The following is a 115,883-nucleotide window of genomic DNA, read 5'->3' on the forward strand; positions in this document are numbered from 1 at the left end:
TCTCTCCCTTTCCCTCCAGGTCTCCCTCCCCCACTCATTCTTGCTCTTTCTAAAAATATATAAATAAGTAAACAAACAAACAAACATTAAAAAAAAAGATCTAACTAGATCACCTCTTCCTCTGAGAAGCCTTCACTGGACCCACTAGTAAGTCATTCTTTGCTTTTCTTCTTACACACTTTGCACATGACACTTACCAAGTTTATGTGAGCTCTGTGGTAATGTGGCCTCTGAGCCCTCAGAAGACTGGGACAGTGGGCCACTTTGGATTCTAGTATCAAGGGCCAAGGCCTTGACTCTATAGCTATCTGGAACACATGATTAATGAATGAAGGAATGAACCAACAACTATTATGAAGTCATCACCCCTGAGCTGGGACATTACCTTGGGGGATCCCCTAGAAGAGGGCATCCAATTGCATTGGGACTCTTAGTCATCATCAAGAAATGTCCTCTTGGGGCACCTGGCAAGCTTAGTCAGTAGAACATGCAACTCTTTAAAAAAAAATGTGACTCTTGATCTCAGGGTTGTGGGTTCTAGCCCCACATTGGGCATAGAACTTACTTAAAAATTATGTCCTCTTAGGGGCACCTGGGTGGCTCTGTTGGCTAAGCATCCGACTTCGGCCCAGGTCATGATCTCACAGTCCGTGAGTTCGAGCGCTGCATTGGGCTCTGTGCTGACAGCTCAGAGCCTGGAGTCTGCTTCGGATTCTGTCTTCCTCTCTCTCTCTCTGTCCCTCCCCCACTCACACTCTGTTTCTATCTCTCTCAAGAATAAATAAACGTTAAAAAAATTAAAAAAACAAATATGTCCTTTTAAAGTAGTTTCTCCATCTAGTCAGTAAACATGTAAACATCTACTGAGTACCTACTCTGTGCTAGGCCCTGAACTGGGGGAAAATGGGACACTGTAATGACCAAGAGAACCCGGGTCCAGACCTCACCAAGTTCAATTGATCTGAAACTCTCCAGCACTTGATATTTTCAGTCTTTCTGGTTTTAGTCAGTCAAGTGGGAGAGTAATGGTAACTCGTTGTGGGTTTTTTGTTTGTTTGTTTTTTAAATGTTTACTTACTTATTTAGAGAGAGAGAGTGCATGCACATGCATGAGGGCAGGGAGGGGCAGAGAGAGAGGGAGACAGATCAAATGGGGCTTGATCCCATGAACATTGAGATCATGACCTGAGCTGAAATCAAGAGTCGGAGGCTTAATAGACTGAGCCACCCAGGTGCCCCTCATTATGATTTTAATTTGTGTTTCATGACTAATGCTGGTGAGCAGGGTTTCATATTCTTATTTGCAACCCACATATTTTATTTGGGGGAAGTGTCTGTTCAAAACTTCTGCCCATTTTTACTGAGTTGTCTTATTATTGAGTTGCAAGTTTTAAAAAATATATTCTGGATGAAAGGCCATTTTATCAGATCATTGGCAAATATTTTCTCCCCATCTGTGGCTTATCTTTTCATGTCTTAACCTTGTCTCTTTTTAATGTATAGCTTTACTGGGGTATAATTGATACACCATAAACTGCATATGTTTGTAACATAAGTTTGCAGTTTGATCAATTTTGACATATGAATACGTTTGTGAAGCCATCACCAAGATCAAGATAGTAAACATATCCATCAGCCCCTAAAGTTTCCTCATGCCACTGTTGTAACTGTTCCCTCCTGCTCTTCCTTGTTTAAAAACCCCTCCCGAAATAAGTCAGAAAAGGGTCATGTATACTCTATGACTCCATTTATAGAACAGTCTGGAAAGGGCAGAACCAGGGGCGCCTGGGTGGCTCAGTCGGTTAAGCGTCTGACTTTGGCTCAGGTCATGATCTCACAGTTCATGAGTTTGAACCCCGAGTTGGGCTCTGTGCTGACAGCTCAGAGCCTGGATCCTGCTTCGGATTCTGTCTCCCTCTCTCTCTGCCCCTTCCCTGCTCATGCTCTGTCTCTTTCTGTCTCTGAAAAATAATAAATAAATGTTCAAAAAAATTAAAACAAAAGGAAAGGACAGAACCACAGGGATGGAAGTCAGATGAGACTTCCAGGGCATGTCCCAAGTTGGCCCGCCCTGGCCCCAGAAACCTCTCATGCTGGGCTGTTCCTTCTTCTGCAGGCCGATGATGACACACACAGATCATCCTGTAAGGTTAATCCCCACTTAGGAGTCTTGTTCTATTATTTTGTTTGTTTTCTATTGCTTCCCTAATAAATGATCACAAATTTAGCAGTTTAAACAACACATATCTTGGATCAGAAATCTCATCTGGGTCCTCGGCTTAGGGTCTCACAAGGCCAAACTCCAGGTGATGTTAGGACCACCTTCCTCGCTGCAGGCTCTGGAGAAGAATCTCCAGGTTGTTGGCTGAATTCCACTTACAGTTGTAGGATTGGGGTCTCTGCCTCTCACTGGGTATCCAGGGGCAGCAACAAGTCTTTGCTCCAGGGGCTGCCTGCATTCCTTCTCCTGCTTTCCATGTGGTCCCTTCCCTTCCAGTAACCCTGGGTGGACCCCCCCCCACCCCAACAAGTTGAATCTCTGACTTCTCCTTCCAGCACATCTTTCTGACTCCAGACACAGAAAGTCCTCTGTGTTTAAGGGCTCATGTGAGAAGGGGCGCCTGGGTGTCTCAGTTGGTTGAGTGTCCAACTTCAGCTCAGATCACAGTCTCGAGGTTCTTGAGTTCAAGCCCCACATTGGACTTACTGCTGTCAGTGCAGAGCCCGCTTCAGATCCTCTGTCCTTCCCTCTCTGCCCCTCCCCAGCTTGTGCTCTCTCACAAATAAATGAAACATTTGAAATAAAAATAAATCAAATACCTTTAAAAAAGGGAGGGGGGTTCATGTGAGTAGAATGGGCTCACTCAGATGACTCAGCATCATTTTCCTGTCTTGTTGCCTGAAACCTCAGTGGCATCTACAAAGTCCCTTTGGCCATGTAACATATGTCTGTCACTTGTTTTTCTCATCCACCCAGCAACTTCTCAGGACCTACTTCATCTTCCAGACAACCTGGGTTGGCTCAAACTGACCTTGGCCTCTCCAGGAATCAGGACCTGGACAGTTGAGGAGAAATATTCCGCCTACCAAACATTATGGAGTTGCTAGAGCTTTTCATGTATTCTGGATTTGAGAATTTTATAAAGATATGTGTTTCTTAAATATTTTCTCCTAGTCTGTGGCTTGTCTTTTTATTTTCTTAACAGTGTCTTTCAAGAGAAGTTTTCAATTTGGGGGGTTGCCTGGTGGACTCGGTAGAGCATGTGACTCTTGACCTCGGGGTCATAAGTTCAAGCCCCACGTTGGGTGTGGAGCCTACTTAAAATTTAATTTAATTTAATTTAATTTAATTTAATTTAATTTAATTTAAAGTTTTAAATTTTGATCAAGTTCAAGTTCTCAATATTTTCTTGTATGGTTTGTGCTTTTTGTGTCCCATCTAAGAAATTCCTGCTTAACCCAAAATCACAAACATTTTTTCTTCTTAGAAGCTTCATAGTCTTAAAATTTACATTGAACCCTGATTCCTTTTAAGTTAATTTCTGCATATGGAGTGAAGTATGCCATGGGGGGTGGTATTTGTTTGTTTGCATGTAGATGCTCAGTTATTTCAGCACCTTTTGCAAAAACCAATTGACCATATGTGTGTGAGTTTCTGGACTCTGTTCTAGTCCCTTGATCTCCGTGTCTACCTTTCGCCAATACTACACAATTGTCTTGACATCACTAGCTTTATTGTAAGTCTAGAAATCAGATGATGTGGGTCTTCCAATTTTTTCTTTTCAAAATTATTTTCTTTTCCATATAAATTTAGGTATTTGCCTGTCCATTTCTCTTTTTTATGTTTACTTATTTGTTTTGAGAGAGAGAGCACAGGGGAGGGGCAGAGAGAGAGGGAGGGAGAAAGAATCCTTAGCAGGCTCCACACTCAGTGTAGAGCCCAACTTGGGGCTCGATCCCACAAACTGTGAGATCATGACCTAACCTGAAATCGAGAGTTGGACGCTCAACCAACTGAGCCACCCAGGTGTCCCAATCTGTCACTTTCTGAAATTAAAAAAAAAAAAAGTCTCCTGTGATTTTGATTGGGATTTCATGAAATCTATAGGTCACTAGATGCCTGGGTGGCTCAGTTAAGCGTCCAACTCTTGATCTCAGCTCAGGTCTTGATCTCGTGATCATGGGCTCAAGCCCTGCTTTGGGCTCCACGCTGGGTGTGAAGCCTACTTAAAATAAATAAGCAAATAAATAAAATATAGGTCAATGGAGTAAGCATTGACAGCTTAACAGTTTTGAGTCTTCCAACCCATAAAAATGATACAGCTCTCTATTTTCTTTGATTTCTTTCATTTATCTCATTAATTAGTTTTCTGCACACAAATCTTGTACATATTTTGTTACATTTATTCCCAAGTACTTCATATTTTTGATGCTATTATATGTAGCACTGGCAAATTTACATCATCTAATTGTTCATTGGTAGCATATAGAATTACAGGTGATTTTTGAATAATGACCTTGTTTCCTGTGACATTATTAAGCTTCTCAATTCTAATAGCTTGTGGTTTTTATTTTGTAGACCCCTCGGGATTTTCAATGTAGACAATCATGCTGTCTGTGAGTAAAGACAATTTTATTTCTTCCCTTCCAATATGTATGCCTTATCTTTCTTCTTCCTGACTTTCTGCACTGACTAGAACCTTCAGCAAAATACTAAATAAGATGGTGAAACTGGACATCCCTGCTTTATTCCCAATCTTATGCAAAAATAGCCTTCCACGATTAAGTATGATACTAATTTTCCCTTATCTCTTTTCCCTTCCTCAGACGTGAAAATTATGCCTGGAGTTATGACAGCCATTTTGCCACTAATGAGAGAAAAGCCAAGAAAATCTGTTTTGACATCGTTGAGCCACTAAACTAAAGCAGTCGTCTCTTCCAAATTGGTTTTAATGTGAGGAAAAGAAATCCCTATTTGGGGATATTCTGCTTCTTGCAGCCAAAGGTATTCCCAAGGTGATACAGTCAGTATTGCCCAGGATAGGTGTAGGACATTAACTCAGTGTCAGGTAATTTGTGGTTGACCAGATGTCCAGAATCGAGTGACTATTCCAAATTCTCAAAGTTTCCAACACCATTAGGCTCTTAATATGATTGGAGGGAAAAAATTAAAAAGTAATCAACTTGGGGCACCTGGATGGCTCAGTAGGTTGAGCATCCAACTCTTGGTTTCAGCTCAGGTCATGATCTCACAGTTCGTGGGTTTGAGCCCCAAGTCAGGCTCTGTGCTGACAGTGCAGAGTCTGCTTGGGATTCTCTCTCTCTCCCTCTCTCTCTCTGTCCCTGCCCCCACTTGCTCTCTATCCCTCTCTCTTTCTCTCAAAATAAATAAATAAATAAAAACATTTAAAGAGAGAGAGAGATGCGAACATCAACTTATTCTGGCTACACGTGGATTGTTTTCTCTGAGGAAACTCTAGGGTGGACTGCCACACCCATCCTTCCTCCCAGTATCAGAAAAGGCAGGGCGTTCCTCCTCTGTCTTCTCATCTACCCAACAACCTGCTACCCCTTCCAGGCAACCTGGATTTGCTGAAACTTACCTCAGCCTCTCAGTCTCCTACATTTGCCCCAGTCCTTTGCTCAACCCCTGCAATCTGGCGCCCAGCCTCCCCAGCCCACCATGACTGCCAGTGGTAAAGTTTGGGGAGCCTTTTATTTGATGGGATGAGGAGAGATAATTGGTGAAGCAGTATCCTTTCCAACCTCCTTGTACTGCTTCATGCTACATTATAGAAGCTGGAATGCCAAAAACATTTCCCTAACTCCCTTTCTGTTAGTTCTGGATGCAGATGAGGTTCTGCCAACTAGGTGCATTCACAGAGCTTTGAAAGGGAGAAGTGAAGTATAAACCTTCTATCCACTGCTTTGATTTTCTTCTACAGCAGCATCTCAGGTTTCAAGATTCACAGATGTCAAGAAACGGGGGGACAACTTTATAATCGCTGAGCGCCAATCACAGGGTACGTTCCTGAAGTCAACAGTTCCGGTGATAAACTCATGACTCTGCCTCTTCTTTTACTTGTGGCAATGTTACTCATCAGAGTACAGTCAGGAAGAGAGAACCACTCTAGGTATTTCAAGTAACAGCGTTTAAATTCAGAGATTTGGTTGCATAGGTGTTTGGAAGACTAAATAAGCAAAAAAAGGAATATCAGAGTAACCCAAATATCAGTAATGGAATAAATCAGCTACTATCTCTGGGACTGAAGAAACAAAGAAGACAGATGGTGTTCCCAGAATCTAGGATCTTCGAGATAAAGCCCCACTTGATGGGGCTCTCAGACTATCAAGAGCTGGTGCTGGAAACTCCAAACCTCCAAGAAGGCACCATGGCAGCTCATGTTCAACTTCTTCTTCTTCTTTTTTTTAAGTTTATTTTTTTATTTTGAGAGGGAGAGAGAGAGAGTGTGCATGCACAGAGGAGGGGCAAAGAGAGGGAGATTGAGAATCCCAACAGGCTCCATGCTGTCAGCACCGAGCCTGCCGTGGGGCTCAAACTCAGGAACCGTGAGATCATGACCTGAGCCAAAATCAAGAGTAGGACGCTCAACCGACTGAGCCACCCAGGTGCCCCATGCTCAGCTTCTGAAGGGAGTTCCCTGCAGCAGGTGTCCAGGCTCTGAATAGAGAACTGTGAAGCTGATTCTCTGATCACCAAAGCTACATTCCGTGGTGCTGGTTCTTTGACCATCCAGGGTGCATGGCACATTGGCCTACTGGTATACTTTAGGGGCTACAGAGCAACTAGTACTGGGAATACTGTCGTTTTCCAGCTGGAGCTTGAGCTGTCCATTGTGTAGTGGATGCTATGATAAATGGCCCAGATCTTCATTCAAGAATGAGAAGTTAGTTCTCTAGGTGCTGGAAGGGCTTAGCTGTCAGCTGTCTTTGGGAATTGCCTGAGTTGAAGAAAACTGCTTTGTCTAAATTCACACCTCCCTCCAGGGGCAGCCTGCATCCAACGATTGATAAATGTGGGGGTTTAAAGACCCAGATCGCTCACCCCAACTCAAGACAATTCTGAAGGGCCATGCAGAGCTCCCACAGGGTACAGGGAGGTCTTTGTTGGGAATACGTTAAAGCTCTGCTTCCCCCTACCGAACCCTGCGACATTCCCCTCCCTTCTACAGGTATCAATCCTGAGAGCCTCCCCTGGTCTTCTTTCTGGGAACCTCAGCTATGACACACTGCTACTGGAAAGAAGGTGATCTGATCTAAAAGCAGAAAGAAAGCTCCCTTCTTCTCTCATTGGCAGACCTTAATCAGAAGATGGCAAAGGAGTTCAGGAAAATGTAGTTTGTAGGCTTTCAGCCCTATAATCATGGGGCAGGGTAGAGACAAATGAGCTTGGGGCTGAGACTATAGATGAATGATTAGTCCTCCCGATTTGCTACTGAATTCAACAGCCCCACAGTCGTCTCCTGAATTCCCTGGTTGTGGGAGAAATAGCAGCTCCCTGGTGGGCAAGTTCTGCGGCATTGTTTGAGGGTCATTCCTGGAGACCAAGCCTACAGCTTTCTCCTCCAAGCCTTTGACTGATTTTTTTTTTTTAATTTTTTTTCAACGTTTTTATTTATTTTTGGGACAGAGAGAGACAGAGCATGAACGGGGGAGGGGCAGAGAGAGAGGGAGACACAGAATCGGAAATAGGCTCCAGGTTCTGAGCCATCAGCCCAGAGCCTGACGCGGGGCTCGAACTCACGGACCGCGAGATCGTGACCTGGCTGAAGCCGGACGCTTAACCGACTGCGCCACCCAGGCGCCCCAAGACTGATTTTATAAGTGAACTAGTCAGGGTTCTCCAGAGAAACAGAACCAATAGGAGATATATAGATATAGATATAGAGGTATTTAATATATATAATATATAATATATATTATTATATATATTGGAGAGATTTATATTTATATTTATATTTATATTTATATATATTGGAGAGAGATTTATTTTAAGGAATTGGCTCACATAATTATGGAAGCTGGCCAATCCAAAATCTGCAGGGTGGACTGGAAAACTGGATACCCTGGGAAGAGACCAGGTTGCAGTTCAAGTCCAAAAACTATCTGCTGGAAGAATTTTCTCTTGCTCAGGGGAGGTCAGTCTTTTGTTCTATTCAGGCCTTTGAGTGAATGAAGCCCACCCACGTTATGAAGAACAATCTGCTTTACTCAAAGTCCGCAGATTTAAATGTTAATCTCATCCAAAAACGCCCTCACAGAAACATCAAGAATCACATTTGGCCAAATGTCTGGGCACCATGGCCCAGCCAAGCTGACATATAAAATTAACCGTCACAGTAAGTGCCTAAGTCTTACTATTAAGCCCCTTTTGTTTATAATAGCTAGAGTGGTTTATTCCTCCTACAAATGAACCCTGACTGATAAAAATATTGGTCTTTTTGCAAGATATCTGTTAGCCACTTCAAAGTCTTTCCCATTGCACAGTCTCTTTGTTGAAGTTGAAGAGAGTCAGAAAGATAACCTGGTGTGAGATCACTTGGATCCAGGTCCCAGTTCTGCCACTTACTAGGTATATGTGACTTTGATCAAATCATCTCACTTCTCTGTACCTCACTTTCCTTTGAAATAAGGATAGGTAGAAAATAGTCCTAGCTCATAAGGTTATTGAAAATATAAGTATTTAATATATATAAACCACTTAGAATAATTCTTGCCATATCATCAGTGCTCAATAAATATTAGCTATCCTGTTCCTCCTCCCCCTCCTCCTCCCCATCCTCCTCCTCCTCCCACTCCTGCTCCTCACTTTTCTGCAGCCCTGAAGCTTCATCACCCACTTAAGCTTAATGATTTCCCCAAACACTAGGATACAGGGACTCTTGGCCAGTGTTTCCAAAGACTTCTGAGTCAGGGGAGGGAAAATAGGAATAAGGAAGGAAACAGAGACAAACAGACAAATAGATTCAGGCTGTGGGGGGGATCTAGCTACAAAACTATTTCAAGAAAAAAAAAGCAAGAGAAATATATTTCTACATCGCTGTCAAAGAACACCAGAGAGCAGAAAATTTTTCTATCAGTGAAAATCCTTTGTTTACACTAGAACCGTAATTGATATTTCAAAATCTTCAAGACATTTGGGAATACCAGTGGAATAATTGATTCAAATGAGGATCATCAATCAATTTGCAACCTTTGGGTGAAAAGTTGTTGAGGAAGACATTCACACAGGCTTCAGTATCATCCCACAGATGACTACTTAAACTAGAAGGAAGGAAAGAAATCTTTACAAGGGCGAAATCTGACAGACTCCACCTTAACCCAATCATCAAAAAGGAGACAAACTGAAATCATGTTCCTCATGATGTGGCACACTGAGGATACAATGTCATCTCTGAGTCAATCTTGGCAGAAACGTTGAACCTGAATTTAAATCATGAAAAAACAATCAGACAGATCCAAGCCAAAATATTCTATACAACAACTAGCTTTGGACTTTTCAAAAACATATCATAAGAGAATAAAACAAAACAAAAAGGCTGGGGAGATGCTCCAGATCAAGAGACAGAAAGAGACATGTCAGGGGCGCCTGGGTGGCGCAGTCGGTTAAGCGTCTGACTTCAGCCAGGTCACGATCTCGCGGTCCGGGAGTTCGAGCCCCGCGTCAGGCTCTGGGCTGATGGCTCAGAGCCTGGAGCCTGTTTCCGATTCTGTGTCTCCCGCTCTCTCTGCCCCTTCCCCGTTCATGCTCTGTCTCTCTCTGTCCCAAAAATAAATAAACGTTGAAAAAAAAAAAGAAAAAAAGAAAGAGACATGTCATTGACATCTAAATGCAATGCATGGTCCTTGGTTATATTGGTCCTGGATTTGAAACTATGTATTTTTTTAAAGAACAAAGATATTATTGATATAACTGGATAAATTTGCATATGGAATGCATACTGAATAATATAGTGTTGATCCTGTTCCCATAATGTTAACATTTTGGAGGATTGTGATTCATGTCAGAGAATGTCCTTCTTTTGAGGAGATTCATAGGAGGTACAGTATTTAGGTATAAGGTATCGTGATATCTACTTTCAAGTGGGAGACAGAGAGAAAGGGAGACAAAATGTTAACACTGGCAAATCTAGGTGAAGGGCATAGGAATGTCATTGTGCTACTATAACTACTTTTCTGTAAGAGTGAAAATTTTCAAAATAAAATATTGGAGGCAAATCAATAAGTATTTCTTTTTAAAATGTCTACCATGTTTCAGGGCACCTGCGTGGCTCAGTTGGTTGAGCGACCAACTCTTGATTTCGGCTCAGGTCATGATCTTGCAATTTCGTGGGTTTGAGCCCCACATCAGGCTCTGCATGCTAACCATGCACGGAGCCTGCTTGGGATTCTCTCTCTCTCTCCCCCCACCCCGCCCCTCCCCCACTTACAGTCTCTCTCAAAACAAATAAACTTAAATATTTCTGCCATAGTTTCAAACAATTATAAGTTTTTCTCTGCCCCTTGAAGTATTAGCCAGAGGTACATTCATCCAACAGTTATTGAGTACCTACTATATGCCAGGCATTGTCTTAGGCACTGGGTAAGCAGTGCTGAACCAAACACAAAAGTTCTTGTTCTCAGGGGCTGGGTGGCTCAGTCAGTTAAGCATCCGACTTCAGCTCAGGTCATGATCTCACGATTCACGGGTTCAAGCCCCGCATCGGGCTCTGTGCTGACAGCTCAGAGCCTGGAGCCTGCTTCGGATTCTGCGTCTCCATCTCTCTCTGCCCCTCCCCTGCTCGCAGTCTGTCTCTCTCAAAAATAAATAAAACATTGAAAAATTTTTTTTAATCTTTGCCTTCATAGAACTGATATTTTAGCGGAAAGTGCATCTCAACGTGCCATTTCTGCTATTCTCCACACTGGCACCCTCACCATCCGGCCATAGATGTGTGGCAAAGACCGCCTAGTAGCCCAGGCTGCCTCCATTCTTCGCTTGTTTAGTAACAGAACACTGATTTCATTGCTGGTGGCGACGCACCCAGCTGGAAGGTATTTGCCAGCCTTCCTTGAAGCTGGGATGGCCGAGACCAAAAACCCTCCAGTCAGTGGGTGGGACTTCCAGGAAAGTTTCCTGAAGGGGACAGGCAGCTGGCAGGTGACCTTCATCCCCTTTACTCCTCCCACGTCATTTTTGCTTTGAATATGGCCTGGGCTCCAGTAGCCGCAGGGAGCCAAGTGGTGACGTGTAGAACGGAACCCACGTGCTGAGACGGGCAGAGCAGGAGGCTGGAAGGCGTTGCATCCCTGACGACCCCGTGGAGCAGGAACACTCTTTGTCTCACGTGGGAGAGAAACAACCCTCTGTCCTGCAGGTGGTCTCCATTCTAACAGTCAAACATAACTCACAACTGACGCGAGAGCACACAGGAACATCAACACACCAGCCACAGGGGACGGGGAAAGCGCGGTGATGGCACTGAGTGCTGTCCTTCAGCACTCAGCGCCCAGGCATTGACTAAGTATTTTGCAGGCATTCACTTACCTAGTCCTCACAACAACCCTGTGAAATGGATGAACATTGGCCCGTTTTACAGGTGAGGACAGTGGGGCACAGAGCAGTTGAGTCACTGGCCCAAGGTCACACTGTTTAACAAATGGAACCAGGCTACGAACCAGGCCATCTGGAGCCTGAGCCCATTCTCTTATAGCAAATTTTGCTGCCCTGTAAGCGAGGGGGACTCCCAAGGCAGGGCACTGGACTGACCTGAGCGGCAACCCACCACCCCAGGGCCCCTGTGCGGTCCCCTCCCGCGCTGACCGTGGCTTGGTCACGTGACTGGCTTTGGCCACTGGGGCATTAACGCAGAGGCTGGCTACGCGCTTGTCTATTGGAAACGGTCTTGCCACCTTGCCAGGAAGCCCAGTCTGGACTCCTGGAACATGAAAGACCTGCCCCACCCCCATGAAAGAAAGACCCACACAGAGGAGCATCTCAGCCGACCCCAGCACCGAGCCAGCCCACAAGCTGACTACAGTCTCGTGAGTGAGTACAAGAGAAAAACCGCTCAGCTGACTCTTAGAATCTTTTTTTTTATTTTTTTTTAACGTTTATTTATTCTTGAGACAGAGAGAGACAGAGCATGAACAGGGGAGGGGCAGAGAGAGAGGGAGACACAGAATCCGAAGCAGGCTCCAGGCTCTGAGCCATCAGCCCAGAGCCTGACGCGGGGCTCGAACTCACGGACCGCGAGATCGTGACCTGGCTGAAGTCGGACGCCCAACCGACTGAGCCACCCAGGCGCCCCTGACTTTTAGAATCTTGAGAAATAATAAGTCGCTGTTGTTTTCGTTTACTATTTATTTATTTGAGAGAGAGAGAGAGAGAGAGAGAACATAGGAGGGACAGAGGGGCGGGGGGGACAGAGGATCCGAAGCGGGCTCTGCTCTGACAGCAGAGAGCCCGATTCGGGGCTCCAACTCATGAACCATGAGATAGCGACCTGAGTCAAAGTCGGCGGCCGAAGCAACTGAGCCCCCCAGGCGCCCCAAGTCATTGTTGTTTTTATCCAACAAGTTTGGGGATCATTTGTCATGTATCAGTAGATAACCGAAACAGGCAGACAGACATAGGAAGTGACCTGAGGAAATGCATTGAGAAGAGGCAATTCGATTCATCAGCCATTTATTAAAGCCCCATGTCCCATAGGTCCCAGGGGAAGCCAGGGAGAGGGAAGAACGAAATCAGAGGATCAGACAGTCCCTGCCCTCAAGGAGCTGACATTCTCTGGTCCCAGAAGGCTCCTTCACACGAGAGACAGTATAGATTGGTTACGGGGCTCAGGAGCCTGTGAGTGCGGGTTTGGATCTTGGCGTCACCACTTCCCAGTTATATGAGCTTTGCAAGTTATTTCACCTCACTGGGCATTATCCATTCATCCACAAATACCTGTTATTAAACCCTGGAAAACGCAAGCTAACCTATAATGACAGAAAGCAGGTCTCTCGATGCCTGGGGAAGGGAGTGTACAGGTGTATACAGATGTCAGGACGCATCAAAACATTTTAAATGTGTGCAGTTCACTGTATGCAAATTATTCCTGGACGTGATGGTTACGTCTATGTGTCAACTTGGCTAGACTATAGTTTCCAGTTATTTGATTAAGCACTAATCTAGGTGTTTCTGTGAAGGCATTTTGTAGATGTGGTTAAAGTCTGCAAGCAGTTGATCTGGGAGATAATCCTCAATAGTCTCAGTGGGCCTCATCCGATAGATGAAAGGCCTTAAGAGCAAAACTAAGTGGGGAGAAAAATTCTCCCACGAGGAAAAAGGAATTCTGCCTGTGGACCGCAGCATCACCTCCTGTATGAGCCAGTTACTTGTAATACATCAATCTCTAGATGATAGATGATAGATAAATAGACAGATAGATAGATATAGAGATATAAAGATATATATCCTATTGATTCTGTTTCTCTGGTAGAACCCTGAATGACACACTTGATAAATGTAAAAAAAAAAAATCTAAGAAATATATATAAATGAAAAAATAGCTACTAGTCTCTGTTGAAATAAAATTTGAAATTATGATTAAAATGCTAGGCATGGTTTTAAGTGCTGGGGATTCAACATAAACCAAGAACTTGCACTCTAGTGGAGGAGGAGGGAAAAGAAAATAAACAGACATACAAATAAATATATAATGTCAGGAAGTGAATAGTACAAGCTCTTGGTTTATGTCAAGGGAAAAGGGACAGAATGGTGGAAATGCTCATTTAAACAGGATGAAGTGAGGAAGCAAGTCATGCAAACATCTGGGGAGAGAACACTTCAGGTAGCAGGAATTGCAAGTGCAAAGGCCCTGAGGTGGCAAGAGGACGTGTCATTTGTGTCTGCCCAACATGGATAGCTTGCTGTGTCAGTCCTGGTCCAAACAGGAGACAGAGATCACCCAGTAAGCTAAGTAGGGCAAGTTTAAAATAAAGACTTATTAAGATATTAATATATTTAACATTACATATAATTCTCTATCCAGTATAAGGAATTATTAAGCAATGGTAGGAGAGTGACTATGAAGATGGAAAGAGATTTTTTCTAAGTTTATTTCTTTATTTTGAGAGAGAGAGAGAGACAGCACACCAGCAAGGGAGGAGCAGAAAGAGAGGGAGAGAGAATCCCAACTAGGCTCCGAGCTGTCAGTGCAGAGTCCAATGTTGGGCTTGATCTCACGAATCCTGTGACCACGACCTGAGCTGAAATCAAGAGCCTGACACTTAACCGATTGAGTCACCCAGGCGCCCTAATGGAAACAGAATTCTAGGTCTGAGAAGGAGTATTCGAGGAAGGACAAACTTGAAGAGGGGTTCAGATATCCACACCGGATGGTGGGGAAGTTCTCTGGGTCCCTGGGGCCAGAGGTGGTCAACAGTCATCATGCGGGCAGAAACAGTGCTCTGGGGGCAGGCAAGGCAAGTTTGGTGAGTGGCTGCACAGAGGGACTTGGTGGGGGGGGGTGCTGTGAAGGTGCCAATGGAGCTGGGAGCTAAAGAGGACACTGTCAGCAGGGTCTGGCATACCTCTGTGTGTAGTGTGGTCAAGGCAGCTCCGAGCCAAATGTATGGGATGAGGATTGGGTCATCAGCTCACTAGACAGCCAGCCCCACATCCCTCTTCCCATCCCATCCCACTCCCCAGTACATATGTGCTTGGGACCAAGGAGAGGGTGTGAAAGCAGTGACTTGTCAGGGCACAGCCTACGCTGCCCAAGGCTCCCGGACACCCTACCCAAGTGCTACCCGAGTCAAGAGAGAAAGCACATGGAACTGGAACTCGTGGGGTCCTGCAGTCACATGGGCAGGAGAAACCTCGCAGGACCAAACAGTAGCAAGAAAAGAGAAACCTGACAACTAACCCCAGGAAAGAGGGCCCCTTTCTCCGCCAGTGTCCCTGCAGCACCCTCTACAGGCCAGGCTGAACAACTTCCTGGCTGGCCAAGGAGAAATAACCAAGGCCCAGGTCCATCATCAAAGAGCAGGCGGAAAGAACGCATTTGGAGCCAAGAAGCAATAGACTTAAAACCTACACAAATGCTCTCCCACATTTTGGTAATTTGCCACAGGATGAGGCCCAGCCTTCCTCAGGTAGAGGCCAAAAAAGTCACCCTCCCAGCTTCCCTTTCTCCTAAGAAGTATTTCTGTAGACATGTAACCTGGTCTCCACCAGTCAGATGCATCCAGGTAAACTCGGGCTCAAAAGATGAAAGAATGGATGAGAGCATTCTTAGGTACTTGGTGGACCAGGGGTGCCCCTCTACAGGACCTGAAACTGGGTATTGCTGCAGCAAGTGAGGAGCTGGGAGAGCCTAAAGGACACCCATGAGGGTACATGGGTACACGTGAGGGACAAAGCTGAGCTGGACAGTGAGATCCAGTGAAGAGGGATGGGTGCTCAATGAGAAGGAGACCCACAAGGTCAGGTTGAAGAGAGACCTGAGGAGACATACTTGAGTGGCCAAAGTGGTGGACACAGGCAAGGAGCAAGTCAGAGAGAAGGAGCAGAGTCCAATGGGAGTCTTGACTCTCCTGCCTCACCTGGCCCTGTCATCTGGCTCTCTTCCCCAGCCTCTCTAACCTGTCTCCCCTCAATTCTCCCTAACTTCCCTTCATTCTCTCTCACCTGCCCCAACAGCCGGCATCCCCCACTTAACCTTCTCAACTGTTATTGTCTAGTCATCCCTCCCCCCACCTGCTCTGCCTACCTGTCTCCTCCTCAGTCACTCCTCTCAGACCTCCCCCCTTTACCTTTAATCCTCCACTTCTGTCTTGCTAATCTGTCTACCTTCACTTATTCTCCATTTGTCCCTTCTCCCATATCTTTTTTGCTGACAGGGGCTGTTGTTTCCCACCCAGGAACCCTCAGGGTGTTCTGGGCACCCTGGGGCTGGGTTGGGGCTGTGGACCTCAGAGCGGGGAAGGGACTTGGGAGGCAGCAGGATGTCTCAGACTTGCATGGGAGGAATGGGCAAGAGGTGGGGAGGAGGGTATAGAAAAGGCTGTGCAAAAGATGGAGGTCCTCTGGGATTGGGATCTGGGGGTGGAATCTGAGGTTCTGCAGCAAAAGCTGAAAGCCGGGGAGCCAGCCCACCTCCTCTACCCTTAGGTGACCCAAAGTGCCCTTTTCTGCACATTTCCCACCCTCCGCCCCCAAGGAGGGTTCCCCTGACGCTGCAGTGGGGTCCCTGAGAGACATACCAGAGAATCCAAGGGGGCACCGTGTGAGGGATGGGCAGTGGAAGTGGAGCCGAGATCCCACTGAGGGTTCCCTGGTGCAGTTCTGCCCACTCCACCTGCAACCTGTGCCTGGTAACTAGAACCTTCACCCAGACCTACCCAGACCACCCAGCACAAGTTTGGCCATTTTCAGGACCATAGCAAAGCAAGAAAAGCAAATTTCAGAAAAATGTATTCCATATGATTGACTCTACTTTTGTAGAACTAATGACAAGAATATGTGCCACGAACCTGCATTTGATATAAGTATAGAGAAAGCTGAGTTAACAATGATTCTCTTAGGGGGTTCGAGTGGGAAAGGGAGAGGTAGAGAGGGAGTTAAGAATGAAAGGGGAATAATATAAGCTGAATGAAAAAAATAAGCATGGGATCATTTTTTCCTTTTAGTACATTTTAATCAACTTTAACTTCCATTTTTTTTTGTTTTAAAATACTAGAAACTTACAAGAAGTTGCAAAAATACTCCGAGAAGTTTCCCATACCCATCATTACATAACTATAGCACCTTCTCAAAACTAGGAAATTGACACCATCGCAATACGAATGACTAGACTACAGACCTTACTGGGATTTCACCAGCTTTCAAATGCATTCATTTTTTTTTTGTATGTCTTTGTGCATGATTCAGTGACATTTTATCACATATATAAATAAACACCATAATCAAAGATACAAAATTGTCTCCTTATCCCAAAGAAAGACCCAAGGGCCACCCCTTTACCGTCACACCATCCCTCTGCTGTTACCTTAGACAACTACCAATCTGTTCTCCATCTCTATAATTTTGTCATTGCAAGAATGTTCTATAAATGGAATCATATAGTATGTAACATTTTGAGATTGGTTTTCTTCATTCAGCACAATGTCCTTAAAAGCCATCCAATTGTGTGCCTCACTAGTTCCTTCGTTTTTATTGCTGAGTACTATTCCATTGTATACAATGGAATGGCTCCACCAATAACGGAATGTTTAACCGTTCACCTGTTGAAGGACATGTGGATGTTTCTAGTTTGGGATTACTACAAACTATTAACATTAAATAGTTTAGCTAGTACTAGTAGTTTAATGGGCTATTAAAAGTGCCATAAGGGGCACCTGGTTGGCTCAGCTGGAAGAGTCTTCAACTCTTGATCTCAGGGTCATGAATTCAAGCTCCATATTAGGTGTGGAGCCTACTTAAAAAGAGTTCCATGAATATTCATATCAAATTTTTGTGTCAACATGCATTTTTATTCCTCCATGATAAAATGCCCCTGAGTATGATTATAGCATCCTATGATGTAAGTGTATGTTTAACTTTTTAAGAAACTGCCAACTGTTTTCTAGAGTGGCTATACCATTCTACATTCCTACCAGCAATGTATGAGAGTTCCAGTTTCTTTGAATCCTCACCAGCACTCGCTCTAATCAGTATTATTATAATTAGCCATCCTAATAGGTGTGTTGTGGTATTTCATCATTTAATTTGTTTTTCCCTAATGGTAAGCAATACTGACATCTTTTCTTGTGTTCATGTGCCATCTGAATATTCTCTTTAGTGAAATGTCAATGTCTTCTGCTAATTTTCTAACTGGATTTTCATCTTATTTTTAATTGATGAGTTTTGAGAGTTTTAAAAAATATTCTAGAGACTAGTCCTTGTCAGATATACGATTTGCAAATATCTTCTTCTAGTTGGTTACTTATTTTCTTTTCCTCTTAACAGAGTCTTTCACAGAGTAAGTTTTTAATTTTGATAAAGTCCAATTGATCCTTTTTGTGTGTGAGAGAGAGAGCACGTGTGCCAGAGCAGGGAAGGGGCAGAGAGAAGGGGGACAGAGGATTTGAAGCAAGCTCTCCTCTCCACTCAGAGTGAAGAGCCTGATACAGGGTTTGAACTCATGAATGTGGGATCATGACCTGAGCCAAAGTCAGATGCTTAATGCACTGAGCCACCAAGGCACCCCTATCCTTTTTGGGTTTTTTTTAAGGATTATGCTTTTGGTGTCAAGTCTAAGAATTCTGCCTAACCTACATATAGACCATTTACATTTAGTGTAATTATTAGTATGGTAACACTTAAGTCTGCCATCTTTTTTTCTGTTCTTTTTATTTTTCAATACTTGCTTTCCTTTCTCCTTCTTTCCTGTGACTTATCTGAATATTTTTCAGTGTTTCATTTGTTTTATCAATGGTGATTTTGCATATATCCCTTTGTGTCGGCTTTTTTTTTTTTTTTTGTGGTTGCTCTCAGATTTCAATATACATATAAATGTAACTTATCACAGCATAATACTACTGACATTTTACCACTTCAAATGAAATACAGAAACCTCATTGCTGTTTAGGTCCCTTTACCCTCTCTGCTTTATAATTACATCCATACCTTAAAAATCTTTTAAAATACATTGAGAATAATGTCAGACAAAGTAAAGTGTACTTTGCTTTCAAACACCTAACATTATTTTTAAACTTCTGAAGAGGATAGTCTATCATATTTACCTACATATTTACTCATTCTATACTCATTTCTTCATTCCTCATGTTCTAAATTACTTTGGTTTTCCTTTGCTTTTTGTTTAAAGAATTTCAGTAATTCTTTTAACACAGGTCTGCTGGTAACAAGTTTTCTTAATTTTCTTCACTTAAAAATGTCTTTATTTCACCTTCTTCCCAAAAGAATATTTTCGAGGCACCTAGGTGGCTCAGTTGGTTAAGCATCCAACTCTTCGTTTCAGCTCAGGTCATAATCTCATAGTTTTGTGAGTCTGAGCCCCATGTAGGGCTCTGCTTAAGATTCTCTCTCTCTGCCCCTCCCCCACTTGTGTATCTTTGTCTCTCTCTCAAAATAAATAAATAAACTAAAAAAAAAAAAAGATTTTCACTGGATAAAGAAGTCTGGGATGGTAGTTCTTTTCCTACAGCATTTGAAAAATGTACCACTTTCTCCTGACCTCCATGGATTCTGAAGAGAAATATGCTGTCAGTCAAATTATTGTTGCCCCATAAAATGTAATGTGTCATTTCTCTTTGGTTTTTCTTTTCCTTTCTTTTTTTCTTCTTTCTCTCTCTCTTTCTTTCTTTCTTTCTCTTCCTTCCTACTTGTTTCTTTCTCTTTCTTTCTTTCTTTCTTTCTTTCTTTCTTTCTTTCTTTCTTTCTTTCTTTCTTTCTTTCTTTCTTTCTTTCTTTCTTTCTTTCTTCCCCAGGTTCCAAAAAGGCTTTATTATATACAGAGGGGAGGGGTTCAGTCCTTTTTGGATGTCTCTTTCCTCATGACTACCAAAATATTGCTCAACTCCTCTCTCTCTCTGTCCCCATGGATGTGTGCCTCCATCCTTTTCTTGATGAACTTGAGGACGTGCTTGTCTTTAGAGACCATGAGTAACTCCATGGCTTGTGGCTCTTATGGGGTGAAGACACACAACTGTCGGATCATGTCAGGTTATGTTGGATCATGTCGGATCATGTCACGAACTTGGTGTGCTTGGTGGGATGCCCGCAGCGGTGGCTGTGCCTCAGCTTGCTTACGGTCTTAATCAGCTTATGTCCCTTGTTGAGGCCTCCGGTCATAACGTATCACAGAGCCGTGCAGCTGCTCCTCAGTGGCTCCTGAGGCGGAAGCCTGTTTACTTTCAAGATTCTTTGTCCTTAGTTTTCCAAAGTTTGATTATGATGTGCCTTGATATGGCTTTCTTTGCATTTATCACATTTGGGGTTTACTCAGCTTCTTGAATCTATAGGTTTATGTCGTTTACCAAATATGTGATATTTCAGCCATTATTTCTTCAAAATTTTTTTTCAGACCCAAGTTTCTTTCTGCTTTTCTTCTGGAACATCAATGATATGAATGTTAGATATTTTGTTATTGTCCCAAAGTCCCTGAAGCTCCTTTTGTCTCAACAGGTACCTTTTAATTAAGAAAAAAAAATCTACTTTTATTTTGTGTAGAATTCAATCTATTTACTCTCTGTTGTTCAGAGAGGATAATTTCTATTGGTCTATTATCAAGATCACTGACTCTTTCCTCTCTCATCTCCATCTTCCATGGAGAAGAATGAGTTTCTTCCACTGAGTTTTATTTCAGTTACTGTATTTTCAGTTCTTAATTTTCTGTCTGGTTCTTTATGTCCTCTATTTCTTTGCTGAGACTCTATATATTTTTTAAAATATTTATTTATTTTGAGAGAGAGAGAGCAAGTGAGCAAGTGTGAGTGGGGGAGGGGCAGAGAGAGAGAGAGAGAGAGAAAGAGAGAGAGAATCTCAAGCAGGCTCCTTGCTATCAGCACAGAGCCTAACATGGGGCTCAGTCTCACTAACCATGAGATCATGACCTGAGCCAAAATCAAGAGTCAGATGCTCAACCAACTAAGCCACCCAGATTCGCCAAGATTCTATATTTTAATTTGTTTCAAGAGGGTTCATGAGTGCTCCTTAAAGCATTTTTACAAGTTATTTTAAAATTCTTGTTAGATAATTCCAATATCTGTGTCACCTTGGTGTTGGTATCTATTTATTTGCTTTTCCCATTCTCTTTAAGATTTTCCTGATTCTTGAAATATTGAGTATAATGAGTTATTTTCTCTTGTACCCTGGATGTTTAGGGTATTATGAAACTACAATTCCTTTTTTTTTTTTTAAGATTTTATTTTTAAGTAATCTCTATACCCAACATGGGGCTTGAACTCATGACCCCAAGATCAAGAGTCTCATGCTCTGACTGAGCCAGCCAGGTGCCCCTATAATTTCCTTTTTAAAAAGTGTTACTTCCAGAGGCACCTGGCTGGCTCAGTCGGTTAAGCGTCCAACTTCAGCTCAGGTCATGATCTCACAGTTCATGCATTCGAGCCCCACGTGAGGCTCTGTGCTGACAGCTCATAGCCTGGAGCCTGCTTCGGATTCTGTGTCTCCCTCTCTCTCTGCCCACTCCCAACTTGCACTCTGTTTGTCTCTCTCTAAAGCGAATAAGTAAAACATTAAAAACATTTTTTTAATAAAATAAAATAAAAAACTACTACAGTCTTCCTTCTGGCCACAAGGTATTTACATTCCTTCCACATGCAAAATCCACTCTTTCTACAACCTCAAATCACTCATCTATTTTGCATCAGGCTCATAGTCAAGGTCCACAATCACATTGTCTAGATCAGATCCAGGTGTTGTGAAGGTCACAATACTGCCAGGATTCTGGAAGTCTGGGGTACTTCTTGAGGGAGGGAAGCTGGTGCAACTATTTGGGAAAGCAATAGATGAGTATTTAGGACCGCGTTGCCTGTTATGGTAGCCACCAGTCACATACATCAATTAAATTTAATTTAAAGAAAAATGAAAAGGCCTGGAAAATTCAGTTCCTCCATTGCACTAGCCAATTTTTTTTTTGACAGAGAGAGAGAGAGAGAGCACAAGCAGCACAAGAGGGGCACAAGAAGAGAGAGAATCTCAAGCAGGCTCCATGCTCAGCATGAAGCCCAACACAGGGCTAGAACTCAACACTGGGATCACGACCCAAGCCAAAATCAAGAGTTGGAAATTCAACCAACTGAGCCATCCAGGAGCCCCTGCCCTGGCCAGATTTTAAGCACTCAATAGCTGCATGTGGCTAGCGGATACTGCATTGGACAGCACAGACATGGAACACTTCCTCCCTTGAAGAAAGTTCTATCAAACCGTGTTGACTAGACATTATAAGTTCAGGTATACCCTATGCCCCAGAAATCCTACTCCTGAATATATGTCTTAATCTGGAGTCTCCCAAAAGCATGGCTTGAGCCAAAGAGACAGGTGACTTAGTTGGGAGGTATCCCCAGAAAACACAAGTGAGTGGGGAAATTGGGGCTGGGGGAGAAAAAAAGCCAAAGTGACGAAGAATCTGGACTACAGTGAGGCAAGTAAGGCACCCAGGGCACTTGCCTGAATCTGAGAGTGAGTCCCTCCCTAAGTTTGTACCCCAGCTGCCTTGCTTCCCCACCCTAGTGCCAGCTCTGAAAGGGTGACTGCTGTGGGCAACTCAAGCTCCTTCCTAACCGGGGACCCTCCAAGGACATGAAGAGTCACGCAGAACGCACCTCAGAATCGACCCACTGAGGAAAAGGGAAGCAAAAGTATTTACTGACTGCCTCCCAACCCTCGCTGGCGGAAGATTGCCCTGGAAATTAATCCTGGCCCTTCCAGGTGTATTCTGCATGCAGACAGGAGAAAGTCCTCAGATGGGGAAGAAAGGCACAGTCATATGAGGTGGGAAGCTGTCAAGGTGTTCGAGAACTGCCCACCAGGTCTCCGAGTGAGTGAAAAAATTAACTGAAGGGATATGGTGGGGCGCACCAGCTGGGGTGTTATGGGATATCCTAGAAGACCTCCCACAGAGAGGATCTGTATGAGCCTTATAGTGATAGGGAGCTAGAGACAACCTAAGTGTCCATCCCTAGGGGAGCAGATAAGTAAAAGTGTCGCGGGCACGCCACGGAATACAACGTGGCAGTTAGAAACGGAGAACTTGGTGTATACCTCTATATGGAGAGATTTCAGAAACAGTTATGTTTTAAAAAAAACAAAGTGGGGGGGGAGAGAAATAGAATGAAATTTATAGCACCATCCCATTTATGCAAATTGGAAATACAGATACACACACAAAATCACAAATTATAAAGATACGCCTTTGCAGCCGTATATCAAGTGCATTAAAGTGGGTACCTGTGAGCGGGTGAGGTGGGAGTGGGGATAGAGTAGGGGAAGGGGGGTAAAACCTTAGAGAGTCTTTCATGGGCCAATTGTGATTCTGTGTTATGATCTGAAGAGTATGATTAATAACTTTCTGCACCTAAGGGCCAAGAGGAAAAAAAAAACAAAGGAATGAAAAATATGAAGTATCTGCACATCAAAGCAATTCCCTACCTGCTACACAATTATTATTACCGCAGGGGGATGAGGATAACAAAGCAACCAGACTCTGCCTGCCTTCTGGAAGCCCTCCTCGCTGCCTTCTCCCCAGGCAGCCTTCTCCCCAGGCAGCCCCTCCAGTCCCCAGCAAGTTCTCTGGCCCCTAGTAAAAGAGGAGCTCCCTACCCTTTCATGCTACCTAGAGGGAGAGAAAGGAGAGCTGGCTGGCTGCGAGTCCCAAAGGTTCCCATCTTCTTTGGTTGTATGTAGAAGAGAGGGTGAGCTCATGAGGCGCTGGTCAAACCCCAGCTGTGCCTCAGTTTCCTCACCAGTAAAATGGGGATGATCATAAGTGTAACAGCTCATAGGAATGTTCAGAGCATACAATGAGCTCCCAGAACAAGCTTGAATGGGCAAAGCTCCCTCTCTACCGCTCCAGCAGCCTCCCTGCACATACCCTGCCCAAGCCCCTGCCCTGCTGTGCCGGCTTCTTGTCCCTCTACCTGCCTGGGTCTCAATCGGGGCATTCTCAGAGCTCCAGGAATTCCTCTACTAGGCTCGGGAACTCCTTAGGTTCCTCTTGATATTGAATTTCAGTTTCTGTTTCCATCTTAGCTTAACTCTGGGCGCTCACCTGGCCCCACCCACACCTGTGAGCTCACCTGGCCCCACAGCTGGCCTCACCCACTCATCCCTTTTAAGCCATTGCGAATCGCAATTTCCATTTGCCTTTTCACTTTACACACATCAGCATGATTGCTCACTTAGCCTGGCTCAAAAGCAGAGCCATGCAGTCAGGGAAGCAGTCACAATTTGGCCATGGCTGCGGCATGGGTCCTGGTGCTGGTGGCTGCAGGGCTGAGCTTGGCCAGCGCGGGCCCCGTCCCCACTTCCAAGCCCACCACGGCCTGGACGGACTGTGACTTTGGCAGGTTCAAATCTCTGTCACCAAGGGAGCTGGAGGCTTTCAAGAAGGCCAGGGATGCCTTGGTGAGTCCCCACTGTTGTGGGCTAACCTCCAGCCTCCTGCTATGGGCTGGCCTCTCACTTTCCAGCCATGGTTAACCACTGTCCTTTCTGCCATGGATTAAACTGCAGCCTTCCTGCAGGGCCAGGCTTCATCTTTGCTGCTTCGGGCTAGCCGCCAGCCCTCCTACTGGGGGCTAATCTCTGCTCTTATTCTCTAGGAAAATTCGCTGAAAAGCTGGAGTTGCATCACCCGCCCCTTCCCTAGAAACCGGGACCTGAGACAGCTACAGGTGAGTAGGAAGTGAGGCCACCCTTACTGGCACCTGGACCCTCTCCCTGACTCCTCAAGGGGCCCCTCACCTCCTTTATCTCACCTGTCCCTCCCTGTCTCTGGTCTCTACTCACCTGTCCTGTGCTCCCCCAAGCGCCCCCCCCTTCTGCTTCAACTGCTCCCTTGACCCCATCCCTCCCTTGGGTCTCTTTCTATCACCTCTCTGCCTGTCCCCACGTCCCTATCTCCTTCACCCGTCCCCGTCACTTGCACTCTTACCCAATTTCTTCTCATTTCTCTCTTCTTTTCACTCCCATCTCCTCAAGCTTCTGTGACCCGCATGAGGTCACCTTTCACTTGTCCCATTTCACTTTTCACCCGTATCTTCCCTTATGTTTCTGCCTTCACCTGTGTCCTCTCTTCATCTGCATCCTTCTCCTGCCTCCCTCTCACCTGGCCCGTCCCTGATCCCCAACCTGTGTGTCACAAACCACCTGCCTTTCCTCTCTGCACTCCCGGACCTGTCCCCACTTAACTAGGCCCTCTTGCCTACGCTTCCTCTCCTCGCTTCCTCGCCTATTCTTTCTCACCTCTCTGCAGGTGTGGGAGCGCCCCGTGGCCTTGGAGGCTGAGCTGGCCCTGACGTTGAAGGTCCTGGGCACCATGGCTGACGCGTCCCAGGGGGACATCCTGGACCAGCCCCTTCACACACTGCGCCACATGCACTCCGAGCTCCAGGCTTGTGTGAGTGCTTGGGGTACCGAAGCCGTGTATGTGGGTTCTCCGCTTATGGGACTCTCCTCTCTGCCGCGGGCCCTGCCTCACGCGCCACCCTCCTCTGCCCCCAGGTCTCGGCTCAGCCCACAGCAGGCCCCCAGCCCCAAGGCCGCCTCCACCACTGGCTGCACCGGCTCCACGAGGCCTCGAGGAAGGTGAGTGACCCGAGACGGGGACGGATGCCCGGGCCCTGTGTAAGGGAGGAGGTTGGACACCCCAGCAAGGGCAACCATATTCTCCTCTCACAGGAGTCTCAAGGCTGCCTCGAGGCCTCTGTCCTGTTCAACCTCTTCCGCCTCCTCAAAAAGGACCTGGAATGTGTCGCCAGTGGAGACCTGTGTGTCTGAGGACGCAGACCCACCCCCAGCTCATGTGGGACCCCAGAACTTATTTATGCACGAAGAAGCCCCCAACCTTGCCTTAAGTTATTTCCTCTCGCCCCTTATTTATGGAGCCGTGGCGTTGACCTAGATCCAAAAGCAATGCTTTTTTTTCTACTTTTATACAATATGCACAAATAAAGCAAAGGGTGGGACCCTTCTGTGAGAGTGGATCCTTGAGTGCGCGTGTGACTGAGTCTGTGGCTGCATGTGGACGTCTGTGTGGTGCAGGTGAAATGCGTGACTCCTGCGACTGTGTGCGTGTATGGATCTAAGCGAGTATCTGCCTGAACCTGAGTCTGACTGAAGACGTACAACGGTTCATGCCCACACGTGCGGGTGTGTGTGCATTTAAGCGCATGTTCATATGTCTCTCTGTCTATCCCTGTCTGTGTGAACTGGGCATCCCTCTCTTCCATGGGTACTTAGGACAGTTGGAGGGCCAGCTCAATCAAGATGCTTTATCCTATAATAAGTATCAGAAAGCTAACTCAAGTGGGGAAAGCAAAAATGAGTTTATTATCATACATAACAAAAAGTCAGCTGGCAGGGCAGTTCTAGGACTGGTTGATTACTTAATATTCAATAATGTTATTGGGGAACCAAATTCTTTCCATTTCTTTTTTTAAAGTTTGTTTATTTATTTTGAGAGAGAGAATGTGCACGTGTGCGCAGGGCAGAGAGAGGGAGAGAGAGAATCCCAAGCAGGCTCTGCACTATCGGCACAGAACCTGGTGTGGGGCTCAAATTCATGAACCGTGAGAGCATGACATGAGCCAAAATCGGACGCTTAACTGACTGAGCCACCCAGGTGCCTCTGTTGGCCGATTCTTACTCTGGCTACCTCATGGTCTCAAGACGGCAGCCACAGCCCCAGCTGTCACACACAAACAATATCCTCCAACTCATAACCAACCGCCTCAAGCTTAATGGAGTAAAACAACAACCATTTTATCCTGCTCACAGATTCTGTGGGTCACGAATTTGGACACGGCCCAGTGTGGACAGCTTGCCTCTGCTCCACAATGTCTGGGGCCTTCACTCTTCTCCCACAGTTTTTAAAAGCAAGGAAAGCCTTCCAGAGAAACTCCCTGTTGGATGTGCATGCTTGTCTCCTTGGCTAGAATTCAGTCACATGCCCAAGCCTACAGCAATCCGGTGGCAAGAAAGATATAATTACAAAGATAGTGTTGGGGGGGGGGGGTCTGGCTGACTCAGTCAGAAGAGCATGTGACTCTTGATCTCAGGGTCATGAATTCGAGCCCCACATTGGGTGTAGAGATTACTAAAACAAAATAAATAAACAAACTTAAAAAAAAAAGATGGTGTTAGACTAATCAAGATTCACCCCTGATACTAGAAAGAAGGCCTTTCCCTGAAAACATGCCCCATGGAGAGGGGATACCAGAACAAACTTAGAGCTCGACCAGCAGGAAGAAGGTAGGAGATAGAACCAGGTAGCAGCCTATAATGGCACATGGAGGTTCCAAGTCGTGAATCTCTTGCAGGACTAATACTCAGTGGGTCCCCAATGGTAGCACTGCTTCTGTTGTGGAAAATATTGAAAACACTTTCAAACTAGTTGGCAAGTGGCTATTTCCCCGAGATCCCCCTAAACAAACCAGCCCCATCCATTCCATCCCAGGCTGGCCCCTGGAATCCCTAGACCTCTCCACAATTCAGAATTGTGCCCCAAAAGAATTAGGGGCACCTGGGTGGCTCAGTCGGTTAAGCGTCCGACTTTGGCTTGGGTCATGATCTCAAGGTTCGTGAGTTCAAGCCCCGCATCAGGCTTCGAGCTGATAGTACAGAGCCTGCTTGAGAGATTTTCTCTCTGTCTCTCTTCCCCTCCCCGACTTGGGCATTCATGCATGTGCTCGCTCGCTCTCTCAAAATAAATTTAAAAACTTAAAAAAAAAAAAAAAAGAATTAGTACCTGCTGCAGAAGGGATGAGGGGGCGGTTCCAGGATCTGCTCCAATGTGTGGCCAACATGCATTTTGATTCCAATAATGCCAGATATTAACTAGTTCCCTGGCATCTCCAATTTGTGCATGGTATGTGCTGTGACTTTTAAAAAGTGGCCACAAATTCTTTGACATTCCTCCCTTCAAGAGGTGGAGTCAATGCTCCCCCCTCGTTGAACTTGGACTTGCGACTTCTCCAACCAATAAAGTACAGTGGAAGTCAAGACGAGTGACTTCCAACACCGAGTCCACTTAGCACTCTTGGATCATGAGTTCTCAGACTCTCCCCCTTTGGAACCCATTGGAACCCAACTGCCACGACGCAAGAAGCCCCAACCACATGAAGAGGCCACATGTACATGCTCTGGTTGACAGTCCCAGCTCAGCTCAGCTTTGAAGTCATCCCAGCTCAGGAGCCAGACGTGCGAATGGAGAAGCGTCCAGATGGTTTCAGCTCCCAGCTGGGGCAGAGACAAGCCATCCCTGATCCCCACTGTCCCACGATCAAGCCCCTGGCCCACCCAATCTGGGAGCATAACAAAATAGTTTTTGTTTTGTGCCACTAAGTTTGGTTTTTCGTGAAGCAACAGATCATTGGAACAGTGTGACAGCCACCGGCCCATCACAATCATTGTGAGGTGTGTTACAAGAAATTTCTTACCAAGCGTAACTCACTGAGGTTTCCAACTGGTTGAGTTTTTATCACATTACAGGGGCTTCAGAATTATCCCCATAATTTCTAAGTCTTACTTCTTTGCGTGTTCAAGGGTTTTCTCAGGAGACAAAGGGCTTGAGTACAGCCATCTACCAGAAATTATACACAACCCCTTAGCCACTTCTACTGCATTATACAGTGTGTGAGTGACAGTGCTCCAGTTTGGGAGGGGGCAGCAAGTTGCCCAGCCCATGGCATGAATTTCTTTCCCCTTGCCTGACACCTGCTTCCCAGGACTTGCAGTTTGGAATGGCCCTCCGACTGAAGGGCTTCTTAAATTATTTAATTTATGTGAAGAATGTAAAACAGTTCTTGGCACAGGTTAAGCCCCATATAAGTGTTTATTGCTTTTACTTTTGTTATTTTAGATTTTTTTTTCTTCCCTGAAACAAAGAAAACTCTTCCATTTGTTCCCTTCCTTCCTGCTTAATTCACTGGTATGAGAACGTGATGTCTGGAGCTGTGGTAGCTATTTTGTGACCAAGAGGCAACAAACCTAGCATATGAAGCTATTCTTCTAAGGAAGGTAGAATGGAAGAGTAGGAAATTGGGTCCTTGGTGATATCAAGGAGCCATTGCGTCAAATCCCCAAACCTCCTAACTCGAGACTTCTTATTAAATGAGATCACCAAATGTCTTCAGTCGTATTAATTGGGTTTTCTGTCTTCCGCAGCCAAATATACCCTCACAAATCCATCTCTGTATGCCCACCATAGAACCTAGAGAAGGTAGTCAATTAATATTTAATGCCATGGGGTGACTGGCTGGCTCAGTTGGTAGAGCACGCGACTCTTAATCTCAAGGTCATGAGTTCAAGCCCCATGTTGGCCATAGAGCTTACATAGACATTTGGATCATATAGGAGATACCTAAATTCTGATATATGACCCTCCTCAGTGCTGCAGTGGAAATAAAGTTGCAAATCCCTTCTCAGAAATGCCAAGGCCTAACAAAAATTTTTGACCTGGACGTATTTTGGTTTTGCCCTGTTCAGCATCCATTTCTCCTGGTAAACTCCTCAGTTTTCCTTTGAGGAATGGCCCCGTCTTCCGATTCCTTCATTTGCCTGGACACAGGACTCAGGTTTGCTCAATCATCTCCAAAGCACGGTGGCAAGCCTTCCCTTGATCCCCTCCCCCCCCCCCCCTCCATGAGAGCCTCTGTATCAGCTGTTCCCTGCGCCCGGGACATGCTATTACTTTCCTGCCATCACAAAGTCTTCACCTGGCCAGTTCCCATTCATCCCTTACGTTTCACCTAATATCACTTTCTCCTTCAAACACCCTTCTGCATGGGGCACTGGGCATCCTATTGCTTTTATCTGTGTAAAAACGTCCCCATCCTATTTTTCTGGTGATTATTTAGGTTCAACCGTGTGAAATTGCCAACGCTCTGCCATTTCTAACCTACAATGCCTGGCGATTCCATATGGTTCAACCTAATTATTATTTTGGTAACCCCCAGGTCACACAACCCAGACCCACACCCCCCACCTGGCCAGCCAAAACATTACATTTCTGGGGTGTCTGGGTGGCTCAGTCGGTTAAGCATCTGAATCTTGGTTTCAGCTCAGGCCATGATCTCACTGTTGGTGAGTTCAAGCCCCACATTGGGCTCCATGCTGTTAATGCAGCACTTGCTTGGGATTCTGTCTTTCTTTCTCTCTCTCTCTGGTCCTCCCCTGCTTGTTCGCTCTCTCTCTCTCTCTCAAAATAAATAAATAAACTTTAAAAATTATAGTCCCTTGGATGCTACAGTCAGTGCTGGGGTGGTACGTGAGTCTGGTCAGACCAATCAGAGCCCTTCCCTGATTTTTTTTTTTCATTTAGGATTGGAGGAGATTTTTGCCATTTTACCTTTAGGGTATAGGGCTAGAAGCATCCAGTGTGTGTCTGTAAATAAATGGCCATTGCCCCCAGCACATGTGGTTGAAGAGGATGAATCTGAGCTGGGAGAAGCAGAGAGGAGAAATGAGTGAGAAAAGCGTCTGGGTGGAATTGAACCTGGGTTCCAGTCTCTAAGGCCAAGTTCCTTGTAGCTCTACCCTTAATCATCTGCTTCCCACATATATAAGCCAACAATGCCCACTTTTTATGTCTAGTCCAGGGAAGCTGAGCTCCTATCACTTGCTACCCAAAGACTCAGACTAATACACATGTCCTTGAACCTCTGGTCAGGGTCAGCTCCGCTGGGCTCAGTCCCCTGTGCTTCTTACAGCAATATGGCTGCAGTTGCCCTGAGCCCCAGGAGGGCAGGGACTGGGTCTGTCTTAGTTGCCGCTGGGTCTCCAGTGCCCAGCACAGGGCCAGGCACAGAAGGGATAATCATTTCCCTTGGATGATACTATGCCCTCTCTCACCTAGTGTACCTGTTCCTTGGGTTTAAAGCTCTCGTCCTTTTTATGTTTATTTATTTATTTTTTGAGAGAAAGAGAGAGAGAGATCCAGGGAGGGGGCAGCAATAGAAGGAGAGAGAAATCCCAAGCAGGCCTCGAGCTGTCAGCACAGAGCCCAAGGTAGGGCTCAAACTCACGAACTGTGAGATCACGACTTGAGCCGAAACCAAGAGTCGGACGCATAACTGACCGAGACACCCAGGTGCCCCTTAAAGCTCTCGATTTTGAAAACCAAGCATGGCATTGACATTGATAAATACATCTCTACTAAAATGAAGAGGTTACAGGTGAAGGAAGGTGGATGGAGTGTCATCCAAAGGGCCAAACCGGGGATCACGTTGGCCCCAAATGTGTCAACGGGTAGATGGCCAGACTCTGAGATGGCAGTTGCTGATTCAGTTTCTAAGGCACACACACCCCACCCCAAAGCTGGGGTCTCCACAAAAATCAGACCATATACTGCCTCTGCAGAAATCCCTCCATTGGCTTCCCGTAGCTCTGAGAATTAAATCTTGACTCTTGACCCCAGTCCACAAGGCTCTTCAGAATCTCTTCCTGCTCACCTCTCCCGCCTCCTCCCCTCCCACTCTCCCACTCACTCCAGCCCAGACATAGCACCTCCAGCACACGAAGCACCTGCTTCCCTTAAGGGCTTTGCATGTGCCATTCACTTTGCCTAAAATGCTTTTCCCTGGATCTTCCTACAATGGATTTCTTCAGCTCCGGCACCACACTCCTTGACCCCCCCCCCCATCTGAAGCAGGCCTCCCCACCCCCCCCCCCACCTCCATCAGTCCTTGTCCTCTTCCATTTTCATTCTTTATGCGACATTTACTTACCACCGGACAAGGCATTTACTGTCACACCCTCCCTCCCCTGGGGCATATAAGCTCCATGGGGCAGGGGTTTCTTGTTTTGTCTTATTTAACTATTTTGTTCACTGTTGTATCCCCTGCACAGAGCCAGGTACACAGTACATGCTCGAGAAAGCTTTATTGGGTGAATCAGAGACAATATAGTCGGCTGGTTAGGTGTGCAGGATTTGGAGGCAGTAAGCTTTCCGATCCTGGCTCTGCCCTTTGGTGGTTGTGTGGTCTTGGGCCAGCTCCCTTAACCTCTCTCAACTTCAGTTTCCTCCTCTAGAGAATCGGATGCACACGCTACACACATCTGTTACAGAGCATAAATGCGATCGTGCTGAGTAACTCCATTTTGCTGGGCACTGGCTTGCATGCTCTCTGCTTGCATCAGGGAGGGTCTGTGAGCACAGCGCCTGGCATGTGGGAAGCCCTCAGTAGCCAGGAGTCGTGATGTCGTGATGACTGAGAGAAGTGTGGCTGGGCCACTGGGCGAGGGAGCCTCATGGCATGTGAGTCGCTGGTGCTTCTGTCCTTGCTGCTTCCCACCCTGTCTGCCCAGCTCCATCCCCCTCCCTCCTGCTTCGTTTCTATTTCCGTCTTTCTCTCCTCCTCTCCAGGCCTCAGGGGGCCCCTGGCTGGCAAGAAGCCTTTTTCCTCCTTCTCCAGGATCGAGGAGTAGTTTTCACTGCAGGCCAAGCCCTTCTCCCCAAGGGCTGGGGCACCCCCATCGGACCAACTTCCCTTCCCCAGCCATAGCCCTCAGCCTCCCCTAAGAAACTCTTCCCCACACACCGTTCTCTGTGTTCCCAGCAAACTCTAGCACCTAGAATTCCTCAAATTCCAGACAGCGACCAATGAGCATTTTCCCTCATCCCCTCCCCCAGGTTGACTTTGGATACCCTCAGCTAATCAAGGTCTTTGGGGCCATTCCCTGGCCTCCAGATGGATGCCAGAGGCAATATAGTGTAGTAGAGAGGAGTCGATACTGAGGTCAAACTGCCAGCTACCCTATTTCCTCATCTGGGGGCCTTGGGATAGTGCCTTTCATTTCTCCCTGGTTCAGATTCCTGACTGTAAAATGGGATTAAACATATCCACTTCAAACAGCTAGCGGTCTGACCTCAGAGAGCTGAGCTGCGCTTAGCCCATGTGCAGAATGAACATCCACCAAGCTGCTCAGCAGTAGAGTTCTATGGTTAAGAATACAGACTCAGAAGTCAGGCTGCCTGCCTTTTTCAATCCCAATGTTGCTACCTTCTGTTCTGGCTATGTGACCTTGGGTAAGTTACTTAACTTTTCTGGGCTCAATTTCCTCATCTGCAAAACAGGGTAACAGTGCAGGTGTACTAGGGTTGTTCAGAGGATTAAATATCTTAAGTGCTTGGCACATAGTAAGCACTCACTAAATGTTAGCTGTTATCATTTTTATTATTCCCCACCTCTAAGCCAGAGGACGGGAAACTATCTGCAAGTATCCCTGGTCCCAACTAGCCGTCCTTCCCTCAGTCTCACTTGAGTCGGCACGCTGTAATTCAGATCACACACACATATCCCCCCAAACACACGGACACACAGAGGTCAACAGAGCGGCCTCAGACACAGAAAAAAGTTTAATTCTGCTGCGGCGGAGGGTCCCGGCTCCGGCAGGGAGGGGAGGATTTGGTTTTGGATCTTGTTCATGTGGGGGTTTATTTGGGGAAAGAGGAAGGGATACGGGAGACTCTGGTCCTTCCAGTGGGACCTGCCCGGGAGAGTGTGTAGTGGGAAGAGGTAATCAGGAGAGAGAGGGAGACTGGACAAGATATGGGAGGGAGAAGAGACTGCGGGACAGAGAGAGACAAATAGGGAAGGACAGAGACATGAGACAAAGACGACATAGGGCGGCACAGAGAGGAAGGGAACAGAGAAAGGGGGACCCCAAGCCAGACCCGACGGGACCAGGGAGGTGAATGGGGTGGGGGTGGGGGCTTTGGAGGCCGCCGCGGGACAGAATAGGATCTAGTCCAGCCAGATACAAGAAATGTGCCCCTCGCCCCTGCCCCGGTCCCGGGCGGGGGGAGGGGGCTCGTGTCTCAGTGCTGCAGTGTCGGGGGGGCCCTGCCCCTCCCCGCGCTTCGCTGTGTAAGGCACCGGCTCCAGCGAGGTCCGCGAGCGCGCGGGGGGAGGGGCAGGAGGGGGACGAGGAGTCCTTGGAGGAGGGGGGCCCGGCTGCCCGCCCCCTAACTCCCCCGGGCCCGGGGGCGTGGCCAAGGGCTGCAGACTAGGCAGCCTCGCCCCCTTCAGGGAGGAGAAGGGCGCGTCTCCTCCTCCAGTCTGACCACTAGGCGCCGCCGTGCTTTCGCCCCCGAGTCCTGCCCCAGCGTCCGGGTGGCTGGGCGTTTGTCCGCGGCACCCAGGCGTCCCGGCGCCCGCTCGCCGCTCAGACGGTACTCTCCAGCATCCACTCGGTGCTGGTAAAGGCCAGGCGTGCCCTGGCGGAGCCCAGCCCCAGGTCTCCGTCCTCCCCGGCCGCGCCCCCTCCGGCCCCGTCCAGGTGCGGCGTGGACCGGTGGCGCTTTGTCCGCCGGGCGCGGCGCGGGTAACTGTGGCTCAGGAAGAGTGCCCCGTAGTCCCCGTCGAACGAATAGCGCTGCTGCGGCCTCGGCCGGGCCGGGGCCCCCCCAGGAACCAGAGCTAGAGTGGGGGGCGCCGAAGCTGGCGGCCCCAAGGCCCCGGAACGGCTCCTCCGAGGGCCCGCCGTGGCCCGAGACTCCTCCCCAGAGATTTCCTCAGACGGCAGCAGGCACAGCGAGGTGGCTGAGCCGCCCAGGGAGCGTCCAAGGACGGCCTCTGGCTCGGTGGAATCCATCTCGGCGGCGGTGGCCTTCGCCTCGACCGCCAAAGCGGCAGCAGCTGGGGACGTCACCTCGCGCAGCGCCTCGTAACGGTCTTGCGCCGGCGGGGGCGGGGCCTGCGACGCGCCTGCGCCGTTGGTCTGCGAGCACACGTGGCTGACCCGCGGAGGCGACCTGGAGGTACCCTTGACGCGGCGGCCATCTCCGTCGCCGTAGACCTTATAGCGGATCATGAGCAGAACGATGAAGACGAGGACCGAGGCGACGATGACGCCCCCAATGGCGATGATCATGGTGCCACCCAAGAAATGGGCCCTCAGTGGGCGGCAGGGCGCGGGATCCCCGGCAGTGGTAAACTGCACACAGCCCACCACTCGCGTGGCCGGCAGTGCAGTGGCCCCGTCGTCGTAGACTGCCAGCACGCACAGGTCGTAGGCGCGGCCTGCTGCCAGATCATTCACCAGGAAGGTCTGGCTGGTGGATGGGATCATCCTGCAGGAGGGACGGCATCAGCACTGGGTTAGCTCCACTATGAACGGTACCGCTTCATTTGCGTGTCCCATCCGTGGTGACCAACAGGGAACAAACCATGCATTCCTACCGATATTTCACTCTCTATGGGACAACAGCAGCCGTTCAAGCAGCAAATGTACATCCTCTCAGGACCACTGCTACAGGCCACGCCCCTCATCTGCAAGCCCAGACCTCAGAACCACTCCCTGTGGTGTTTCATCACCTGCTACGATAATATCTGCCATTCGTGTTCCCTCGTCTACATATCCTGGACCCTGCCTGGGAGGAGTACTATAGCTTTTAAATCCTGCCCTGAAGGAACATGCCTTTAATTTGGGTCAGCTGCCATTCAGAGTCTCTGATCTATAGATTTCCATCCTTGAAGGGGCCCCAATACTATATCCTGCATGTCCCATCCTCCCTCAAGTGGACACCGAAGTCAACTCACACCCCCTGTCTTACTCCTACTGGGACAACGGATGCTCTTCTAGTTTCTTTTTTCTACCTATTCCCATCCTTTCCGGGAAACCATGATACAGGCCACGCCCCTCATCTGCATGTCCCACCTTGGGTACATACATCTAGCCGCCTCTGTCTATTTCCAAGCCCCTCAACTACATATTCCCACCCACCAAGGGGACCTGGCTATAGGCCACTCCACTTCTGGTTGACCAATCACTTCCAAGCCACACTCCACAGGGCCTACTACAAATGGTTTCCCTACCGTGCCTGGGACCATGTCCGCTCTTTGCGTGTCCTGCAATATCGATCACCTTGTGTTCATGCTGTGCCCCATACCACCAGAGGTCGTGAAATCATGCCCCCAGGGTAAATTTCATCCACAATCGGGTCAAAGGTAACCAAGCAAGCATGCCACTCTCTTGCTATAGGCCCCTGCCTTCTAATGAGGGACAGTGCAAAGAAGTGGTTATGCCGACAAAGCCTGGGGGCCTGTGTTTGAGTCTCTCTGCTGCCCCTTGCTAGCTCTGTGACCTTAGGCAAGTTTCTTAACATCTCTGTGCCTCATTTCCCCAAAATGGAGACAGTAAGAATTCTTCTGTCTTCTTCATAGAGAAAGTGTGAAGTATGAATGAGTTAACCTACCTAAAGCCTGGCACTGGATAATTTCATCATGATTAGCTTGCATCCCACCCAGTGCTGGCCAGTCACCCTCACCGTGGCTCACACTTTACTGCCAATGGCACTCTTCCCCAGCTGGAAGAGCATTCCCACTAGGCCTTGACCCTCTTCTGTTGGGCACATCTCTTCTGTGCTGTTGGCCACATCCAGCCTTGGCTAAGCCAGGACTGCCACATCCACATGGATTTGTACGCCCAGCACTCAACCTCACAAGCTCCCCTCACCTAAAAATCTCATAGTGGGTCACCAGAGACAAGGACTGTTGCCCAAGACCATGTGGCAGGAGCTCCATCTCCTCTGAAAGGCCACCCCCCCCCCCACAGGCCTCTAGCCCCTCAGCAACTTCACATTCTCTCTAACAAGCCACCTCTGCCATCTCTGGTCCTGAAGCCCACCTCAGCTCCCTTATAGCCAGAGCCACCCTTCAAAAGATTTCAAGTATGGTCCCCATCCCCCCCCCACCCATAAAGGCCTACCCGCTTTTCCAACTCACCCCCTGCCTGCCATTTCACACACTGCCCCCCACCCCTTCCAGCCTTGGGCCCCTGGCTGTAAGTCTTCCTCCTCCTCTCATCTCCTCTCCCAAAGAGCATTGGATTCCTCTTGCTCCTTTCCCCCAAAGTAACCAGTTGCTAGGGGCTCCCCACTTTTCAAGGACAGAGGCTGGCTCCTTAAGAAAGCTTCAGCCCATGTGTCTCTAATTGGCTGCAAGACGCAAGCAAGCAGCAGAGCAGGCTTCTGGTTGGATGTCACCTCCGCCCGTGGCAGCAGTGAGGAGGTTAACCCCTGCAGCACCGTAGCACAGGCATCTGCAATGGGGGACAGAGGACTGAACTGTGGCCTTGAGGTGAAAGGAAGACAACAGGGGTCTGTTGCCCTGCTGGGGACACAGGGCCACCAACATCTGCATACATGCACGGTCTGAGGGTCTGTGAACCTCCCCTCACCGCACCACACAGAGGCTAAGAGTTAGAGAAGAAGAGAAACAGAGAGGTGGAGAGACACAGAAACTAAAAGCTATTGACAGAAATGTATTATCCTTCTCCCCTAATCCCTGCCTGGCAAAAAGTAGGGGCTCGATAAATGTGTGTTCAATGTATAAAGGGCAAGATTAGGAGTTAGAAGGGTTAGGGCTGGAATCCTGGTCACTTCCTCTGTGACCTTGAGCACGTGGTTCCCCCCACTGAGTCTCAGTTTCCCTGTCTATAAAAAGGGAAGGGGGATCATGACTGCTTCACGGCAGAGTTGGGAAGCTCAAATGAGATAGCACAGGGCCTAGCACGGAGCAGGGGCTTGGTGCCTCATAAGGACAGGAGGGAGAGACGGGATAGACAGAGGCAAAAGCAAGAGAATTGATGGGAGAAAGTAGCCCTTTAATGCCTGTCTATGCTGTACAGATCTGTCCACACCAGGGCAAGGGCTGCTAACCCAGTGGATGGTGGAAATAACTTAGGTGTGTCTATAAAATGGGAGGGGGTATCATCATTGCTTCACAACAAAGTAGGGAGGATCAAATGGTCATTTATATATTTTTCTCATACTTTTTCTTCCTGATTCGTTTAATGTACCTGATGTGTTGCTAACAGTAACACTGGTATGGGTTAATCATAAGTGTGTGAGAATATTTCATGTTCCAAAATGTTTCACTGACAAGGTGCAGAATCAAGCACCCTCGGCCAGCAGTGATGTAGACCATGAACCCCAGAGAGCAGGGATGCTGCTGGGCACGTTCACTATTATAACTCCAGTGCCCGGCCCTAGTCTGGCTCGTGTGGGTCCTCGACGAAGATTTACTAAACGCAGGAAAACCAGAAAGAGATAGGGAGACAGAACTAGAGAGGAGGAGACAGGGCGGGTGAGGGCCCAAGACAACTCTGCATGTCCATCTAGAGAACCACAGCTGAGCAAGAAGGCCAACGGAGTGGGCAGATGGGAGGGTGGGCCCCTGGAGGAGGTAGAGGTCCTGGGACTGCAGCACCCACCTGTAGACAAGGGAGTCATCTGCGGAGCTGTTGTACTGGACCTGGTACATGCGGATGCCGGGCACGGGCCTCTGGGCCGGCCAGCGGATGAGCACCGAGTTCGAGGTGAGCTCGGCCGCCACGAGCCGGCGCTCAGCGGCCGATTCGTTGGCACCGGGTCGGCCGGGTGTGGCGATGTCTGAGGAGCCGGGCTCGGTGAGGGGAGGCGGGGCGGCCGGTGGGGGCGCCATCAGAGGCAGGGGTACCACGCACACCTCCACGGGGGCCGTCGCTTCCCCAGCGGCGTTGGAGGCGATGCACGTGAAGGTGCCACTGTCCCTTAAGGTGGTGATGGTTACATCCAGTGTCCCATCCCCCCGAACCCGGGTCCGGCTCGAGTTCCCCAGCAACCGCCCATCGGGTGCGACCCAATGCACCACGGGCTCAGGGTCACCCACAGCGCGGCACCGCAGGCTGACCGCCTGGCCCTCCACCACCAGGGCCCGGCCCCCCGCCTGCCGTGTAATCAGCGGGGGTTCACACAGGAACTCCTCCTCGGGAATGGACCAGAAGTAGCGGTCGGTGAGGTGCTCCGGGGTGGCGCACGTCTCCAGGTCGTCCTCTCGGGTCAGCCGCCGCAGCCACAGCAGCTCGCAGTTGCAGTGCAGAGGGTTGCCGCCGAAGCTGACCGTGAGCGGCGTGGGCGGCTTCGGCCCCGAACCTTGGGACCTCAGGAAGAGCCCATCGGGGGGCAGTTTATGGAGGCGGTTGGAGGTCATGTCCAGGCGAACCAGTTTGTGCAGCTGCACAAAGGTACCTTCAGCGATATGGTCGATGAGATTGTGGTCCAGCGTGAGGGTGTTCAGGTTCACCATCTGGCCCACAGCCTCCCACGGCAGGGCCTCGAGATTGTTGTAGGACAGATCCAGGTCCTCCACGGTGGACAGGAAGGCGTCGAAGGCAGCTGACTCGACCCGGCGGATCTGGTTGTTGCCGAGGATCAGGTGGCGAAGGTTGCCCAAGCCGCGGAGCTGGTCGCCACGCACCTCGGCCAGGCGGTTGCTGTCGAGGTGCAGGGCGCGGAGGGCACGGAGGTCAGCGAAGGCGCCGGCGGCCACCTGGCCGATGGTGTTACGGGACAGGGTGAGGTGCACCAGGCTGGTCATGTTGGCGAAGTCTCTGCGGCGGACGGCCGCGATGAAGTTGTCAGTGAGCCGCAGCTCCACCACGCGCCGGTCGATGGCCGGCGGCACGAAGAGCAAGCCGGTCTTGGCGCACAGCATGGTCAGCGTGGGCGCCACGTTCTGGCAGATGCAGCGGCCGGGGCAGGGCTGCCCACGGGATGCCCCGGCCCAGAGCAGCAGCAGAAAGGGCAGGGCGGCAGGTGGCGGCGAGGGGAGCGCCGAGGAGAAGGGGCCCGGAGCCATGGTGCAGAGGGAAGGCGGGAGGAGTGGGGCGGGAGACCTGCAAGGGAACGAGACGGGTTACCCAGGCACAGGGCTTGACCACCAGCCTGGCCACCCACAGTGTCCTGCTAGAAGTCTGCCTCAGGTCCCTGCCTTCCTGACATCCAGTCTGAACAGAGGCAGGAATGATCATCACCTGGCATGCATTTGTTGTTAACAGACAATATTTCCATGCTGGTTAGTAAATTACACAGCCCTCCGCCCTCCACCCCCCACCCCCAGGGTCCTAATCCCAACTCTGACCTTCCTCTAGGAGGCCCAGACCTCTCATGATTTTCCAACCAGAGGGGTGCGGTGACACCTGGCCCAGTCTGGGCCTTCCAGTACCCACTAAATATTTTTAAAAATCAGGGTTGACTAGGGTTTAAGGTTGTGGATTTCAAAGCCATAGTCCCCGGGTTCAAATTCCAGCTCTGACACTTACTAGCTGTGTGACCTCGGGCAAGTGTCTGAACCTCTCTGAATCTCGGTTTCTTCATCTGTAAAATGGAGATAAAAACAGGCCTTACCTCTGTGAGGATTAACTGGATCAATGAACATAGTGGACTTAGAACCGTGCCTGGAACATAAAATGTGTTCAATACGTGTTGGTAATTATTCTCATCATGATCATTGAGGGCCCAATATATGCCAGGCACAGAAGTGTGCACTATTATTAAGAGTAAGTGCTCTGAAATCAAACAGACTCAGGTTCAGTCCTGGCTCCCCACTAGCTGGTTCTGTGACCGCAGACCAATGATTTCCCCTAACTAGGCCATAATTTCCTAATTTGTACAACGGGATGACAATCATACCATCTTTGCGGGGTTGTTGCAAGGGTTCAGTGAGCTCATTCATTGGGGCCACTGAGCACAGGGCCTGACACACAGTAAGTATCCAGTAAATGTTAAGGGGAACCACTACCACCACCACCCCCACACACACACACACACCCTTGGGAGTGGCAGAGGGAATCTGAAGTTAGGAGGCGCTGAGAAAAACACAGCAGTCTCCGTCCTAGTCTTGGGAAGTCCTTCTCTGAACCTGGCTTCATCCTGGGCTCTGGTGAGCTCCCAAACAGCGGGCAGACTTCCACGCTCACATCAGCGGGCACATACAAGGCCCCATACATGCCCACACTCACACACACCCTCACACACTCACGCTATGCCTCTGCTCCAGGCAAAACCTTCCGGCAGGGATTCCCCTGCGGCGGCTGCAGCCCACGACATGTCAGTTCCCATCACAACACCGGGTGGGTGGGGGGGTGAAGAGGGAAGGATGGGAAGGGGGCGTCCCTGAAACTGTTTTCACCCCACCCCACACCCAGTCCCTTGCTGGCCCACCTCCTAGGGATCTGCAGTTTGGGGATGTGGCCTGCTGTGGCCCTGATCCTTCAGCCTGTGGGGAGGGGGACCAAGAGAGTCAGAGAGAGAGGGGCAAAGAGACAGGGAGAGACAAGTGGGCAAGGGGGGAGATGCGCTGGCAGACACAGAGACACAGAGTCAGAGAGAGAGACAAAGGGACAAAAAGAAAAAGAAGCTGAGGGGCGCCTGGCTGGCTCAGTCAGTAGAGCATGTGACCCTTGATTGCAGTGTGGCGAGTTCGAGCCCATATTGGGCAAAGAGCTTAAATAAATAAATAAATAAATAAATAAATAAATAAATAAGGAAAAGAGAAAGACTCTGAAAGAAAGGTGCAGAGGCAAGGAGCCAGCCTGAAACCAAGACAGACTGGAGCACTAAGAAGGGAGGAAACAGGCAGAGAAGGGCGTTGAGCCCAAGAGATGGGGAGAGGAAGAGTGAGGGAGAGGCAGGAAGTGATCCTAAGAGATTACAGAGAGACCAAGATGGAGGAAGAGATAGAGACAGAGGGACAGCGCCCGGGCTGGAGAGAGAAAAAGAGGCAGAGGCAGGGCATCCCACCATCTCTGAGCACCCCCTATTAATTTGTCTTGCGATCCTCCTGGGATAAAGCTCTGTATCGAATGGAAAACCTGAAAGGCGGAACTCCTGAGTTGGGAGGCCCAGCTCTGCACCTGCCTGCCTGTGGGGTCTCTAAGGCTCAGAACCCCGATCTATGAAACAGAAGTGCCCAGTTTTGCCTCCCACACCTGGGGTGGGACTCGAGTCGAAGGGATAATAACAGCAATGAAAATAGCTAACATTTCTTGAGAGGTAGTGCAGCATTGCAAGAAAGAATCTGGGCCTGGCCGCTCAGGTTCACACCCCAGTTCCCCGTTGCGCGACTTGAATCCAGTGACTTCCCCTCTTTGTGCCTCAGTGTGCTCCTCTGTAAAATGGGGATAATGATGGCACCTACCTCATGGGGTTGTTATGAAGTATAATACACTGTAACATGTTCAGAATAGTTCCTGACAGACTAAACACTACATAAGTGTTAGCAGCTATTATTAACATCATCACCATCATCATCATCATCATTATTATTGTATCATTTTCTCTGCCTCTCTCCCAGCCACTAGCCAATCAGTCTACCGGAGATCTTCCCACATGCATGCACGCACACACACACACAAAATGGTAAACCATGTCGCTCTCCAAATGCAAGGTTCACTTCATGTCACGAAACTCTCTGTACCCCCTACTGATATCATCAGGAGACTTCCTTGTCCCAACCACCTGACCCACCCAGAGAGGGGATGCTTCCAGGCCCGAAACCCCCACCTACCACCCATGCCCTGGCTCTACCACGAGCCCTGATCCAAACATGATGCTCCTGATCTTGTTGTCATGGCCGCCCCCTCCCCCCCACCCCCACCCCGGGGCCCTTTCGAAGTCACTGCCATACCCTGCCCTGAAATCCATACCAGGCAGGGCTCCAGGCCTCCAGCTGGCTCAGAACAGGCCCAATCACTCCACATCTCTCTCCCCAGCCTGAGGGACCCCACTCACCTCTCTGCAGGGAGTTAGGGCCTGGGCCGGTACCTGCAAAGGAACAAAATGATCCTATTAGCATCCTTCTGGCTCCTCTTTGAAGACCTGCCTCAGAGACCATCTCAGCCAAGGAAGTCCCTGGTGTGATCATTCTCTCAGCCCTCCTGCTGCAGGCTCTGCATAGGCTCAGACAGACCCAGTGAGTTGTTTCTGGAATCCAGGGAGTCTGGGTCTCAGGACTGTTCACCCTCCAAAACCCAGGAGTCCGGGGCTTTAACTCTTTGTCCTCTGTGGGCCCAAGAGGCCAGGAACCCCAGCCCCTTCCCCTTCCTTCCACCCTGGTGTCTACAACCCCAGCTTCCTCCTCCTTCAAACTCCAGAGTCCAGGTCTCAGTTTCTTCCTTTCTCAAGACCCAGGAATCTGGCCTCCCAGCAGCCTTCTCAGATCCACGATTCCAGGCTTCCAGTCTCCTCCTTCCAGAGTTCACATCCTAGTCCTCCAACTTCAAAGAGCTGAGTGGTACTGGGGGTAGGAAAGAACCAGCGGTCCCCATCCTTGCCATTACACCATTGTCACACCAACATGCGTGGACATGCCAAAACCCACATGGGCCCAAGTCTCTACATCTGGATTTCCATGGACCCACCAGCATGATGTGTGCCCCCCACCCTCCATGGCCTCTTAGCCCAGCATGTGGACGCCCTTGTGTCCTTGGACCCCCTGGATGGACCCCAGCATACCACGGGTCACACCACATGGGCCCAAATCTCACTGGGCCAAGAAGTGGGGTCAGCCTTATGCCAGGAAGACAGGCACATGTGTGCATACGCCCTGCACATAGACCAATCCCCAGAGACCAACACTGACACATAAATGGACTCACAACATAGACCCACACCCTCAAGGTTGACACAACCTGCACACAACCTGCACACAACCACACATGTACAACATTGACTTTCCCTTGCACATTCATATATACATATGCACACACACAACAGAGAAACCCATGTGCCTTCTTGCAGACAATCGGATACATGCACCTATAAGAGAGAAACACGTGCACACTAGCCAACACACAGGGGCACACGCATATAACATATACTCACTTGCACAATCAAAGATACACAGGTGCATGCTTTTAAACGTCCAAACACACTCATACACACTCATACAACTTCACATGTCCCCATGATGCATGGTCACAAAACTGATATATCCCCACACCAACAGATGCCCAAATGCACACCCTAGCTGATACACACCTCACACACATGACACAGAACTACAAGCACACACAGACACACAAAACTGATACACAAGCACACAGGCACAAAAAGATTCACCTTGCACAGACATTCTGAGATGTTCACTCATAAGACACATGCTCACACAACAGCCCTGTGAGGGATTTACACACTTCCAAAATGCATACACAATATTGAACCACGGTAGCATAGTCAACAGATAGGCATAGATTCACACTCACATACAGTCATGAACACACATCGCTCCTGGCCCTGAGGTGCCCCCACCCCACCTACTTCCCAGGCCAAAGAAATCCTAGCATCCTTCCCTCCCAGCACATCCCCCCCCCCAACCCCCAACCAAGGCACAAGCCAGGGCCTGAGGTCAGAGTTCAGCAGGTGGAGTCTCAAAGGGTTGGGGGACTGAGTCCCAGAGCCCCACCACAAGGCAGCCCAGAGGTCCCCCGGCCTGGCCATCTGTATGCCGGCAAGTCCGGCCCCATCTGCGGAGATCTGGCGGGCGGGGGGGATTGGGGTGGGGTGGGTGGGGAAGGGCTGGGTCTGTGCCCCTCCCCTCGGGCCCATCTGTCCATCCCTCGGCCTCTCATCCCTCCATCTGTCCACCTACCGGCCGCCCATCCCCCCCACCCCCAGCCACCGGGAAGGGGAAGACATGGCCGTCTCCCCCAAGGACCGCTGAGGACCCCCCAATTGACATAGACCGAGGGAGCGGCAAACTCCCCTCCCCCAAAGCCACACAGAGGCCTGGTCCCACAAGGAACGAACCCCAGCCCCCGGCCGGGAACCTGACGTGGACGCACAGACACACACCCTCGGAGACACACAACCCGCAGACACACACATACACACACACAAATGGACACCAGGACGGGCACACCCGGCTACACAAACCCTCGGATGGACATCCAACCTGGACACAAACACCCAGCGCAGCCAGCCCCGCGCACACACTCGTGGGGGGGGGGGGGGGGACACACACCTGGGCACACAACCCACGCACACACACCTGCACACAGCCCCTCCGATGGGCGCGCGACAGCCCCCCAGACACACAGCCAGAGGAGCAGCCGCTCGGGGGACACACGCGCGCGGCCGGACACAGCACCTCGGCTCGACACCCAGCACACACCCGGATGGCCACACAAGCAGGGCGCCGCACACGCCGGCGCCGGGCACACACAGGGCCGCGCGAGCGCACGCCGGGCCCGCCGCAGCGCCGCGGACACACACTCACACGCTCGCACGCTCACACCCGCGCTCCCACCGGCGCCCCCGCCCGCCGCCTCCCCGGCCGCTGCGGGCCGCGCTCACCCAGCCCGGGGGGGCCCCGGGCCCGGCCCCGCCGCCGCCGCCTCGCTCCGCGCCATGGTGGGGGGAGGGCCGGGGGAGGGGGCGCGGTGCCGCGGGGCCGCCTCCCTCCCGCCTCCCGCCCTCCCTCCCGAGCCGCCGCCGAGCTCCGCCCTCCGCGCCGCCCGCCGCCGGAGCCCAGCCGCCACCACCGCCGCAAGGGGGGAGGGGGCGCCGACCGGAGGGGGCGGGCGGGGCGGCCGCGCAGCCCAGACCCCCGCTCCGGGGCCCGCCGCAGACCCCTCTCCACTGCGGAGCCGCCGGCCCGCCCCCGACCCCTCCCCAGCCCCACCCCCAGCCCTGCCGGCTTCCCCAGAGACCCCCAGACCACGCCCCAACTGGCGTGGGGACTCGGCGGAGATCTCGGGAGCGTGTCCCAATACCCAGGGGAACCTCAGGCCATGCCTTACCTCCTTGGAGGACCCAGACCATGTCCTACAGCCACCCAGGACCACAAACCATGTCCTACGCTCCTTGGTGACCTCAGACTCTGCCCCATACTCCATCGGGGACCCCAGACCATATCCCAGCACCTAAGGGGATCCGGAGCACCCCCATCAGGGACCCTAAATCATACCATAACATTCAGGTATGAATGTTACCACGCCCCAGAGAGGACCCAAACCATATATCAATATCTAGGGAGACACCAGATCATGTCTTACTCCCTCTGGGGACCCAAACCATATCCTACTGCTTCTTGGAGACCCCAGCAGTGTCCTTCCACACACCATTCCTTGACCCCCAATAGGGACTCCAGACCATGTCTAGTTTCTAGGAAGACCTCAAAATGTCTCTTATTCCCCCTAACTTTCCTCATTACCCCCAGTTAGACCCCAGACCATGCTCCCCTCTAAGGCACCCCTTGGTTTCCAGAACCCCTGATTTGCCCCAGATTCTTTCCCTGCATCTTTCCTGTTCCTATTCTCTCTTTTGGACCCGGGAGACCCCCCCCCCTTCCCTGTGACTTCCATGGATACCAGGATTCCTTACTCCCTCCTTGGTTAGACTCCTTTCTTGCCCAACTCCTATTCAATAGCTGACCCCTAGCCCCTCCCCCAAATCCCACTGAGTGTCTCTGGCCACTCTCCACCTCTTTCTGAGATACTCACCAGACCCCCAAACCCAGCAAGGCCTCCCCTCCAAATCCACCTTATTGCAGTCCCTGGCTCCCTGGCAGCTCAACCCCTTCCAATTTTGGATCCTACTGTTATCAAGGTCCTCTGCCAAACCCCTTCCCTAAGTTCTTCCTAGTCACGTCATGGCACAAAGCCTGCCTGCCCCCCACCCCCAGATCAAGGGCACCTCTGCAGAGCCTCCCCTCTAGTAAACCTTGACCCCACTCACAACCATTAGATGCCCCCCCGAAGGACACTCACAATCCCCCCCTCAGTCTTCAGATTCCAACATCACCACCACTACCACCACCGCCACCTCCCACCCTGGTTCCTAGTGCTCCCTGATGGGATACGGGGGTCCAGGGCTGGGAGCACGGAGAGAGAATAGTAACAACAGCAAAAGTGGACACATGTCCAGCACTGTTGTGCGCCAGGAATGGTCCTATGGGCTTCACATACATGACTTCGGTTAATCCTTCCAGGAGCCAGACCAGGAGGCCCCATCACATCCTGATTTTACAGATGAGGAAAATAAAACCACAGAGAGGTTAGGTAACTTGCCTCAAGTCACACAGATAAGGGAAAGGAAGGGGAGGGCGGACCTGGGATGGACAGGAGGGAAAAAGACAGGATGAGAAGATAGATGAAAATTAGAGAGACAGAGATCCTCAGAGATAGGGAAACAAAGAGCCTGAGCCCAAGCAGAGAGCCCCACCCCCACCCCACAGATTGAAACTCTGGCCCCGCCCACCTCTTGACCTCTTCCCAGAGCTCTGGTTTCCCTGTCCCAACCAACCATGATCTTTCTACTTCTCCAATATATCAGTTCATCACAGCTCCTGGGGTCTTTGCACTCTTTCCCCACTGTAGTGATTCCTCCTTTTCATCCAAGTCTTAACTCAAATGCAATCGCTTCAGAGAGGCCTTCCTTTCCCAGCCCCTACCAATTGTCCTCATGTCTGCAGGTTACTCTGAAATACATAAAAAATAAGATGGATTGACCGTAGGGTTGATGGATGGGTTTGTGATAAAGCAAGTAAGATAAAACATTAATGGTAGAATTTAGGTGGTGGGTATATGGGTGTTCACTGTAAAATTATTTTCAACTTTGCTGCCTGTTTGAAATCTTTCATAATAAATGTTGGGAGGTGAGCCAGAGGGCTCTCCTAGAGACTAAGGAGGCAGCAAAAGCACAGTCCCAACAGGTCCCACTATTTCTATCTATCACATCACCTCATTTTATTTCCTACATGGCACTTATGCTTGTTAATCATCGTGTTTGCTTCTTCGCCTCTTTACTGTGTACTTATCTGTTTATTGCCTATTGTCTAGTCATTGATCTATAAGCCTCCTGAGGGAAGTGGCATGGGCACCACTTTTCTCTGGTGTCCACAACAATGAACGGCACCCAGGAGGTGCTCAGTAAAGACGTGTTCTTGAGTGCCTCTTAGGAGAAGGCCTGGGAGCCGGGCCCACTCCAGACTCACTGCAGGGGCCACACTCAGCAATAAACATAATGCCCCAGCCTGGGGTCACTGGAAGGGAAGGGGGATACCCCGGGGGGGGGGGGGGGGGCGGGTAGAGAATGTCCCCTAAGGTCAGGGAATGTGAATTGGCCTGAAAAGAGGGCAACAGGTAGAAGTTTCCCTCTGTGTTGACTCCTGACCCAGATTTTCTAAGAGACCCGAAACCATTCTCACACTTCCACAGTTCAGCCCCGCCCCCAAGCCTAGGTCCACCCGGTCTCCAAGACTCCGCCCAAAGCAAAACTCCCCAGCCCTTTCTGACCTAAGTTTGCCCCTCAGGCCTAGGTCCACCCACCAATCCCCCCACACTTAGCCCCTGCACTCCCCCCCTGCACCTTAAACTCCACCCCAAAAGCATCTAGCTTTCAGGCCGGGCACTGGTCCCTTTTGCCTAGTCCTTTTGCCATTCTCAGTTCTGCCCTAAATCCCGTTTCTTCCTCTCCAACATAAGCCCTACTTTCCTTGAAGGTTAGCAAGGAGAAGTGCCCCCAGGGAAAACCTACAGCCTGGATTTAAAAATTACGGAGCCTGGATCTGCGGAAGCCCAGGAGAAGGTTGGTGGAGAGAAGGTGGTCCCTAGTTTGTTTGGGGGCCCCTTGAAGGAGTGGCCCCAAAGCTAGAGCCACGCCCCATTGTGCTGACTCTCCATTGGATAGTGTATTCTGTTATGGCCTCTCTGATTGGTTCCCCCACAATCCCTCTAGCCAAACCTACTCTGCATTGGGCAGTCCCTAGAGCCACCCTCTCTGATTGGTCCTTGCTTTCCAAACTCCCTGCTCCTGATTGGGCAACTCCTCGTACATGCTTCTTTCTGATTGGATTGTTTGCAATCATGAGCCTGGATGCCGACAGAAGTTCAACTACGTGGGGAGGAGGAAGAGCTGATTCTCTAAACCCCCTGCCTGAGAAAGGGAGTGGCCATTGACCACCAGATAGCCTTGAGTTGGAAGTTTTAACTGTACAAACCACTACCAGTGGGACTTCAGGCAATTACCTTTGGCTTTGCCAAAATTTTTGCCTCAGTTTACTCATCTGTAAATTGGGGGTAATAAGGATGCCATCTTCATAGGGTATTGTAAGGATTAAATGAGTTAATACCTATAAAGTGCTTATGCAAGTACCTGGCACATAGGAAGCCCTCAATCAGAGCGTTAACTGTTATTAATTTGATCACGTAAGTGCATGACCTTGGACAAGTTCTTTTGCCTCTCAGACCTCTGCAGGACGGCAGTTGCTTGGCCTCTTAATTGAACGGCCCCTCCTGTCCCCAGCCCTCTTCTTCCATCTCTAGCCATCAGAGACTGAGGCTATGATCAGAGGGAGAAGTAGAGACGTGCCTGGCCAGAGATGGGGTGGGGAGGGCACCAGGACTGGGGTCAGAGAGGAGCTCAAATCCGCCCCTCCCCCAAATGCTGGCAGGGGGCGGAGAGAGGGGGGCGACTTTATCTTTGCAAAGGGCTGGTCCAGTCTGGAAACAAGGGGGGCAAGTGTTGAGTTGAGCGGAGTGGTGAGGGGGATGGTGTGCTCTGGCGGGGAGGGCTGGGGAGGGCTTGGAGCTGGGCTTGTGGACCCTCCCCCAGGAATGACAGGGCTGGGGGAGGGGCTGCCCAAACCCAAGGTCATTGTGTCATTGTTTCCATGGCAACGAACACCTCTCAACAGGGAACCTGGAAGGGGGGGTGGGGAGGGAGCTCCCAGGTCCCTGGATCTGGGGACAGAGGGAGGAACAGAGACCAGGAGGAGAAGCAAAGAGAAAGAAAGGGTGATTTATCTCTGTGAAGACCTGCCCATCTCAGAACTCTCGGAGCCTGGTACACCGTGGGTGCTCAATAAATGTCCCTCAGGGACAAAGAGAGGCTGAGAGAGTCAAAGACTCAGAGATGCCAGAAGAAAGAAGACTCTCCAGACTGGGGCGGGTAAGGTGTCCCTCTCCTGCCCTTCAACCTCATACCCCTCAGGGGTCCACTGAGAGTCCAGGATCCTCTCCCCTATCCCAGTCTGGGGCCCCCAGGCCTACCTAAGTACACAAACCACTCACCCCAGCAACTCCCTTGAAGCAATTACATTTGATCCTTTAACAACTTTTCTGCCTTTAAATTCTTCCTGCCTGGGGGCTCACTGAGGAAAGTAGCATTCAGTGCAGGCTCACGTCTGATGCCCCTAGAGCCGGGGGTGGGAAAGTGGGAGGAGGGAAAGTGGGCACTCGGCCTCGTTTTTCCTCTCAGGAATCCAGGTGTCCTTATTCCCCTTGGGAGTGGCCCCTCCTGGATTCAGATATTTTCCCATTCCTCCAGGAAACCTAGCCCCCCTTCCATCCTCCCACCCACCCACACACCCACACACCCTAGAAAAACCTACAGGCCCCTCCCTTTCTGAGAAATCGGTATCCTCTTTTCCTCCTGGGACTCACGGCCATCCACTTGGTCTGCCTGCCCTCTGCTGGCCCAAGGCCGGTACTGCAGGGACTGTGGGCTAGGGCCCACAATGAGAAACAAACTGAGAGCTGAGGATCTCTTGCATTTTAATTTCTTTAAATTAAACTCCTCCTGCTGAGGAGTTCTTGCATTTTAATTTCTTTAGGGTTTCGGATGTTCAGGTCCTTAGGGGTCCGAGTTCCCAGTCTCTTCAGGAATTCAGACATGAGGATTTCAGTTCCCCAACCCAGAGGTCAACGAAAGAAAGACAACTTCTCTTGGAGCCAGGCCTCGGTGAGGTCTTCAGTGGTGCGGATTTCAAACACCTGGGCGGGGAGAGAGGTCTCAGCGTTGAGATCCAATCAGGAACTCAGAGGCGAGCACGCCGGCCCCTTCCTCCCTCAGAATTGGAGTCCCGGACCCTCAGCCCATCCTCCCTCAGACCTGGAAGCCCAGACCCTCCCCCTCCTCCTCCCTAACACTGGGGAGCCCCAGCCCCAGGCCCAGACCTTCGTGAGCTCCGCCGTCTGCACCAATCTGTTTTTACTCCCCGCATACATCATTTGTTGTTCAGGCTTGCAGCCTGCATGGGAAAAAGGAGAAGGGAGCATAACTGGGGGACCCCGGTTATCACTAAGGCCCTAGCAACGTCATACAGGCCCTGAAGTTTTTCTAAGGGTCTTGGGAGCTGTTCCAAGGTGGTCTCTTGAAGCTCTACTCAGAGTTTTGGGACTTGTTTGGGGGCTTGCTATTCCGAGGGTTCCTGGAGATGGTTTAGAGGCCAGACAGGGCTTCTAAGGAAAAGGAAGAGGCTAACTTGCTTATACACCTTGGGACTGAGGAGGATGGGTGGATTCTTAAAGAATCTGAGCCCCCACCCCCACCCCGCTGCCCTCCCAACACCCACACACCACACACACGCACACACCACATGCACCACACGCTCCCGTACTCACCAAGTCACGTATACACACATTCACACAGTGCCCGCTCACAAGTACCTGCACCCACATACACGCTCTCACATGCCGCACACACAGCATCTAAGACCCCCCCTTATCAGGACAGGTGTCAGCTGTGTCTCACCCACGGGGCTGGAGAAGATGAAACACAAGGGGTAGGACACTCGGCCGTCCTCGTGCACATACTTGTAGCTGTAAACCACGAACCTACACCAGTGAAAGGGGATTCAAATTCAATACTTCGGCCTGGCGCCCAGGTCCAGGGCCCATTGCCGGAGCCCACGATCTTGAAATCTTGCCTGAGTCTGAGGGCCTAGGGTTAACAGATGAGACCCAGGACACTGGCCTCAAATGCAAAATGAAAATCAAAAAGGAGGTGCTTGTTCGATTCACAATAACCGATGACATAAGTGCTATTATTATCCCCATACTACAGATGGGAAAACTGAGGCCCAGAGAGGTAAGGTCACTTACCCGAGGTTCTGTGGACAGAGGAAAGATTTGAGCCCAGGAAATTCAGTGCCGGAGTGTAAGGGCTCAAGCACTATGCAGTACTGTCCAGAGCTCTAGATCTCTGGCCTGAGACTAGGGCCAGCCACATAACTTGCCAAGCCCAGCGCAAAATGAACACATGGGGCCTGTTGTTCCAAAGGCAGGAGAAAGGCTGTTCTTCTTCTGCAGTCTGTCTCCAGACTGACTGTGGTCTTTCTGTTTTTTTAAAGTATACTTTTTTTGAGAGAGAGAAAGCATGTGTGAATGGGAGAGGGGCAGAGAGACAAGGAGACACAGGATCCGAAGCAGGCTCCAGGCTCTGAGCTGTCAGCCCAGAGCCCGATGAGGGACTCGAACCCACAAACTGGGAGATCATGACCTGATCTGGAGTTGGATGCTTAACAGACTGAGCCACCTGGGTGCCCCGTGATTACAGTCTTTTCACGTTTGCTACATAAAGTCAGGCTCTCTTGGGCATGAGCACACACGCAGGGGAAGTACAGATGCTTGCAGACAAACCCTGGAACTTGTCATGCAGGGGGTGTGTGCCAACCTTGACCCTGACTCTGACCCTCCCCCGACATGTGCACTCAGGCCCCTGACTGGGGCAGAGGGCAGCAGCACTCACTGGGTGGCAGTGACCAGGGGAGAAGCTGTCCAGGGCTGGAGGAGGGACCATGTGTGAGCCGGAGGAGGCTCCGAGCCCCCAGCACATGCTCCATTGTCGTATCAGACCCTTACACAAAACACAAATTCAAAGATAAAACCATAAAAAATTTCCAGATGGCAGGCGGCCGCAGAGCATTAAGCCCTGTGTTCGAGGGGCACCTAGGTGGCTCAGTCAGTTAAGCATCCAACTCTTGATCTTGGCTCAAGTCATGATCTCACAGTTTGTGAGTTCGAGCCCCACATCGAGCTCTGCATTGACAGTGTGGAGCCTGCTTGGGATTCTCTCTCTCCCCCTTTCTCTCTGTCCCTTGTCTACTCTTGCTCTCTCTCTCTCTCTCAAAGTAAATAAACTTAAAAAAAAAAAAAAAAAAAGCCCTGTGTTTGAGGCTTCCCTTCTGTCGATGAGGCCCAATGTGACTATACTTGTCAGATACCTAGGGAGCTGATCCTGGCTGAGGTCTAGAGCCTGAGATTGAGGGTTGCAATCCCGGGGCACCCATAATTCACCCCAGTGGAGATGAAAACTCTAAACAGACTAGATTTCATAGAAGGGTCAAAGAGCTCCTCCATACAAAAAGCACCAGCCTCGTGTGGCTTCGCACAGGATTCCCTCCAATCATTAAAGGTCAAATAACTCCTCTGCCGCCCCAAATATTCTCGTGCGTTGAAAAAGGAAATTTTTTTTCATTTTTTGTTTAATGAAATGCAATAAGGAGACCGAAATCTAACAAAGTTTGTACCCAAAGGAAAAAATAATCCAGCTCTAATGTCACGTGACTGTCAGTATAAAACTCTGCAATAAACAAAAGGTCCTGAGGTGTGAATTCGTGGCCTCAAACACAGATCAGAGCCCGTGATTAAGACAGGAATCCAAGGGGCCCCTCTGTCTCTTCCTTCATCATCACCCCTCTCCCCTGGCCTGACCCTCCCCTTCCTTCCCCCACAATACCTCGGCTGTCTCTCTGGCAGCTCTGTTTTTAGTTCCTCTGGAGAAATGTTCTGGGGGGGGGGGGGGGAGAAAAGACTGACATTAAATAAGCACTTCCAAGCACTTGCCAAGACACTGGTCTAAGAAACACACATAGATCAACTCATTGACCTTTCCCACAAGGCTGTGGGGTAGGTTCTGTTATTACCCCCACTTTACAGGTAAGCAAACTGAGGCCCAGAGTTGTTACGACACCTGTTCAAGGTTGCAGATAGCGAGCAGCAGGATTCAGATTTGAACCTGGGTTCAAATCGTAACCATTTGCTGCACTGCCTTTCAGAGGACCTGAGAGAGCCCAGCTCGTGGCCAATTCCCCCTCCCGTCGATCAGCCCCAGCGTCAGCCTCCGTGGGCCACCCTCCCCCAAATTCTTACCACGATACTATGAAGTAAGCTTTATTATCATCCCCAGGTTACTGATAAAGACAGCGAGGAAAGAAAGGGTGGGCTCTACCCTTTTACAGGATTTCCGCTCGTTTTTTTTTTTTTACTTCTCTGGAAACTCTCATTTAAGTGCCAATAAAATATCGTCACCGTCATCATCATCATTTCACTGAGCCAGGCCTTCTTCTAAACCCACTACAAGGATTAAATCATTGAATCCATAGACAACCCTGAGAGAGAGGTACCGGTATCCCCATTTCACAGATGAGGAAACAGACCCATGCAGGTGAAATCTCTTGCCTCGAGTCACAACTGAGCCGGAACTTGACCCCCAGGCCTTTCTGGCCCCCAGTGTCAAGCTCTGAGCATCGGTTCCAGCCCCCTGGCTCTCCCAGTCCCACCCTGCACTTCTGGGGGGGGGGGGTCCCATCCCTCCCAGCCCCTCACCTGAAATTCTTCCTCCAGCACCACCATCTGCCGGTCTTTGTCCACCTTCACTGGGGAGGCATGGCACACAGGGGTTAGACGCCCCTTCCATCCGCCCGCCCGTGACACTGGCGCAGACTTCCTCGTTTGTCCCCACCCCTTCACCCATCCTTCCAGGGGAGAAGATGACACTCACTTATTATGGCTGCGTTGTCCGTCTCTTTTCGGAAGCGAAATTGCCTCAGCTTTTCCTTTAGCTCTGGGTCCACCTCGCACACCACCAGGGAATCGGACTGCCAGGGAAGCCCAAGAATAGCTGAGCTGACCTGGACCCAGCCCCTGCCCCCTTCCCCAAACCTCAGTTTCTCCACTAGTAAAGAGGAGGGCCCTGACGGCTCATAGGATGCTCCTGTGAACATTAGGAAAAAGTGCCCTTTCCTTAGGGCAGACACTGTCCCTTACCATGCACACCCTTGGGGTGCAGAGTAGAGGCTGGACTCCAGCCCTCTCAGCAGGCACACTTGGGGAACGGTCAAGGGGACCCAAGGATCTGCCTGCCTGGGGCTAAACCCGGAAACGGCATCTCTCTTCCCCCCAGCCAGGCCCTTTGCCACAGGGGTCACCCTCCTAGCCCCTGACCTCTATCCCACAGCCTGACCTTCGCCCAGGCACTCTCCCAGCCCCCAGCCCTTCCCATACAACCCCTGGCCCCCTGACCATGACTTTTCTGTCCACAGGCCTCTTCTTTTCTCAGTTCCGCTGTCTTCTAGGGGTGGGGACCAAGGCTTCAGGGGGCGGGGTGTGGGGCAGGGGAAAGGTTTCATCCACCACCACATCCTGTTTATGCCCATTCTGGGACAACTGTCTCAGAAGGCCCCTCCCCTTCCTTCCTTCCCCTCATCTGCCAGGACCTCCCAGGCTTTGCAATCACCTAGACCTGGGTTCGAATGCTGCCTTGCTGTGTGATCCTAGCTAAATAACTTCGCCCCTCTGGTTCAGGATTCTTGTGAGGATAAAAGAGCTTCACATACCTCCTGGTATGGTGGTCATACTCAATACAGAGTACATAACAATGAGCTCTTTAACTCCTCCCCTCCTCCAGGAAGCTTTCCTGGATCTCTCCCATCTGGAATATTTTAATTCTGGAGCAGAAAAGGGGGAACTTAGGGATGTTTGCTAATCAAACTGTCATTTGTTGTGCTGATGGGGAAATGGAGGCTCCACAGAGCCCAGGTAATGGTGAATTTTTTGCCTGCCATTCAACCTCAGGGGCCTAATAATCGGCCCTACAACAGTGGTGTTCAATTCTGTCAGACTGGTACCCCCTTTTTTATTAAGTGCATTTTGTGTTGCCCCTTTCCCACTCTGAAATGAAATTCCTGGGTAATGTAACCTACTTATGTACATAAATTCCTCCCCCCCGAATCAATATAATGTCCTGTCATACAAAGGAGAAATAAAAGGGAATGTAATGTATGGGAAAATTCCATGTATTTCAGTGAGAAAATATAAGCAAACCAAAGAGACTCTTCATAGGGGCACCTGGGGGGGGGGGGGGGGTTCAGTCGGTTAAGCGCCGGACTCTTGGTTTCATCTCAGGTCATGATTTCTCAGTTCATGGGTTCGAGCCCCGCATCAGGCTCTGTGTTGACAGCACTTAGCCTGCTTGAGATTCTCTCTCTCTCTGTCCTCTCCCTCCACTTGCTGCCTCTCTCAAAAATAATCATTAAAAAAAAGAATCTTCACAGGTCCCAGCTCCACATTGGCTGGCCCCCTGTGCTGGCCCCATGGACAAGTGTAGTGAACAAGCTTTCCTCAAGCCCCTCCATGGGCACTGGTTCCCACCCTGTCCCATCTGCTTACGGTCTCACTGTGGCTGTCCTCCCTCTCTCTGCATCACCAATGTTCCCACCCCCACTGGATCTTTCCTCTCGGCCTCCACGTGGGGTTATGTCTTCCTTTTTAAACACTAAGAATCCTATCTTCCATCCAGCCACTGCCCATTCATTTCCTTCCCTTTTAGCAAAACTTCTAGAAGGAATCGTCTACGCTCACTGCCTGCAGTTTCTCCTCCCAATTTTCTCTTCAACTCTCTCCCAGCAGATTGTCACTCCTGTCCCCATTCCCTGACATACCCTTGTCAGGGCCACCAATGACCTAATGGTCAATTCTCAGTCTTCATCTGTCATGTGCTGTCGGCTGCATGTGACACCGTCCATCACTCCCTGTGCCCTGATACACTTTCTTCACTTGGCTTTCAGAACAACACCCTGGCCTGGTTTTCCTCCGAGTCCTCTAGCTGCTCCTTCTTGGCTTCTCTTGCTGATTCTTCCTTTTGACAGTGGGGTGTTCTAGGGGCTCAGTCCTTTCTCTTTTCCCTTTACCTTCCTCGCCTCCTGATCTCATCCAGTTTCTCAGCTTTCAAAGGGGACACCCTAAGTATTTCTCCAGCCTGGCCCTCTCCCTGAACTCTAGACTCCTACACGCAGCTGCCCAGCGGATGTGTCCACCTGGGTCTCAGTCATCTTTAAATTTTTAAAAAATGTTTATTATTTGGGAGAGAGAGAGAGAGCAAGCAGGGAAGGGGCAGAGAGAGAGGGAGACACAGAATCGGAAGTAGGCTCCAGGCTCTGAGCTGTCAGCACAGAGCCCGATGCGGGGCTCGAAGTCACAGACCGCGAGATCATGACCTGAGCTGTAGTCGGCCGCCCACCTGACTGAGCCACCCAGGCACCCCATGGATCTCAGTCATCTTTAACCCAGCTCATCATACATCAGAACTTCCTGGTTCTGAAATTCAAAATGTAACCAGAACCTGCCCACTTCCCACCCTCCCCACCACCACCATGGCCTGTACTCTGGTCCTGCCCAGCAGCCTCCTCCCTGTCCTCACTCTCCCAGCAGCCTCCTCACTGTCCTCCTGCTTCCCCTCACACAGTCTACTCTTCTAGAGTACTCTCTAGGACTGCTAGAGGGATCCTAATAAAACCCAAGGCATACAACATACTTCCTCTGTCAAAATCCCCCTATGGTTCCATATTATTTGGGTAAAAGCTAAAGTCCTTACGGTGGCCTTTATCTGCCACCACCCCTCTTCAATTACCACTTGGACCTTGTCTTCTATTACCGTCTTCTTTGCTCACCCCACTCCAGCCACGTTAGTCTCTTTGTGGTTCTGCAAATAATCCTGCCACTGTTGCTGTTTGCATTTGCTGTTCCTTCTCCCTGGAACCCTCTTCCCCTTGTGGTTTATCCTTTCATTTCCTTTTTTTTTTTTTTTTTTTTAATGTTTACTTATTTATTTTTGAGACAGAGAGAGAGAGATTAGGGGAGGGGCAGAGAGAGCATCCCAAGAAGGCTCTACACTGTCAGTGCAGAGCCCAATGCGGGGCTCAAACCCATGAACCGTGAGATCATGACCCATGCCAGAATCAAGAGTCAGATGCTGGGGTGCCTGGGTGGCTCAGTCGGTTAAGCATCCGACTTCGCTCAGGTCACGATCTCACGGTCCGTGAGTTCGAGCCCCGCATCTGGCTCTGTGCTGACAGCTCAGAGCCTGGAGCCTGCTTCAGATTCTGTGTCTCCCTCTCTCTCTGCTCCTCCCCTGCTCCGCCGTGTCTCTCTCTCTCAAAAATAAACAAACATTAAAAAAAAAAAAAAAGTCAGACACTTAACCAACTGAGCCACCTGGGTGCCCGAACCCCTTCATGTCTTCAGATACCTGTTCCAATCTCACCTGATCCAAGAGGTCTTTCCCCATCTAAAATAGTGCTGACCTCATCACTCCATCCCCTCAGCTTGCTTTATTTTACTCCATAGTACTATCACTGAGTCACATTGTATTTATTTATTTATTGTTTGTGTCCCCTCAACCAGAACATAAGCGTTGGGCGGAGATATTTGTGTGCTTTGTTCCACTGTTGAATTTCTAGAACCTTGAACAGCACATGACACATACATATTAGGTACCTAAGTATTGTTGGATGAATAAATGAGTCTTTGTGTGTCTTTCAACCACAACTACTCTATAGGGTGTGAAAGTTTTTGCTTAAATGTAAGGGTAGTGGATGGGGTTTGTGATATCCCTCACCCTGGCATGAAATGACCTCTTCTCACGCCTTCCTTTCTGTCTGGCTGCTCCTTTCCAATCTTCGAGACCCTCGATTCCTTTGCTTAAACCTTAGGTGTCCCCTTCTGTCAGGGTTCTGTTGGGTCCTTGTCTCCATTCACCCTCATACCCTCTCCAGGATAGATCGCTAACACCCACAACTTCAGTCACCACCTCTGGTGATCCTCAAATCTTGGTTCCCAGCCCCAATTTCTCTCTTAACCTCCAGACCCAGGGCTATGCAGCCTCCTGGCCCCTGCTGCTGGGTGGCCCGCACTGGGCTCAGAATCTTCCAGACCTGTTCTGGGAGGCACCACCAACCCCCAATGCCCCAGCCAGGGACCTTTTCTTGGATTTCACCCTCTCTCCCCATCTTCAGCCAGCCAGTCCCAGGGCAGGTTCACTCGGCCTCCTGGGCTTCCCCCCCCCCCCCACGTCCACACCCCCTCCCTTTCCCAAAGTCCCCCCTGGTGCAAACGCCTCAGTCCCACCCCGACGGCCTCCCTGGACTGAAGGCCCCCAGTTTTATATTTCCTCCAATCCATGCTCCATATGAAAGCCAGAGCCATCTTTCCAAACCCGCAACTCACCATGACTCTCCCTGGCTTGAAGCCCTTCCATGGCTCCCTAGTGTCCTCAAGACAAACTCCCTCAAGCGGCCAAACACCTGGCCACAGCTCATTTCCCACCGCTCCTTGCCTGGAGCTCTACACTCCATCCACCCCGACCGCATTTTCTTTGAGTTCCTCTAACAAGCCATTTCTCTGTCACCTTCTGGGTGAGGGCCCCCGCTCCGCTTAGTCACCAGATCCAGGAAAGTTTGTGGAATGAACAGATTACAATAGTCAAAGCAACAACTCCCATTTGTTGACGGCCTCCATTGTGCCAAGCGCTTTCTACGCATCGTCTCTTTCAATCCTAGTCCCAATTGAAAGACGAAGCAACAGGCTCAGAGAGGGCTGCGGTGGCAAAAGCTGAGACTCCAGAAACCTGAGCGCCAACTCGTAACCTGGCGGCTCGGCCTAGCTGGGCCCAGGCCTCAGGCCGGGCGTGCAAGAGCGGCGGGGAGGCCCGCCCGATCACCAGGTTCAGGAATTGTGATTTAGCTAGCGGCTGCCGAGGGAGACGCGCGCGAGACTGCCCCCTGCGGGCCGGGAGGCCCAATCCCCGGCTCCGCCGCGCCCGTTGCCCGTGGCAACGCCGCGCGCGCCCCGCCCCCTCCCCGCCCGCCAGCCCCGAGACCCCGGCGGGGCCGCCTGCCCGTCAGCCCCGCGGCCAGCCAATCCCACCGCGCAGGGGGCGGGCCTCTTGGGCCTCGCTCAACCCCCGGCGCTCCCCTCTCCGCCGGGACCCCGCCTTTCTCCGCGCACACCTCCCGCCCTTCGGGCTGCCCTCGCCGCCCGTTGGCGGGCGCGCCGCTCGTCACCGCGGCGTGAGCTAATGCCGGCGCGCGGCTGCCCCGGCGGGGCGGGGCCAGGGGCGGTGACGCACGGCGCGGTGACGCAGCGCGACGGCGGCGGCGGCGGCGGCGGTGGTCGGTGCGGGAGGAGGGAGGGGAGCTCGCGGGCCGGAGAGGGGGCGACGGCGGCGGCGGGGGCCCGACGAGGCCCGAACGGCGGCAGCGGCGGCTGAGGCCGAGGCGGTGAGTCGCGGGCAGGGCCGGGCGGCGGCGGGGCGGCGGCGGGTCGGGGCGCGCCGGGCTCACCTCAGGGCGCCCCAGGCCGCGCGGGCGGCCCCGCCCCCTCAGGGACCCCGAGCCGCGGGGCGGCGGCGAGCGCGGGCCTCGGGGGTCCCGGCCCTCGAGAGAATCCCCCAGCCCCGACCCTCGAGTCGCCCGCCGGGGCCGCTTGGGACGCTTCCCTCCGAAACCCTCCTCACACCCTGGGGACCGCGAGGGGCCGGGCCAGGGGACCTTCCCCGCGACCCCCACCCCCCGCAGGTCTGCCTCGGACACCTCCCAGGAGGGCGTTCCCACGGCGTCCCGAAACCTGCCCCCGAGCCCCCTGGAAACCCGCACCCCTCCTCCGGCCCGGAATCTTTCCGAGAGACCCCCCCCCCCTTACCTCCCCACAGTCCTGTCCACACACCGGCGTAGGTCTTGGAAATCTTCCTCAGCGAACCCCTCCTCTGGCCCCAGATCCCCCATCCTCCTCCTCCGTCCAGAAATATTCCCCGGAGGCCACTCCTCGTCTATTCCAACAATGTGTGTCATATCTCCTCCCCGAGCCTCCCTCGTAAGCCCTAAAAATCTCCTGCAGTCTCCCGGAGAGCCCCTCCAGACCCCGCACATTCCAGAAATCTCCCCCAGACACCTACTTCGCATATCCCCACAATCTGCCCGGACTTCCCTGTCACACGTCCCCGAGAATTTTCCCTCCTACCTACCTCCGTACCAGAAATCGCCTGGGAGACGTTCCTCTCGTGGCCCCCCAAATCTCTGAGCCCCCTCCCCGCCACCATGTCTTTTGGAACGTCCCCAGTGTACCCTGAAAGACTTCCTCAGAGACTCCCTGAGATGTCCTCAGGTCCCCAAAAGTCACCCAGACGACTCCCCCCGACACGCGCGCGCGCGCGCACGCACACACACACACACACACACACACACACACACACACACACACCCCCCCCCCCCCCCCCCAGCCATCTCTCAGACACACTCCCCCTTTATGGAGTCGTCCCTTAGGATCCTTCCACAGATCCCAAGGGTTTCTCCCAAAGACCTCTGTTCCCCCAAGTCTCACCACCCCAAAATGCCCTAGAGATCACCCTCACATACCCTACGAATCTTCCCCGCAGACCTCCCTCACTTATCCCAAATATCTCCTCCAGAGGTTCACTGAAATCTCTGTGGAGAATTTCGATCCCATGTTCCAAAAGCCTTTTCCACAACCGCTTTTATGTATCCCAAATCTTTCCCAGTAAACTATACCACATGTTGCAGAGATTTCTTCAGGATTCTCAAAAAGTCCCTTGTAGTTTCTGATATTCTCTAGAATCCTCCTTAGAGAACCCTTAAAAATCCCCCCCCGACCTCCTTGAACCCCTTAAACCTTAAGACCCTCTTCATGACCTCTGTGAGATGCAGTTTTTCAAGACCTCCTCACATCTTCTCAGAGACCTCAGCAGCCCCTCAAGCCCTCCTATTGAGATAAGCCCTTGAAATCCCTCCCAGAGACCCTTCTAGCACCCCCCTCAGAAGCCCTTGAATCACTGCTCCAAGACCCCCTGCCTTATACTAAGACACTTTTCCTAGAGATTTCCCTCCCTGAACTCTTCCTCACAGGTTCTCTCAGGTCCTTTAGAACCCCCCTCCCCGTTCAGTCTTCCCTCAAAATAACTGAGCTCCTGCTCTTAGAAAGTCCCAGAATTCTTTCTGAAAAGCTCTCTGCCCTGACAGTTGCCCATTCCACCCAGAAGACCCACCTTTCCCATATTATACCCTTTCGAAGACTTTACTCAGAGGTTTCTCCTCATCTGAGTTCTCTGAGGAGTTCCTGAAAAGACCCGTCATCGTGCTCCAGTACATCCAAGATCTCTCTGAGAAAGCCACACCTCCCGCAGACGCCCTTTAGAGAATTTTCGTCGAAATTGCCCTGTATTAGCAACCTTATCCCCAGCACTTTCTTCAGACTTCTTTGGAACATCCCTTCATTTTCCTTCTGTGGCATCCCCATTCAGGACCCTATCCGATTTACCATTTTTAGAATCCCTGTTTGCACCCTCTTGTCTCCTCTGTTCTCTTTCCTCTGAAATCGACTTAGAGGTCCCTCTCAGATCTGAGCCTCCTTGTCTCCTCAGAGGCCGCCAACATCCTCCAGTCCTCTCCCTTCCAGGAGCCTCCATGTCTCCTTTTAATAAAAAGATCCTCAAAGACAGCCTCAGGTCTTGAAATCCCAACCTTCAGAGACCTTTTTTCTTAGGTTTCCTCCTCACAGACTCCTCCTTTTGGAGACTGAGCGACCCTTAACACCCTCCTTAGAGACTTCCTGAGGACTCGTCCCATTTTCCTTTCAGCAGCCTTCTCCTTCCTTTTCCCCTTTGAGGGCCTCCTCGCTAAAGAATCCCTTCCCCTAGGGGCGTCGGGGTGGCTTAGTCACTTAAGCCTCCGACTCTTGATATCGGCTCAGGTCATGATCCTCTGTTTGTGAGATAAGCCCCACATCGGGCTCCACGCTGACAGCACAGAGCTTGCTTGGAAGTCTCTCTTTTCCTCTCTCTCTGCCCCTCCCCTACTTGTACTTTCTCTCTCTCTCTCTGTCTCTCTCTCTCTCTCCCAAAATAAACATTTAAAAAAATATCCCTTTCCCTATAGCAGTGGTTCTAAAAGTGTGGTTCTTGGACCAGCAGCACCGATATCACTCGGGAACTGGTTAGAAACGCACATTCTCGGGTCCAGCCCAGACCTACAGAATCAGAAAACTTGAACGTAGGACCCAGCAATGTTTTCAGGAACCCTCCTGGTGATTCTGCTGCATGCTCAAGTTTGAGAATGATTGTCCTGTGAGAGGATTTCCCTTTCCCCCACAGAAAACCCCCTGAAAGAGGCTTCCGGGTGTGCCTCCGAACTGCTGCCCATCCTCATTTTCCCAAGAGTCGCCTATGGGAAATATCTGCCGTCCAGGAAGTCTTCTTCCCCTCCTTGGAAGGATTCTGGCTACCCTGAAAGGTTACCCCATCCTCTGAGCAATTACTTCATATTCTACCTTTGAATAGTTTCCTTTCAGGTCTTCCTCGGCACTTTCACCTTCTGGCTTCCCCTGCACACCATACCCCAGCCTTTGGTGTTCTCGCTTCAAATTGCTGTCTCCTTCAACACATGTGTCCATCTCCAATCTTCCATCTGTTCCTCACCGCATAGGCACCTTCCCTTAAAGGCACTTTCAGGTCTTTTCATTCTGTGTCTTACTGTCCGGAGCCCTCCCTTCTAGAGCACTACTCACCTTCTCCCTTTAGTTGTCATGTACTTGTCCACTCACCCTCATTGGGCTGCAAGTTTAGAAAGTACTGGGATGTGTCTTGTTTCTCTCTGAATCCCACAAAGTGGGATCTGCCTTCTGTAAGTTATTGGGAATCATTAGAGAAGGGTAGCTCTTCTGCATTTGGCCAGAAATCTCTAAGTTTTTCAGATCTCACTCCCCATTCAGGCTGTATACACCTTCCCCACCCCCTCCTGTCTTCTTCCTGTACCCAGCGCACATTGCCTCTCCTCCTAGAAGAAGCTCTGTGCCCCACCCACTGCTATCTGAGGGACTTTTCTTTGTGCTCCCTCCTGATTCTGAGCTACCTTAAGGTCCTATGCTTGGTGACCTGCCTCACCTCATCCTCATTGGCCTGTCAGCCTCCCTCAGCCTTTATAAGTCTTTATAAGTCTGGGGCTCTCAGCTTTCTCCAAGGGATTCTGTTTCTCTCTGGGGTCAAGAAGGGGAAATGGAGATCACAGGATAAACACTGGGGCCTGCCTTCAGTGAGCTCACAGTACATTAGAGGGGTTGGGCAGGTACACAGGGCAGAACATGAGGTACAAATTATATGCTGTGGAAATTTGGCAGTGAAAGAAGGAGCCCTTTATCTGGAAAGACACGTCATGGAAAAGGTGGTATTTGGGCTCGGTGGTGTTCCGCAGGAGTTGGGACAATGATGAGTGGTCTTCCAGGCAGAGGTAACAGCTTTGCAATAGGTCAAAGATAAGAAGGGCTTCTCATCTCCCACTCATGGCATCTCTTCTCTTCACTTAAAGGACAGAGATGAAAGAAAACAGATCTCTTCCATCTTTATTATATTTGCCAGCTATACTCTTGTGACCCGTAGAGTGATAATATCGATGATTACTGTTCATTGAGTAATTATTTGCCAGTTACTGTTTAAGTGCTTCACATGTATTCTCATCTCATGCTCCTCATAGGGAATCCTACGAGCTAGGTAAACTACAACTAACCTCATAAATGTTGAGGACAGGTGGCACAAATAGAAGGTTTCTGGACCCTGTCCATCCCAAGATGATAGTGCCATGAGTCATAGAGTTGGATTTTCTGTTCAGGTAGGGTTGGGTGCAATGAGGAGGCATTATAGCATAGTATAAGTTAAGTATGCAGACTCTGGGGCCAGACAGGATTTGTGTCCCGCATTGTCACTTACCAGTTTTGTGACCTAGACAACTACTTAACTTCCCTGGCTCTTAGTTTTCACAGCTAAAAAATGAAAGCAATAATGGTATCTTATGTTCTAGAGTTATTATAAGAATTACATAAGTTAACACATGAAGTAGCTAAAACAGTGTCCTGCGTATAAGTGCTCAGTGTTATAAAAAATAAATGGTTCGGGGCACCTAGGTGGCTCAGTTGGTTAAGCGACCGACTTCGGCTAAGGTCATGATCTCGCAGTCTGTGAGTTCGAGCCCCGTGTCGGGCTCTGTGCCGACAGCTCAGAGCCTGGAGCCTACTTCAGATTCTGTGTCTCCCCTTCTCTCTACCCCTCCCCTGCTCACGCTCTGTGTCTCTCTGTCTCTCAATAATAAATAAACGTTTAAAAAAAATTTTTTTTAATAAAAAAAATAAATGGTTCACGTCAGCCAGGACTCTAAAGACATAAATGACAGAACCTTAGTTCAAGCTAGTTTAATCAAAAAATGAAGTAATTGACTTGTATTATTAAAAAGTCCAGAGCTAGGATGACTTCAGTCTTAGCTTCATCCAGGAGTTAAAACAATCTTCTCAGTAATCTCTGCCCATTTTTACAAGGAGTGTCTTCATCCTCAACAAGTTTCTACTTTGTGGTGACAGAGATGGCCTTCAGCAACCCTACGCTTTAATCCTACCTCAACACCCTTAGCGGAAAGAGAACTCTTTCCCGAAAGCCCCAGTTTGAAAACAATTTCTTCCTTGAGTAAGTGTGAAATACTAACAGAAGATCCTCAGGGACATGTTTGGAGTTCTGTACCCTGGAATTAATTCTCTTGCTAACTGAGGTCGCTGTGATTCCATCCCATGAGCTTTCTGATATTGGTGGCCGTTCCCCTCCTTGCTTGTTCTCTAGCCTCAGTCATTCTCCAGTCTGTGATCGTTTGGATCCAGAGAGAGTTTATGGCTAATCCCATCCAACCAGACTTTCCTTTGGGATCTGACTGAGAGAGAGAGACAAGGAAGAGGTGACTGGCCAGGTTTGGTGGTAGCCTCAGGGTAGGGTAATGGAATCCAGGAGTAGTGGTATTCAATCCTGTACCTCAGCTTTGGGTTTTCAGGACTCTGAACTTTGAGAGAGTTAAGTAAATTACTTTGGGTAGAGTTTTGTTTTGTTTTATTTTAGTGTAAATTTGTTGAATACAGTCTGATTGAGAGCAAGTTACAGAACAACAGTATATAGAGTATGCAAGTCTCAACTCCAGCAGTTAAACAATTTATGGAGGCACTTTTTTAGGTTCTGGACATAGAGCAGTGACTGAAACAGTCAAGGTCTTGGAACTCATGGCCCTTACCTTCTGATGGGGGTGGGTGGAGAGGATACACAAAAGAAATCAGTGATACATGCTATGAAGGAATTAAAACAATAGTATGGAAGAGAGGGTGCCTGTGGCCACTATACTCAAGGTCAGAATTGGCCTCTGAGGAGGTGACAATCGAGACTGATAACCTGAAAGATGAGAAGGCACCAAGTTGTGGGACGATCTTGGAGTAAGGCTAATCTAAACATTGTTTTAGGTGGAGAAAGGACTGCTGCAAGGTGGAAAATTTTTTTCACAGTTATTTTATTCAGGATGTGCTATGTGCCAGGTGCTAGGTTAGGAATTGAAAACGTAATGGGGCGCCTGGGTGGCTCAGTCGGTTGAGCATCTGACTCTTGATTTCAGCTCAGGTCATGATCCCAAGATCATGGGATTGAGCTCCGGGCCCCACGCTGAGCATGGAACCTGCTTGGGATTCTCTCCCTCTCACCCCTGCTCATGTGCTCTCTCTCTTTTTCTCTCAAATAAAATAAAAAAAATTTTTTTTAAATATATGGCAGTGGGGGCGCCTGGGTGGTGCAGTCGGTTAAGCGTCTGACTTCAGCCAGGTCACGATCTCGCGGTCCGTGAGTTCGAGCCCCGCATCAGGCTCTGGGCTGATGGCTCAGAGCCTGGAGCCTGTTTCCGATTCTGTGTCTCCCTCTCTCTCTGCCCCTCCGCCGTTCATGCTCTGTCTCTCTCTGTCCCAAAAATAAATAAACGTTGAAAAAAAAAATTAAAAAAAATAAATATATGGCAGTGAATAATACAGTCACAGTCTTTCCTTCCCCCATGGATCTTACAATCTAAGCGTTTCTGGAAGAGCTGCAGCCTTTGATTTCAGTGTTTCAGACCAAAAACTCTTTACTGGGGAGATGAGGAAGATTGGGGCACACGGGAATCCAGATTTAATTGAAGACAGGGAACCAGCCATGTGATGATCTGGGGAAGAACTTCAGGTAGAGGGGTTAACAAGGGCAGAAGCCCTGAGATGTGTTCAAGGAACAACAAGGAGACAAGTGTGAGGGAGAGGGGACAGAGGCTAGATCATGTAGGGCCTTGTAGGCCATGGTAAGGAATTTATATTTTCACTTAAGAGACTTGGGAAGCTGTTAAAGCGTTTTTAATTTTTTTTTAATGTTTATTTTTGACAGAGAGAGAGAGAGAGAGACAGAGCATGAGTGGGGGAGGGGCAGAGAGAGAGGGAGACACAGAATCACAAGCAGGCTCCAGGCTCTGAGCTGTCAGCACAGAGCCCGACGCGGGGCTCGAACTCATAGACTGCGAGATCATGACCTGAGCCTAAGTCAGACGCTCAACCAACTGAGCCACCCAGGCGCCCCTGTTAAAGGGTTTTTAAAGCAAGACAGTGACATGATTGGATTTTTTTTTTGTTTTTTGGGTTTTTTTGTTTGTTTAAGAATGTTCACTGGTTTCTGCAAGGAGAACAAGGGTAAGAATGGAAGCAGGAGGTGGATTAGGAGGCATTACATTGGTCCAGATGAGAAAGGATAGTGACTTGAATATGGTGATGGTAGTAAAAAATAAGAGAAATAGATATGTTTGGTGTATAGAGAAAACAGGACTTGATGGGATTGGTGACAAGATGATGATAATAGCTAACAACTCTTTGAAAGTAGGTAGTGTTATTAAAACCATTTTACAAATGAAAACAGACACAGCATGGTGAAATCATTTGCCCAAAGTTACACAGGTAGTAAGTGGTAGGATTCTGTTTCCAACCCAGACAGTCTGGTCCCAGAGCCACTTGAGTTTTGGGAAAGAAAAAGGATAGCATGTTTAGCCAACGTTAAGAAAAAAGAATTATCGAGACCAGATGACTAGATCGTATGGAAGAAAAAGAAGTCAAAGATGACTTAAGAAATTCTTTGTTGTCCACAGAGAGACGATAGTTGAATCTATAGGAGTTGATAACATCCAAGTGAGAGGATACAAGTATAGAGAAAGGGAAGAGCTAAAGATAGAGTTTTAGTGGGGAAGGGTCAACACCTGTAAGCGTGGGATGAGTGAAAGGGAGCAATACGTGGGGGCAAGGGGAGAGGGAACCAGCTTCTCTACTCCAGGGTTTCCCACAGCTTCCCAGGCTATGCTTATCTTCCAGGAGGCCCCCCTGACTTCTCCACTCCTCTCCCTCCCTTCCCCAGGACTGTTCATACAAAAGCCTCATTCTTAGCTGAGGCAATAGTATGCATATTTTGTGTGCATATTTCAGGAGTTTCTGAAAATAATGGTTAGTTTTTACAAAAGAGAAGTTGAGCTCCCTTGGCATCTGACATTCTCTTGTTCTTGCTCAGGTCAGGATGGTGAGTTAACCTTAGGTAACTAACCTTAGGTAACTACAGCGTGTGCTGTAGAAGGGCTAGGAATGGGTAGGGAGTCTAATAGAATCCCCTTATTCATCCAGAGATGTTGGCATTAATGGGTGTACCTGTTACCCAACTTTTCTAGGCAATGGAAGGGAATTTACAGGAGGCTATAATATTCTTAGGAACAAGCAAGGGTTCTAAAACCAGACTGTTTGACCTTGAAAATCTCAGCTTAGCTGTGTGTAGGCTTGGACAAGTGACTTAACCTTTTCTGTGTGTCAGTTTCTTCATTTATAAAATGAGAATAGTGTTATACATGTATATGTGCATATGTGCGTGTAATATATGCGTATGTCACATATATGTGTAAGGTATAGTGTATGTATTATTTTCAGAATTAAATGAACTCACCCACAGAAAGCTGTTAGCATAGGGCCTGGCACATGACACGATATATGGTATATGAAGACATGCCAAGCATCATGGTAGGTATTTTTACGTACATTGTTCCACTTCATTCTTATAACCAGCCTCACTGAGGAAGAAACGGAGTTACCTGCCAAAGGTCAACACAGCAAGTAAGTGTCAGCAGGAGAGCCCCGTTTTCAGCTACATCTGACTCCACAGTGCTGGTTCCAAGTGAGGAGAGCTGGCTCCAGAGGCACCTCCTATCTGTGGGCTGCTTCTTGTTTGAAGCCAATGAAGGGAGCCTAGTGAGTAATTTTTCCTAAAACCTCTTAGCCAATTTTGGCTTTATTTTCCACCCTCCAGGATTGGTAGATGCTTCCACAGAAGCTTACTTGGTCCCTTAGAGAGCAAATATGGCAGCAGTAAGTTGGGCTGTTTGAGAACTTTTCCAATGGAATTCCCCTCTAGTGTCTTTCCTCAAAGGCAGGGAGTCATTTTTTTGTCGCACAATGACAAAGAGATCAGAGCAGTGGTGAATTCTGTTTTTGTACGGGAGCGGTCAAGGCTCTTCCAACTTCAAGTGATAGAAACACAAATTGGCATCAGCCCAAAAGGAATTTATTGGTCCATATAACTGAAAAGTCTGGAGTGAGGTGGCTTCAGTCTGACTAGGTTGGATCCAGATCTTCAGATGTGAACAGGTCTCCCTCTTTGTCCCCTCATCTCTTGACTCTGCTTTCATCTGTGTTGGCTTCATTCTGAGGCAGACTCTCACTGAGGTAGCCGAAGGGGCAGCCAGTAACATCAGGAGATGTATAATCTCAGCAACCCTAATGGAGAACTTCTTTTCCTCAGTGGTTCCAGCAGAAGTCCAGTGAAGACTTTCCTTGACCAGTGGACTTGCCATGTCTACTTCTGGAGCCAAGGAAGACAGTTAATTTTCCAAAGGGAACTCAGGGGCTGGTATCAGAAGATGGGCATGGATGGTTGGCAGCAGATCCACCAAAATCCATCACAGTGTAAGGTGCCTTGGAATAGTCAGCGTGATGCCTCTTTCCTGGCCCATGTCACTAACCGAGGTCTCCCCTTCTCATTGCTGCCAACCGCCCAGGAAAAGAGGTAGCCAGGGACCTCTGGCCCTTTGACGGAAGAAGCCATATCACTCTCCTCTCTAGTCACCATCCAGAACAAATACCCAACATCCTTCTCCTGTCCTAAAAGCAACTGTTTGTTTCTCTGAAGCCCCCAGTGTTTACTGAGGATTGTCACAGCCATTGTTGGGCACTAGATCCTCTCTGCCAGTCATGTTCCCTGAACAACTGGGCAGCTTGAAGGTACAAACCAGAGAGGCCTGAGGGAAGGACAGTTCACAGACTTCTGGTCTTTTCCCAGTGTGTGTCCATCTGGTCCAAGGACTGCAGGCCACGTGCTTTGTTTGTTCCTCATGGTGGTTCACTGTTGCTGTTTTAATGTGAATTAGTTTCCAATATTTAAAAATAGGGGAAATTTTATTTAAAAGTCCAGATTTCCGGTTCCCCTTTAAAAAAAAAAAAAAATCTAAAACCTAACAACACTGGACCCACATTCCCACATGGCAGCAGTTGATTAGAGCTAAAATCACGACTTCTCCCTTTAGATAGGGTATGTGCTTTCTAACTCACCATAGTCCTCACCAGCCTGCTTCATTCAAAACCTGGACTTAATAAGTGTCATATTTGAGACCCCGCTCTGTCCCAAACCTTTGCTTATAGCATTTGGCTTGGGAGAAGATTCTGGTCGTCCGCTTATTTGGGAGGCACAGTGCTGTTGCTTTGGAAAACTGACAACCCAGAAAAAGTTTATGGGAAAGAGTGTGCACAACTTTGGTCTCTTTGTGGATTTGGTCATCTTTTTGCCGTACATGTTGTTGGCATATCAAACCTCTCGTCACAAATGTTCTGTCTGAAATAGTAACATGTCCTTCTATCCTATGAGTTGCCACCCAGTGAAGGAATCCCTCCCACTCCCAAGGGATGTTCATGTAGCCTCCACTTGACCACTTCCAGCAGCCAGGGAGCTATTACCTTCTCACGTGGCAGCCAGTTCCATTCTTGGATAGATCTATTATTTTAAAATTCTTCCTTATGTTAAGGCAGATGCTGTCTCCTTAGGGCTGAAATCCACAAAATGTTGGAGGTAGGAAGAGAAACTGATTTTTCAGGCATGTGAACTACCACTCATCCATCCTGCATCCAGGGCAAACATTGATAATCAGTCACAGTATTCTTTATCACTGAGCCAGATAGTAGAATGCAGCCTTAAAAAAATTTTTTTTTTAATTCTTTAAAAATTATAGAAGTAATACGTGTTTACTTGCAACTAGTGAAGTGCTACAAAGTTACATAAAGAGACTGTTAATAATTCCTCCTCTCCGAGGTAAACCAATGCGAACGGCCTAGGGTGTGTCTTTATACACATTTCTCTATACACATACACATGTAGATATAATGAGGTGTGTAAGGATTTTTGTATGGCTTTTTCTTTTTATAAAAATGACATTGTATTGTATGTATTACCATGGAGCTTATGATCAGCCCTGCAGGTTGGTGGTGAAAGATCAAACACTATATATAGATGTAAACATGCTATGTTTTTTGTATGCTATCAGAATCAAGTATGTTTTTAATAGCTACGTAATATCTCTTTGTATGAGGTGTGCCCCAGTTGACTAATCCTTGCCCTTTGATGGATACTCCTGTTGCTTCATTTCTTCTGGATCCTTCACACCATAGTGCCCCAACCAGCCACTACCAGTCGTTGGGAGTTAGCCTGTGAGGTAAAACCCATTTGTCGTGTCTGATCCAGTCTGACTCCTTATCTTACACATTGTAGAGAAGGGAAGCGGACCAGCTCCAGGTCAAAGTGAATCAGTGTCTAGGGCAAGACTAGAACTGAATTTTCTTGACTCTCAACATTTCCCATGTCCCCTCTCACTTAGAGCCATCCACCCTGGTTCTCCTCTGGAGCAAAAGAACAAATCTAATTCCTTTCCTGTGTGCTACCCCTTCAGATATTCAAAGTCAGCTATGTCATTCCTTCTAAGTCTTCTCTTCCACCGGGGAAATTTCCTCAGTGCCTTCAAACTTCTCTTAGGACAGAGTTTCCAAGTCTGTTTCCCATCCTATGGGCCATTCCTTCTGTCATCTTCTCCGGGGCTGTAGAAATCCCAATTGTGGCTTCCATGCTCACCTTATTTATTCATTCTTTCAGCAAATACATACTGAAAACCGTCTGTATGCCAGTCACCATTCTGGGCACTGGGTAACCATATAGCTTGTGCTTTGGTGGAAAGAGAAATAACAAACAAATAATATCTGAGGGTGTCAAATTATATAGAAGAAATAGCCTAAATAGTGTGACAGACCCCTTAAATCCGATAGTCAGGGAAGCTCTCTCTGAGGAAGTAACATTGAGCTGAGACCTGAGTGACAAGTAGGGGCCAACCATAAATAGGTCTGAAGAAAGAGTTCTAGTGAATAGAAAACTTGTACCAGATGAAATTGGAGAGGCCACAGGAGTCTTGCAGGGACCTGTAGACCAAGATCCATTCAGTTTTAGTTTAGGTTTAGTTTAGGAAATCATTGGAGGATTTTAAGCCAGGAGCAACATTTGATTCCTTTTTAAAGATGTCTTGGCGTGCCTGGGTGTCTCAGTCTGTTAAGCGTCCAACTCTTGATTTCAGCTCAGGTCACGATCTCGCAGTTTGTGAGATCAAGCCCCGCATTGGACTCTGTCCTGAGGGAGCCTAGGGACCCTAGCCTGCCTGGGATTCTCTCTCTCCCTTTCTCTCAGCCCCTACTCTGCACATGCATGCTCACTCTCTCTTTCCATCTCTCTCTCTCAGAATAAATTTAAAAAAATAAAAAATAATAAAAAGATTTCTGGGGCACCTGGCTGGCTCAGTTGGAAGAGCGTGCAACTCGATCTCACAGTCTTGAGTTCAAGCCCCGCATTGGGTGTAGAGATTAATCAGAAAAGTAAATAAACTTAAAAAGATTTCATTTTCCCCTACACTTGCCCTTATATGCAAAGGGATTGACATCTGGGTCAGTTTGCTTTGTTCAGGTGTCCCAGAGAGGATCTGCCAGGTGAGTCATAGCCATTGTCGGATGCACCTCACAGCGCTCTTCAGCAAGAGGATGGAAGTTCAGGGAGGTGGCAAGACACGAGCCCAGCAAGTTCAGTGGGTCTTTGTGTGGAGTTCTCAGTCCGTGGAGCCAAATGTGGTTTGGGGATAGAGCCAAGGCACTGGTTGTGGGACAGACCAGGAAATGCGAGTAGAGACCTGGAGCTCGAGACACTTAAAAAAAGGCTTCGGAGTAGTGTCCAGAAATCAGTCAACTGAAGAATAGGCCTGTTGTCTGCCCAGTTAACACAGCTCCTGTGTAGTTCCCATCCAAGAGAGGAATTTGGACACTTTCTAGCTCGGGAGTTTTTTACTTTGGATGTGACCCTTCTCAAGTTGGCATCCTCCATGCTCTTAGGAGTCTGGATGACAGGCATCTTTGGAAGCCAGGAGACTTGGGTCAGGGTAGCCTTCAGAGGAATGAAGAAGAGGTCTGGGGGAGACTCACCTCAGAGCAGAGATGAGTGGGATCTTAGAGATCAGAGCTGCACCTTTTCCAGAGTGGCAGAGCTGGGTTGAAGGAGGTAAGATTCCCCCAAATCTTTAAAAAAGCCTTTGTCCATGCCCCTACCCTTGGGCACCTAGGCAGTTACTGATCACTTAGCTGTCTGCATACTCGAGATCTCCACTGAGGTCACCACCCACTCACATTCTAGCTTTATGAGTCTTAGATTGACATACATAAACTCCATGGAGTCCTCTTAGCAGGTGAGCAATCACTCTTTCCCACTCTCAGAAGAGGTAGGTCAGGGCATGTGCTGGGGGTCACATGTCACATAAGGCCAGGTTTCCATTAATTCAGATCTTTCCCTGTAGTGTGCAGCCTCTCCTATTTCCCATTGTTGGAAAATCCTACCAACTTAATTCTGCTTCCTTTGGCCCTTTGATAGCTAGGACTGAGGGGCAACCTCTTCTCCTTAGTCTTGCTGAGTCCCAATCACGTGTTTTTTCTACATCTGGAGATTGGTGGGAAAGTTGGTTTAGTGTCTGGTGTTGGCTTCCTCTTTCTCCCAGGAGCTCAGCAGAGCAGACACCCTAGGAGAGGAAGGCATAAAGCCTCCTTACTCTCTCAACCTGCATTCACCAGGCCAGTTCCAGCCCTTTCATTCTGTCTGACCACCTTCCTTCCTTTTCTAGGAGCCTGGAGAGGTGTGGCTGGACCAAGACCTCCCCCGATGTGAGCAGGTTTCCTCCTCCCCCCACCGCCCGTTGCCACCACGCCAGGGAACGTCCTCAAGCCCTGGCCCTCAGGGGAGAGGTAACAGGAGCTCTGAGCCGAGACCATGTGACGGCGCTGGCCCTCGCCACCGCCGTCCCCCCCACCCTGGCCCCAGGCCCGGCACCATGATGTTCCGCGACCAGGTGGGCATCCTCGCTGGCTGGTTCAAGGGCTGGAATGAGTGTGAGCAGACGGTGGCCCTGCTGTCACTTCTGAAGCGGGTCACTCGCACCCAGGCCCGGTTCCTGCAGCTCTGCCTGGAGCACTCGCTGGCGGACTGCAATGACATCCACCTGCTAGAGTCAGAGGCCAACAGTGCTGGTGAGTCTCCACCCTGGAAGAGGAGCAGATATCAGAGGGCTGAGGAGGCCCACCCCACAATGTGCTGAGAAATGTGGGTTCTCAGCTTGTTGGTGGAGGGGGAGTCCCTGACCTCCCAAGTCATCATCATTGGTCTCCTGGGGCTTTGTTGCCAGATATCCTCAGGCATGAAATGAGGGGCTACTGGCGGATGGCAGTGCAAACTGGAAACAACCTATAGCAGAGGAAGAGCTATGTAGGGTGGCTTGTCTGGGCGACTGAGAGGAAGGGACTAAGGTCATTACTTACGAAAGGGGATTGGAAGCTGAACAAATAAGTCATTTCTCAAGCTCTGGGACACCAGAGCTAGGAGAGAATTTTAGAAATTCACAAGTAATCTTAAACTGTTCTGTAGGCACAAAGGTAGGTTGGACTTAAGGCATAAATAGCTTCAAGAGAATTTTAATTTAGGTATAGTCCGTATCAGTTCCCTAAGCACTCAGTAGAGTGTGTACCAGGAGCCTGGTGAGCCAGGCTTCTCTAGAACTCTCTCAGGGGCCCCAGTCATAGACAGGAGTCAGACCAGAGAACCCTCTCAGGACACACTGCTGAAGCCATTCTGGCCTCTAGGCTTCCACAGGGCGGGATGGAGAGCTGTTGACCTCAGTGATGGGTGAGAGAGATGGAGGCCAGAGAAGAGGACATTTCGTGCGTACTTGAAGCTAACTGGAAAGGGGACCCAGGGGCTCCGTGTCCGTGCATCCAAACCCTTCCCACCTTCTCCCCCATAATAATAGCTCACGTTAAGCCCTTAGGACACACCAAGTACTGGCTGTACTTATATACTAACTTGGAAAGCAGTGTTTTTTAGTGGCTCTAGGGTCAGACTGTCTAGGGTTAGATCCCAGGTCTGTCATTTGCAATATAACAAAGTAACTTTCTGAGCCTTGGTTTCTTCCTCTCCAAAACCAAGATAGTAACTATGCTTACATTTTAGGGTCGTTGTGAGCTTTGAGAACAGTGCCTGGCATGTAGTAAACACTCAGTAAATGTCAATTGTTTTTATTGTGAATAACTCATTTAGTCCTCACAACAACCCCATGAAATTGGTACTGTTATTTTCCCCATTTCATAGGTAAGGAAATCCCCATGGGCTGCTAGGAGCCACAGAGTTGCCTGGCTTCCCTCATCTCCCCAGGCCCATTGCCTTCGTAACAATCCCCTTTATTTTTCCGAATATTTACGTATAAGTCAGAGAAGCACCATGGTTATAGGGTGAGGTGGCTCCTCGGGCCAGGACTCACACCGGCTTTAAGTCCCAGTTCTGGCAGACAGTGAGAGCAAGAATCTAGCAAGACTACAGCAGGCTCAGAGCTCAGCAGCTTCACACCCCTCCACACCAGGGAGGGCTCATCTCTGCTCTGACATCGGTGGCAGGAGTTCTTGGTTGTGGTATGGCTGTGCCCCCAAGTAGGGCTCCTGTGGGGCAGGCCATTTTCTTATGCAGCTTTGTCACACTTCCCTACCACCCCATCCTGTGAAGGCAGTTGGATGAGCACTAAGTACCAATCTTGTCTGTATCTCAGAATCACCAGTGGTGTTTATTCTATTTATTAGAGCATGTTTAATTTTTGCATTTGTTTTCAAAACTTGTAAAATCAAACCCTATGAAAAGTAAAAAGTGAGATCTCCTCCCTTCCATACTTCCATCTTCCCAATTGGTGTATGTTTTGTGAGAGATTCTGTGATGTATGAGTATGCACATAGTCTCCCTTCAGCTTTTTCATTATTTTGATCATTTGTTTAAAATGTTTTAATGTTTTATTTATTTTTGAGAGAGAGAGAGTACGAGTTTGGGAGGGGCAGAAAGAGAGGGACACACAGAATCCGAAGCAGGCTCCAGGCTCTTAGCTGTCAGCACAGAGCCTGACATGGGGCTCGAACCCACGAGCCTGAATGAAGATCATGACCTGAGCTGAAGTTGGATGCTTAACTGACTGAGCCACCCAGGCACCCCGTTTTGATCTTTTTTTTTTTTTTTTTAAGTTTATTTAGTTATTTATTTTGAGAGAGAAAGAGCATGTGTAAGGGAAGGGGCAGAGAGAGGGAGAGGGAGAGGGAGAGGGAGAATCCTAAGCAGGCTCCACGCTGTCAGCGCAAAGCCCTGAAACCAAGAGTTGGCTGCTTAACCAGCTGAGCCACCCAGGCGCCCAGATCATTTTAATATATAGAGTAGAACACTGTGCATATTAACCAATTTCATTTAACAGTGTAACTTGAAGATCATTTCATATTCAGCACACATGTATATGCCTCATTGTTAATGGCTGCGTAATAAGAAGAATAGGTATTTATAGCCTACCTGGGTATCAAACAGTTCTTTACGTTTATTACTCATTTAGTCTTCACAACAGCTCTGTGAGGTAGTCTTACTGTTCCCTCATTTTATAGATGAGTAGACTGAGGTCTGGAGAGGTTTAGTGACAAGGAGACTGAGGTCTGGAGAGGTTTAGTGACTTGCCCTGGGTCATACCACTGGTCACAGATGGAACTGGAATTTGACTTTAGAGCTCTTGCTCCTGACCAGTAGGCTCTACTTTATGGTCTGTCTGGTCTCGCTCATACAAACAGTGCTGCGATGAGTACCCTTTAAGCATCTCTAAGATAAATTCCTAGAATTCTGTGGAACTGCTAGTTTGAAGTGATGTGGATGTAAAAGATTCCTGGTTACCACATCGCCTTAAAAAGACACGGCACCCTTTATACCAAGAACCTGATGCTCCTCCCAGATGGTTTGCACTGGGATTTGGGGGTAATGCCTAGCCAGGGTTGAGAATTGATGTGGAACGAATTCACTGATGAATGAAAATAGGAATCAAGGTCTTCAGCCGCAGCCCCAGGTTAGATGGCAAGAATATATAACAAGCTGGTACTTAGATGGAGAGGTAGGGAAAACTTAGAATGAGAGAAGGAGGGCTATGGTGTATATCAGAGTCAGCAAGAAACCTGCCAGGACTAGAGCAGAGCATGACTAGAGAGAGAAGTAGTCACAGAGGCAAATTCTGCAGACCGTTAAATGACTCTTAATGGACATGGGGACTCTGGGGCACCTGGGTGGCTCAGTCGGTTGAGCATCCGACTTCAGCTCAGGTCATGATCTTGGAGTTTCTGAGTTCAGGCCCCACATTGGGCTCACTGGTGTCAGCACAGAGCCTGCTTTGGGTCCTCTGCCCACCTCTCTTTGCCCCTGCCCTGCTTGCATGCACACTTGCTTGCTCTCTCTCAAAAATAAACAAACACTAAAATAATAATAATAATAATAATAATAATAATAATAATAGACATGGGGGCTCCAAGACTAAGGAGGCCTGTGTCTCCTGTCTCGGTCCCTCCCTCAAGTAGAACAGCCCCCTTGCCTTATTTGTGAAGGAAATAGCTTCTTCCTGGGCCTAGAGGCCTACCTTGTGGGAGGAACTGTGCATCCTCTGACTTTATCTCTTCCCTTGTTTGTTATGGGCTTCCCATTCCCTTGCGTTTCCCAAACTTGCGTCATTGTCCACATCACCTGGTGGGAGGGAAGTGACTCTTAAAATCCAGCCTCCCCACCGCCCCAACCCTGACCCAACCCCTGAAATCAGAATCCTGAGGGGATGGGCCTGGGAACACGTATCCAAGTTCTTCTGCTGACTAGACAGTTTGAGAGATGATGCTCTGCTGGATGATTCATTTGTTACAGGACATGAGAATAGGAATCAGAACATCCAGGAGTTCTAGATCCAACTCTGCCACTAAAACCTCTTGTGCATTGGACCAGTTCCACCCCTCTTGAGCCTGAGGATCCATAACTCTCCAAGTGCCTCTTGGGCTCTGAAATAACGTACCAAAGAAGGTAGAGCCACAGCCAAGCATATAACTTTGGGGGCTCAGCACATTTTTCTAAAGGAATAGCTCTTAATATTTTATGAGATGGGGGGTGCCTGGGTGACTCAGTCAGTTGAGTGTTCCAACTCTTGATTTTGGCTCAGGTCATGATCCCAGGATTGTGGGATCGAGCCCTGTGTCAGGCTCTGCACTTAGTGTACAGCCTGATTAAGATTCTCTTTCTCTCTCTCTGCCCCCTCCCCTGTGCTCACTGTCTTTTGAAAAAAAAAGTGGGGGAGGGGCGGAGGGAGGAAGGAAGGAAAGAAAGAAATGGGCAGATAGGAGACCTGGTGGCTAGTTCGATAAGCATCTGACTCTGGATTTCGGCTCAGGTTATGATCTCACAGTTTGTGTGATTGAGGCTTGCATCAGGCTCTGTGCTGACAGCACAGCACGGAGCCTACTTGGGATTCTCTCTCTCTCTCTGCCCCTCTCCTGCTCATTGCATGTTGCACACTCTTTCTCTCCCTCCCTCTCAAATAAAATAAACTTAAAAAAAAAAAAAAAAAAGGCAGGGAGTACAGACGGCTTGATCTAGGCGAGTCCCAACCCTGGCTTCATGTCAGAATCACTCAGGGACTCTATAAAAATAATCTGAGGCCTGGGTCCTATCCCCAGCGAGTCTAATATTTTTTAAGCTCCCTAGTTGGCTCTTGCGTGCATCCAGTGGAGAACCACTTGTCTTGATACTGACGCTGATGCTGGGTGGGCCCAGGAAGGTGGTGACCTGCTGGGAGTGGGGAGTTGGGGCTGTAGAAGGGGAATCTGGTCTGGGCTCTTCCTCTCAAGCAGTTGGGAGGGTTCAAGGAAGTCCCCCAAACCCAGGCAGCCAGCATTGGTTTCATAGAAGCAGAATCTGAAACAATACCCAGGAACAGAAAAGCAATACCCTAAGGGTCTGTGGAACAGGAAGGAGAGGCCCCAGGTTTCCCCTTGTTGTCATCCCTGTTGCTTCTCCCAATGCTGTCTTCCCTGCCTGTGTGGAGCTGTAACAGTAATGCTAGTCCTCTCTTTCCTCCTGATGCTGACTTGGACCAAAAGAATAGAGCCAGGGAAGCTGAAATCCCCTTCCCTCCCAGGTCCTTCAGCTTCCTAGGCCACATTTCCTGCATTTCTTTACTCCTCCTGTCCTCTGAGTCAGAGTCCCTGTATCCAGCAGGTTTAAGCTCCTCCCTATCTGGCTTACTGAATCTGGGTGGGGAAACTGAGGTCAGGAGGGGGCCGTGGCTGAATGAGTCACCGGAGCTCAACTCTCATGCCTCCACCCTCCCTTTCAAGCTCTACTGACACAGTTCATCAAACAAAAATGTGAGCCCCCTGGCCCTCCCCCATGTTTGTGTGAGCTGGGGTGAGATAGAGAAGGGCATGTTTGCAGCCAAACCCCAGCCCCTGTGACTAGTGCCTGAGGCTGCCACGATTATTGCAACAGCCCAGCACGTAAAAATGGATTTGCTCTGTGGCAGTCTCCAAGATATATTTGGCTCCTATGATTTGCCAGGACCCAGGGTCATGACCTATTTAGCTTTGGTCACCTGGCCAAGGAGGGTACTCATGCACAGTGTCTCTGGTCCTCTCCGTGCCTGCAGAATCTGGGTTTGCAGCTTGGTGAGAAGCAGCCATTGGCATCATGGCATTCCCAGCCCCCTCCCCCATCCGCCCACCTCCAGAATTTCATCATTGCTTGTTGTACGTCTAGCTCAGAGGAACCAGAGATATGTCTGTTTTTGGTAAATAACTGCACGAAATCCCCCGCCCCTGTTGGGAATCTTAAGGGGGAGTCCCAGATGTGCCCTCCCATATTACTTGCTCCCCACAGCCCTGAAACAGCGTGGGCTCTAGATCTTCAAGCAAAAGCAAGGACAATAACGTTTAAAATGACAGGAGTACTTAACACGTGTCAGGTGCTTTGCATGATTGTCTCATTGAACCTTTACAACAACCCTGTGACATAGTGGCTTTTACTGCCCCCACTATACAGAAAAGGAGACCAGGCTCCGAGAGGTTAAAGGACTGGCCCACAAATATGTTGACCTAGCTCATAGAAGCAGAGGTAGATTTTGAATCCAGGCAAGTTTGCCTGTTGAACTTGTGCCCTTACTCAGTATACTCTGTTAGGATATGAAACAGGGTCACCTGAGGTCAGGGGATCCTCGAGAGGGCACGCTATACACACATAGACACCACTACCTTCTAGGAGACCATCTGGGTTCAATTCTGCAGGTATTCATTGGGCCCCCGCTGTGCCCCAACTCTGGGCCAGACTTTTCTGATCTGAGCAGGAAACGAAGTTTCATCCCCACCCGTCATCTGCAGCCCCAGCTGGGCTCACCCCAAGGGGCCTGAGGCTGCGCAAATTCCTTGGACCAGATCCAGTGCTCACTGATGCTTCCCAGTCATGGGAGGCCCGCCCTCCCCACCACACCGCTACACAGACACATGAGCACACATTTCCCCAGGGTCAGCCTCCAGTCGTCCAAAACCACTCTCTCCTTTCTCCATGGTAGAATAAGGTCCTTCATTGAGCCCAACCCTTGGGGCTGTTCTGTCACGTCCCCTGGCAGTACCAGAGGAGAAGCTGTGTCCCTTAGCCCTGGGGTCCTGGCAGTATCCTGGGGTGGGGGAGGGACTAGACAAGGCTTCTCTCTGTCCCAGATGCCTCTGGCTACTCTGTAAGGCCTAAACAACAGCGATTGAGAACATCAGGGTAGGGCTGGAAGGAGTAGGCTGACTGTTGGAGGAGAAGGGAGAAAAACACCAATCACTGAGTCATACTGAGTGCTTACTGTGGGCAGAGTCTGTCAGGTGCTTTACATGCACTGTCTCCCTAAATCCTCTCAGCAGACCTGTAATCCCTCCCTTCCAGAGGAGGAAGTGTATTGCCCAGGCAACTGCATAACACAGCTGGGATATAAGTCTTTGACTTTCTGTCCCTAATCTTCATCACGCTATTTCTCCTCATCAAGAGCCAAAAACTCAGGGATTAAGCCAGGGGAATGGGGTACCAGGGTATTCATTCCTATATGATCTAGTGCCATGTGGAGGTGGGGGGTGGGAAAGGTGAAGGCTTCCTCAAGTCAGGAAGGCCTGTCCCACCTTGGAAACATCCTTAGATATGGAGATGACCTAAGAGACAGCCTTGTAGTCATGGGAAGCTGGTTCAACAAGGTTTCCTAGCCTTGAGCGGTAGGTCCTGCACGAGATCAGGAAAGCCAAGGATGGCGGAGGGGGAAGGGGGTGGAGAACAAGAGATTTGGCATTGAAGAACTAGTATAGTGTTGTTGGTAAATGTTCCTCCCAATTCTAGAAGCTGACAGACCTGGGCTCAGGTCTTGGCTCTGTCTGTTTGAGAAAGTGATTCCACCTCCTGAAATTTAGTCCCTCATCCATAAGATGGCAATGTTTTTTGTTTGTTTGTTTAATGTTTATTTATATTTGAGAGAAAGAGCATGAGCAGGGGAGGGGCAGAGAGAGAGGGAGACTAGACTCTGAAGCAGGCTCTAGGCTGAGTTGTCAGCACAGAGCTTGATGTGGGCCTCGAACTCACAAACTGCGAGATCATGACCTGAGCCGAAGTCAGACGCTTAACTGACTGAGCCACCCAGGTGCCCCTTTTTTTGTTTTTAAATTTTTTTTAATGTTTATTTATATTTGAGAGAGAGAGAAAGAGCATGAGTGGGGGAGGGGCAGACATAAGATGGCAATGTTAAAAAGAGTTGAGGTGAGGTTCTTAGCATAGTGTCTGGAATATAGTAAGTGCTCAATAAATGGTATTCATTATCATTATTATTGTGTAGTATTACTGTTCTATTTTGGCCAGTACTATGGGCATAGCAGGAATTGATGACTCTGAATGAATAGATGAATCCCTGGGCACTTAAACAGAGGTTCTTTAGGCAGCTTAGAGCAGAGAGTCCCAGGCCAAGAGAATGCGCAGTTATACGGTGAGTTGGGAGTTGCGTATGATTCATTTTCTTAGGGCTACAGATGTTAAGTGTTTCCTTTGCCCTGTAGCATTTTCTCCCACCCTGCAGTCCATTGAGCTAGTCACAGAAGTGGTAACAAGGTTTTCAAGGAAGACCTGTAATAGCTCCTTCCCAAGGCCACCTTTATGTGGCGGGTCTGGGGCCTTATTACTTAGGGAGTGACCTTCTGGGTCAGAAGGGGAAACCTGGCTCATCTCCATGAGACAGATTTAGGCCCTCACACTGTGGGATAGGAAGGAGATGTCACCAGATCACTGTGGCATGGACTGGCCAGTGAGGCTTCCTGGAGGAGGGCAGGTTTAGGCAGTCCATTAAAAGACAGAATTCAAATGGGAGGAAAGATATTGTAGGTTCAAGCCTTGGATCTCAGTGTAAGTGGAAACTTGGATGAATGTGATGTGGAGAGAGCCCCAGGGAATGTGGGGGTATCCCACATCTTTATCTGGAGGAATAGGAGGTGGCGAGTGCCCTAAAAATGAAGGTGCTGTTGGCTAGGAGTTCCTGAACTTGAGTCTGTTGGTTGCCATTGGAAGCTCCTGGTCAGGAACATGACATTTGGTGTGCTTTTGAGAAGACAAATCCGTCTGGGTGAATGGGACCAATTGGAAGAGGAAAATCTAGAGGCTGGTCTCTACCACTTAAACAGCAAGCATTTAGTAAATATATTCTTTTATATGCCTGGCCACTTTCCATTCTTTATCAGCTTATTGGATCTCAGAGGAACACTGTGAATTGGGTACTGTAATTATCCCCAAAACTATTCAGGTTAGGAAATCCGTGTGCAGTGAGGTTCAAGATGACTTGCCCAAGATCTAGCTAGTAAGTTGGAGTCCAAACTGTCTGATTACAGAGCCCGGACTTTTAACCATTGTATTCCATTGTCATCCGCTGTCAGGGAGGAGGCTCTTCTGATAGGGGAAAGGAGATAGAGGCCATGGAGATAAAGAACAGGGATACAACGAGAAGGGCAGGCCTGGGGACAGCAGGAGGAGCTCAGATTCCAGAGTAGGAAGTTTGGCTGATTGGGGGGCCACAGCAGGTATTGGAGAGTAGGAGTGTTGGAACCAGGAAAAATTACTCTGGAAGTAGGGTGAGTGCATTTGGTCTCACCTGTATGAAGGACCAGCTCAGAGGTCAAGGGGTCATGAAGGGGGAAGGGAAAGGAGATTGGAGCTGAGGGAGCAGGCTGAGGGAGTCCCCTACCCTGGCTTCTCTGACATTCCCTTTGTTCCCTCTGTAGCCATCGTCAGCCAGTGGCAGCAGGAGTCCAAAGAGAAGGTGGTATCCCTCCTGCTGTCCCACCTGCCCCTGCTTCAGCCAGGCAACACGGAGGCCAAGTCGGAGTACATGAGACTGCTGCAGAAAGTGCTGGCCTACTCGATCGAGAGCAATGCCTTCATCGAGGAGAGCCGCCAGCTGCTCTCTTACGCCCTCATCCACCCGGCCACCACACTGGAGGACCGCAATGCACTGGCCCTCTGGCTGAGCCACCTGGAAGAGCGGCTGGCCAGCGGCTTCCGCACCCGGCCTGAGCCTACCTACCACTCACGCCAAGGCTCAGATGAATGGGGGGGCCCTGCAGAGCTGGGCCCTGGGGAGGCAGGGCCAGGCTGGCAGGACAAACCACCCCGGGAAAATGGACACGTGCCCTTCCACCCATCCAGCTCAGTGCCGCCAGCCATCAACAGTATTGGGAGCAATGCAAACACAGGTGAGGGAGTGGGGGTCCCAGGAGGCCATACCTACTTGAAAAAGGTCAAACTGGGCTCTCTCTCTTTACTTGCTCTTTGGTCCTGGGCAAGTCTCATAACTTATCCGGGGCCTCAGCTTTATGAGGCAGTGCAGAGGTTGTGAACTGACATTCCAGAAGCCATATCTGACCTACAGACTTGTTTTGTTGAGCCCAAACACATTGAAACTTTGGTTTTGTCTTATGCTTTAAAATAAATTTGGTGACATAAGAAATTGAGAATTTTCCCCTAAAACTCCAGATTTCAGCTTCTCTTAAAAAGGAAAAAAAAAAAAAAAACCTGAAAACTCAAGGCTTGTATTCCTATAGCAGCAGTAAGAAGGGGTTGAAGGATTAAATATTGTCCACCCCCTTCAAACCCTGCACATGTACCCCAGTTGGCCTCTGGCCCCACCACCTACCTCCCTTTGGGCATGTCTGACACCTGCTTGGCCTCTGAAAGTATTGAGTTAATGGCCAAAATCTAAGGTCCATTCCAGCTTAGACATGGTGGATTTGTGGATGTGGTTTCAGCTAATAGCATTGTTTCTGAGAAATCTGTGTCTGTAAGCCTGTTTATATATAAGATGTAATTCACTCTATATGGTAGTAGTAACGGTAGGTAGTGTTGAGCATTGACTGTGCTGTGAGCACTTTTCTGACATGATCTCGTTTAGTCCTGGTCACAACCTTATCATCGGCCTCATTCTATAGATGAGAACACTGAGATCCAAAGAGGAGAAGTCATAACAAGTAGTAGAACTGGCCACAGTTCAGACTTGGGAAGTCTGACACCAGAGCCTGCCTCTGGCCACAATGCTGTTCTCCAACCAAGTGGTCTAGAAAGGGCTATCTTGGTAAGCACCCCAGAGGCTGGGGTGAGCAGTAGGAGCTGGTATTCTAGTGAGTTTCTGAAATACTAGTGGAAATGAACAAGGTAAGGGAAAGCGGGATTTCCGAGACTTGGTGAGATAATATTACCTGACTCCAGGTGAGAGGTTTCCAAGATTTCACCTCAAGATGGCTGGTCCCCTTTGGCTGGCTGGTACTGGCTAAAACAAGTCAAGAGAGTGGCAGTGAAATGTCATCCATGCCAGTGGGCGGGGTGAACCCTGGGTCTCTGGTACCCAGCTCTGTGGCACCTGATACACACCCTCTGTCCCCTGAGTATCTTTCTTTCCCCAGTTTAATATGGATGTCCTGGCCACCTGCCTCCCTCCTAGGTGTTGGTAAGAATCAGGGAAAACAGGGATGGAGGGCATTACTGGCAACTCTGGCAACCCAGAGGGTGTTAGACCTTGTTTTATAGTCTCAGAGCATCATAGTTTCTGGGTCCAAATGGAGAAAATATACTAATAATGATAATTCTAGCTAAGATTATTGAGCATTCGGTCTTTTCCAAAAGCTGTTCTGAGAACTTTATACATACAGATTCTTTGGCTGAGTCACAGAAGAGTCACTTGCCCCAGGTGGTATAGCCAGCATTGAAATCCATGCAGTGTGGCTCCACAGCTCATACTTGTAACTACTCTGCTACATTGCCTCCACCTAAAAGTGACCCTCCCATAGATGCTCAGACCTCATCAATGGGAGGGGTTACCATGCAGGGTGCCCATGCATTTCTTCCTCCCCCCAATAGGAATAGCAGCTATGAAAGGACTAAGCAAGAACATTGTCAGAAAGGGGGTGTGAACCAGAAGAGAGAAAGGAATTGGGCATTCCAGGTAGAGGACATAGCATGAAAGGAAGGCACGGGGTGGCAAATTGGAGTATGCAGACATGTCTGGCTGGGATGGAGAGGTGCAGGGATTTAAATGAGTAATTGCAGTAGCCAACATCCACGTTTACTATGTGCCTGCCCCTGTGCCAAGGACATTACTTGGAAACGGAGGCAGAGGGGGCAAATAAAGTGACTTGCCCAGGATCATAAAGTTAATAGGTGGCGGAGCCAGAATTTCAGTGCAGATCTGTCTTGACTCCCAGATCTCAGTATATTAGGGCCACATTCTGGGGGGCCTTGAAGGATAGGGTGAAGCTTTTCAATTTCAAGCAGTTGCAGGAAACAGGAAACCATTAAAATATTTTTGAGTGGGGAGCAGCAAGGACTGGCCTGTAAGGGCAGGCAGGATGGGTTTGGGGTGCTGCCAAGGACAGACCAGGGTTTCTCGGAGAGTGTGAGGCCCTGGATCTCCGGCCGGCATTCCTGTTTTTATAGCCCTCATGCTGTGGCCAGCCTCCACCCCAGTGCCTGGCCAAGCAGCACTCCTCGGGAACTGCACGATCATTCCAATCAAGATAATTTCCTGCCCTCTCAGCCTTGCCTGCCTTCTTCTTGGCTGAGAGGGAAGGAGGAAGAAGCCATAGGCACCAAGACAGGCCACAGAAAAAAAGAAAAACCTATACCAAGTCCCCTAGGGCCTAGAAGGTGCCATTTTCTGGAAAACCAGAGCCTTGGAAGGAGCCCTGAGCAGAGGACCCCAGAGGTCACAGCAGAGGTGGAGGCTAGCCTTAGGGGGCTATCAGTGCACTGCCCTTTCCCTCAGGTGATTTCCTGGCTAGGAACATAGATATTGTCATAGATGAGGGAAGGTGCTTTGGAGCCTGTACCGGGCTGGTTGTCCTTCCTGGGCTGAGTTTCAGTGGAGGACTGACAGGAATTCCAGCCTTTCCATCAGAAACAAGGCTAGGGTTCTTAGGTCTGTGCCTCCCAAACTTGCTCTGGGAACTGGGGCAAAGGGCTTCTGTTCCCTGAGCCTTGATGTTCTCACCTACCCAGGGTGAGGTTTTTTGGCTTCGTTTCCTTGTCTTTTTTTTTTTTTTTTTTTTTTTTTTTGACTTTGGGTACTTTTGGATTCCCTATGCCAAGCTTAGAGGCACCCTCAGGTCCATAGGTGCCCTCTTTTTGGCTTTTATGAAATTGAGGGCTCTTGTGTATCATAACCCTGCACCTGGTCATGGCAATACAGAAATGCGTGGGTGGGGTTGCCGTTCTACATGAGCCCAGAGTCCAGTGCAAGAGGCAGGCTAGTGATGGAGGCAGTAAATGCTAGGCTTGAGGCAGTAATACAGGGCCCCAGGGAATGCAGAGGAAGGAGTCATAGAAGAGGTAACACTTGAGTGAGGAGCAAAGGCTGAAGTGGCTGTCAGGGAAGGGTGGAAGAACAGTGAGCTAGGCAGAGGGAATAGCTCCATGTGAAGGTCTGGACGCTCGTGGAAACCTGCCCTGTCCTGAGAATGGTTCGAATCAAGTTGAATCCCTTTTCCTACCTCAGGAATGGGATGGATGGAGGGTGTGAAACATCCTGTGGAAGAAGGCCTCGATTCACCCTGAGTCACTGGGCCTCATGGGTGGCTGATTTTAGCTCAGTACCAGAAAAAAACTTTGGCAGGTGGTAAGACCCAATGACAGGGATGTTGAGGAAGCAGTTTATTTCGTTCATTCATTTACTGTACAAATACTAATGAAGCAGCTCCTCTGGGCCAGGCTCCACTGTAATTACTGACGATACAAAGATGTTGTCACAGATCTTGTATCGTAGCAGGGGTGTATACAGTTAATAAGCAGGTAAACAAATAACTAGGTAAGATCACTTCAGTTTGTCATGGGTGCTGTAAAGAAGATAAGTAAGTATCCTATGATGGAGTAACCAAGATTGGTGGTGGGCAGCTAGTCAAGGAAGGCCTCGCAAGAGATGTCATGCTTGCTTGAGATGAGATTTGAGGAAGCCAACTGCCAAGATCAGGAAGACAAGAAGAAAGCAAGTGCACAAGTCTGAGGTTGGACAGCTTGAGTGTTCCAGGAACAAATGGGGGGTGGGGGTGGGGGAGTAAAAGCTAAAAAGGCTTGAACTGACAGGTGAGCTGTGGGAGGTGAGAGGTCAAAGGGTCCAGGTCCTGCCAGGCCTTGTAGGCATGTGGAAGAGTTTGAATTTTATGCTCAGTGTGAAGGGAAGGGATTGACTTGGTCAGATTTGCATTTTTAGAAGGATCAACATGGCTTCTGTGAGGTGAATGGGGCTGTAGGAGGCAAGAAGGAAGGCAAGAAACCAATAAGGAGGCTGTGGCAGTAATTCCAACAAGGGACACCAGTGACTAGGACCAGAGTGCTGGAAGAGGAAGTAGAGAGATTCAGAGATGTGGCGGAGAGCTTGCCGATGGGTTGAGTGTGGGGAGTGAGGGAACGAGCACTATCTGGGAGGTGGTTCCCCTCACACCCCAGGGTCCCTTCCCCTTGTTGGATTCTGGGGCTGAGCGGCCATCCATGGCACCAACCAGGGGGGCACAATCTCCTGTGGTCAGATCTCCAAGCCTGACCTCTTGCCTCTCCCCCTCTGGCCAGGTCTCCCCTGCCAAATTCACCCCAGCCCGCTGAAGCGCTCCATGTCTCTCATCCCCACGAGCCCCCAGGCCCCTGGTGAGTGGCCGAGTCCGGAGGAGCTCGGGGCCCGGGCTGCTTTCACCACGCCCGACCACGCACCCCTCTCACCCCAGAGCAGCGTGGCCTCCTCTGGCAGTGAGCAGACGGAGGAGCAGGGCTCCAGCCGGAACACCTTCCAGGAGGACGGCAGTGGCATGAAAGGTATGACAGGGGAGGGCAGCACTAGGACCCTCTGAAGAGAGGCTTCTGCATGGCTTAGAGGACAGAAGGGAGCTGGAAGCTTCCAGCTTCCACCTTCCTGTCACCCTCTACCCTGCCCTAGGCAGGGACAGGTCTGAGGGGAGGAGAGAGTCCCTGCCCTTAAGGCTCAAGACTGAGCAGAGAGATCCCCACAGGCCCTAGTCTGATGTGGGAGAAATCCGTGCCCTCAGACACCCTAGCCTGACAAGGAAGCCAGGACAGAGTGGTAGCTGATGGAACAGAGCTTCTAGGAAGACTTTTAGGGACATCGATGAGGCCATCCTAGTACATATCCAGTCGAACAGCTCAGGAGGGTCAGATGTCCTGCTGTCAGGGAAGGCCACCTACAAGGGTGTGGCTGGGCAGAAGTGGTTTTTGGACCCTTGGCTTCCGCTTACTCCTCCCAGTTTTCTGCATCTTTAATGTTGCCTCTGGTTTATTCCTGGTTCCTCCCCACAGTCCTCCCTCTGCCCTGGTCACAAGGGCCGGACTCCTGACCTCTTGCTCTCCTTTTCCACAGATGTACCCTCATGGCTCAAGAGCCTCCGCTTGCACAAGTACGCAGCCCTCTTCTCACAGATGAGCTACGAGGAGATGATGACACTGACTGAGCAGCACCTGGAGTCTCAGGTGAAGCCAAGGGGACCATCAGGGAAGGTGTTGGGGGTGACACCATTTTGACAGTACTCTTGAAGCCCAAGCCTCTTGCATCTCCTCAGGCCTTGTTGGGGCACCCCAAAGTATCTATCCCCTTCTGCCCCTACCACAGAATGTCACCAAAGGTGCCCGCCACAAGATAGCCCTCAGCATCCAGAAGCTGCGTGAGAGGCAGAGCGTCCTCAAGTCCCTGGAGAAGGTGAGGACCTGGTATCCCCGTCTTCAAGGCCAGCCGGCTGCCCACTGGCTCTGGGTAGCCTCCCCTTGGGGCCTTCACAGCCCTCAGGTCTGATGTCCAGTGGCCCCAGCCCTAGGGAGGGAGGCCAGGAGCAAGTCAGATCACCGGGGTCACTTGCTTGTGGCTGAGAGGCTCCCCTTTTTGTCCTGGTCTTTGTCTCCAGACTTTGTTAACTCGGTCCCTTCTGTTCCCTCTCTTTTCCATTTCTTAGTGGTATTTCTGGTGTCTGATGTCTGATGTCTCCCTGTGTGCATGATCTCTCTTTCCGTTTGGTTCTCATCCACTCGCTCCCCTTCCGTATCTGCCTCAATTTGCATTCCTGTCCCCTTTTCCTGCCACTTGACTTCTGCTTCCCACCCCCACCCCCAGTGTCTTGATCTGAATCTCTGGGTCTGAATCTGGTCCCATTCTTGGCGGGACCCTGAGACCCCAGCATCAGACCTCCTTGAGCCCCATGGAACGTCACCTCGAGGGGGGAAGAAGGATATGCATATACAGATGTGTACGTATGTGTGAGCGTGTAGTGCCCTTACTTCCTTTCTCTAAGTGCTAGGACCCAGGGTTCCACCAGCCCTCTCCGATCTCTGTCTGACCTCGCTTGTATAGTCATTCTACGTAGCTGTGGGGGTCAGCATGTGACCCTGTCTGTGTCCTCCCTACTCAGGATGTGCTGGAAGGAGGGAATCTGCGAAACGCTCTGCAGGAGCTGCAGCAGATAATCATCACCCCCATCAAGGCCTACAGCGTCCTCCAAGCCACCGTGGCTGCTGCCGCTGCCGCCACCCCTACTGCCAAGGATGGGAGCCGGGGGGAGCCACCACTGCCAGGTGCTGAGCCTCCCCTGGCTCACCCCGGCACAGACAAGGGCACTGAGGCCAAGGACCCTCCAGCTGCAGAGAGCTACCCCCCTCCACCAGCTCCAGCTCCCACTGATGGCAGTGAGCCAGCCCCGGCTCCCGTCGCCGACGGAGACATCCCCAGCCAGTTTACACGGGTGATGGGCAAAGGTGAGACCCCCCCCAAGGCCCCTCAAGAAGTTTGGGGACAGGGAGCCAAGTGAACCAGTCGTCAGGGATCCAATCCAAGTTAAATGGTGGGAACAGCTTTTTTAGAGTACCCTGGGAACTAGATCACTTCAGAGAGTAGCTGAGACTGAAAGTAGCAAGTGTGTCCAGAGCAGAACGTCTGCCCTCAGGTGTGTCCAGGTTGATGGTACGAGACAACTTTTACTTACCTTCAGAGTGTCTCCAGCCCGAGCAGAAGACCAGACAGTGTGTCGGTGGAAGTGGTATACAGTCGGTGCGAGGCAAACCCACGGCTTCTTTCACAAGGAACTAAAGTCCACAGACGGATATGTTGAAACTCATAACGGGCTCAGCCTTTCCTAAGGCAGCATGGCATAGCAGATTTTACACTTGGGTCCATATCATTTTAGCTGTGTGACCTGGGGCAAATGATTCAACTTCTCTGTACCACTCTGGTGGGCTTTTATATCCTAACGATAGCCAGGGGCTGTGCTTGGCACATAGCTAGAGCTCATCCAGCCTGAGTTTCCTCTTCCTCCGATGCTGGCCGGCAGGGACCGGGGGAGCTAGACTATGGCAGGGGACGTGCTGGGGCCGACCTTCCTCTCCCCTGTCCCACAGTGTGCACCCAGCTGCTGGTGTCCCGACCAGACGAGGAGAACATCACCAGTTACCTCCAGCTCATTGAAAAGTGCCTGACTCATGAGGTGAGGCCTTCTCTAGAGTCCCAAGAAGGGAAAGGCTGCCCTGTCCCTCTCAGGATCCACATCCCTCATGTGGTCCTCAGGGCCCTGCCCGGCTGGCACCCACCCTCGTCTCTCACCGGTGTTGGCTTCAGTGGGTACCCTGTGCTCTCCTTCTCAGAGCCTTAATACCTATTCCTTTTTTGGGAGCCAGTTTCCCCTCCCTGCTGCTGGTCCCTCGGCTCTCATTTCCAGCGTATACACCTCAGGAACGCCTTCACTGGGCCTTCGTGGCAGATCAGTCTTCTGCTCCTGGGCCTCTCCCTCACAGGGCTCGTCACAGTTTAGATCACGTGTGTATTATCTTCTCAACTAAACTGTGAGCTCTGTGTGCACAGGTCACCCCTGCATCCCAGCATTGCCTGGCACCGAGCAGGCGGTCAGTAAATGAGTGGGTGAGTGGAAGGCAGATCTGAAAGCGTACCCTCCCTGCCTCGCCCTCCCAATCCTAGGCGTTCACGGAGACGCAGAAGAAACGGCTGCTGTCCTGGAAACAGCAAGTGCTGAAGCTCCTGCGGACCTTCCCGCGCAAAGCCGCACTAGAGATGCAGAGCTACCGGCAGCAGAAAGGGTGAGTGGGGGGTGGGGGCTGGGGCGCAGGGACCTTCCTTCTCTGGGCCCTCGTTGGTGGATGGAGAGCGCGGGGAGGGTCACTGGCGTGGCAGGCCGGGAATTGGTTGTCCTCATTCAATCCGCTGAGTGGCCTTACACGAGTCACCCAGTGAAGACTCTCCCAGAAGAAAATCAGGGTGTGTTCTGACCACCAGAACAGGGTGCCGAGCTGGCAAAAAGCAGCACCCATCCCTTTGCCTGTCCCTTGTTCTCGCCTCCATGCAGGGGGCTCTGAGGTCCCTTCTCACCCCAAATAGCAAATATCGCATTTGAGAGTTGAAGTTAGGAGAAGTGCTGTAAGTGGATGTGAGGAGACCTTTGCTCCTGTCTCCATCCTGGGGGTACCTTGGGGCAGGAGAAGAGAGCGTGTGTGATGCAAGGGCTTGGACGGGGAGTCCTTGCTCGGAGCAGGTCTGTGTTCTGTCCTTCCCATGGGGATTGTGGGGGGAAGTGAGGAAGGGACGGACAGAGGGGCCCCATCCCCATCCACCTAAACTGACACCCTGCCTTCTGTCTCACAGCTGGGCGTTCGGCTCCAACTCGCTTCCCATAGCTGGCTCTGTGGGGATGGGGGTAGCCCGGCGGACCCAGCGGCAGTTCCCCATGCCTCCCCGGGCCCTCCCGCCCGGCAGGATGGGCCTTCTGAGCCCTTCGGGCATTGGGGGCATCTCCCCGCGACATGCCCTCACTAGCCCCAGTCTTGGGGGCCAGGGCCGACAGGTGAGCCGGTCGGAAGCAGAGGACGTGGCACTTCTGGGTTTGGGGTGGTGGTGCCTGGGCCGTGTGTGTCCATATCTCTGCATCTGGGCCTGGCGTGGAAGGGAGAGGCTCCTTTGCCAGCTCCGTGGCGCCTGGGCCTGGGACTCTTCCCTCTCAGCTCACCATTTTCTCTTTTCCCGTGCCCCGTGCAGAACCTGTGGTTTGCCAACCCCGGAGGCAGCAACAGCATGCCCAGCCAGAGCCGCAGCTCTGTGCAGCGCACCCACTCCCTCCCGGTCCATTCGTCGCCCCAGGCCATTCTCATGTTCCCTCCAGGTAAACTGCCCCTACCCATGGGGCTCTGCCTCAGCGACACCCTAGGTGGCCTTTCTCTCAATCCGATTCCCACTGTCCTTTCTCATCTGCTCACCTCTCCTTATACCTCCCGCCACTCTGCACCCATCTTCCCACATCATGGGTTTTCTTGTACCCTCCCCCATCCCACTTCAATTTTCTTTCTCAGATCCTGTCTGCTTTCTCTCAGTCTTTCTCTCCCCTACTCCCAGCCCTGCATCTCCTCACCTCTCCCTCCCTGTGTTGCAATCTTAAGGTCCTTCTTGGTCTCTATCACCATCTCTTTAGAAGTTCATTAAATACTCAGTCTGGAAGGGGTGGAGGGGATGAGACAGAGCGTCAAGGCCTCTATGGAGAGGAGTCCTGCCTGTCAGTGCACTGGGAACCAGTGGGAATTCTTTCAGGCAAGAACCAGGCAAGAGTCAGTTCTTGGATCAGGTCTACACTAAAGGATGGTGTAAGAGAGCGGTTTTCTCTCTGTTCACAGGCCAGCCTAGAGGTGAGAGAGCAGAATGAGGTGCAGTGGGCAAAAGGGAGGTTAGAGGAACGCTAACCTTGCCTTGCTCGTCAAGTGGGGGGGACCCCGCCCTGGGCCGTGCTGGGCCTGCTGCCGGCCATCGAGGCCACAGAGGCAGATGCGGCTGGTCTGGAAAGGGCTGCCTCTGGAGAGATCTTACGTTTGCGGCTGAGGGTGGCGCCTGGCTGGCTCATCAGTAGAGCATGCAACACTTGACGTTGTGGTTGTGAGTTCGACCCTCCACATTGGAGGTAGAGTTTGCTCAAAAAAAAAAAAAATTTTTTTTTAATGTTTTATTTATTTTTGAGACAGAGAGAGAGCATGAGCAGGGGAGGGGCAGAGAGAGAGGGAGACACAGAACCCGAAGCAGGCTCCAGGCTCTGAGCTGTCGGCACAGAGCCTGATTAGGGGCTCAAACTCACAAACTTTGAGTTTGTGAGATTATGACCTGAGCCGAAGTCGGACACTTAACCAACTGAGCCACCCAGGCGCCCCCCCCCCCAAATTTTTTTAATTAGATTTGCAGGTGACCCTAAGCTCTTTGTGTCATAAACTGCCAAATCGGTGGAGATTTTTAATTTAGGAGATTACATGAAGTGCCATCTGTCACAGGCAGAGGCCCTGCCATTGTGTTCATCTTAGCCTAGGACTTGGCACGTGGTGGGCCTCTGTAACTGGTGCTAAATGGCTGGATGGATGAAGTGCACGAGCAAAAAATTGAAACCGTTCTTTTTACGGGCGTGCTCTGTGCTGCGCTGTGTGTCCAGCAGCTCTCCTGCGCTGGCAAATCAGAGCCTCCCGGCTGCACACATGAGGGCGCTGGTGTCATTCCCATCAGATCAGTCGTGAATCTGACACTCAGGTGACTTGCCCAAGGTCAAAACATTTTTTTGTTAAGGAGAGACAATTAGGTGTCTTGACATGGTCTGAGCTCAGGGTTCACTGGGAATGTGACGACAGGTGAGGCTGGAGAGGGGAGCAGGTCCTCTGAACTCAGGCAGAAAGCTCAGGCTTCCTCCCTGTAGCAGTGGGGAGCCAAGGGAAGGGTTTTAAGCACTGCAGGGTGGGGTCAGGGCGGCTCAGGGAGGTGGGTTGTTTCACCAGAACAGGAGACCCTTTTGAGAGGTGGTTTGAGGACAAGCCCCATGGCTGCTGTCCTGATTTGCCCCGCCTGCTGGGCCTGCCCAGATGACATCCAGCCCAGAGAAGCAAGTCCAAGTGGGGATGGGAAGGGTTCTAATGAAGCTTCTGCACCAAATACAGAGTCCAGGAGCCCGGGGCTGCCCAGTGCCTGGGGCAGATGCCCAGACTGTGCCTAAGGCAACATGTAGCGTGTGGCCTCCAGGAAGCTCCCTCAGCTTCACATCACTTCCTCGGTCAGCTGATCATGCTTTGTCTGCATTGCTAAGCCTCTGCCTGCGCCATGACGCACCCAGGCCCGTCTGTGTCCTTCATCTCTGCCCGGTCATACTTTCCGTCTGGTGTGTGCCATGTCTCACGCAGTTTTTCGGTCTCTTGCCACTCTCTCCCTCCCTCCTTTCCCTCTTATCCCTGTCAGCCCCTCCCCCATGCCAGCCCATCCAGTCCTTTGTCTCCTGGGTTCTGCTTCCCACCTCAGTTCAGTCCTCACGCCTCCCTTCTCTCTCGCCCTCAGACTGCCCGGTCCCTGGGCCTGACCTGGAGATCAATCCCACTCTGGAGTCTCTATGTCTGAGCATGACAGAACACGCCTTGGGTGGTGAGCATTTCCTCTTTCCCTGACCCAGCTCCCACCTACCCAGCAGCGTCTCCACCTCTGAACTGAGCAACTCAGAGCAACCTGAGGGGTCCCTAGGGGAGGCCAGCCTCCAGGGAGGGCCTGACTGGGATGACAGGCTACCCGAGCGCCTTTTCTTGGGCCTCCCGCCAGTTCCTGATCTTCCTCCCTTCCTCCCTTTCTTATCACAGATGGGACAGACAAAACCTCCACCATCTGACGGGACCCACAGCCCAGCGCACCCATAGGCTCCCTGGGCGGCGGGCGGGGGCCAACCCCCAACGGGCTTCTCCGCGACAGCGAGAGGGTGGGCTGGCTCAGCTATACATTCTAGTATTTTTCTACTCTCTCACCCTTTTAACTTTTGTTTAACGTTGGCACACGCCTTGCTCACTCCCAGGCCCGTCAAGGGGTCTCTGCTGAGGCTCAGGGAGGTAGGGGGCAGCCAGGATAAAGGGGCAGGGACTGGCCAGCCCGACTGCCCCTCCTTCCCTCCCTCGTTCCCCCACCCGGCCCCGTCCCACCCCTGCCTCCTCCAGACTGCCGGCCCCCTGCCCCTCCCAGGGGAGCAGCTCCCCCCTATCTTGTGGGGCCTGCTCAGAACCATCTGACATTTGTGGAGAGAGAAGTGGGGTACATAACCTGCTCTCCTGGATGTTATTTGGGAGGGGCTGAGGTGAAGGTGGTGGATGAGTGGAGGAGCCTCTTTTCCTCTCCTCTCCACCTTCTTCCCCATTCTCGTCATTCGCAAGGACAGGAGCCACCCTCCTTTCCCTCACTTCCTTTTGCCCTGTTTATCAGAGGTTCTCTACAATTAATTTCTTAGGCCTATTTAAGATGCATATTTATATAGTTCTTAACGGTTTTTCTCTCTGATCATTCCCTCTCATTTTTAGAATCCCCAGGCCTCTGAGCCAAGAAAGTGGCAGGGGGAGCCTGAATTTTACAAGGGGAGAGGGCAGAGCCCCCTCCTCCAGACCCCCTAGCCCTTCCCCACTTCCCCCCAGCCCGGGCTCCCCAGATGCAGCGGTTGAAGGCCGGGAGCCAGGGCAGCGAGTGAGGTCAGGAAGTCTGTTGCCTTAACATCCCCTTCCCGCAACCAACACACCCTTGTCCACTCCCGGGTCTGGTTGCTAAAGACTTGGGGGTAAGGAATAAGGGAAAGGGGATTGTTTGGTTTTTGGTTTCTTTCCCCACCCCGCTTTTTCTTTCATCCTTCCCCTACCCCCCATTCTGTCATGACCTCACTTAAGTGAAACACTATATCATAACCCAGAGATTTGTCCCAGCCGTGGAATCATACAAACCCTCTGGTCTCTGTTCCTGCTGAGGGGTTGTGCTGGGGCCCAGGTGGAGGGAGGGGATTTGGGGGTTCAGGCTGTGGGGAAGCCAGGGTCCCCTATTCCAACCCCCTCTTCCTACTCAACCCACCCCACCCCCCTCACTGGGACATTCTCAAGCTTTTCACACCGAAAAGGAAAAAAAAAATGTTATTTTTAGATACATTTTATGAATAACTTTTGTTATGAATATGGCTGGTAACCATTGTGTATGTTATTAAAGATACAAAATGTTGGGAAAAAACAAAAAACCAAAAAAAAAAAAAATTTTAAAACCACCGCCCTCCCTGCACTCTCACCCCATTCCCCAGACCTTCTTGCCTCTGCCCTCCTGGTCTGGCCCTCCCTCAGCTCTGAGCCCAGGGAGGGGGAGGAAGCCAGGGGGGAGGGTGGCCCTGGGGATCTGCTAAGGTCCCCACCTCCTCTCCCAGTGCCGGGCTGGGTGGGGTGTCAGGTTTATTTATGTACCTCTTGCACACTCATCAACCTATGCAAGTCCCCACCCCGGCCCCGCCATGTTTCTGTGCCTTTGCTCATTCCCCTCAAGCTCCCAGGGCTTCTCCAGTCCCCCTCCCAATAGCCCCGGGAAGTGGGATGGACAGGGGCCACCTCGTTTGGAATCAGCAGGGTGTCCCTCTTACAGGACCCTCACCGCCTCCCAGCCAAGTCCTGTCTTCTTTGCTACCCATCAGGGTGAGCAGGCTCTGCCTGGCACTGGGAGGTGGTGAGGGACACCCCCCACCACACCCAGCGGGAGGCAAGAGCTGCCCCCCCCCCCACCTGACAGCAGAGTGTGCAGGACGCAGGCGGCCCCACTCTGACGGGCAGGACCCTGACCCTCTTCTGCTCCAGCCCCTCCCCAGGCCCCTACGCCCCCCCCCCCACCCCACCACCATGATTTCACCCTCCCTCCTATCCCCAGCCCCACTGGCAGAATCAGCTTTGAGTAACTGTACAGTTTTTCTCGCTGTTGGAGAAGACTTACTTGTTGGAGTTTCACTTGTTTAATGGTCTGGGCTTATTTTGGAAAAAAAAAAAAAAAAAAACAAGAAACAAAAACAAAACAAAAAAAAAAGGATTCTGACCTTTGTTATGCTACATTTCATGGAAAACCTAGTGGCCTTGACCTGAGGCCTTGGAGCTCCTGGGGTGGGGGGAAGGCGAGGTGTAAGCCGAATGAGACCATAGGGCTGGATGGGGGAGTAAAGGGAAAAGACACTGGCTTTATTAACAGCAAGGCTTGCAGAGGAGGGAAATGAACAAAGCGAAGGGCTCGCAAATAGACCACCTGAAGAAAAGTGCCTTCCTGCGCATAATAATCGCATTGTAATCGTGTCTGCACCAACCCTGAAGGACCTGGGACTCAGTCACTGTCACTATCGGCTTCACTGGAATCAGAAGCTGCTGCTTCACTGCCATCCTCCTGGGCTGAGTGCTCGCTGCCACTGGGGAAGGGACTGGCACTGCGGCTCCGGCTCCGCTGGCCACCCCCGTCACTGCCGCTGTCCGAATCGTTATCACTGCCACGGGCCTGGCCTCTGTCCTCATCATCAGAATCCGCATCGTCTTCTGAATCCGCATCGCTGCCAAAGATCTCCTCTTTGTCCCGAGCGGCCCGGGCCTCATCCTCACTGCTCTCGTCCTCGCCGCTACCACTCTTGTCACTTGCCTCGTCCCTGTCACCCTCTTCCCGTTCGCTCTCACTGCCTGAGCGCTCATCCTCACTGCCTTCCTTCTCACTGCTGCTGCCCTTCTCTCTCTCCTCATCTGTAAAGGAGCAGAGAGAGGTGAGACCCAGTTCCCAGTTTCCCACCCTTCCCAGGGCTCCTGGGGTTCGGCCTGTCCAGCTTTACCTGAGCCCCCGGCTTCTTTCTCTTCTGTCTCCATCTCTTCTTCCTCTTCCTCCTCAGGTTCATGGTTCTCCAGCTGGGCCTTCCGTGCTTCCTGGAAGCAGCATGGTTGAGGGGAAGGAGGGTGTTCTGTCAGGCCTCTGCGTCTCTCCCTACCCACCACCACTCTCTACGGGTGCCCTGAGCCAGTGATGTTTGTTACCTGGGCTTCTAATTCCTTCTCGTTCATGTCCCGGTGCTTGACCACAAGCAGGGCATTGGTACCCGACTGAACCCCAGCCTTTGCCCGGCGTTTACTCAGGCGGACCCTGCAGCGGGCACGGTGGTGGAGAGGTGTGTGTAGAAAATGCATCTGAAGACCCCACTCTGGTATCTAGTCTGACTTGGTTCTTACTTCCTTACCGCTGCTTACTCCAGAACAGACCAGAATAAATGCGAGTTCGATAAGGGGACTAAACTTAGGGGTTGGATACAGGAGAAAGGAAGGATAATAGTTCCACAATCTCCTGTACTTATAAAGCGTCTACGCGCGCACGCACACACACATACACATATAGGAGTATCCATAAGAGATTTTTAAGGCGAATTAGTTACCAACACTTCAAGCACAGAATCTAGATTGCTGGCTTCTGGAAAATGTTAATCTATGGCCCGACTGGGACTTCCCCTCCCCCAACCCCCATAGCATAGTAACAATAGGTTGGAGCCCTTTGCCGGGCTAGGTCATGGTGCCTCTTGGAGGTTGCCAAGAGCTCCAGGTCACCCAGAGCCCACCCAGCCCACTGTGCCACCTTTTACATAGGATCAGAATTTGTGACCTCTGCTTTCAACAAACCCAGGATCACACTTCCTTTCCCAACCCTCAAATTATACCAAGGGCTCTAGCACAGGAATAAACTTAGCTCTCGGGGGAGTTGGGCAGGAGGTCACATTTTTAATTTGGGTATCTAGGATTTCATTTAAACTATTTATGCTAATTTTACATATTACTCTGTATTTTGCCTATGTTTACTTTCACGTGAAGTCTCTTATTGACATCAGAAGAAACTTGGCTATCTACCCTACAAAAAAGCTCAATCTTGAGATTTCTTTCTGGGCTCTCATGTTAAAACCAGGCCCAGGTCACATGCTTGAGCAGGCTTCTGCTGCTCTTACTGAAAATGCACACGACCCATCCTTACGTACAAATGACCTCCAAGGTAGTTCCCACATACCCCAGGACCTTGATTCGAAAGCACAGGCCCAGGCTAATCCGAGGGAGGAGTGTGCCAAGTACCTGGTCTCCAACTCATTGTAGTAAACCCCATCACCCTCCCGGAAGATGAAGAAGTAGTTTTCTTCGTAGCCCTTGCTAGCTTTGTTCTTCACATTCCAGTTGTACTCCCGAGCAATCTTGTAGTCATACCTGGTGAGGGGAACAAGGTCAGCTCCATTTCTTCCTTATGAAGGAGAAAAGAAAACCCAATTTCAGTCCCCAAAACCCCACACCCCACGCACACATCATCTGGTGCATAGTCCATCTCCTCCTCCTGGTCCCGCTTTCGCTTCTTCAGTGTCTCTTCCACAGGCAGGAAATAGGCCACAAACTGGTTCCCTTCCTCATCCATCATGCCTCTGGTTGGGAGAAGAGCAGTGAAGAGTGAGGACAAAGGGGCAATGAGAAGCAGGTCAAGGTGGGCAGTGGGGCCACTTACTTACCTGATCATGGCCTGAGACATCATCTCCAACGCAGCTGCACCACTTGTGTCCTTGGGGGCTGGGTCTGAGTCAAAAATTACCTGAGCGCATGGGTTGATCCACATCTGGGGGACGGAGAGCACTGGGATTAGACTGGGACGAGCAGAGATGGCAGGCTACCTCTCTCTGCCTCCTGCCCTGGATCTGACCTTAAAATCTGGGAAGACAGGCATGACCTCCACCGGTGTCACTCGGGGCTTGCTGTAATGCTGGGAGATCTGGTGGGGTCAAAAACAGGGTGAGGAGGAGGATGCGGAGCTCTGGAGCTGCACCTTGGTCTGCCTCCCACCCCCATCCCATCCCGGTCCCTCAGTTAACTGATTTCTGGGCGTCCTCAAAAGTCTTCTCAATGGCTGTGATCTGGCTATCTCTGTCTTTGTATATTTCTTCTTCAGTGAACTGTTGCTTCACAGAAACCCCAATCCTAGGAGTAAAGAGAGGCTTTTAGGAGTCACTGAACACACCTGAAATCTCCACTTTTCCCTTCCTACCCACCACAACTTACTTGACCTCAGGCTTCTCATTGGAGATGCCATAACGATTGAACTCAGTGGAGATGTACTCTGTCTTCCGCATCCACGGCACCACCTTCGCATGCTGCTGGGATCTGGGGTGGAGTATTAGGCACCAAGGACCCATCACCCTCCTCCCATCATAGATCCCCCGCATCTCCAGTCCCCCCTCCACACACACACTCACCTCTTGGAGCTTGTGGGAGCTTGAATCTCCTCTTCCAAAAGCTTCTCATCAGCTGGATCTAGGAGTACTAGAGGAGAACAAGGGGCCAGGAAGACTATGAGGGAGGTCCTAGCCTTTGCTGGCCTAGTGCAAGCCCTCCCTGCCTTCTCACACACCATTTGGGTCAATGCGGTAGGTGTCAGGGTTGATAAGGTCAATGGTGACCCCCAGGTCTGGCTCAGTCAAGAGGTCGTGTTTGTGCTGTTTTTCCAAGGAAGTTGCTTTGTACTGGACGAACCTGGGTGGGGAAACATACCTATTATGGTTTCCTGATTCCAGCTTTACCCTTCGTATCCCTGTTTTCCAGAGCCCAAGCTTCTCCAGGGAAGAACTCAAAACGCAGTGTCCCCCCTCCCCCCCTTTTCAGAGTGAGAAGGCTGGCTCTTCAATGGGTAAAGACTTAGACACCGATGGTTTCGTTCATTAAATATTTATAGAGCACCTACTACCATATGCCAGATAGTGTTCTAGGCTCTGAAAAAAGCGGCCAAAAAGAGAAGCAATTCTCTCTCTCAAGGAACTCCTGTTCAAAGTGGGTTGTTTCACCATCCTCCATGTCAGTCTCACCTGTTCTGGTCAAAGGGGTAGGTGATGAACTTGGGGTCGAAGGGGATGTCAGGGAGGCTATTGCAGTACTTGACTCGGCAGACGACTCCAGACCTGGGAATACAGTAGCTTAAAACCTAGCCCCTGCTGCCCCACCTCTGCTCCCAGCCCCCACGGGCCCATCCCTCTGAGAAAACACAATGGGGCTCACCTCTCAGGCAGAGTCCGGTGAGAATTGGGCCTGGTAGGTAAGAGAGAAAGACATTGACAGAAAGATGAACAGGATTTACAGAAGGGGGGGGGGGGGGGCTCCAAGCTTTTAAAAGAGGGGAGAAGGGGGTGACAAATGCTAATCCCTTTTGGGAGGGGTGCTCCAAGTACTTTAATGGAGGGAGTCTAGTATTTTAACTCCTTTTAAAAACAAGTGTCTGCAGATGCTTCCATGAATGAAGACATCCCTTTTGGAGGGGATGTCTTCAAGTGCTTTAATACAACTACGTACTCAATTGATTTTGGAAAAGGGGGTCTCCAAACGCTTGACTGGAATCTTAAAAGCACAATCCCTTCTACTTAGCCTCCCAAGAGTCTAATCCCTGAACTCCATGGCAGGGAGAAGGGAGCAGCACCCCACCCCTGAAGGAACCTACCCCCCTATGTCAAAGGTGAGCGCTCGGTGACGTCACGGCGTTCGCGGCAGGGGTATGACATCACGGGCAGACCTAGGGGGCTGTTGACGTTGTAGGAGGATACCCGAGCCCGACCCCCCGCCTCGCCGAAACCTGAATAGACCCAGAGGAAAGCGGTGCAGCCAGGTGGCGTGGCGCCTACCTGTGGCCATCCTCCCGCTGGGCCTGGGTCTGGATGGTGGGCGCCATGGCGACAAGGCGAAGGAAGCCCGGACGGGGTCCTTGCTGAGCCGCGGGGAGAGGCGGAAGGGTGTACCGACGTCGGCGGACGCCTAATCCGAGGGAAGGCTCGGGTTGGCGCCGCTCTCTGAGGAAGCAGGGTCGGAATGATGTGGGCTGGTGAGAAGAGCTCCTGTAGAGACTCAGGTAAACGCGCAGGCAGCGCCAAAGACGGACTCGCAGCTCCGTCTCCACCAACTGCCGCCAAGACGCTGAGGACCCGACAAGTAGCCTCAAGCTGCGAGGCCTTCTGGGAAATAGAGTCCGTATTAGACCCACACCCGGATTGGTAAATAGCTGGGTAAAGGGCGGAGCGAAGGAGGAAAAACCTCTTGTGATTGGTGAATCGGTATCTCCGTATGACGTTTTATTTGAGCGTCAAGTGCGGATAGTCATTCTTCCCCCCATTGGCTGACTTGCTTGGGAGGAGGAGCTAACGCGCAAACAGGGCCTGGAAACACAGAAGCTAGAAAGAAACCGGGGGAGACACGCCTGTGGCGTATTTCCGGCGCGCTAAGCGAGGAAGATGGCTGCGTCCCAGCAGCAGGCTGCTGCGGCTTCGTCCGCTGCAGGTGTGTCGGGTCCGGGTTCGTCTGGTGGCCCGGGTCCCCAGCAGCAGCCGCAACCACCAGCACAGCTAGTGGGGCCTGCCCAGAGCGGGCTTTTGCAGCAACAGCAACAGGACTTCGATCCAGTGCAGCGTTATAAGATGCTCATCCCGCAGTTGAAGGAGAGCCTGCAGGTGATTGGCTAGGAACGGCGTGAAGGTTGCGGGGTTTGGTTCTCTGACTCCAAGGGGGACAGGGGAGGGCAGAGGGACTCTGTAGTGTGGGAGAGAGCAAAGGAGCGTTAGGCAGGGAACGGGAATATGAGTTGGCCCTTTTGATGAGGCCAAAGCGAAGCTCTGCTGATTTACAGTGTGAGCGGGATAAGCGCGAATGTTAGGCCTGGAAATGGCCGGAACTCGAGTGGGAGGGAGTTTGAAGGGGCAAAAAGGCTCTGGTTGTTAAAGCCTGAGGAAGGGACCAGCCTGTACAGAGATTCTGCCCGTGATTGGTGGGTGAGGGAGGATCTAAGATCTGTCGGGGAAATTACTGGCGAGAACCCTGGATGAGAGCGGGCTTCTGGGAAAATACAGGTGCTATTCTGGATTGACAGGAGGAGACGTGCCAAATGAAGAGAAGGCTTGAAATTGAATAGATCTTAAGGAAGACTGTAGATCTACCAAAAGCATCCCCCTCTGTTTCTCCATTTCGTGCATTTTTATTTTTTTATAAGCTAGACCTTGATGAAAGTCGCAGCCCAGAACTTGATTCAGAACACTAACATTGACAACGGACAGTGAGTACAGTCCCCTTTTCCTAGTCTTAGAAACTCATACCCGGATTCCCATCCACCTCCCCCCACCTTCCTTCTATTTTCAAGCCCCACTCCTTAGCGTCTGGCCTTGCTCTTTTTGCTTCTTCTAAAACAGTCCCTTAGGCCCTGCCTTGGGGCTTCTGGGCCTAAACTGGTTTCCTGATGGATACTTGGTTGGGTAGACACTGACATCCCAGAGATTGGAAATCCATTCTCCAGTCACCTTCTTCTCCTGGACTACAGAAAGAGCAGTGACGGACCTATACAGCGCTTTGACAAGTGTCTGGAGGAGTTCTACGCACTCTGTGACCAGCTGGAGCTCTGCCTGGTAAGGGGCCTTCTAGACACTGGGGCACCACAATCCTGCCTCAGTCCCCAGGTCGTCAGGAACCCTCATTCAGTCAGTCAACACACACACACTGAGCACCTCCTGTGGGCCAGATGTGTGCATCAGCTGATGCTGGGGACACAGTGTTGTCCTGATCCTTGCCTTCACAAAGCCTCCAGTTCACTGGGGTGACATATGTCCTCAAACAATGACAGCTCAGGGTGGTCAGGTCTGTGATAGGAAAAGCCCAGCCCACACAAGTCAGGGCTATGATGGGGGAGGCACATAGCCTGATATGATAGGGGAGGTGTCAGGATTAAAATGAGAGAAAAAACAAAAAAGTAAAGCGATGGAAGCTCAGGGGAGTGTAGAAGGCCAGAGAAGGAACCTGACTCTGCCTAAGGTAGGGTAAGGAGAGGGGGCTCAGAGAGGGCTACTGGTGGAAAGCACATCTGAGCTGAGGCTGAGACATAAATGAAAGAGGCATAGGAGTTTTGGGGAGAGTGGGTGGCTAAGAGCACAGCCTCTGGAATCAGATGGACCACCAATTGCCACCTGTGAGCCTTGGGTTTCTCCTTTGAGAAATTAACTTTGGGGAAAGACAGCAAGATCACATATGTAAAAAGCTGAACATGGTACTAAGCACGTGGCAAATGTTTCCTGTAGTGTCGTCATCATCATTTTGAACTAGGTTTTGAAAGAAAAACCAGAATTTGAGAAGCCTGGTGGTGGTAGAAAGGTGTTCCAGCCAGAAGGAACAGGCTGTTGCTTGAACTCTCCTTTAGGAATGTCATGAAACTCAGTTTTGCTACTGAGGTGTAGGAGGCATTAGGGCTTGTTGGGTTTTGAATATAGCCCTGTGGGCGCTGGGGAGCCACGGAGGGTTTTAAGCAGAGAAGACCGTGGACCTGCTTGCTGGCTTCTTTAGGAATATGCCTCTGGCTGCCCAACGAAGGATGGGTTTGAGGAGCCAAGAGTGGAGGCTGGGAGCCCCAGGAGGCAACCATGGCAGCACTCAAGGGGGCTAGGCCGCACCAAGACAGGCTCCTGAGACAGGGACCCAGGAAGAGAAACGTTTTGGTGGGGAGGGTATGAGAGCTCTGGAATTCCAGGGGAGGCCGGGGACACAGATGTGGTGTCAGCGCAGAGGTGGGAACTGAGTGGTGCCTGAGGGTGGGAGAGGAGACGGGACCTGGGAATTACCCCCATTTAAGGCTTGTGTAGACTAAGAAGTGTCTAGAGAGAGCAGCCAGAGAAGAAGGAGGAAACCCAGGAGCAGGTGTCATCGGAGAAGTCACTGCCAGTGCCAAAGGCTGCAGTTAGGACAGTCACAGTAATAGCTGGCCAACATTCATCAGTTAGCACTTAAGGTGACGTGCTAGTGCCCGTGGCTCTCACACTGTTCTCGTGTTCTCTGTTCACACGCGTTCTCGTCCTTGCCTGATGAGGTAGCGAAGGAAACAGGCTCCGAGAGGAGCAGGCTACACACCGGAAGTCACCCAGCAAGTGATTGGCAGGGAGGCCAGGCTCTGACCCCAAGACCCTGGGAGTCCAGAGGCTGAGCAAGCTACCCCAGGCTGGCCCTTGGGGTGGGGTTGGGAGTAGGTGGGGCGAGCGACACTGATGCCATACCTTGCCCACCTGCCCACAGCGCCTGGCACACGAGTGCCTGTCCCAGAGTTGCGACAGCGCCAAGCACTCTCCAACGCTGGTGCCCACAGCCACCAAACCGGACGCTGTGCAGCCTGACAGCCTGCCCTACCCGCAGTACCTGGCAGTCATCAAAGCCCAGATTGCCTGTGCCAAGGACATTCACACCGCTCTGCTGGACTGTGCCAACAAGGTCACGGGCAAGACACCTGCACCACCTACAGGCCCTGGGGGCACCCTGTGAGCTGGCAGGGCTGGGAGTGGGGCAGGCCGAAGGGGAAGGGGACCAGGAGGGAATGAAGAGTGACTTCAAAGCCGCCTTGTCTTTGACTTTTCTTCCCGCCGGAGCACTGTGGCCACAGCCAGCAGGGGGCAGCAGAGGCTAGCAGGGAGTTTGCAGGGCGGGGCCTTGCTCGCCCAGGGGCCTGCTGTCCTCCCTAGCCCAGGATGCACTTTGGACTGCTTGTTGATGACCTCTTCCAGGGGCTCTCCCCCAGCCTGGCCTGGGCGAGGATCCCTGACCTCTCCCTCTCCTTCAATCCTTCCTGCTTCTGTCCCAGTTTGGGGGTGGTCTCTCTGATTTTGTTCTTTTCTAGCTGTCCTGTATGCTTCTAAGGCATGTGTCTGTTCTCTCTCTCTCTTTTTTTCACTTTCTCTCTCTCTCTCTCTTTTGGCCATTTTCTCTCTCTCTTTCTCTCTCTCTCTGCGCTTCTGTGTTCCTGTCTCCCTGTCTCTGACCATCTCTATCCTAGCCCCCTTTTGCTGTCTTCTGCCCCCAATTCCTAACTGGGACTCTGTCTATTATGAAGGAGGCCAGATTCTGGGAGCCCTAGGTTAACTGGGGCTAGGGGAAGCAGTTTCATTTCCAGGGGCCACAACCAAGTCCAGGGATCCCCAACACTTCCAATGTCAACCCAGCCCCCAGGGTCCTCAGCCAAGGAAAGGGGAAGTGAAAGGGTTCTAGGCCCTGACCTCAGCATGCCTGGTCTGGGAGCAACTCACTCCCCCACCCGAACCTGGAGCCTGCGTCAGCAGCACTCAAACTAGGGGCATTGTGCAATCCGTGGTGAAGCCTGGTCCAGCTGGATGCCTGGGTCCCTGTATTTTTAGCCCCAAAGGAGAAGTGAAAAGGGCCTAGTAGGGGTGAATCATCAGTCCTGGGGAAGAACCCAGGCGCCTGGGCCCCAGCTCCGGGAAGCAGGCCTTGGGGAGGGGGCTTCAGAGAGGAAGGAGCCCACCAGGCTCTCCACTTCCCCAAGAACGAGAGCTTCGAGAGCTCAGCCATGGCTTTCAGGCCTGGGCAAGCCCAAGCTCAGCTGTTGGGGTGTGAAAGGCTCAAGTGAGTCAGCCGGGTTGTGGGACTGCCCCACCCAACACCTTCTGTGCCCTGGTTCTTGTGTCACTGCCCAGATGTGTCCTAGACCCCACATCTGCAAGGAAACCCTGGGACTGTGAAGACCTGTGATTCACCCAGAGCCCAAGTCCCCACACTAGAGTCCTGGGAAATGGCCAGCCCTGTGTGTGTGTGTGTGTGTGTGTGTGTGTGTGAACACATCCTAGAAAGTTCCTTTCTTGAAGTGCCTGGCATGTCGGGCTGACCCTCAGGAAGGGCAGTGGAGGCCTTGGGCACTAGTTGATGATGCTATCTACAGGAATAAATCTAACACAAATGCAAGATTTGCATATGGAGAATTATGTTACTTTACTAAAAGACATTAGTAAGACATTAGAGCTTAGATTGGGTGGTGGGTAATGGGTACTCATTATTATTATAGCCTATAAATAGATGTTATATGTATTATTTGTTAAATAGATGATAAGACTTACTTAAAAAGTCCTTGACAGAGCTCACGAAGGCCTCACTGAGAAGGTGGTATTGGAGCGGACTTGAAGGAGAGGGAATAGGCATGTGGGCATTTGGAGAGAGAGCAGCACCGGGAGAAGAACGGCAAGTGCAAAGGCCATGAGGCAGGAATGTGCTGATGTGTTTATGGAACAATGTGGAGGCCTTGACCACAGGGCACGGACAGAAGTTGAGGCAAGTCATGAAGGACCTTCATGGAGATTTTTACCAGATTATTAGACCCAAAGGGAGATCATAGAGGCTGGTGCACAACCACAACTCCAGGGAAGGGTGTACGTGAGATGCACAGCCACATAGAGCAAAGCAGACCATGGGGACACGGGCGCACATGACACCCCTCCTCCAGAGCAGAGAACAGCATAACCCACCATCCTACAATCATAGTGTCCCCAGGCTCTCCGACCCAGTGACAGTCCCACAAACACACTCTAAAGGAACAATCCAACCACATGAATATATAAACAACTCTCTAATCACCACTTAACCCACTATCTTTCACCCCATCGCAGACTTTGCCCATCACAGGCTGAGTCAGCCCTACACTCAGCTCAGTATTATCAAAAGCAGCCTTAGCTGGGGATAGATCATGCTTCTCAGGTAGAGAAGGTTTTTGTGTGTGTGTGTGTGTGTGTGTGTGTGTGTCTGCTGTGCCCCCGGATGTGGCAAACAGTGACCAGCCACCCTCCCCATGATGTGCGATACAGACGTCAGGAACCAAAGTTCACCAGTGCCACTACCTTGTGACTGGGCCTCAGAGGAACCTCATCCAGATTCTAGCCTCCCCTGTTCTCAGCCTCACCCCCAAAAAAGGACACAGACACCTGGGAACACCATCCATTACACAAAAGAGCTACAGGGAGCTGGCACACAGCCACGGCCACCTACGGTGACACACAGGTGGCTTTACACACACACACACACACACACACACACACACACACACACACACGGCTTTCAAGTGCACTCCTCGATGTGCAGGTGGGTGTGTGGGTCACACGTTCTTGCGAATACACCTCGAGGACGGCCGCAGTGGAGTACACACTCCCTAGAGCCAGAGGCCGTTAAAGTCAACAGCGTCGTCGACCACAAAGGCACGGGTGGTTTCGCACCTTTATACACACAGCCGTGGCAGGCGGGGCCGTAAGTACACAGCCCTCACACAGGAAACGGGGCGCACACTCTCGTGTCCCACACCTACTTCTAATTGCGTCCCCGGGCACATCAGGGCACGCACGTTCGCGCCCGCAGTGCACACACCGTCACGCTGCGACGGCCACTGACTTGCACGCACGGCCGCCCCGCTCACGCCCAGTCACACCAGGCGCGCACACGTGCCGCGGGTACACGCACCCCTGCTCGCCCGCGCACTCGCACCGGCTCTCACACCCCCGCGTTTCCCGTCCCCGCTTGTTTTTCTGGAAACTCTGCTCTCCGTTCCCCTCCCCCTAGGCCGGAAGTGCTCGCCGTATTTTTAGCCTCGCTGGTTTCCGCCCCTTCCCTCCTCCCTCTGCCCGCCCAGGACCTGCCCCCCTGCACCCCGCGGGGGACCCCGGCCATCCCCTTCCCCACCGTCATTCCAGAGGGGATTCCCGGCCGCCGCTGGGGCCACGGGTTTTCCCGTTGGCTACGTGGGGAGCGGGGAGGAGGCCTGCCCTGAACTTCCTCCCGGGCTGGGGCATCTGGGGCGACTGGGGCCTGGACGGGGTGGAAAGGGGGATGGGAGCCAGACTCCCAAATCGGAGGAAGGAGGGGCTGGGGGCTCAGACTCAGGCTTGAGAGAACGGAGGGCTAGGCGCCCGAACTTGTGGGTCTGTTGTAGGAGGGCCTGGGGGGCCTGGTCTGCATCTGAGCGAAGAGGTGGTTCGGAGACCCGGACCCCTAAATCTGAAAAAGGAGGGGCCGAGGCCCGAGCCCTTGGCTCCCACCCGTCCGTGTTTCGGTGGATGGGTGGCCCTTCCCCGCGCAAAGCCCCCTCTCCAGCCTCTTTGAGCGTCTTCCAATCCCTAGCGTCCTGGCTCTCGGGGCCGATGACTCAGCAGATAGGGGAGCGGAGGGGGGGTCCGTCTGACTCAGGGATGGGAAATGCTCCCTGTCTCCAGGGAATCGAAACTCCTCCAGGATCGCGGCCAGAGCCGAGCCAGACTCCGGGGACCCCAGGGTATCCCCCACCTCGCGTTTTCCCGCCGCCTCCGTCCTACTAGCGGCACTGGGATTTGGAGCCCAGCGGGGAGGTGGGTGCCAGGCACCTCCCCTTTCCCTTTTCCCCGTAGTCCTCCAGGCTGTGTTTACAGGCGACAGAAGCCCTGGTTACGAGAGAGGAACCCGGGCGTCCGGGTCGAGCCTCCTCGTCACGGCTTCCAGGAAGCCCCCCTCCCCCGCCCCTTGCGAGTGAGTCACGGGCAAGCGGGAGGCTGCAACCGTGCCAAAGCCGCCCGCAGCCGCCCAGCTCACGGGACCGGCCGGGAAGGCCCCTCAGCCCCAGAAAGCGCCGCACCAGGGATTCCCCCGAGCTGGGTCCGACGAGGCAAGTCGGTGTGCCTGGCAGACTCTTCCCACCTCAACACAAGCCCGCGGCCACAGCCTGCAACAATGAGCTTGCCACCCTCATGACTGCACGCTATGGCTATGATTTCTACCCCCTTGTTTTCACTCAGGGCGGCCAGCTCACCAAGACCCCCTTTAAGAATAAGTTTTCTTCCCAGGTCTTAACAGATTGTCACTCAGGGCACCCTCCTGACCATCAAACACTTGCCAATGTAGGGAGGAATCCTCGCAAATTAAGAATTCTCTCAAGGCACACCCATTCAAAAGAGACCCATCCGACCATCAGTTGGGGGATGACCCGTTTCTTCCATCTCAAAACAGCTTTCCTTTCCGTCGAGGCAACCCTCCGCCACAATAAAAGACCTCCTCCTTTCCAATCTGGAGGCTTCTCAGGAGGCACACTCTTTACATAATTCCAGACCCTGATGTTAGACTGTTGCCACTTACTAACACGCACTTGGGACAGTAACTTGGCCTCTCTGTGCCTGGGTTTCCTCGTGTGCAAAACGGGTGTATAACCTCCTGGAGTTGCCGTCTGTAAAGCACTTTCATAGAACGGTGCGATCGGAAGTGCCGTGCTCTGCGTGAACAGGAGAGGCTCCTTTCCTGCCTCGCCAGGTATCCGGGACCCTCGCCCCCGCGAGTGGGGGTGGAGGGGACGGCGATCAAGCTCTCTGAATCTGGGCTGTTTGGGAGGGAGACCGAACCAGGCGGGCAGGTCTCAGAATCCCCCACCTGGCCTGTTGGTCCCCTCTCCGTTCCCTACGGATTTCTGCATGTAGGTGTTTGTTTCTGCTTGTTTTTCTCCCTCTTTTTCTATTTCTTTTTGTGACCCTCCCTCTCGCTTGTCTCCTTGAGTTTGTCTCTTTGGGACGCTCTACCATGTCTTTTCTGTCTCCCAACTTATCCTCCTCTCCCTGCCCTGTCTCACCCTGTCAGTGTACGTCTCCCAGTGTGTGTCTCTCCCTCCCTGTCTCTATGTTTTTCTCTTCGGGTCTCTCCATTTCTGTCTCTTTCTCGCTCTGCGTCTCTCTCCGCCCCCCCCCCCCCAGCCGTCTCTCCCGCGCACGCCCTCTTGGCCCCCGCCCGGGTCAATTCCCCCAGGAGCCCTGCCCCCACCACGGCTCAGTTCGATTCTCCGCGCCTCAGTCTCTAGCCTTGAAAACTGGGCCGACACCCCTCCCCCCGCCCCCCACCGTGGGCACTCCCCGCCCGGTCGCGGGCCCGCCTCCCCGCGCGTCCCGGCGGGGTGCCGGGCGGGCCTTGCTGGGGGCGCGCGTCCGGGAAGCGCCCCTCCTGGCCCCACCCACCCGGGCGGGCCCCACTGGCCCCGCCTCCTCACTTCATGTCTATAAAAACACCGGCTCCACCAGCCAACCGCAGCCTGACTTCAGCGCTCCCACTTTTGGCCGACTTCTCAGCCCATCGGCCGTTCGCGCCGCCATGGATCTCGCCGCCATCTACGAGGTGAGCCCCCGCCGACCGGCACCCCCGGTGTCCGCATGCCTGACCCCGTTCTTAAGCTAGGGCTCTCCAGCGCCGAAAACTCTGGCCCGGGACCTCCGGCTCCTTTCTCAAACTGGAGCTCCATAGAGCCTCACACTCCAGCCCGGGGGCCCTGCCTCCCTTCTCCGCCCTGTGCGATCCTCTAGAGGTGAAATGGAGCCTGCGACTTTCGGGGCTCGGCCCAGACATTGGTGGGGTGGCCCTTGGAGGTGGAAAAGTGGAAGACTTTTCTCAGACTAGGGCTGTCTGGAGGCGGAAATGGTCCCACACCTGGTTTTACCCCCTTCGTAGTTGCTGAGGGCGCGGTTTTGCGCGGAGGCGTTTCTGGGGCTGGAGTCTCGGGGTGAGGGGAAGCCGACTTCTGTCTCTCCACCCCTTGACCCAGCGGGGAACTCTGGGAACTCGAAAAGCGACGAGATCCCGGCCCCTGCCTGGGTGAAGTTTGCCTGCTCCTCCAGTTGTGAAACTGGAGAACCCGAGGCGCGGGGGTCAGATCCCGAGAGGCCCAGAGGCTCAAAACTGAGAGGACAGTGGCGTGCCTGTCCTCTTCGGGAAGGCTGGGGTCTCCTCTTGATCCAGCCGGGGGAGCCGGAGTGCCTGGGTGCTTCGGGAGGGGCTTCCGTCGCGAGTAAACTCAGAACCTCCAAATCGGGAGCCCATGTTTTAACGTGGGCAGGTGGGGCTCGGGCCGGGAGCCCACAAACCGGACTGGCAAGCTCTTAGGTGCCCTGCAGCTGTGGTGGGGCGTCACGCAGCATTTTCGGTGTCTTAACCGGTCCCTGTTCCCACAGAGCCTCCTGTCGCTGAGCCCTGACCTGCCATCTGACCACGGTGAGACTGAGTCCAGCCCAGGCTGGGCCTCCTCCGGGCTCTGGAGCCTCAGCTCTTCCGACAACAGCCCGGCTGGGGTCGGTGCCCGTCTGCCTGGCCGCTCCACCAGCCTGGTGGAGGGTCGAAGCTGTGGCTGGGTCCCGCCACCCCCAGGCTTCGCACCCCTGGCTCCCCGCCCAGGCCCTGAACTGTCACCCTCACCCACCTCACCTACTGCGACCCCCACCACCTCATCCCGCTACAAGACTGAGCTATGTCGGACCTTCTCAGAGAGCGGGCGCTGCCGCTATGGGGCTAAGTGCCAGTTTGCCCACGGTCTGGGCGAGCTGCGCCAGGCCAGTCGCCACCCCAAGTACAAGACAGAACTCTGCCACAAGTTCTACCTCCAGGGCCGCTGCCCCTACGGCTCACGCTGCCACTTCATCCACAACCCCAGCGAGGATCTGGCTGTCCCAGGCCACCCCCATGTGCTTCGCCAGAGCATCAGCTTCTCAGGCCTGCCCTCCGGCCGCAGACCATCACCACCACCAGCGGGCCTGGCAGGCCCTTCCCTGTCCTCATGCTCCTTCTCTCCCTCCAGCTCCCCACCACCACCACCTGGGGACCTTCCGCTTTCACCCTCTGCTTTCTCTGCTGCCCCTGGGACCCCTGTGGCCCGAAGGGACCCCACCCCAGCCTGTTGCCCCTCCTGCCGAAGGGCTACGCCGGGTAACGTCTGGGGGCCCTTGGGTGGCCTGGCTCGGAGCCCCTCTGCACACTCCCTGGGATCTGATCCTGATGAATATGCCAGCAGTGGCAGCAGCCTGGGGGGATCCGACTCACCGGTCTTCGAGGCTGGGGTTTTTGGGCCACCTCAGCCACCTGCAGCCCCCCGGCGCCTCCCCATCTTCAATCGAATCTCTGTTTCTGAGTGAGAAGTGCCTGCCCGGTACAGATCAGCTGGATCTCAAGGGGGCCATTTCTGTTTTGCTGTGGGCTCCACAGGGGCCCTGGGGCTGTGGGGAACTGGGGGACTCAGTCAAGTAGCCTCCCCCCCCCCAACTTCCAAAGTGCATTAACCCACTCCCCTGACCCCACGCTGGGGCAGGTCCCCAGTGTGCAAGCTCGGTGTTCATGGTGTTGGGGGCAGGAGTGTTTTCTGGGTCCTGTAAAAAAAAAAAAAATGTAGCAGATTTGAGGAAGGCAGTGAGCCCTCTACCCGCCCCACTTTCCCAATGCTGTGAATAATAGGCTCCTACTGCCCCCCCCTCCCCATTTCTCCTGGACCCTGAGGTTCCAGTGTCTGGTGGTGACTGGAGCCTCCCCCTGAGGGGGAATCCTGGTGCTCAAAATTTCCCTCCAAAAGCAAGTAGCCAAAGCCATTGCCAAACACCCACCCTGCCCCATCCCCCCAGCCATTGGGCCCTTTATTTATGACGACTTTATTTATTCTAATAGATTTTATAGTATTTATATATATTGGGTCGTCTGCTTCCCTTGTGTTTTTCTTCTTCATTTTTGTAATATTGGAAAAGATGGAATAATTATTGTTATAAGTATACTATAATAATAATATATTAAGTAATATATATTGTTAAAAGTTTATTTTTGTGTTTTTTGGAATTTTTAAATAAAAGGAATCTGTGTGTAAACTTGAGTCCTGGATTTTGTGCGGTCTCGAAGCATTAAGAGGGGCGGGGAGGGTGGCGGGGCACCTTTTTTAGGGATAGACAGGGTCAACCGAAACCCCGGCCGACTGAGCAGCCAGCGGCGCTTACCTGGCAGGAAGTGACGTCACCTGGCCCGGCCGTCCACCTGAGAGGGCGGGGCCAGGTGAGGTCACCTCAAGAACTCGGAGAGCCAGTTCCCGGGGCGCGGGGGTGCAGGCGTTCCCGTCTAGCCGGGCTCCTCGACCCGGCTCTCGGCCGGGCGCGGGCGGGGACGGCATGTTTCCGTCCCCACGGGGCCGAGGGAGGAGGGCGGGGCGGGGCGGAGAGGACGGAATGTGCCGGGGCGCGAGCCCAGGGCGGACGGGGGCGGCCGGGCGCGGCGAGTGGGGGAGGGGGCGTGCCGAAAGTCGGGGCGTCCTGGGATCCCACTACCCGGCGTTCCAGGACGTGAGAGCCTGGGGGACTCAGCCTTTCGGAACCCCCTGGGGGAGGCAGCTTGAAAGCCTCAGGATTCCAGAATCTCAGAGGTAGTCTGGGCGACTTAGAATTCGAGGCCCTTGGGTGTCTCAGAAAACTTTCCGGGATCCCAGAATGCAGCATTCTGGCTTTCCGGGCCCCCAGGTCCTCGGAATTGCAGAGTCTTGGCCCGACGGGGCCCGAAAAGTTCGGCACTGCGGGATCTCGGCATTTGGAGGTCCTCGGAAGCTCGAGGTTCCGCGCTCCAGGCGGGGCCGAGCCGGGGGTCGGGCTCGCCGGGCCAAGAGTGTGGGTCGCGGCCGCGTCGGGCGGGGCCCCGAGGACAGCAGCGTCCTCGGACCATACAAGGCAACAGGCGGCGGGAACCACCCTGGGGCGGGGGAGCCGGCCGCCCCGAGCCCGGAAGCCGCCCCGCGTCAGCGCCGGCGCCCCGCCCCCCTTCCGCCGCCGCCTCCGCCCCCCCTACCCCTTCCCCCCCCCCCCCCGCTTTCCTCTCCCCATCCCCACTTCCCTCTCCTCTCCCGCCCTCCCCCCGTCAGTTCCTCCTCCTTTACCCTCCTGCGCCACCCCTCCCCCCTCACCCTCTCCGACTCTTCCTCTCCCCTTTTTATTGTGTTCCCCTTCCAGCCCCCACCCCCTGTCCCTTACCCCCTTTTCTCTTTCCTTCAGTTCTCTTCCTCTCCCTTCTCCCCTCTTCCTGCCCTCTCCACCCTTTCCCCCCCTGCCTCTCACTCCTTGTCGCCTCGGTTCCACCTATCCTCCCCACCCCTCTGCTGTCTCCTGTCAGGGTTCTCCCTCTCCAGACGCTTCCCCTCCTCTGCCTTCTCCCCTCCCCTCCTCTTGCCCTCCTCTTTGGCTCGCTCTCCTTGCACACTGGCAAGCCCTGACCATTGATCTCCTCTTCCAGGAAGCTGCCCCCCCCCCCCGCCTCAGTTTTGGGAAAGGGCTCAGATCCCCAAACTTAGAAGAGGGTTGGAAAAAAATATATATAGAAATGCGGAGATCCAAAGACAGTGGGGAGGCAGAGAGCAAGAACAAGCCATGAGGAGACATTTACAGACACTTGAGGTACAAGAAACTGACATCCCTGGCCCCTGCCTTAGAAAAAACAGTCTCTGCTGGTAAAAACAAAAGCGAACCTCATTTGAGAAAATGGTCCCTACCAGCAGCTACCGGTACCAAACACCTGGGAGTCCCCTTGACTCTTCGTTGTCAAACACACCCCAGTCCAACAGCAATTCTGTCTGATTCACCTTCTAAATACATCTACCTGTCTCCTCCTGTGGCCCCCACCGTGGTCCTATCCAGCATCATCTCCCACCTGAACCTTCATAGCAGTCCCTTCCTGCTTTCCTGGCCCAGGACCTGCCCTCAGTCTCTCCCCACTCCCCAACAAAACAACCACAGGGAACTTGTCCTGACACCTGAGTCAGAGTCCCATCACATAAAAGGCAAAGTCCTAAGACCTTACCAGCCTACGTGGCCTGACTCTTACCTTTGGCTACTCTTGCTCTAGTCACACTGGCTTCCTAGCTGCTCCACCATTATACCTGACCTGCTTCAGCCACAGGGCCTTTGCACAGGCTACTATGGCTACCTGAAATATTCCCCAGTTATCCCTATGGCTTACTCCCCTCCATTAGGTTCCTGCTCAAATGCCTTCTGAGTGAGATGGTGTTTGACTACTATTACTGCAGCCCACACCGAACATATAAAATATACTTAGTTTTCATGTTTATAGAAACTTGTCTCTCCAGCTAAGAATGTCAAATCCTCAACGGCAGGGACTTTGTCTTGTTCACTGCTCTATCACTCACACCTAAACCCTAAACAGGAGTCA

The 115,883-nt window shown here is 51.2% G+C and overlaps 7 protein-coding genes across 25 annotated transcripts; 4 read left to right on the forward strand and 3 right to left on the reverse strand.

The window, feature by feature from the left end:
• Positions 1-14,820: 14,820 nt before the first annotated feature.
• LOC112851079 (interferon lambda-1-like) lies at positions 14,821-25,565 on the forward strand. Of its 3 annotated transcripts, XM_025914614.2 has the most exons (6): positions 14,821-14,848; positions 23,976-24,136; positions 24,334-24,405; positions 24,987-25,130; positions 25,235-25,318; positions 25,412-25,565. In XM_025914614.2, exons 1-6 carry the CDS (start codon positions 14,821-14,823, stop codon positions 25,508-25,510), a joined length of 588 nt encoding a protein of 195 aa, XP_025770399.1. In that variant the 3' UTR covers positions 25,511-25,565. The 3 variants fall into 3 exon arrangements, with proteins under 3 accessions (XP_025770399.1, XP_025770400.1, XP_086544662.1); XM_025914615.2 differs by lacking the exon at positions 14,821-14,848 and having other exon boundaries at positions 23,966-24,136; XM_086688536.1 differs by lacking the exon at positions 14,821-14,848 and having other exon boundaries at positions 23,966-24,136; positions 25,415-25,565.
• Positions 25,566-33,071: 7,506 nt separating this feature from the next.
• LRFN1 (leucine rich repeat and fibronectin type III domain containing 1) lies at positions 33,072-58,660 on the reverse strand. 11 transcript variants are annotated; one of them, XM_086689734.1, is made up of 6 exons: positions 44,850-44,943; positions 42,203-42,320; positions 41,538-41,664; positions 39,818-39,872; positions 37,949-39,391; positions 33,072-34,805 (listed from the first exon to the last, which is right to left on the reverse strand). In XM_086689734.1, the coding sequence occupies exons 5-6, from the start codon at positions 39,352-39,354 to the stop codon at positions 33,899-33,901; spliced, it is 2,313 nt and encodes a 770-aa protein (XP_086545860.1). In that variant the 5' UTR covers positions 39,355-39,391; positions 39,818-39,872; positions 41,538-41,664; positions 42,203-42,320; positions 44,850-44,943; the 3' UTR covers positions 33,072-33,898. The 11 variants fall into 11 exon arrangements, with proteins under 11 accessions (XP_086545860.1, XP_086545858.1, XP_086545853.1 ...); XM_086689732.1 differs by lacking the exons at positions 41,538-41,664; positions 44,850-44,943 and adding an exon at positions 58,562-58,660 and having other exon boundaries at positions 42,288-42,320; XM_086689727.1 differs by lacking the exon at positions 41,538-41,664 and having other exon boundaries at positions 42,288-42,320; positions 44,850-44,946.
• On the reverse strand, positions 50,034-59,040 carry GMFG (glia maturation factor gamma). 6 transcript variants are annotated; one of them, XR_015244864.1, is made up of 7 exons: positions 58,743-59,039; positions 54,060-54,156; positions 53,885-53,934; positions 53,016-53,065; positions 51,030-51,112; positions 50,453-50,526; positions 50,034-50,269 (listed from the first exon to the last, which is right to left on the reverse strand). XR_015244864.1 is itself a non-coding variant. In XM_086689741.1 (7 exons), exons 1-7 carry the CDS (start codon positions 58,562-58,564, stop codon positions 50,198-50,200), a joined length of 429 nt encoding a protein of 142 aa, XP_086545867.1. In that variant the 5' UTR covers positions 58,565-58,692; the 3' UTR covers positions 50,034-50,197. The 6 variants fall into 6 exon arrangements, 5 of the variants coding, with proteins under 5 accessions (XP_086545867.1, XP_086545866.1, XP_086545868.1 ...); XM_086689741.1 differs by lacking the exon at positions 58,743-59,039 and adding an exon at positions 58,562-58,692; XM_086689740.1 differs by lacking the exon at positions 58,743-59,039 and adding an exon at positions 54,581-54,699.
• A 433-nt stretch (positions 59,041-59,473) lies between these two features.
• SAMD4B (sterile alpha motif domain containing 4B) lies at positions 59,474-96,261 on the forward strand. 2 transcript variants are annotated; one of them, XM_086689738.1, is made up of 13 exons: positions 59,474-59,613; positions 73,486-73,888; positions 83,012-83,482; positions 87,840-88,079; positions 88,639-88,748; positions 88,888-88,974; positions 89,678-90,020; positions 90,660-90,745; positions 91,234-91,352; positions 91,915-92,113; positions 92,305-92,428; positions 94,618-94,701; positions 94,911-96,261. In XM_086689738.1, exons 2-13 carry the CDS (start codon positions 73,693-73,695, stop codon positions 94,937-94,939), a joined length of 2,088 nt encoding a protein of 695 aa, XP_086545864.1. In that variant the 5' UTR covers positions 59,474-59,613; positions 73,486-73,692; the 3' UTR covers positions 94,940-96,261. The 2 variants fall into 2 exon arrangements, with proteins under 2 accessions (XP_086545864.1, XP_086545863.1); XM_086689737.1 differs by lacking the exon at positions 59,474-59,613 and adding an exon at positions 62,372-62,637.
• Positions 96,262-97,264: 1,003 nt separating this feature from the next.
• Positions 97,265-102,092, reverse strand: PAF1 (PAF1 component of Paf1/RNA polymerase II complex). The gene is made up of 14 exons (XM_025914711.2): positions 101,759-102,092; positions 101,142-101,171; positions 100,952-101,044; positions 100,501-100,622; positions 100,346-100,412; positions 100,152-100,253; positions 99,965-100,070; positions 99,796-99,864; positions 99,608-99,711; positions 99,407-99,523; positions 99,186-99,314; positions 98,112-98,217; positions 97,913-98,003; positions 97,265-97,826 (listed from the first exon to the last, which is right to left on the reverse strand). Exons 1-14 carry the CDS (start codon positions 101,803-101,805, stop codon positions 97,423-97,425), a joined length of 1,587 nt encoding a protein of 528 aa, XP_025770496.1. The 5' UTR covers positions 101,806-102,092; the 3' UTR covers positions 97,265-97,422.
• A 216-nt stretch (positions 102,093-102,308) lies between these two features.
• On the forward strand, positions 102,309-105,489 carry MED29 (mediator complex subunit 29). The gene is made up of 4 exons (XM_025914696.2): positions 102,309-102,577; positions 103,118-103,176; positions 103,438-103,522; positions 105,174-105,489. Exons 1-4 carry the CDS (start codon positions 102,362-102,364, stop codon positions 105,414-105,416), a joined length of 603 nt encoding a protein of 200 aa, XP_025770481.1. The 5' UTR covers positions 102,309-102,361; the 3' UTR covers positions 105,417-105,489.
• A 5,433-nt stretch (positions 105,490-110,922) lies between these two features.
• On the forward strand, positions 110,923-113,548 carry ZFP36 (ZFP36 zinc finger CCCH-type). The gene is made up of 2 exons (XM_025914604.2): positions 110,923-111,047; positions 111,878-113,548. The coding sequence occupies exons 1-2, from the start codon at positions 111,024-111,026 to the stop codon at positions 112,829-112,831; spliced, it is 978 nt and encodes a 325-aa protein (XP_025770389.2). The 5' UTR covers positions 110,923-111,023; the 3' UTR covers positions 112,832-113,548.
• The last annotated feature ends 2,335 nt before the right edge of the window (positions 113,549-115,883 follow it).

Source organism: Puma concolor, chromosome E2 (genome assembly GCF_028749965.1).
Source record: "Puma concolor isolate L17-30 chromosome E2, mPumCon1.1.hap2, whole genome shotgun sequence".
In the NCBI taxonomy this organism is placed as follows: domain Eukaryota; kingdom Metazoa; phylum Chordata; class Mammalia; order Carnivora; family Felidae; genus Puma; species Puma concolor.

What these genes read in the sequence shown, in the direction of transcription:
- LOC112851079 (XM_025914614.2), top strand. Translation starts at nt 14,821, where the DNA reads ATGGAACTGGAACTCGTGGGGTCCTGCA. An exon ending in GGAACTCGTGGGGTCCTGCA is followed by an intron (nt 14,849 to 23,975) that starts GTCACATGGGCA and finishes CCATGGCTGCGG; the next exon opens with CATGGGTCCTGGTGCTGGTG. An exon ending in TCCACGAGGCCTCGAGGAAG is followed by an intron (nt 25,319 to 25,411) that starts GTGAGTGACCCG and finishes CTCCTCTCACAG; the next exon opens with GAGTCTCAAGGCTGCCTCGA.
- LRFN1 (XM_086689732.1), bottom strand. Translation starts at nt 39,354, where the DNA reads ATGGCTCCGGGCCCCTTCTCCTCGGCGCTCCCCTCGCCGCCACCTGCC. An exon ending in GATGACTCCCTTGTCTACAG is followed by an intron (nt 34,806 to 37,948) that starts GTGGGTGCTGCA and finishes TCCCTCCTGCAG; the next exon opens with GATGATCCCATCCACCAGCC.
- GMFG (XM_086689744.1), bottom strand. Translation starts at nt 58,875, where the DNA reads ATGCGTAGAAAGCGCTTGGCACAATGGAGGCCGTCAACAAATGGGAGT. An exon ending in CGGGGGCCCTCACCCAGAAG is followed by an intron (nt 53,935 to 58,742) that starts GTGACAGAGAAA and finishes ATGCCTCCCCAG; the next exon opens with TGAAGGTGGACAAAGACCGG. An exon ending in TGCTGGAGGAAGAATTTCAG is followed by an intron (nt 53,066 to 53,884) that starts GTGAGGGGCTGG and finishes CCCCCCCCCCAG; the next exon opens with AACATTTCTCCAGAGGAACT.
- SAMD4B (XM_086689738.1), top strand. Translation starts at nt 73,693, where the DNA reads ATGATGTTCCGCGACCAGGTGGGCATCCTCGCTGGCTGGTTCAAGGGC. An exon ending in GTCAGAGGCCAACAGTGCTG is followed by an intron (nt 73,889 to 83,011) that starts GTGAGTCTCCAC and finishes TTCCCTCTGTAG; the next exon opens with CCATCGTCAGCCAGTGGCAG. An exon ending in TGGGAGCAATGCAAACACAG is followed by an intron (nt 83,483 to 87,839) that starts GTGAGGGAGTGG and finishes CCCTCTGGCCAG; the next exon opens with GTCTCCCCTGCCAAATTCAC.
- PAF1 (XM_025914711.2), bottom strand. Translation starts at nt 101,805, where the DNA reads ATGGCGCCCACCATCCAGACCCAGGCCCAGCGGGAGGATGGCCACAG. An exon ending in TACCCCTTTGACCAGAACAG is followed by an intron (nt 100,623 to 100,951) that starts GTGAGACTGACA and finishes TTCCCCACCCAG; the next exon opens with GTTCGTCCAGTACAAAGCAA. An exon ending in GCTCCCACAAGCTCCAAGAG is followed by an intron (nt 100,254 to 100,345) that starts GTGAGTGTGTGT and finishes ACTCCACCCCAG; the next exon opens with ATCCCAGCAGCATGCGAAGG.
- MED29 (XM_025914696.2), top strand. Translation starts at nt 102,362, where the DNA reads ATGGCTGCGTCCCAGCAGCAGGCTGCTGCGGCTTCGTCCGCTGCAGGT. An exon ending in ACTAACATTGACAACGGACA is followed by an intron (nt 103,177 to 103,437) that starts GTGAGTACAGTC and finishes CCTGGACTACAG; the next exon opens with AAAGAGCAGTGACGGACCTA. An exon ending in ACCAGCTGGAGCTCTGCCTG is followed by an intron (nt 103,523 to 105,173) that starts GTAAGGGGCCTT and finishes ACCTGCCCACAG; the next exon opens with CGCCTGGCACACGAGTGCCT.
- ZFP36 (XM_025914604.2), top strand. Translation starts at nt 111,024, where the DNA reads ATGGATCTCGCCGCCATCTACGAG. An exon ending in ATCTCGCCGCCATCTACGAG is followed by an intron (nt 111,048 to 111,877) that starts GTGAGCCCCCGC and finishes CTGTTCCCACAG; the next exon opens with AGCCTCCTGTCGCTGAGCCC.